The 128,354-nt window shown below is 48.4% G+C and overlaps 5 protein-coding genes, 1 non-coding gene and 1 pseudogene across 9 annotated transcripts; 3 read left to right on the top strand and 4 right to left on the bottom strand.

The window, feature by feature from the left end:
* Nucleotides 1–8,482: 8,482 nt before the first annotated feature.
* Nucleotides 8,483–36,135, bottom strand: Ggt5 (gamma-glutamyltransferase 5). Its single transcript, XM_036168092.1, has 13 exons — nucleotides 35,961–36,135; nucleotides 35,569–35,819; nucleotides 20,706–20,836; nucleotides 20,377–20,472; nucleotides 19,793–19,988; nucleotides 19,132–19,289; nucleotides 18,525–18,671; nucleotides 15,548–15,684; nucleotides 15,017–15,207; nucleotides 14,476–14,582; nucleotides 14,182–14,300; nucleotides 13,948–14,058; nucleotides 8,483–9,692 (listed from the first exon to the last, which is right to left on the bottom strand). Exons 2-13 carry the CDS (start codon nucleotides 35,739–35,741, stop codon nucleotides 9,546–9,548), a joined length of 1,713 nt encoding a protein of 570 aa, XP_036023985.1. The 5' UTR covers nucleotides 35,742–35,819; nucleotides 35,961–36,135; the 3' UTR covers nucleotides 8,483–9,545.
* On the top strand, nucleotides 10,516–10,621 carry LOC118570138. Its single transcript, XR_004943136.1, has one exon. It is a non-coding gene; the product is annotated as a U6 spliceosomal RNA (small nuclear RNA).
* Nucleotides 36,136–38,895: 2,760 nt separating the features above from the next.
* Nucleotides 38,896–70,801, bottom strand: Ggt1 (gamma-glutamyltransferase 1). Its single transcript, XM_036168187.1, has 14 exons — nucleotides 70,675–70,801; nucleotides 51,176–51,318; nucleotides 50,548–50,712; nucleotides 48,996–49,126; nucleotides 48,794–48,880; nucleotides 45,853–46,045; nucleotides 45,396–45,553; nucleotides 43,736–43,885; nucleotides 42,999–43,135; nucleotides 40,323–40,510; nucleotides 39,964–40,091; nucleotides 39,763–39,875; nucleotides 39,557–39,670; nucleotides 38,896–39,212 (listed from the first exon to the last, which is right to left on the bottom strand). The coding sequence occupies exons 3-14, from the start codon at nucleotides 50,706–50,708 to the stop codon at nucleotides 39,066–39,068; spliced, it is 1,707 nt and encodes a 568-aa protein (XP_036024080.1). The 5' UTR covers nucleotides 50,709–50,712; nucleotides 51,176–51,318; nucleotides 70,675–70,801; the 3' UTR covers nucleotides 38,896–39,065.
* On the top strand, nucleotides 65,960–75,491 carry Lrrc75b (leucine rich repeat containing 75B). The gene is made up of 4 exons (XM_036168188.1): nucleotides 65,960–66,234; nucleotides 69,499–69,627; nucleotides 71,005–71,105; nucleotides 72,741–75,491. Exons 1-4 carry the CDS (start codon nucleotides 66,058–66,060, stop codon nucleotides 73,258–73,260), a joined length of 927 nt encoding a protein of 308 aa, XP_036024081.1. The 5' UTR covers nucleotides 65,960–66,057; the 3' UTR covers nucleotides 73,261–75,491.
* A 12,552-nt stretch (nucleotides 75,492–88,043) lies between these two features.
* Nucleotides 88,044–88,492, bottom strand: LOC118570057 (annotated as a pseudogene).
* A 7,028-nt stretch (nucleotides 88,493–95,520) lies between these two features.
* Nucleotides 95,521–110,602, bottom strand: Snrpd3 (small nuclear ribonucleoprotein D3 polypeptide). Of its 2 annotated transcripts, none has more exons than XM_036167640.1 (4): nucleotides 110,229–110,602; nucleotides 108,740–108,886; nucleotides 98,137–98,329; nucleotides 95,521–95,735 (listed from the first exon to the last, which is right to left on the bottom strand). In XM_036167640.1, exons 2-4 carry the CDS (start codon nucleotides 108,863–108,865, stop codon nucleotides 95,674–95,676), a joined length of 381 nt encoding a protein of 126 aa, XP_036023533.1. In that variant the 5' UTR covers nucleotides 108,866–108,886; nucleotides 110,229–110,602; the 3' UTR covers nucleotides 95,521–95,673. The 2 variants fall into 2 exon arrangements, with proteins under 2 accessions (XP_036023533.1, XP_036023531.1); XM_036167638.1 differs by lacking the exon at nucleotides 110,229–110,602 and adding an exon at nucleotides 110,043–110,176.
* On the top strand, nucleotides 110,265–123,308 carry Gucd1 (guanylyl cyclase domain containing 1). 3 transcript variants are annotated; one of them, XM_036167637.1, is made up of 6 exons: nucleotides 110,265–110,463; nucleotides 117,987–118,071; nucleotides 118,794–118,959; nucleotides 120,049–120,140; nucleotides 120,351–120,592; nucleotides 121,183–123,308. In XM_036167637.1, exons 2-6 carry the CDS (start codon nucleotides 118,061–118,063, stop codon nucleotides 121,272–121,274), a joined length of 603 nt encoding a protein of 200 aa, XP_036023530.1. In that variant the 5' UTR covers nucleotides 110,265–110,463; nucleotides 117,987–118,060; the 3' UTR covers nucleotides 121,275–123,308. The 3 variants fall into 3 exon arrangements, with proteins under 3 accessions (XP_036023530.1, XP_036023528.1, XP_036023529.1); XM_036167635.1 differs by lacking the exon at nucleotides 110,265–110,463 and adding an exon at nucleotides 110,847–111,031; XM_036167636.1 differs by lacking the exons at nucleotides 110,265–110,463; nucleotides 121,183–123,308 and adding exons at nucleotides 110,847–111,031; nucleotides 121,022–121,106.
* Nucleotides 123,309–128,354: the final 5,046 nt, after the last annotated feature.

Raw genomic sequence — 128,354 nt, 5'->3', positions numbered from 1 at the left:
TAGTTTGATCCCAACATACTGAAATCTTTCATTAAATGTTCTCGTTGATTGCATACATGACTGGTGGTCTTTTATGGGACTTCTCGCAGACCCTAATATGGGCTTTGGTGATGCTGCTCTCTTCAGAATCCTTTCTGTTCCTGTCAGTAACCCCTCACCTCTATTCCTGTAAGTAAGCCCAATAAAACTCACTGGTTCACCAGGTTGGACTTTGGTGGTAGTATCTGTACTTTGGCCTGTCCTCAATTCCCTATCTAGGGTGAGTAGACATTCACTTCTCTCCAGGACTACTCCCTATGGCTCATTGGTGAGCCAGTGAGTTTATTGGGGTCACTTTCAAGTCCATCTATTCCACTCTGGTATTTATTCTGGGTTGCTCTTGGATTAGTAACACTCCAGTAAGCTCATCTGTGAAGCGGAGATCATTCTAATTCCTTTCATTAGAATTCTATGAATTGAGGCCAGGTATTGTGGGTAAACACCTTTTAATCTCTGCACTCAAGTGGCAGAAGCAAACAGATCTCTGTGAGTTCAAGACCAGCCTAGTCTACATATAGTCTCAGGCCAGTTGGGAGACACATAGTGAGACTCTGACTAAATAAAATAATAATAATAATAATAATAATAATAATAATAATAATAATAATAATTTTACAAATTAGGTAGGTAAAGAAATAGACCTCGCCCATGGTCAATGCCCAACAAAAATTGTTATTGTTGGGTTGGAGAGATGGCTCAGAGGTTAAGAGCACTGGCTGCTCTTCCAGAGGTCCTGAGTTCAATTCTGCAGCAACCATCTGTAGTGAGATCTGATGCCCTCTTCTGGCCTGCAGGCATACATGCAGGCAAAACATTGTATACATAATAAATAAATCTTTAGAGAGAGAGAGAGAGAGAGAGAGAGAGAGAGAGAGAGAGCACCTCCCTCCATTCCATGCCTCTTTTAATGTTTTTTTTTTTTTAAGATTTATTTATTTAGTATACAGAAGAGGGCACCAGATCTCATTACAGATGGTTGTGAGCCACCATGTGGTTGCTGGGAATTGAACTCAGGACCTCTGGAAGAACAGTCAGTGCTCTTAACCTCTCAGCCATCTCTCCAGCACATCTTTTAATGTTTTAAATCATTATTTTTGTTTTGAGACAAGATCACTCTCTCTAGCCAGGATGTCCTAGAATTTGCTGTGTAGCCCAGACTTGCTTTATACTCTCAATCATCCTGTCTCTGCCTCCCAAATGCACTACTGTGATACCACAGTAGTTTGGTTTTGTTTTTGTGGATGGATGGTGGGGGGTGGGGATGGAGAGATGGCTTAGTGTTTAAGAGCACTGGCAGAGGACTGGGATTGGATCCCAGAACACATATGACAGCTGACAACCGTCTGGAACTCCAGTCCCAGGGGCTCCAACGCCCTCTTCTGGTTTCCTCGGGCACTGCATGCACGTGGTGCATGGACATGTATGCAAAGCACCCATGCACACAAACTAAGAAAAGAAAGAATTGCTGTGGAGGTGCTGGAGAGATGTCTCAGTGGCTAAAAGTACTTACTGGTCTTGTAGGGGATGGGGGCTTGTTCCCAGCACTCACATGGCAGCTCACAACCGCCTATAACACTAGTTCCAGAAGATTCAAAACACCACCCACAATGGATTGGGCCCTCCCCACAAATCACGATTTAAGGAAATACCTTACAGCTGGATCTTATGGAGGCATTTTCTCAGTTGAGGCTCCCTCCTTTCAGATGACTCCAGCTTGTGTTGAGTTGACATAAAACTAGCCAGCACAATCGCCAATGTGTTTAGATCTTTGCCTTTAATGTCACGTTCATTAGTTACTCATATTTGACCTAGCAAATCAAAATATAAGATGCCAAATAAGCCTACATTTTAGATAAATGGTATTTAGTTTAAATATGTCCCAAATATTGAAACCTTATTTATATTGTCCTAGAAAGTATTTTTTGTCAAGTTTTTGCCTTTTTTTTTATAAGAATGGATAATATTATTTTAAGGTTTATTTATTTATTATGTATACAGTGTTCTGCCTGCAAGCCAGAAGAAGGCACCAGATCTGATTATGGATGGTTGTGAACCTTCATGTGGTTGCTGGAAATTGAACTCAGGACCTATGGAAGAACAGCAAGCGCTCTTAACCGCTGAGCCATCTCTCCAGCCCCAAGAATGAGTAATATTTTATAATATTTTAACATCTTCTATAGCTATATTTGTAGTTAGTTCTCCATTCTAATGTATTATTTTATGCATTTACACTTCCTTCAATTTTTTTCAGTAGCTAGTTTATCTATTACATATAAATAAATATTAGATTATATTCTATATTATGTATGTTCACCTTTTCCACAGCCCTAGGGGTTGATGTTTTTTATTATTATTTTTTATTTTGCTTTTGTGTATATATGCCACCTTGGTGGTGGCTGGTTTAGAGGTAGCAGGCCTAACGCTGTGGCTCAGGAGTCAGGGAGCTCTTGAGAAAACGATCTTGTTTACACATGCCACTTACTTAGAGCAGAGTCTACACCCCAAGCCACCCACCTACACCATTATAGATAGGCTACCTCATGCTGTCATTGGTAGTCCCAGCCAGTGGCTCCACCTCTTCCAAGGCATAATACACTGCTTAAAACTGCTGTTCTAAGGAGAAAGCCTAGGTTAGCTCTTTCAGAGCTAGGAACAAAAACCCAGAGCTGCCTTTTGTATTGGTTCTTACCGGAAAGCCCAGCTCATGCCTTTTGTCCTGCAACTGAAACGGGACTGTCTGAGATGGGCTGCTAAGTCTTGGCCATTGCAGAGGCTTGCAGTTGGAGGAGCCCAGGTGCATGCCACCCCCTTCCATTTCTAAGTGTTTGTTTGTTTAATGTAGTTCTAGGGAACTCAAGGCCTCAGACATGTCAGGAGAACACTCTACACTGAGCCACAGCCCCAAATCCTGTCCTCCCTTCCTGATGAGTGGACACAGTGGGCATAGGCATCAGGCTAGATGAAGAAGAAAAGCCACCAACTGTCCACGCATCCTGCAAAAGCCTGATCGCCCTTCCACATAGAGAAGATTCATGCTTTATCTCATAGCATGTCTGCGTTTGAACAGGTTTCACTGACTGGAATATACCTGGGGACTGGGTAGGCAGTACAGTGCTTTCCACCCATTCCTTGTGTAGATGCATGCAACCATCCTCTAGTGTCCTGTAAGAGAGGGCAACCTATACCAGCTGCCATGCTTTAGTGGATACAATGGAACCAAACACTATCAGCGAGGAATGTCTACTGGTTTTCTTCCCAAGTGAGGGTGAACTGGTCTTGTGGGTCCAGTTTCAAATGAATGCCCAACCAACATTAATATAGGACAGCACCTGTGGAGCTGAGTGGGCATGACACCTGCTCCCCACCCCCACTCCCAGAAGTAGGTACTTTTGGGCACCGTGCCACAGATAAGAAGCATCACTTTATTTGAGTCACTGTAACTTACGTTCATTTTCCAAGTTCTTCCATTTGACTTTTTCTTATTGATCAAACAGAGACACAGAAGTTTCCATGAGAGGTTGCAAAACCATGGCCTTTTTAAAATCCATTTCCTCCAACTCAGCATGCCCACCTGGCAGCTAAATCTGCCTGCTACTTATCACATGATACTCTTCCGTTGATATGCCTCTCTTGGGCCCAAGATGGACCAGTCCGCAAAAGGATGACTTCCCTGGGTCCGGCAGGCATTGCACAGATAAATGAACAGCTTAAGGGCCCGGTGAATGGCACTGATATTCACGTTATCAGCATCATTTCCCACCCCAGAAACGTCCCCTCCCTCTCTGCCCCATGGTCTACTTATCCAGGCAGTCTGATGCTCATAGGGAAGCAGTTTGAAGGTTTTTCCAAATTCAGTTCCACACCACTGTAGTCTTACACAGTTCCCTCTGTGCACCTGGGTGTCCTGTGTCTTTACTTTGCACCGTAATAAGCATGGAGGAAACAGGCAATGCTCACGGCAGGCGGCTCACCATCATCTTCTAGCACTCCAGTTTCAGGCTCCCTCCCACTCCCTCTGCCTATTCTGTACCACTCTGGTCATGAGCTTACAGCTCACACCTCATTCTTCCTGTCTCTATCCAGCGATAGAACGTGATAAGCTAAGGGTTTTAACTTAGCACCTCCATTTTCTACTTTCCAGCTCTAACTCTCCAGGCCACAGCCCAAGAAGAAAGAAGAGAGACAAGCTGAGTTCATCTACAGCCAGCTAGGCACTGATGGTCAGTTAAAGCATCTCCCACAACGCCACCTACTGGGAGGATTTATTGACAGAAGTGTGGTCTTGGGCAGCAGGAGAGCACAAAAATGACTCCATCCTGACTAGAACAGACTTGCTGTACCTCAAGAATATCAAAGAGTCAAATGCATCTCGGGAGCCAGGGTCCTGTCATAAAGCCCGAAATGTGGTTCTAATGTTTTTCATCTATTTGTGGTTTCCTGGGAAACTGTATGGAATTACGACACAGGCCAAGATGAACCCTACCCCCCTTATTAGGTGTTTGGTTAAGTAGATATGTGACTAATACAGAATATTAGAACCAGAAGCGAGGTCATGGCTGCGGCAAACATGACCATGTGTTTTTCTAGGTCTTTGGAAATGGTTTCCAGGAGGAAGGTGAAAGGGTTTGGAACTGTGGGCAAGAAAGAACCCTAGAATTCGGTAAGCAGAGCTTAATGGGCCATTCTGATGGGAGCTCTGCAGAACATGATGTCCACAGAAATGCGAGTTGTAAAGTTTGTGCTCATGAGGGTGGAGGAGAACCTAGACTCTGCGGAGCATCAGACTAAGTGGGCCTTCTACAGCCAAGACTCTGACCAATTTCTGCCTCTATCCTAAAAATCTGAGTAAGACGGAATTCGAAGTAGCAGAGCGTGGTGCAGGAAATTCCAAGACAAGGTAACATTGAGGCCGCCGTATAGTTGTTACTCACTGTTCTTAGCCATGACAAAGGGACAAAGATGTGACGAATGTGCCGCTATCGAGAAAGGGGCATGAACGATGTTGAGGTTGAAGACGAGGCAGCTGTATGTATCAAAGAGGAACTGAGAACCTTGCACTGGGACAAGGAAGGTGATTTGAGAGCAAAACCCCACCCATTGAGGGTTCCAGACTGTAAAAACGCAAACCTATTTGAAAAGAGAGAGCCTTAACGATGTCCCGCTTGAACGAGGCCATCTACAGAAGTGTTTGGCCAGGTTTAGTTAGGACGGCACTCCGAGGCCAGCACGATTTCAGTAACCAGGAGGCCACACTAAGTTTGGGGCTGGCGTCAGAACTTTGCAGTGGCACCCATGTGGTATGAATTTTTGCAAGGCAGGCAAAATGTGTTAGAGCATCGTTGTGTCTTTCACCACGGTTCCAGAAGGCCACGAACACAGGCAATGTGGGGTAGCATCGCATCCCCTGTGAAGAGACCCCGCAAAGCTTTTACACAAAGCTGTAGAAGTGAGGACTAAGATACAGTGGAGAGCCCCGAGATGTTGGAGATGGCGGGACTGTGGAAGCTGAAGGTATGAAGTGGGGGTAACATAAGAGGGAGCCGAGGTGTGTTGCAAATGAAGTGGTAAGGCTACCCAAGTCTGGTGGAGCTACGTGATGCCATTGTGGACCCTAGATGCTGGAAATGCCACTGCAGGGTCTGGTGTGCGCCCTGATGGGATATCCCCTGTCCTTTCTTTCCTATCTTCTCTTCTCCTTTTGGAATAGGAATTTGGTGGAAGGGCAGTGGCCTCTGCCATTTTATTATTTTTTCCTCATCTGTATGTGTGTGTGGTCTGCATGCATATATGTTTGTATGTGAGAGGCACACGTGTAGGTGTGCACGTACCTGTGTGCACATGCATGTCAAGAGTCTTGTCCAATTGCTCTGTTCATTTAAGGCAGAGTCTCTCAATTGAATGCAGAGCTTGCTGGTACTGGGTGCTCTGGCTAGCCAGCTTGCTCCAGGGATCCTTGTCTCTGCTGGGCCACCCCTCCAACTCAGCATAGGTTCTGGGGATGCAATCCCAGTCCTCAAACTTGTGTGACAGACGCTTTAACATCTCATCAGCCTGGGAATGTGTTGTTCGTGATAAAGAGGGGCGTGTGAGATGGCTCAGGAGTTACCGGTGCTTGCTGCCAAGCCTACCCAAGTTCAGTCCCTGGAGCCCACATGGTGAAAGGAGTGAATCCACTCCTGTAACTTGTTCTCTGTGTGGCATGCGTGCGCGCGCACACACACACAAATGAATGTAAATTTTTAAAAATAATATTCTTTTCAGATATATAGAAACTATAGAGACGCATTAAGACAGATTTCAAGTGAAGTGTCCTCCACTCCCCTGGGTAGACAGAGAGAGTGAGTCGGAGGAAAACTGATAGCTTATTAGCCATGTGCTTAATGAAGTGTCAGGTGTGGAAAGAGCTAAGCTGCAATCGCCCTGTCTGCCATGCCGACAGCCCATGAGGAGGCCCAAGGCCAGAATCTTTGTTCCTTTCAAAGTTTAGTCTACCTCTTTTTGTTCTATATTATTACCATATGACTCTTTGGGTATATTTCCTGTTGGATGGTTAAGACAATGTTGTAGTCACAAAGCGTCCACTTTCTGTCATTCAAGTCAGTCGAGGCCTTTTAGGGGTTACTCTTCGAGTCTTAGGAGGAGCCCACTGGTTTCTTCAGTCTTTCCTGTATGAATTGTGTCATCTACTGGGTTGAGTCAGGGCCTTGCTGACCACGTGGCTTCCCACAGAAGCTCTGCAGACATTTCCTTCTGTATCAACCCTCCTCTCGCCCAGCGGTCACTGGTTGACAGCCAATCTCTGTGTCTTCGTGGCCTCTATCTTCTGATCTGTAGTCAGACATGTTATACATTGCACCGCTGGGCTGCCAAGGCCTCTGTCATCAAGAGGGCAGGTGACTCACCGGAGCTGCAGAACATGTCCTGTCATGCCCCTGACCTTGGGGCAAGGGCCAAAATATTGGCTGTCCTCCTAGCCTCTACATATTTATTGGCATCGGTCTCCTCCATGTTTGGTTGTTGGACACCCAGACAGTAGGTTACACCAGTCTTGAAGGAAAGCTTGGATATAGAAACATCTCATTGCCTTTTGATTTAGTTGATATTAAAGGTTAGATTGCTTATCATTGGTTGTTTGTTCTCTTTAACATTTAATATAAGTTTCCTGGTGACATTGTGCATGGCCAAGTCAACCTCTTTCTTTCTAAAGCTGGGGGATTAAATTTATTCCACTATACATCAAGAGATGAATTATGAGTAGGAGCAAAGGTATGATTGCCTCTCTCAGACACGCCATCGATTTCTTTTCTATAAGGATCGAGGAGGAAACACAAATTGCCATTTTGTTTCTGGTCACAGTGTGTCAGAGGTACATGGTCATAGGGGAATCCCTAAGTTCCTCTTTAAACCCAATTCATATACTAGGTAAAATAATCTCTCAAGAACAGATCCCATCATGGAGGTCTGCTGTTACCTCTTTAGTCTGATATAGAAAATACACTGACATCACATGGCAACAGAGATACCAGAAAATATAGCCACCCCTCTTTGATCAATAGCACCTGAGTTAGGTTAGCAGAGATGGAGCAGGAGACAGACGTGCGTGTGGAGGAGCAAGATTAAGTAGCTTGAAGCACGCAGTCATAAAATTAGGAAGATCCTGTGGCCAGGCGCAGAAGTGCACACAGAGAGAAGCTGTGGTCAGAAGGGAGTAGAGAATGTTTATGGTCTTGACTCAAGGGAGGGAGTCCATACCTTACCACAGCGCCACAGGATGACGAAGATCTGACTATAATCAGGAACACCAAATGATATCACCGGACCTCACTTAACCTTCCATTAGCTCCCAGCTCTTGATTTTAGAAGCAGTTGATGCAAACACTACTCCATTTTATATAAAGGATCTGAGCATTCACAGACTTCTTGGTGGAGGCCCCGGAACCAATCTCTTTCAGAAAGTGAGGGGTGACTCTAACGTCTTTTAAGAAACCCTAGCAAGTTACCTAACTCCTTCTGCCATGTGACAGACTATCTGGGAGGAAATGACCCCTCACGGAACACCGAATCTGCTGGCACCCTTATCTCAGACTGCCTGGGTTTCAGAGCTATGAGTCATCCATTTCTTTTTTTTTTAATTATATTTATTCACTTTTTTTGTTGTTGTTGTTCATTTTTTGTTTTTCGAGACAGGATTTCTCTGTGTAGCTTTGGCGCCTGTCCTGGAATTCACTCTGTAGACCAGGCTGGCCTGGAACTCAGAGATCCACCTGCCTCTGCCTCTCAAGTGCTGGGATTAAAGGCATGCACCACCCACCACCTGCTTATTCACTTAATTTTATGTGTGAGTGTTTTGCCTGTATGTATCCTTGGTGCCTGTGGAGGTCAGAAACAGCCATCAGATCCCCTGGAACTGGAGTTATAGATGGTGATGAACCACCATGTGGGTGCTGGGAATCAAAACTAGGTCTTAGCAAAAAGAGCTCTTAAACTGTTGAACCAGAGCGATGAATTTCTTTAAGGTGCATAGGCAAGCAGGTTGTTGTCAAATTCTGTACTTACTAAGCAACTCTTGCTGACCCTTAGGGTGATACAGAAGTACCTGATGCTCCCAGGAGTCAGTGTGATGCAAGATGCTTAGGTCCCTCTAGGGAGACCTCTATGATGGGTACCATACTGGACAGCCTGCAAAGCCATCTCTAGCAGTTTCTTACCCATCCGGAGCAGGAGTTCTCAGCCAGGGATGCTGCAGCTGTGTCCAGAGACAGTTTGTTTTGTTGCATCTGGGGGGGATGCGAGGGGATGCTATTGTGTAAAAGGTGTGCAGCTCCACACAACAGAGGATTATTTCATCCTACATGTCAAGTACTACCAAGAATGAGCCCTAGTCTCAAGAACATGGGATGTTAAGACCAGAGCAAGGGCTCTCAAGTTTTGCTTCATCCAATCCTTTCATGGAGTAGAGAAGGGCCTCACAAGAGTTGAGGCCACACTCCTGCCTTCTCACTGGCAGGCAAGACGAGGGCCAGACACACTGCAAAGCCCCCAAACACACTGTCGCTTGAACAGAGTAGAGGTGAGTGGCCTCTGTTCACTGAGTCTTATAAAAACCTGGCCCATCTCTGAGCCTTGATGGTGAGTCATGAAGGGCCGTAGGAGTCTGAGGTGGACTGTATGTCACTGGGTGCTGAGTGTGCCTTTACCTGCTTAGAACCACTAAATCAGTCCATAGTGTGGCTCCTCTTTAATCCTGGACTGGTAGGTAGACCATTTAGAGGATGGGCATGAGGCTAGCAGAAACAGAGCAGGGCCGCAGGAGGTGTCGGGAAGGGACCACAAACAAGTCAATCCTTCCCTCTTCCATCATTCATCCGAGCTGGTCCCTGTTCTTTTCAGTCCCAGGTTGATCTCACGACAAAGGATCCAGGTCCTGGAGCACTTGGACCTCCAGCCTCCTCTGTCTGAGGCACAGAACTCATAGTGGGTCAGATCCTAGCTCAGACAAAGCTGTCTTAGTATCCCGAAGCCTTTCCAGCCTTCCTCAGGTCAGATGCCGCATAGATACAGGGCCCTTCCTGGGACACAGCCTGGACCACATTCAGGAAAAACAGCCGTGGGCTCTCGCTCTGGCCCCGGTCCTGCAGCCCCTTCTGCGTGTCCTGAAGAAGAGAGAAGGAACATTCATGGAGAGGGCAGCTCAAGTCCACAAGGGAGTGGCTGGACAAAAAAAATAGGAAAACAGACCTAAAGAGATGGGACTGGGGGACGGAGGACCCTAGCTAGAGAAAGACTGTCAGGAACTGGTTCTATAGCATGGAGTTCATGGCTTGCAAACATCAGAGGGATGTAAGAGAGTACAGGGATTATGCAAGGATGGTGCAACTCAGAGCAACAACCCCTCAAGAACCAAGATCAGCCCAACAGTGGTGGCGCACGCCTTTAATCCCAGCACTCAGGAGGCAGAGCCAAGTGGATCTCTGTGAGTTTGAGGCCAGCCTGGTCTACAGAGCGAGATCCAGGACAGGCACCAAAACTACACAGAAAAACCCTGTCTGGCTGGAAACCTCCACCCCCCAAAAGAGAATCAAGTTCATTCTGTTTATGAGTCCAGTTCACTATGGACCCAGAGGACAAATTTGAGGTGATCTAGGGGCTTCCATGGAGAAGGTAGTGTTAGAAGACTTGAGCTCAGGGGTCACGAGTTTGAATCTCTTCAAAGCAACACCTTTTGGAGTTCACAGATGCCCTGGAACATTGAGGAAGGCAAAGTACTGGATACTAGGTATGCAGGCCCACCAACTTGAGTACTGCCAAACCATATAGGACAACAGCAACACATATATAAGAACTCAAGTCCTAAGACATCCAGATATACAACAGTCAAACTCCTAGGGGGCCTATAACTTTAGGGTTTATAAGAGGGTGTCTAGAAGGCACCAAAGCTGCTGATCCCATTTGTCCAGAATATCCATGTGCTATCCTGTGCTCTCTTCAGCGGCACACACACTAAAATTGGAACAATACAGAAATATTAACATGGCCCTTGCTCAAGGATAATGTGTAAATTCATGAAGCATTCTGCGTGTGTGTGTGTGTGTGTGTGTGTGTGTGTGTGTGTAAGGGAATATTCATCTATCAAGGAGGGTATGATGGTACTTACCTACAATCCAGCACTTAAGGGGCAGGGACAGGGGGGTTGTAAATTTAAGATCAATCTAGGCTACTTGGCAAGTCTGAGGCTAGCCTGAGCCAAATTCTGTCTCAAAAACAAACAAACTTGTACATAACCAAGAAAACTAGAACCCTGAAGGAAGTGGTGGCCTAATTGCTCAGGTGTAAGATACTAAATCTGTGAACTTGGGGGTAGAAACTACAGTAGGCCCTAGCTCTGAAGTTCTGATTTCTAAGATGTTCAGAACTTTATGTCCTTGGGGTATGAATCATCCCACTACTGCTGTTTACCACGTTACAAGAGAGCAAAAATTGGGTTGGGGATTTAGCTCAGTGGTAGAGCACTTGCCTAGCAAGCGCAAGGCCCTGAGTTTGATCCTCAGTTAGAGAGAGAGAGAGAGAGAGAGAGAGAGAGAGAGAACAAAAATCCTAAGAACTGCATTTCTTCAGTTCCAACTTCCATATGCTATTTCAGATGGGCCAAGGATTTTGTCCACTACGACCGGGTATGGTGACTCTGCGATCCTTATAATCAGTTGTCTCCTTTCTGACTCCATCAGGTGACAGACATTATGTGGCCTGAGCCACTGGCAAGGTGAGATTTGGAACCACACCCTGAGGGCTAGGTTTTTCTGCATTTAGTCTACAAATTGCCCAATGGCCATGACATGAAAGGATCCCAGTACTGAAGCCAAAATTAGACTTTCAGTCCTCAGAGGCCTCCATCTCTCAGAATTTAGTGGCCAAACTCCAAGCCCTTCCTTGCCTTTGGTGGTGGCTTTTGCTTACGAGAGTCCTTAGAGACTTGAGATCTCTCAGCCAGGGTTTATGAGGTTCTCCACGGAAAGCCCTGGATCTGCAAAACTGACATTCTAACACCCCAAGGGAGCTGATAATCTTGGCTTGACAGGGTACTTGGTTCATTAATCTCAGTTCTCAGATCATGCATCATCTTCTGAATTCTCAGAGCCAAAGCGTCTCTGAGTGCCAAGTCTTGAGAACTGATATTCGCTGAGGACAGATCTGCAGTTAAGAGTCAAGGGCCAAAGCTTAAGGAGCAAGGGCTTAAAAGAACATGTTTTGGACCTTGCATCCTCTCGATATTAGTTCCTTGGACCTGGTGGTCTCTGAGAGAGCCTCTCGGGTCCCTGGAAGAACCCCACGCAGAGGCTAGAATGCCAAGAATCTGAGTCCCAGTGGCTAAGCCCTGAACCTCATGATCTGAACAAGTTCCCAATACTACAGATATTGTCCAACTTATGATGGGATGATGAGGGGCTGGAGAGATGGCTCAGTGGTCAAGAGCACTGACTGCTCTTCCAGAGGACCTGAGTTCAATTCCCAGCAGCCACATGGCAGCTCACAACTGTCTGTAACTCTAGTTCCAGGAGACCTGACACCCATGGCAAAACACCAATGCACATAAAATAAAAATAAATTAATTAAAGAAAAAAATGATAGGGTGATAATGCCCCAATAAATCCATCATAATCTGAAAATATTGTAAATTCAAAATGAATTCATATATTTAATATCTATTGAACCTGAAGAGATGGCTCAGCACTCGAGGCTTTTTCAGAGGACCCAGGTTCAGTTCTCAGCACCTGCTTGGTGGCTCATAACCATAATTCCATTTCCAAGGACTCCAGTGCTCTTCCAGACATCCATGAACACCAGTCATGGGCATGGTGCACATACAGACATACAGGCAAAACACTCACGCACACAAATTAAATCTTTTTTAAAAACTAAGTATGCCTAAACTATCAAACATCATAGCCTGCCTTAAATGTGCAGAACACTTATTTTAGCCTACAGTATCATCTAAGACAAAGATGATTTCATTGTAAAGTGTTGACCATCTCACATGTAATTTATTGAGTATTGTCCTGAAGTTATAACATAGAATGGTTATATGCGTAATCACCATTAATGTATAATGGACATCAAATGGTTTCCACTGAATGCATGTAACTTTTTTCTTTTGTCTTTTGTGGTGCTCGGAGCTTGTGCATACCTTATCACTGGGCTCCATTCCTAGCCCTGCATGTATGGCCTTTATACCATTAGAGAGTTGAAAATCCACAAGTCAAACTATTATGAGTCAAGGACCATCTATCTGTTAAGGCCCCTTTTTACTGAAGGCCTCTTAGTCTGAGGGTTTTTAGAATTCTAAGCGGCCCTGGAAGGTGGCCTTGGGAACCCAAACATAGAACTTTGAGAACCTTGAACCACAGGTAGTTGAAATGGTCCTGAACACAAAGCTTGTGGCCTCAAAAAGCTAATGGTCATTTAAAAGATTTATTTATTTATGTATAAAACATTAATCTACTCTGTGTGTGTGTGTGTGTGTGTGTGTGTGTGTGTGTGTGTGTACCACATACAAGAGCCTGTGGAGGTCAGAAGAGGATGTTGGACCTCTTACAGTGTTTACAGAGTGGTTGTGAGCTGCCATGTGGGTGTGAAGAACCACAGAGCCAGTGCTCTTAACCACTGAGCCATCTCTCCAGCCCCAAAGCTGCTGATCTTTACATGGGCTCTAGCACAGTGCATCCAATTAGCTTCAGAAAACTCCCAGAAAGCGAAGTTTCTGGGGAGGAAGGTGGTAGCCAGGAAAGAGACTTCAGCCCCTGGTCCTGCTCCCAGGCTTTAGTGGGAGACACATTTTTGGAAGCAACAACAGCATGACCTCTGATGCTCCAGAACAAAATCCCACAGGAAAAGCATGCACTTTCATGAACAAACTCTCAAATGTGAGTTTCAAACTATATGAGGGAACAAATTGCCAGGAAGGAGGGTCTAACTAGCCACAGCCGGGAAAGCTAGCTTCCTGGAAATGGTGTACACAGAACAATATTTTTCCCCCTTTGGTTTCTCAAGACAGGGTTTCACTGTATAGCTCTGGCTGTGCTGGAACTCACTCTGTAGACCAGGCTGGCCTCAAACTCACAGAGATCCACCTGCCTCTGCCTCCTAAGTGGTGGGATTAAAGGTGTGTGCCACCAGTGCCCGGCTGGGTAGAACAAGATTTTGAAGTCCTCAGCCCAGGAGAAGCCCAGGCAACAGCCTGCTCTCTGACCTGGATGCCATGGGACAAACCTATTGTCTTCCCCACTGAGCTTCTCAACTCCTCGTGGTCCCTGAAGGTGAAGCGTAGCTCCCTGGAACAGGAAGTTACTGAATTTTTTACAGGGGACATCAAGCAACATGGGCTTCAGGAAGCAGGTGGGACCTCAGCCTCACCTGGTTGAACTTGGGTTCATACTCCACGTGGCCCTGGCTATTGACATGTAGGATGGGGGCTGCAATGGCTTCTGTCAGGTCAAAGCCAAGCCACAGCTTATTCATGATGGTCTGGAAGAAAGAAAGGGATACAGGGAAGGAGGAGCCACTGGCCATCCCACCGCAACACTCCCATCCCCACCCCAGGGAGTTTGCCAGAGAGGAAACACTCTAGCCAGGAACCCTCAGACTCACCTGGACCACAGCAGAGATGATGAGTTCCCCGCCAGCCCCACCAATCACCAGCTTGGATCCCTGGGCCTTGTTGACCAGGATGGAGGGGACCATGCAAGATGGTGGGCGCTCACCTGGAACTGGACCAACACCATCACCCATACCCTCGAGGAGTACCACCCACCCCTCCCTCCTTCATGCCTTGCTAAGCAAGCAGTGCTCAGTGATGGGGGTGACTCACCCAGGGGTTAGCTGCCCACCCGCCCTCCTTTCTCTCTTCAAGGGGCGCTGGGCACAAGGAGGCCTTGCTCTCACCAGGTGGAGGAGTGACCGCGGAACCTTCTACATGCCTCCAGCACAAGTCCAGTAGCTCGTTGTTAAGGAGGATGCCTGTCCGAGGTGAGTACACCATCGCTCCAAAGCTGCAGATAGGTAAGGTGGAGTCTCAACTTGGGGCCTCGGCTCCCAACCCCCCAACCTCGGCTTGCAACCTCTCGGGATCCTTTTCTGTACTGCCTTCCAGCACACCAGAGCTCAGCACCTCCCATGGGCCCGAAAGATCCCCTTTGGCTCCGCATCAGGACCAAAGTAAAGCTCATCCCAGGCAGGACCTGGCGCAGGGCCACCTAGCAATAGCTTTTCTCGGCAAGGGATGTCCCTGGCGCCAGATCATCCTTTTTGACAGAGAGGAAAGCAAAAGCAAGATGCTGCCTGCTTAGGGACGAACAAGGGGAAGTCTTAGAGTGTAGAACCAAACTGGGGCAGAGGAGACTTTGGTGTCAGGAGCCAAGGGGAGGGGTCTACCCATCTGCCCCTGAGCCTTGTCTGCCCCCGCCCCTGCCCAGGTCCCACACACGGTGTGTTGATGGTGCTGGTAGCTGCCACAGCACTGCCGTCCTCTCCCAACACGGACACATGAGAGGTGCCCATCCTGTTGCCCCTGACCCCGGACAGGTTGTAGTGGGTGAGCTGGTGGTCGCCACGGCCATCGATCTGCTGGCGGATGTGCTGAGCTAGAGCCTCCCCCAGAAGGTCCTGGGAGGTGTTCTGGGGTGAGCAGTCAGATAGCAAGTTAGTGAGGAGTCAGGAAGTGGTGGGGTGGGGAAGTCCTCAGAGCAGCGTGTGGCATGAGCTCAATCCCCTCTGGGAGACTTTTTCTCCAGTCTGTTGGAGAAGGGCCTTCCTGGAGCCCATGCTAAGCCCAGATCCTACCCACTACAGCTACCACCCCAGAGTCTCTTCAGCCCTTGGGACCACTGCCAGGATATCCCTGCCTAGAAATACAAATAAATTCCTCCCCCTTCCCCATGCCAGACCTGACCCTCCTTCCATGCTGTATTGTAGGGAAGAGGTGGGAGAGGACATCATCGGTCCCAGGGAGCCTTACCTGTATCCCTGGATGACTGCGAGGGTCCCATAGCCGCCACCTCTGTCCTACTGCGAACTTGAGTGTCTCTACAAGGTGATGGTACATGTTCACTTTCCCTTCAGGCCGGGCCACCATCTCTGCAGAGAGGTTGAACCCTAGGGAGATAGTAGGGTCAGGGGTATTACTTTGTGTAGTGGAGTGAATGTTGTCCTCCCCCAAAAGATTTACTCATTTCTTTATCCCCATAATCCATGAATATTGATTTATATAGCACAACAATTAATATTACATTATATGGCAAAATATGTTAAGGATTTGAGAGAAGGAATTTACCCTGGATTGTGTAGATTATGTAGACTAGCCCTAATTGTGATGATCAAGTGTGTGTGTGTGTGTGTGTGTGTGTGTGTGTGTGTGTGTGTGTATGTGTGTATGTGTGTGTGTTCAAGACAGGGTTTCTCTGTGTAGCTCTGGGTGCCCTGACACTCTCTCTGTTGACCAGGCTAGCCTCAAATTCAGAGATCCAAATTCAGAGTTCTGACTACCTCTGCCTCCCGAGTACCTGGATTAAAGGCATGCACCATCACGATGGACCACATGCATCTTTATAAGTCAGACACACAGAGAAAAGATGTCTCCTCTTGTCTGTGGTCTGACTTTCTACAATTTCAGTTACCTGCTGTTAATCATAGTTTAAAAACATCAAATGGGAAGTTCCGGAATAAACAATTCATACATGTTAAGTGTTATTCTGAGTAGCATGATTAAATCTTGGTCCATCCTCTTGCTCCATCCATCATACCAAGGCTGTGAATCATCCCAATTGTCCAATGTATCCATACTGTAGATGCTGCCTGCTCCTTAGTCACTTTTAATCCCCGCCCCCAGCACTGAGACAGGTACCCCCCTTGCACGTGTTAGACATGAACTCTACCACTGAGCTCTCAAGCCTTATTAACTGTCTCTATGACCAACTGTCGCCATATTGAAGTCCTTGCATCAAGGTGACATGTAGGTTACTGAACAATGGCCCCAATGCACACTTGCAGACTTGGTTCTGAGCTTGACACTACTGGGAAATGGTGAAAACTTTAAAAGCTGGGGCCCAGGATGGGTAGGTAGGTCATGTGTTCAGATGTATCTTCCCTTTTCTTTCTTTCTTTTTCTTTCTTTCTTTCTTTCTTTCTTTCTTTCTTTCTTTCTTTCTTTCTTTTCTTTCTTTCTTTCTTTCTTTATTTATCTATTTATTTATTTATTTTCCCGGAGCTGAGGACCGAACCCAGGGCGCTGTGCTTGCTAGGCAAGTGCTCTACCACTGAGCTAAATCCCCAACCCCTCGCTTTCTTTATTTCTCAGCAGCCTTGAGATGAGGTTCTTGCTCTACCACACTTCCCGGCCATGATGTGCTGCCTCACCTCCACCCAAAGGCCAGCCAAGCACAGAGAGGAGTTACAAACCTGTGAGACAAAACTTCATAAGTGGGTTTTTAATCCCAGGTATCTGCTATAGTAACAGAAAGCTAACCAATGGTGGCGGTGCTGGCGATTTGCATATACTGAAGAGAAGCCACAGAGTGCTTCCTGTAGATGAAAAGGCTGTGTCCTACTGTCTCTAACTTATAATTAAACTTTGTCAGAAGTGTAGCCTTAGGGAAGCATGTAGTATGTGTAAGGCTTTGTACCGGCCTGAACTGATGGAGGCAGAGCCAAAGGCAAGGGAAGCCTGCAGATTCTCCCCAGGAGACTCCAGAGGGAACCGGCTCAGAGCACAAACCCGCTGTGACTTCTGGCTTCCTGAACTGTGAGGCCTCGGGCAGTCCCTACAGGCTATGATTCCCCGCGCTGTGTGTCAGCCTTGAGTGTACACACCTGACATGCAGCTTGATACCCACAGAGCCTTCTGCTCCTGTGCCCTGAGACCGGGTCATGCACTAAGAAAACGGAAGCATTTCCTTCAGCACAACATGAGCCAGTTCCTGAGACAGAGCTCAGCTCTAAAACATACCATCTTGACCACTGTCCACAGTCCTGGACAGTCTTGGATATCATGCATCTGTTAACCCAATTATGCCAAAAAAGACAATGGCCATCTGCTATGATGGGTCCCTGAGGGCCCACTGGGATTGGAGCTTTAATCCCCATAGTGTCCCCATTGGGAGGTGGCTGAACCTTTAAGAGGTAAGACCTAATAGGTCTTCAGGTCACAGGGAGTTTGCTGGTGGGAGGTGGTTCGCATGTGACTCTTTGGCAGTTCTTACAAGAGGGTTGATATGAAAGGAGCCACGCCTGGTAAGCACTCTACCATTGAGCTAAACTCCCAGCCCTAACCTTTTCTTGATGAGTAGCTGTGTCCACCATTTTGTTACAGTGATGTGGAGGCCCACAAAGGTTTCCTAGTGAGATTTGAGCTTGCTTTACCCAGCAGGGCTGCATTAGAGGATTGCTTGACCATGTGCATGGTTACCAGGTGATTGGAAGGGTCTTCACTTGGCTGTGCTAGAGGGGAGGTTTTTGCTCCACCCTTGACATGCCTATGAATAGTCCTTCAGAAGAGACAGAAGGGGCTGGTGGGTAAAGATCCAGGCCTGCCTGACAGTGGTGGCGCACGCCTTTAATCTCAGCACTTGGGAGGCAGAGCCAGGCGGATCTCTGTGAGTTCGAGGTCAGCCTGGTCTACAGAGTGAGTTCCAGGACAGGCTCCAAAGCTACAGAGGGAAACCCTGTCTTGAGAAAAAAGGAAAAAGAAAAAAAAAAAAAGATCCAGGACGGAGCTATCCTGTGTTTCTTCTATTTTTCTCCCCCTATGCTTCTATCTAAATATTTCTCACTTCTCCTTCCTCAAGAGTACCTTGGGGGTGGGGGGGTAAATGTGAGAGCTGGTCTCCCACCTAGTGACAGAAAGCTAATGTGTTCCCCCAAGTCAGGGATGGACAGGAAGTTCAGGCTCCCTGCAGGGCAGAGCTGGAGGGCAGAGCAGAGGCCTGAAAGGGTCTTACCTTTCAGCACGTTGAGAATGAAGCTAAGAATAGCACCCCCTGCAGGTGGTGGTGGTGAGTACAGGGTGTAGTTTCCTAGGGGCATCTCCAGCGGAGCCACCACTTCAGGCTGGAAGGCAGCCAAGTCCTGAACTGTCAGCTGGCTTCCTGGAGGGAGACCGTGAGAGCTCCAGGTGCAGATGGGCATTGCCAAAGAGCAAGAGAGAGTCGTTACTCATCTCGGGGCACATGCAAAGTCCCCCTTGCCTGCAAGTAGTCCCGAGGGGTGATGGCGAGTGCCTGGGCAGTGGTATAGGGTGGTCAGGTAGGGGGCAGAGGAAGGCAAGTGGGAAATAGGAAGAGAGAGGTGGCCAACTCAGCCATCCAGGCCTGTCATCGCCTCTTTACAGGCAGACTTGCAAAAGCTCTGCCACTCAAGGTCTCTGCCACAGAGACCCCCGAGGCCAGCAATGGCTAGGCTGGACGAGATGGGCACCTGGCCTCTCCCGAATCCCAGGAGCACCCAGTAGTTCTGGAGGGCCTGGGAAAGGTGTGACTTTAACCCCCAGTGCCCAGAACTCGGCTCTTTCTCTAGCTGGGCTGGGTGCTGGAGTGTCAGAAAGCTAACCTTCCTTGGCAATGTCCTCCACCAGCATGCGGCCCAGCCTCCCTGTGTATAAGGCCTCCGCACCCTCCGTGGCCACAGTCTCCAGGGTGTTGGCCAGTGCAGGCCACGGAAATGGGTCCTGAGATCTCAAGGTTTCTGTGCCATTGAAGAAGAGCTGTCTGGGGTGGGGGAGGAGGAGGCAACCTCAGATTGATGCCAGATCCCAGCGGACACTCTCATTCCTCTGGGCTCTAGAGAAATCTTCAGGATGCTTCTGGGGGAACGGCCATGGTCCAGCACTGAATGAAGCTCTAGGGAACTGGTTCTCTAGAAATAGGTGGGGCTGGTGCCTCCACCCTCACTCCTGGCTCTGGAACTTTTCTGATGTGTTTCCCAGGGTCACCTTGTCACCTACCTATCACTGAGCTAGCACAGCAAGCCAAAGGGGTTATCCAAAGACCGTCTGCCACTCCCAAAGAGAAGCTGGAGGAAGCCAGAGCTGAAGGGATATGGCGACCGTAGCCTAAGTTAGGGTCTGGTTAGAGAAAAGCGTTGACTACCCTGGCTATAGGGTCTTTGGCACCTTAGGGTCAACCCTCCAGCTGAGGAACGACTGAGGCACAGCTGGACAGTGGCTGAGCTAAGGTAGATGTGGATTTGAGGGCTGCCCTGTAGTGCTCACCTCAGGGTTGATGAATACAAGGAGGGCCGCAGGAAGCTGTTGTTGAGGAACTGGCTGAGGATCGAGGGCACCCGGAAACCCTCCCGAAGCAGAGTGATGGTGGGCTGGAAAAGTTGAGCCCAAGGCAGGCGGCCGTGTCGGCGGTGGGCCTCAGCATAGCCACGGAGCTCCCCAGGAACCCCAATCCACTGGGCCCCTGCATAATAGGCACCCGTCTTCAGCCCAGTGCAACCCTGGATCACTGGATCATTGCAATAGACAGAACCAGACCTAGGCTACACCCTGGAGCCTATTCTGCCCTCAATAAACTGGACCCAGGACCCCTGTCCCACCAACCCATATCCACTGAGTTCCCCAAGACTGCTCTTGGAACTCCCCCCCTCTCAGAATCTCGCCCCAAAAGAAGCCCTCTAACCCATCCCAGGAGGCCAGGGGGTCCAGTCTTGCCATGTTCAGAGGCCCAGTGTCAGAGTGTCACAGCCTGTTCATGAGTCATACTGACCCTTTTGGGGGGGTTGCTCTGGACAAGCCCATGCACAGTGGAGTGAGTTAGGTTGTCTAAAAAACTCTTCCAAAGGCCTTACCTGTGCCCAGTGGCTGGGCCTTTTTACACTGGTCTAGCAGTTCTTGGACATGGCTGGCTGGCACTGTCTCCCGAGCGTTGATAACTTCCACCTTCCCTGGAGTTGAGGCAGGGTGAGAGATGGCTCCAGCCTGTTCTAGGTCTTGGTTTCCATCTGTGTATTAACCCTTAAAACACTCTCTACCACCAGGACTTTCCACAATAGAGGCAAAGGCAAGGTAAAGAGTCCCAAGGGCACCGAGGAAGAAGCATGCAAGGCAGCCCCGGGGAATGAGTACCCATGACTGGAGACAAGTCTTTCCCCCCAGGGGGCGTCATACAAGGGCCCACCTGTTGTTGCATTGTAGATGGTGAAGATGACCCCTCCGCCCAGGCCCATGCTCTGTGGGTTAACGACACCGGTACAGATCAAGGCTGCGATGGCGGCATCCATAGGCGAGCCCTGCTGCTGGAGGATGGCCCTGGGGGACATGACACGGAATCAGTGATCTGGCTTCCCTACCCCAGCTCTTCCTGGGCTCATGTGACTGGGAAACAGTGACAGGTTGATAGTCTCTCTGCTGGCACCAAACCCCAAGTTAGGCGAGAAAATACACGGAACTGCCCCCCCCCCAATCTGGCTACTCATTGGCCCATCATCACACCCAATAGATTGCAAAGTATGATGGCATTTAGAATTCCCTGTACCATAGACAAGGTGGTTCTCAGTTTTCAAATGATTCTGCTGCCATCATCTCCTGGAGCTCCAGCAACACTGGCTCATTGTAACAGGCAGAACCTGGCCTAGGCCATGCCCCTGTAACCCACTCATTCTGAGACCCTGTTGTCTAACCTCACCTTCGGTGGGTGACCCCAGGATCCTGCCATTCGGGTCTAGTATTTGGACTGATGAGCCCTTCATCTTTTTCTTTGTCCCCAAGCCTATGACAATGCACTTCGGCTTCCTCATCTGTCCAAGGGGGAAGTCTTTCATCTCCAAAATGTTGGTAAGACTGGCCTATGTCACAGTGGCTACTGTGCCAGGAAGTACAGCCTACACAGCTCACCAAGGATCACCCCTCCCTTCACACCTAGAGACCCTCCCAGGAACCACTATGATAACTATTTATCCTGCAGGTACCACAAGGAACTTAAGGCCCACAAGAGTGCACCTTGGTCTCCTCCCATAACTCCATGGGAGCTCTGACCCCATTACCCTCCCTTGACTCACTTTACCTGTGACCCAACCAGTCCATCCTGGACTCTGCCTCACTGTGATCCCTTGAACTAAATGTTAGTATGCATGGGAACCCCATCATCACACATATAATCTTGGAATGGGAAGGAATCAGAAGCACGAACAAAACAAGACTGCCAGATTCAGATATAACACAACTTTTAAAAAGATTTGTTTCTCTCTATCTCTCTATTTAGTGTGTTGTGTGTGTGTGTTCTGTGTGGAGGCCAGAAGAGGGTGTTGGATCCCCTGAAGCTAGAATTACAGGTGGATGTGAGAACCCATCACGGGTGCTGGGAGCAGAATTTGAGGTCTCTGGGTTCTCCACAAGAGTATCAAGTGCTCTGGACCACTGACCCATCTCTCCAGCCCCATAAGCACAAGTGTTAACACTAACACACCATCAACAGAGTTGAAGGAAGGAAGGAATGGCATGCTCCCATCAGAGTCAAGGCCTCGGCCCTCGGCAGCAGCCAGTATGCTGCCTCCCACTGGAAGCCCTTTCTGCTGTGTTTTTATTTCCATCTTGGGGTTGCCTTTACCTTCCTGACCTCCTAATATGAGTCCTTGGTCCATGTTTGAGCTCATCCATGAAATGCAAACTATACCTATGACTTCTGAATTTAGTTTCTATACCAGTCCTTGTAACAGGCTTTCTTTTGGGCCACCAACCAGCTCCCAAATCGTGACATAGAGACCTATTATTAGTTTTGAATGCTCGGCCTCAGCTTAGCTCTTGTTGGAATCTGTTTCTCTTTATCGATGGTTGGCCTCGGGGCTTTTTTTTACCTTTCTCTCCTGCCATCTCTCACTTTCATTGCTTCTCATGTCTGGCTGGCAGCTCTGGCTTCTGGCGCCAGATGTGTCCCCCTCTTTCTCCATCTATCTCTTCACTCCTCTTTTTTTCGAGCCTAGATTTTACCTCCTACTTATTCTCTCTGCTTGCCAGCTCCGCCTATCCCTCTTCTGCCTAGCTATTGGCCGTTCAGCTTTTTGTTAGACCAATCAGGTGCCTTAGGCAGGCAAGGGGAACCAGATGCAACACATCTTTCCATAGTTAAACAAATGCAGCACAAACAAATGTAACACATCCTTACATCGTTAACAAAGGCAGCATAAACAAATGTAACACATCCTTACATCGTTAAGGAAGGCAGCATAAACAAATGTAACACATCTTTGCCTAGTTAAAATAATATTCTGAAACAAGTCCTCTTCCCTAAAGTCTAGTCTCTTCTGTGAAGCTATCTACAGATGCCTCCCTGGGGGCTGAGAAACACTGCATACTCATCATGAACTAAACTACACTGTTTACCCCCGCCCCCCAGGCTGCTGTTCTTGTCTTCCCGGGCTTAGAAAATGGCCTCACCATTTGCTGTTTCATTCTGTCCCTCACCCTGGAAGTTATCCTTTGTGACTAATCTCTCCCACCCCAGTTAACTGCATGAGAAGTACCCCACGTCCACCACCTTGATCCAGGCTGTCCATCACTCTTCATCTAGGGTGTCTGCAGCAGCCTGTTGGACCTGGCCTCCTGTGTCTGCCTGATTTCTGTACATTTCAATTAAATAATCTGGTCACTGGCCACCAGATATCCCAATAGTGGATGACTAGACACTTTAGACCAAACTTCTCACAGATAAGTAGGAAAGCCAGACAAACCGGAAATGTGGAGTGGGGAGGGGGGGTGTTTATCATGGCGAGGGAGGCGGGTCTGGCGTCTGCAGCTACTTCTCCCTGGAGAAGATGGCCAGTTTTGCACAGAGAGCTGAGACATGGAGCAGGGCTTTTGGCACCCTCTGATGGCTACGGGAAGGGATGATGCACAGGCCCGTACCCCAGGATGGGTCCTTTTTCTAGGTGTAACAGACAGAATTAGATGAGGCCTCTCTGCATAGGCGCCCAGCTGCAAACCATCTAGTAACCCAAGCTATGACAGAGATCCCAGAATTTTGGAATCCTAAGGCCTTAACAAACTTCAAAAATTGCTTTTACTCACTTATTATTTTGGACTTCACTGGCTTTCTTTTTTTCAGACGAGTCCTATACCAGGCTGGCTTCACACTTGTGATGATCCTCCTGCCTCATCTCCCCAATACTGGAATTACAGGAGGGAGGCACGATGTTCAGTGGAAACATTATTTTGAACAATTGTTATATGTGCTCTCCAGCAAGAGGTGGAAAGTGACCAAGACAGCAAAGGAACATAGCAGAAGGAACTCAGGATCGAGTACGGACAATCTTCTTAAAAGACCCACAGGACCCCGGTTATGAAGGCCACAACTTGTTTTTATTTTGTTCTCTCTCTCTCTCTGTCTCTGTCTCTCTGTCTGTCTCTGTCTGTCTGTCTCTCTCTCTCTCTCTCTCTCTCTGTGTGTGTGTGTGTGTGTGTGTGTGTGTGTGTGTGTGTGTCTTTCTTGGTCTCTCTCTCTCTGTCTTTATCTGTCTCTCTGTCCATCTCTGTCCATCTCTGTCTTTCTTTCTCTCTGTCTCTCTCTCTGTCTTTATCTGTCTCTGTCTTTATCTGTCTCTGTCTGTCTTTATCTGTCTTTGTCTTTATCTGTCTCTGTCTCTGTCTGTCTTTGTCTCTCTCTTTCAAGGGTCCTACCATGTAACCCAAACTGGCCTCACACTGTGATTCTTCTTCCTCAACCTCCCAAATGCCAAGACTTACAAACATAAACCACCATGCCAAACTGCAAACGTCCAAATGACTGTATTTCAAGATCTAAAAGACAAGATTAAAGTTTCAACTCTGCAGGATGGCTCAGTGGGTAAGAGCGCTTGCCATGAAAGCCGGATAACCTGAGTTTGGTCCTTGGAACTCGGGTAAAATGCCAGGTGTGGCGGCGTACATCTCCAATCCCAGCATCCCTATGTCCGGATAGAGGGCAGCTCCAGGCAGCTTACAAGCTGAGCTAGCCTGGAGTCTTCAGTGTGGCAGAAACAAAAGACCCTTCCTCAAAATCAAGATGGGAGGTGAGAATCAACTTGGGAAATTCTCCTCTGACCTCCACACGTTGCAGTGACCCACATGCATCCGCGCTCACACACAAAACAAATAAACTAATTGTGTGTGTTTTGTTTGAGATGGCATCTCATTATGTTGCTAACTTTGGCCAGCCTGAAATTTGCTATGTAGACCAGGCCGGCCTGAAATTCACAGAAATTCACCCATCTCTACTTCTCAAACACTGGAATTAAGGTGTGTACCTTCATGCCCAGCTTAACTAATTAAAAACAAAAAAGAAGTTCATCAGTGCTCTGGTAACTGGGAATGAGAAGCTGGAATTAGGAACTCAATGCTAATAGCGGGTTAGACACAAACATGAAGAAAAAACGAAACAGTGAACTGTAAATATCTAGAATGAAATGCAAGTCTACAGCTTTGGCTACTCAGGGGGCTGGGGCAGGAAGATCGCCATGGCCAGGAACTTGAGGCCAGCCCAACAACATAGTCAGACAGCCACCCAAAACAGAAGTAGAAAACAAGCCACGCAGTGGTGGTGCACACCTTTAATCCCAGCATGGGGAAGGGGGGTGGGGTGGGGGGAGCAGGGGGGGGGGGGGGGGGGGGACGACACAGAGACAGGTGGGTCTCTGTGAGTTTGAAGCCAGCCTGGTCTACAGAACGAGATCCAGGACAGCCAGGGTGACTCTTGCTGGAAAAAAAAAATTAGAAAACAAAAGAGACGTAACAATTTGAGCTGGGTCTCACAAGGAGTCAAGAGAGAACCAACTCCTAAGAACTTTTCTCTGATCTCCACAGGCTATGTAGTGGTCAAAAACCAAACAACCCACTAAACCCAGAAGCTGAGTGTAATAATATAGCCTGTGATCCAGCATCCAGTGGGCCTGGGCCACATAGCAAATTAAAGGATACATAGTAAGACCTCTGGTCAAAAACAAATAAGCAGGGCTGGAGAGATGGCTTAGAGGTTAAGAGCACTGACTGCTCTTCCAGAGGTCCTGAGTTCAATTCCCAGCAACCACATGGTGGTTCACAACCATCTGTAATGAGATCTGGTGCCCTCTTCTGGCATGCAGACATACATGTAGACAGAACACTGTATACATAATAAATAAATAAATCTTTAAAAGACAAATAAGAAAAACCCAAACACTAAAACACACACACACACACACACACTTAGAATCACAGAAATACTAGTATTTCATTATTTTCCAGGTCCCTTGGGAAAAGAACAGCAGTATTAACGAATGCTCAGCTTTGATCATGGTGCATATTTGTGATCTCTAAGAAGAGCTTTGATCATGGTGCATGTTTGTGATCTCTAAGAAGAAAAACCCTATTGTCCTAAGTGTCTGCAAAGGCCCGTCTATAAAAGGCCTAGTCCTCAAGGGTGGCACTACTGGGACGAAGTGGGAGCCTCAACAGGTAGGTTCTAGAGGGAAATTTTAGATGGAGTGAGAGGGCGCCCTCCAAGGAGACTGTGGGGCCTTTTCTCCTCTCTCCTCTCACTCGCTTTTCCCCTTCCTGGCCGTGAGGTGAGCAGCTATACTCTTTCCCACACTCAGCCATAATGTGTTGTTTTCTCACAGGTCAACCAGCCAACTAGTCACGGGCTGAAACTGTGAGCCAGAGCAAACCTGTTTTCTTCACAAGTTGGTTATCCCTGGTGATGGTTATAGTACTGGAAACCTGGCTGGCACGGTAATCTACTGGACCTGTGAAGGAAGGGGGCTCAGATAACTCAGGCGGGCCTCCCACTATTTTTATGAAGTGCTCACAGAATAAAAATTTTACAATGGGGGAGAGTCACAGACGCACTAATGGGGTTCCTCTAAAGCAGTGACTGAGGGCTGGAGGGACGGCTCAGTGAGGTAACGTGTTTGCCGGGCAAACGTCAGGACTGAGTTTGGATCACCAGCACACACGGTAAAAGGTGTAATCACAGTGCTGGAGAGACCCAGGCAGGTGGATGCATGATCTCTCTGGACAGCCAGCCTAGTTGAATTGGTGTGCTCCACGTCTGAGAGACTCTGTCTCAAAACGTAAGGTGGAGAAGGACTAAGGAAGGCAGTCCATGTCAGCCTCTGGCTTCCACATGCACGTGCATGCATGCACGGACAAATGCATGGACACATGCATATAGCATGTGCACACACACCACTGTAGTGACTTGGCACACAGGGTAAAGGTGGGACTGCGACTCTAGAGTGTACCTTTGAAGTGCCTTTGACTTCTTATTCCAAAATAAAGATGAAAAGGATGAAAGAAGTGAAACCCTAAAATCGAATGCCTGCCGGGAAAAATGATTCTACTAATATATTAAACTCATAACATAACCATATCGGGAAAAAATTGTACGTTTAAACTTTTTCTTTGCACATGATGCTCTGTTCCATAAGGACATTTTCATGTTTAGTTGTATGTAATTTGTGAGTCATGGACCAAAACAACAACAACAAACTCCCTCTACCTACTGTGGTAGGATTAGAATGGCCTCCATAGGTTCATATGTTTGGATACTTTGTCCCCAGATGGTGGAACTACTTAGGAAGGATTAGGAGGTGTGGCCTTGTTGCAGTGGGTATGTCACTGGGGGCCAGGCTCTGAAATTTCGAAAGCACCAATGTGTTTCCTGTTTGTGGATCAGGATGTGAGCTCTCAGCCACTGCTCCAGCACCATGTCTGCCTGCCTGCTGCCATGCTCTGCACCAGGATGGTCATGGACTCCCAAACATACCCTTCCTTCTATAAGTTGCCTTGGCCACAGTGTTTTATAACAGCAAAGAACAATAACTAATACATCTAGTATGCTTATTTAACATCATTTTTTCTTTCAGAGCTGAGGACCGAACCCAGGGCCTTGCACTTGCTAGGCAAGCCCTCTACCACTGAGCTAAATCCCCAACCCTGCTTATTTAACATCAATTATTAACATTCATATTGTTGTTGAAGCAATTCTGAAAATTAGGAAAGCAAATAATGAGATTGTTGTAGATTACTATCACCATGGCAGTGTGTGTGTGTGTGTGTGTGTGTCTGTGTGTGTGTGTGTCTGTGTCTGTGTCCGTGTGTCTGTGTGTGTGTGAAGACTAGGGAAGAACCCTCTTGTGGATTTGAACTGGCGTTACCAGGAAGAGCATGGTTCCCAGACAAGACTTTTTTAGTCTCTGAGTGGAAGAACCTGGCAAGTAGCAGCAACACAGCTTCCCGCTCTCACTTCCCCAAGCACCATCCTCAAGCCAGGCATGGTGATGCCTGTCTGCAATCCCAGCACTCAGGAGGCAGAGGCAAATTCAAACTGTCTGCTCTAGCTAGTGAATTCTAGGTCAACCAGGGATACAAAATAACTGAAAATACATATGCATAATACATACATGTATTCACGCATACCATCATTGGTTAGCTCTTGACTCCATGCCTGGCCAAAGGAATATGCAAATTGATCCAGAGAACATCCTAGGCTAGTAGATAAGAATGTTCTCCAAGGCTGATGAGTGTGGAGCAGGGGAGGTCCCCCATGTATGAAACACTTAGTTCCCAACTTGGCACTCTTGGGTGATGGTGAAATATTGACAATGTGTCTTAATTACCATTCTATTAATGTGAGGAGACACTATGACCAAGGCAACTCATTAAAATAAAAAAAAGCATGTAATTGGGGGCTTGCTTACAGTTTTAGAGGATTAGTCCATGTCATCAAGGCAGGAAGCAGATGGGCATAATACAAGAAAAGTAGCTGGGGGCTTTACATTGTGATGCACACACACACACACACACACACACACACACACAGAGAGAGAGAGAGAGAGAGAGAGACAGCGTGAGCAGGCCTGGCATGGGCTTTTGAAACCTCAAAGCCCTGCCCCTAGTAACACACCTCCTCCAACGAGGCCACACCCCTGATTCTTCCCAAACTGTTCCACAAACACATGAACCTATGGAGGCCATTCTCACTTAAACCACCACAAGATATGTAGCCTCATGGGAGATCTTCTAGGACCTGAAAACCTACCTTGATGCCCTTACCCCAGCTCTCCATTTTTTTGTCTCAGCTGTGAGCTTTACCATGGGCTGCTCCAAAGCAGTGGGAACAGCAGATAATGTGTAAAACCTCCCGACAGTGGGCCAAATACGCTATTGTTGTTGTTGTTTTTGTTTTGTTTTGTTTTGGTTTTGGTTTTTCAAGACAGGGTTTCTCTGTAGCTTTGGAGCCTGTCCTGGACTAGCTCTGTAGCCCAGGCTGGCCTTGAACTCACAGAGATCCACCTGTCTCTGCCTTTCAAGTGCTGGGATTACAGGCATGCGCCACCACCACCTGGCTACATTTCTTTTTATAAGTGATTATCTGAGATATTTGTTATGGAAATTATGGAAATCTGACTGACACAATGTGTAAAAGAACTTAGCTATTGAGGCTGGGGATTTAGCTCAGTGGTAGAGCACTTGCCTAGCAAGCACAAGGCCCTGGGGTCGGTCCTCAGCTCTGGGAAAAAAAAAAAAAGGACTTACCTATGGGCTACAGAGATGGCTCTGTGGTTAGGAGCACTAGCTGTTCATGCACTGGACCCTGGTTTGACTTTCAGGACCCATATGGTGGCTTGCAGCCACCTGTGGCTTTAGTTTCAGGGGATCCAGTGTCTCCATCCTCTGAAACGCACAGGCATGCATGTGGTACCCATACATACATGCAGCAAAATACTGAAACACATAAATCTAAGACGTAAAAAAATATGTAGTTTCAGACCTTAAGGGACTCTTACTGGTCATATTGCAGTAATCTGAGCACTGAAAAAAGAAAGAAGGGGCTGGAGAGATGGCTTAGCTGTTAAGAGCACTTGCTGCTCTTCCGGAGGTCCACAGTTCAGTTCCCAGCACCCACATGGCAGCTCACAAACATCTGTAACTCCAGTTCCAGGGGACCTGATGCCCTCTTCTGACCTCCTTGGGCACCAGGCATGCATGTGGAACACATACATACATGTCTGTTATCTTTTATACACATAGAATAGTTCTTTAAAAAAAAAAAAGGCAAAAAATGGGGATTATAGCATAATAAAAGAAAGCAATCATCTGGGAGTCAATAGTAACACTCAAGAGTGCTGGGGTCAGACAGAGGAGATTGTGTTTAGAGAGTATCATTAGTGAACAATGAAGAAATCATAAGTTTGGGAGTTCACTTTTGTTCTGTCCCTTTCTTTGGTCATGTGACACTTCTGAAGTCTGCCAACAAGAGACCATCATCAGAGGCCGCTGCTCAGTCCTGGGCCAGAGCCACAAATCAAGATGAGCCCCTTCTTTGTAACTTAGTCAGAAACAGATTGTGATTTGTCATCGTTTGTTCCTTCCTTCTTTCCTGTCTCTCTCTCTCTTTTTTCTTTGGAGACAGGGTTTTCCTGTGTAGTCAGGCTGTCTTGGAACTCAGAGATCCGCCTGCCTCTGTCTCCTGAGTGCTGGGATTAAAGGTGTGTGTCACCACCGCCTGGCTATAAGCTGTATCTCAACATAAATTCAATGTAAATACCTTTTTAAAAATCAGGGTTTTTTGTGTGTTTTGGGGTTTTTTTTTTGTTGTTTGTTTTTGTTTTTTGTTTTTTTGGGTTTTTTTTGTTTGTTTGTTTGTTTTTTTGATGCTGAGAACTGGCTTAGGGCCTTGTGCGTGCTAGGCAAGGACTTTGGCACTAAACCACATTTTCCTAGATGCAAAAAGCAGCTATAAGCCAAAGGAAATGGAAGAAAAGACTCAAGATAGAAGATAAAAGAGACCAAATGCACAGGAACTAATAAGAGGAGACCAAATGCACAGACAATAAAATCACCAGCTGAGGGTGTAGGTCAGAGATCCAGCATCTGCTCAGGGCCCTGGGCTTGGTAGCCAGCACCCAAAAAAAGAAGTCAACAAAGGCTAACGCTGGTTCTTCATAAGGCCACTGATTCAGCCCCGTCAAGGCAGATCAGGGACAAAGACTCATAAACGATTCCTATGAACATTCAAAAAATGCTAAGAGGATTTTTTTTTTTTTTTTTTTTTAGCACAGGGTCTTGCTGTGTAGACCAGGCTGAATTAAAACTCTCAGTCCCCTGCCTAATCCTCCCAAGTGCTGGGACTGTAGTTATGTGGCACCACACCTGGAAAGAAGGTTTTAGACTTTAAAAAGTATGTTAATAAATGTGACAGTGTGCATAAGCTGCACACAATCCTTGAAAAAGATTTACTAACTTTTTTTCGGGTAATTCATACAAAGAAATGGGCTGGTGAGATGCTTCAGTGGGTAAATGTGCTTGCTGCCAAGCCTGATGACTTAAACGCCATTTCCAGAATCCACATGATGGAAGGAGAAAACCAGCTTCCATAAGTTGTCCTCTGACCTACACAACACAACACAACACACACACACACACACACACACACACACACACACACACCCCTTCAATAAGTAAGTAAATAAATAAATGTAAAATATTTAAAACATAGAAACTGAACACCTATTAAAGAAGCAAAACCATGTCTTAAAGGTTTCACATGCACATACAAATAACTCAAGCACAGAGGGAATGTTAGCTTTCTATTTCTGTAGCAAATAGTGAAATAATCAACTTTCAGAAAGAAAAGGTTTATTTTGATTCATAGCCCAGAAGTTGTAGTCCCAGGCAGCCTGCTTCTGGGGCTCAGGGGCTGTGGGGACATGTTGTGGGGACACGCGGTAAGTGTTTGGCTACACAAAACCTCCTAGGAAGTGAAGAAGAGAAAATGGAGGAGAGAGGGGCCCCACAGTCCTCTTCCAGGGCATGCATGCCCCCCGCACTCACAAGGCCTCCCACTCTGCCCACCCCATAAGTTCCACCAACTTCCCAAATGCACGAGTGGAGAGCTCACCCTTAACACGACCTTGAGAAGACATGTAAGACCCAAACTCCTGCCGAAGGCTCAGCCGGTAAGTTCTTTTAAACAAATTGGGATGAAATCAGCCAATTTATAAACAACACAAAATAAGCCTTTTTCTTCCAGAGAGTAGAGAAAAAGAGTGCCAGGTGACGAGCTAGAATCACCCGGGACACTGGCCTCTGGGCATGTGCATAGGGACTATCTTGATTGAATTGAGGTGAGGAGATTCACCGGTTCCTGGGACCGGTACCCTGGACTGTGTGGGAAGGAAGAAAAAAACAGCACAGACACTCCTTGTTCTCTTGATTGTGGATGTGAAGCGCTCAGCTGCTCCAAGTTCCCTTTGCCTTGAACATCCCGCCATGATGAACTGTATCTTGAATTGTGAGTCAGAATAAACCCTCTGTCCTTTACATTGTCGTCACTGGGGTATTTTAACACAGCCACAGGGAAAGAAAACACAGCTTCCCAGTTCTTTATGAGGTCAGCATGAACCCCATACCAAATACAATAAAGTGTGGCTCAGCAGTGCAGCGTGTGCCTGGTGTGCAGGAGGCCCTCGATTGGACCCATGCACTGAAACAAAGCAAAACTGATGAGACAGTGGAAACAAGGGAAAATTACAGACCATCAGGACAAAAATGAGCAAATCCAATTCTTGTCGTCCATGATATGACAATTATACTGACTCACTACTAAGCAGAGTTTGAGCTAGGAATACAAAGGTGGCTTAATACTGCCTTTTTTTAAAAGATTTATTTATTATGTGTACAATGTTCTGCCTGCATGTATCCCTGCATGCCAGAAGAGGGTGCCAGATCTCATTACAGATGGTTGTGAGCCACCATGTGGGTGCTGGGAATTGAACTCAGGACCTATGGAAGAGCAGTCTGTACTCTTAACCTCTGAGCCATCTCTCCAGCTCCTCACTGCCTTTTAGAAGGAGAGAAATAACAAGATAGAAAACACATTTAATCTACAACCCAATTTTAAAAAACAGCAGAAAGAGAGTATTGGAAGCTCTCCATGATGCCAGGCACCAGGGCTCACAATTGTCATCCTGGAGCTGACTAAGCCAAGGGGATTGTCTTGATCAACACAGAAAGGTGTGTGTGCTGGGGGGCGGGGACAGAGACAGAGACAGAGACAGGGAGACAGAGATTTTTCACAAAGCAGAAACTTCCGATAAACAGTGATCACACCCAACCATCCGACATAGTTCTAGATCTGTTTGCACCTCCTTCCACAGAGGCGGACCTCTGTCCCTCTGGGCTACCATTGTGTCCCTAAGTCATGACAGATTAGAGATATTCCTCATGTATTATTTTACCGTTACAGAAATGGAACCCAGGACCTCATGCATGTTAGGTAAAGCTGTGCCCCCGAGCCATGTATCCACCCCTCCCGTAGTTGATACATGATAAACAAAAGTATTAGATGTTGCAGGTGAGAGGCAGACTCGTGACTTACCCACCTGGATCTCCAACCCCCAACCACAGCCAGGAGCCAGGAGCCCAGGGCCACAACAGTTCTACTAAAGTAGGACTATATTCCTACTAGCTAGCTGCAAGAGCCTAGGCCTACTGAGTTAGCCTAGGGTAACTCAGCGTCCAGAGTCTGGCTTTCCTCAGCTGAGAAATGTGATCAGTGTTGGTCAGCAGGATAATGATACATATTGAATGCACTTGTCCCCAAGGAACCAGCAGGCTGTTATCACCACTCCTTCCATGACGTGCTCATTCAGATGTGTGCGTGTGCTCACACAGGCACTTGCACACACGTGTACCATCCCCAGGTGCCAAGGGACTTTCATCATGAGCCCCAGAGGTCAGGGAAGGCCGTCACTTCCTGGTGAGGTGGCCAGGGATACAGAGAACATAAAGGTCATAGAACAAGTTTCAGGGCTGGAAGGAAGAGTACTAACTAAAGTCAAGGCCCTAGAAGGGCGGGACTAGGAGTCACAGACTAATCTCCCCTCAGGACCTGAGATGTTGGCTATGTCCAGATCAACCCAGACACGATGACACTATGCAGGCTACTGCAGGAGCAGGTCCAGTGTGTGGAGTGAACTCACCTGGGTGCTCACAGCCATCCCGTGAGGGAGGGGCCGGCCTAAACGCCACTTCCCAGAGGAGAAACCGAGGCTCACGTGATGCTGCTATAGCTTGGCCTGAGGCACCGCTCTCCTCTGAACCAAGGGTGCAACCCTCAGACACCAGGTGGGCATGAAACAACAGTTCACACTCAGTCCCTAGGGCTCAGCTGACGCCGCACTTGTGGCCCAGGGTCAGTCCAGATGGCAACCCTCCGGAAACTTGCTCCCCAGAACCCCAAGGGAGCCCTACCTTCTGCAGTTTTGGTAACTAAAACTATGGCCATTATGTGCCCAGGGCGGGGCAGATTGGGGTCGAAAGGGGAGGGGACTTTGGGAAGACTGTCCCTCCCACAGCCCTCCCACCCTGGCCAGAGCAGCAATAGTAAGGGGGAAACCCCAGACCACGTGAATGCCTGCTGTGATACTGGCCAGGTTCTTCCCCTGGACCAACGAATGTCCTAAGACAAAAGGAAAACTCTTGGCCAGGGGACACAGCATCTGGGGCACCTTCCTGAGGCCTAGCCTGGCTGTGGTCCCTGACCGAGTCTCCTTCACAGTAAATAGCTGGGGCCGGAGGCTCCTTCCCACTCCTGGTTTCTTAAAACAAGAACAGGAAGCCGGGAGAGTTGTTTGATCAAACGCTGGCGGGAAACCCACATCCGCTTTCCACCGGGGAGAGCGTGAGCGAGCGTTTAGAGTACAAGGGTGTAACACAGGCTTGTTACACCATCATGGACCAAACGCTGCTCAGAGACCTTCCTCAGAGATATGTAGAAGCACCCCGTTGTTCATGGGGGGGCTGCTCATCTGGCTGGTTATCTGTGGGGCCTGAGCGCGCGTGCACACATGAGCGGACACACCCCCCCCACCCCACCCCACCCCACACACACCCTAGCCTCATTTACAGCTTTGCATTCTGGGAGGATTAAGTAGACACCACATCTCACAGGAAAGAGCAACCATTGGTTAACTCTTGCTTCCCCTGGGAACACCACGTGGAGTAGAAAAGACGTCCTGTCCCGTCCCATACTGGTCCCCGAGCTGCCAAGTTAAATGGAGATGTGGAGGAGGAGACAGAAAGCCTGGGAACTCAGAGGACCAGGTCAGGAGGGGTGGGGGCTACTATGAGCATGGGAGGTGGGAAAGAATGGATAGACAGATGGATTAAGGAAGGAAGAAGGGAAGGGTGGGTGAATTCAAGAACAGCAAAAGAAAGCATGCCAGAGCGATCTTTTGGACTGAGACCACCATTCTCCCTGGCGCAGGACCCAGCCTTGGGTGTATAAAGCACTTAGACCCCCACAGTGGGCTGATATTCTGGGAAGGAGACCCAGATAACTGGAAGGAAGAGAAGGCTTGCTGGGTTTCTGGGGGTCCAGTGGGAGGCAGGGGATCAGGAGTGGCTGTGTCCAGGGGTTGGGTTTCCTGGACGATGGTCGGGAAACACCCACCGAGGCTCCTGCCACGCCCTCTTCCTCTTACCCTGCCAACCATCATCAGTCACTCTACTCACCAGGGCCAGAGCCTGCCATAGAGAGGGCGGTCCTGATCGATGTGGTACTGTGTGTGTGTGTGTGTGTGTGTGTGTGTGTGTGTGTTCTGAAAGTCTTGGAGAAGTAGCCTGGCCCTGGGGAAGCATTGTGTGCGGCAGGTAGGTAGGACCTGCATACGGAACCCCTGCAGCCTGTTACCCAGGCCCCTGAAAAAGTTCCAGCCTTGCTCAGGACAAGCAGGGACAAGGGAGCAGGCCTCCTTCGGTCTGCCTTTCCAAACAGCATTGTCCAGGTGGCCTTCTTGAACACAAGTCACCCTCTTGGCAACACTGTCCTGGGTCCCCATCTTCCCTACGGACACACCTACCGTGCAAGAGCCCTGGGGTTGATGTAGGAAGCTAAACACACACAGCCCTTACCTCACAGCCAGCGTGGTACTCACGTGTCCTCGTCACACCCTCCCACGGTCACACAGTCTCCAGAAGCAGCCAGCCGCCAAGGGCCACCAAGCTCACACCCACCTCTTACTCACCGTCCGATGTCTGAGCAGACCTTGGAGTCAGCAGCTACAGCAGCGTGTTCAAAGGCATCGGGGCCACAGGAGGCACGATGATGGGAAAGGGCCACAGCCACCACAATGAGACCCAGACCCAGACCCAGACCTAGCAGGACCAGGCAGACTGTGGCCCTGTGACTCCAGGCCATGGCTCAGGGGTCCAGGGAGAGAGAGGAGGCAGGTGGGCACACAGGGCAGTGGACAGACAGAGGAACAAACTGGCAGACCTAAGTGAAAAGGAAACTACAGGTAAACTCAGGCAATCGGATAGATGGAAAACAAAACAAAACGAAACAAAACAGTGGGTCCAGAGATAAGTTATCACGCAGGCCAGAGAACTGGGTAGAAAAGATAATAGATAGGCTTACAGATAGGTAGGTAAGCAGGTTTACGAAGGACCAACAGGAAGCCAGCCAGCCAGCCAGCCACATGGGTTTATGGAGAGACAGACAACAGACGGACAGACACAGGGGCCAGGCTGCCACCCTCCTCCGGCGCTTGCTGCAGAGGCAGATCTGGCCACAGGTCTGAACTTCCAGTTTTTAGCTCCTACAGCTTGGCCCTGGAGGCAGGCCAGGCATCTACAGGGAGTTTTTTCTTGCGGAGAAGGGCCAGCTGCTGCTGTTAACTCTTTCACTGCCAGTTGATCCCAGGGTCTTTCCTGGTGGCCCCACAGCACCCGGGGGCTCCTCATCCCGGTGCCATCCAGGAATGTGAGGCTTGCCGAACCCAGGAGAACTCATGGCACAGGGCTCACGGAGGCTCTCTTCGCCACTCCCCTGGCTCCCAACAGCTCAGGGTCAGGGTGTCTCCTGCAGGGTGGAGCTCCATCCCCTAGTCCCACACTCTCAGCTGGTTTCATCTAGGCAGCAGCTCAATCTACGCCCCACATGGTACAGGGAAGTGGAGCAAGGCAGCCACTCAGGACCATTTATCACAGCCTGGCACAGCCTCATCCGTACATGGGAAGGGGGTGAGCAGATGGGCCACACGTCTAATCCCTGGCACCCAGTGCTACTGGATCATCCACCCTGGGACATGGTGACCCAGAAACACAACCTTAGACCTTTAGAGGGTGAAGATGCCCTGTCTGGGTACCCTCACTTCTACAGGCTCAGAGCCACACTGGCTGCTAGCCTGCCTTCTTGGGTCCAGTGGTACTCAAGACAATGCTGGTGAACCTCCTCCTCTTGGGGGCCTGGCTCGGGTCCAGTCTTTCCCTGGCCTTAGGATGTTCAAATGGGAGGCAGCTGGAGCAGTGAGGCCCCCACTGAGGTGCTCTCTTGAGCAGACTTAACAGGCTTGCAGGGCAGAAGAGCCCTGGGCTGGACTTCCTCTCTGAGTCCTTCCCAGCATCCCTCACTCACTCTTTCCGCTGAGCATGGCCCTTTCTCATCTCCATACCCCTTGCTTGATATCAAAAAAAAAAAAAAAAAAAAAAAAAAAAAAAGGGCCACAGAGAGAATGTCTGCACTAGCCACTCAGCCTGTCAAGTGTCCCATCCAGAGGCTCTGCTCAGCTTGGGCGAGAGACACTGTTTCCTGTAAGTCTGTTCCCACATCTGCCTAGAGGGAGAGGGGAGCATCTGTGGGAATCTCCCCCATCCCAACTGTCCCCCACAGTGCTATGTCATTCATTGATCAACCAGGAGCCAGAGCACCCACTGGCCACAGCCCTCAAAGCCGTGGGGGTCGAGTAGGCATCGCCCGGAGTGGAGAGGCAACTCTGAGAATTCTCGAAGGACTGCAATCATGCTGGACTTGGTGGGAAGTCTGTTCTGGGCTCTGAAGCCCTTTACCCAGGAAGCGATGGGGAAAGACGACGGTATGGAAAGGCCACTCAGGTCCCCAAGTCCACAAAGAAGTTCTAGGCTAAACCCCATGGGTCTGGGAGAGCCAGGGACACCTTCAGCACCCTGGGTTCACGGAACTCTCTGGCCAGTCCCACACTGTGACACACCACACCTCAACACACTAACCTGCCTTCTCCTCTACACATATGGAGGAATGACCGCCACCCTCTTATGGCCCAGCTTCTGCCTTACCCAGGGAACCCCAGAGACACAGACCCTTCAGGCCCAGACATGGATCATACCAACAGGCATAAAATCCTGCTTTCCTGTGGGCAGGTTGGAAGCACCAGGATTTCTAGCCTCCTGGGTCCCTCCTCCAGCCACTGGGCTTCTTCCCTCAGAGCCCCCAACTTGTGCTCACTTCTAGGGGCAATATTTAGCTCTGAGGCTGGGAGTGCCCCAATGGTCCACTTCTATATCTACAGTGTCTTGCGACCTGTTCATAGCCGTGAGTCCTACAGACCTCGGCACGTTGGGAGGGCTGCCCTTTAGGAGTGTGCTGGCTGGTTTTATATCAACTTGACACAAGTTAGCGTCATTAGAGAGGGAGCCTCGGTTGAGAAAATGCCTCCATGAAATCAGGCTGGAGGCAAGCCTGTAGAGCATTTTCTTAATTAGTGATTGATGGAGGAGGGCCCAGCCCATTGTGGGTGGGAACATCCTGGTGCAGATGGTCCGGGGTTCTGTAAGAGAAAGCAAGCTGAGCAAGCCAGTCAGCAGCGCCCCTCCATGGTCTCTGCATCAGCTCCTGCCTCCAGGTTCCTGCCCTGTGTGAGTTCCTGCCCTGATTTCCTTTGGCGATGAACAGTGATGTGGAAGTGTAAGCCAAATAAACCTGTTCCTCCCCAAGTTTCTTTGGTCATGGTGTTTCATCCCAGCAATAATCCTGACTAGGACAAGGAGAGATGCTGTGCCTAACTGCTCTTCTGGACTCACTCACTTTGAGCTCTGTTCTCCTCGTGGATCTGTGTGGGTTTCCTGCAGCTTGCTGACCCGTGTTCTTTGAGAACTTGTAAGACAAGCTTGGATTTCACTCTGGGTCTGTGTTTGGAAATTGATCTCAAGTATGGCTCTGGCCAAGCTGCCATGTTTCTGCCTCTTGTCTAGTCTGCTTCCCTTCAGTTTTACCTCCGTAAATGCTGGGCAATGAAAGCCCACACCTACCCTGGACATGAAGCATTCCCAAGGTTTTCCCACAGCTAAGCGGTTGCTTTATCGCCCCTGTAAACAGCATGGTCGGGGCGCCCTCTAGTGGCTGATACTGGAAGTGTTACTGCCTAGGACAATTTAGGATGAGGACTCCCCCCTCCCCGACTCCGAGGCACACTGCCTCCCCCTGCCCCCCCACTGAAAGGTTGAGGTTAGCTCCATCCCTAACAGTAGTAAGTCTTGGGATCCTGTGTCACCATTCTCCCAGTCCAATGGCTCCATTTCATAACCAGACACTAAAATCCAAGATATGGGAAGTCCAACCAGCAAGACTTCCTGGAGCTCGGCAGTTGAGCCCATTTATTGTGCTTCCCTGTCCCATTCGGGAGCAGCATGTCCTCCAAAGTCCCACTCTTGTTCCTGGGCTGTATCTCGTCCTGGATTGCAGGTTGGTCTTGCCTTTTCTGAGCACTCAGTAGCCAGCTGGCTCCCCGCCTTTCCTGGAGTCTGAGGCAGCTGCCCAGCCACTGGATGTTCGAACAACGGCCTGAACCACGGCGATGAAGGTGTTGGTGACCTCTGTGTAATGGTTCCGAGTCTTCAGGCCTGCAGCCACCACCTGCGGGTGAGAGGGCCAAAGGAGTCTCAGCAAGGCCCCATCTGTGGCTGAAACCACCCCTGTATGGTCATGGGCCTCACAAACCCAGTTAGTGCTCCTTCTGGCCAGGTGACCAGCAGTAACTAGAGAGAGGCCGCTGGGTTTCTAAGGTCTCCTGGGAACAGGCCGTTTGGCTGTCACTGAGCAAGGGTGCAAGGTGACCCATGTTGAGGGCCTGGGGACCGTAGGCCTCGGACAGGGGATACTAGCCACTCTTTGCTCTGATGACTCGGAAGACGCCAGTCCCCAATCGAGGCTGTCCTCTCACCCACACCATCATTTTGCTCCCTCGGCTCTCGGCCTACCTCATCGATGTTTTTCTCTATTGTTGTGGTGTTGGGCAAAAGTTGGTTGTGTAGACGGGGCTCCTCCACCGCTCTCTTCACGTCGTAGCCAAACCACAGGTTGTTGATGATGGCCTGGAGGGGGAGGAGAGACGAGATGTCAGCAGAGTCCCGGAGCCAGGGCAGGGAGAGATCGGGGTAGGAAGGGTTAGGCCAAAGGCATGTACCAGTGCGGTGGATGTGGTGATCTGGGTGCCTCCTGATGCTCCCACTACCATCTGGACTTTGCCATCCTTATCCACAATGATTGTAGGACACATGGATGACAGTGGCTGCTTGCCTGCGGTCCATAGGAGGAGACAGAGAGGCTGGTTGGTCGCCTGTCAGGGTAGCAGCCCCCCCTCCCAACTCAAGATTCCCACCCTCACCTGGCTTGATGAAGTTGGCTGGTGAGGGCAATACCCCAAACTGGTTGATGAAGTTGGGTGAGCTGAAGTCATCCATCTCATCATTAAACAGGATACCACTGACCCGAGAAAGGACCTTGGAGCCAAAACTGAAGATAGGCCAGCTCAGATAACAATATACTGACAACCCAGCCATTTCCCACCTGGTACCCACCCATACCAGGCCCAAGAGTACCCCCTAGAAGGCCCACCCTAGGCATGCTACCAAGGTGGGGCCTCTGTTTCCCAACATGAAAGAGGGAGGCCCTCACAGGAAATGAAGATAGCTCCCAACCCACTACCCCTGTCCCCGCACTGCCCAGCAGCCGCACAGCCCCTACTAGAGGTTGATGGTGCTTGTGGCAGACACGGCACTGCCATCCTCCGCAACCACAGACAGGTGAGCAGTGCCCCCATCATCAGGGAGGTAGAACTCAGGCTCATAGTAGGAGGCCGGATGAGTGGTTCCATCAGAGATACGGGCTCGAAGCTGAGCGGCGAAGAACTCAGAGCTCATGTTGCGGATCACCTGCCGAGACCCCAGAGCTGGCCTGAGGAGGTTAGGAGGAAGCAGGGGGAAGGGAGACAACAGGGCTGGCTGTCCTAGCAAGTTTCAAGAGGCCCCAGCCGTGGATCTGACCACAACTTACCTCTATGCTAAACCAGGACTTCCCCAGGACCAAGGACAGCACCTCCTAAATCCTGTCTGCCACCCTCTGTCACCTCCAGCTGATGTGTCTGCCCATCCCCCAAGCCTCTAGACTCTTGCCATGATCTTCCATGATTTGTGAGATTATTTATGGAACGTGTGCCACATGCTCAGAGCTGAGGAACCAACAGGGAAGAGACCCACAGGTCCTGCCTCCCTAGCAGGCAGGAAGAATCCTAGAAATGAGGGGCCAGAAAACAGGGATGGAAAAGGGGAAAGCTGAAGGCATTTCAGTGGAGATGGTACCTAAAATGAGCCCAGATTGAAGCAAGTTAAAAGGTAAGTACAAAGGTCCTGGATAACAGAGAATGTATGGGATGAGGAGAGAGGGTGCTGGCTAGCACGCATCCATTCTGTAAGGTCTCATTGGTCTATAAAGAGCGGTTTGGCTTTTGCTATGAGCCACACACAAGCTTGGGGTAGAGGAGCAAGCAGATTGGGAAACATTTACATAGAGTCCCTCTGGGGGCCATGGAAGGGCTGTGGACAACCAGACTGAAGATGAAGATGTCACTGTGGGTGGGAGAAAAAGAATAAAGGATGTCCTTGAGGTTTTTGGCCTGGAGTTGCCATTAACTGGGAAAGCACATGCTAGAGGAGGTGCAGATGTAGGGTAGGGGGGGACCTGCGTGCTTTGGGACACACTCCCATGATACACTGAAGAACACGGCTTGCTTGGGAGGATGGGCCCATGTGCACAGGCTCATGTATGAAATTTACAGGCAAACAGAGATACAAACACAGCATGGGCACACGATGGCTGCTGAAGGCTAATGGCGAGAGATGGGGAGGAAGAGGAAATGAAGGGGCAGCCAGGAAGAAAGGGACCCTGGGACCTGTCAGGTTTAGGCTAAAGGCCAGCTAGGCCACTCCCCTGCAGCAGCCTTTCCCTGTCTTCCTAGGCCCGAAGCTACTGACAAATCCCCTATTAAGAGTCTGTCTGTACATCTGTGACAGGCTCCCCAGGTATCCCGACACCAGGAATGAGCTGCTAAATCCCAGACCACATTCAGTAAAGGCTGTCCTGAGGTTCTGCCTAGCTCCACCCACTAGCTGACTCTGGGATCCCTGTGGCTGCAGGGCAAGGCAGACACCCCACCTGCCTGTGAGTCTGGGACTCTGAGGTGTCCCCAGGTCCCCGAAGGGCAGGTGCCATTTCTCCTCTCCCAGTGACAATGTACAGACCCCAGGCTAACAGACTCTGGGACATCCTAGGGCTACTGGTAGAATGGGTTCATCTTCACTGCACCCCGTCCTCCACCATGATACATTAGCAAGATTCCTTCCTCCCTTCCTCACCATGCAAGATGCTCTGTCCCCTTCCCCCTATAGACCTAGAACATTCTTGGCCGAGCAGCCTCAAATCTCTTTTCTCTTCAGACCCCTCCACACTCTCACTGGCATCAGATAAATCTCTCAGGGCATGGTGGCACAGGCTTTGAATTCCAGCACTCAGAAGGCAGAGGCAGGTGGATCTCTGTGAATTCAGGTTTTTGTCGCAGTGACAAAATGGTCTACCACCAGAGGCACCATGGCAAAGCGTAAGTCGTGATTTGATGAACAGTGCACCTAGAAGACACTGAGACCCTGGGGTCGGGGTTCCACCACTGGCAGATAGTGAGTCATGTGATCTTAACGCTGGGCTTCTCACTCAATGGGTGAAGCCATTGCTCTTGGGAAACGCGTGGTAAAGAGGAAGGAAAGGCTTATAGCAAAATGCTCACAATCAAGTAGGGGCGCCAGGGACAGCGCACGGGTGCACACTGATGTTTTAGGTTGGTTTGCCTGTGGCTACAGTTTTTTGCAAAATGAAACGGGCTAGGCTTGGTGACTTGTGTCTGTCACCCCGGTACTAGGAGGCTGAGGTAACAGAGTTGCCTCGAACTTGAAGCCATTTTGAACTACAGAGTGAAGCTCTTTGCTCACCTAGTCTTACCCCTCCCACACCAGTGTCTCATCATTCCTGAGGGATGCAACCTCTCCATCCATTCCTCCCTTCTGCACTGAGCACTTGAGAATCTTCCAGGCCAAGAGCCCAATCATGGGTAAAGGATCCGAGACAGGATGCTGGATCCCGGGTGGAGGGCGTGGGGGGTGGGGAGGATAACAACACACCAATTATCCATTCTCAAGTCTGTTTTCCTCACACTATGAGCTCCACAAAATGGAGGTCAGGGCATAGAGTAACAAGCCTACCCTGAAACCAAACTTAGGTTCAGAAAGCATGCATAAGGCTGGGGGTGAGCTTTCAGAGCTCACCCAGCACCCCTTTGCCAGGTCTCTCACCCACTGTGGGATAGCCCCTTACCTGAGACACATCGACAAACTTTGGGTCACCAAGCATGGTCCTCTTGGCATAGGCAAACCGAAAGGCCTCCACAATTCGGTGATACGTCAGCGCCTTCTGCTCAGGGGTTGCCACACTCTTCGGAGAGAGGTCGTATCCTGAGTGGTAGCCAAGCACACATTGGCAGGCAATTAGGGCCTGGAGGGCTCAAGGGGTTAATAGCTCTCTGAGCCATGTTCCCCACAGTCTGCCTTAGGAAAAGAAATACATAATAACTAGGGCTGGGGACTTAGCTCAGTGGTAGAGCACTTGCCTAGCAAGCACAAGACCCCGGGTTCAGTCCTCAGCTCCAGGGAAAAAAACAACAACAAAAAACCAACAGCAGTGGCCATTTGAGAAAGATATGGTCAAGACAAGGGCACAGCAACATGGACATGACAGGTACAGTTTGAGGGACCCAAGGTCTATAGGTTTCTGGAAGACTACTTGGATGGCCAGAAATACACTCTGGGCAAGGCCTGCCTCACTCTTCTTCTTCCTGGACATTTTTCCTCTTCTAGCTACTGTTACCCCTCCCTCCTGCCATGGGGAGCCCTGGCACTCAACACTTCTCCAGGAGACCACAGCCATGAGGCAGGGCGGACACTATCAGTTCACTGATGGAAAGACAGAGGGCAAAGAGACCCAGTAAACATGGAGAACCAGGAAGGACACTCTATGTCCCGGCTCCTTAGCAGGGCTAGAGAGAGAGAACTCACCTTTGAGGATGTTCAAGATGAGAACCAGCACTGGCCCGCTGAGTGGGGCACTGGGCACATACAGTGTCGAGTCCCCAAGGCTGATGCTCATCGGGTGCTCAATCAGCTCTGCGCGGTAGTCATTCAGGTCCTGGACCGTAATAATGCCTCCTGCCGTGGGACAGCGGCTCAGTGGATGTGCGTTGGGATTGTACCATGGTTGGGGACAGGGTTGTATCATGTGGGACTCGGTTTACCACTGGACAGAGGATAGGATGAAACCAAGAAGTATGGCCAAGGGTGCAGTATGGGGCCAGGGCCGTTTACGAAGGAGGTTGGTCACCATTGAGTAAAAAGATAAGTGTGTACCACAGTGAGGAGACAGTCTATACCATCAGAAGGGACCACAGTGCCATCAGACTGGTAGCCCTGACCATCACCAGGAGCCCTAGGCACTAATGGTGCTTACTACCTATGCCAGACCCAAACAACAGCCTCCTAACCAACCTTCTTTCATCTCTGCAGCCAGAGGTTGTGGTGATAGTTTGTTTGTACTCTATTAAAACTTGCCTGAAGATCAGAGGATGGAGCCAGCCACAGAGTTAAACATAGAGGCCAGGCAGTGGTGGCACACACCTTTAATCCTAGCACTTGGTTTTTGTTTTGTTTTGTTTTTTCAAGACAGGGTTTCTCTGTGTAGCTTTGCACCTTTCTTGGGACTCACTTGGTAGACCAGGCTGGCCTCGAAATCACAGAGATCCGCCTGGCTCTGCCTCCCGAGTGCTGGGATTAAAGGTGTGAGCCACCACCACCCGGCTAATCCTAGCACTTGGGAGGCAGAGATCCGTCTGGGTCTCTGTGAGTTCAAGGCCACACTGGGCTACATGAGATTGATCTAGTCTCGGAGAGAAACAGAGCCAGGCAGTGGTGGCACACACCTTTAACCCCAGTATTTGGGAAGGACACATGCCATTAATCCCAGTACTAGGAAGGTTGAAATAGGAAGTGAAATGGCTGGGCGGAGAAAGGCATATGAGGTGTGGGGAGACAGGAACTCAAAGCCTTTTGGCCAAGGACTCAGAGACATTCAGTCAGGATTTGTGGAGTTGGCGAGGTGATAAGTGGCTGTTGCTTGTTCTTTTGCCTCTCTGATCTTTTAACATATCTGGCTCCGGGTTTTTATTATAAGACCATTTAGGATTCGTACAACAAGAGGTCTTCCCCAAGTGTAGACTACCCGCTTCTTCCATCCCACCCTTCCCAGGCCCCTCCCTCATACACAAACATGTAGATGGGAGAGGACTCCCGATTCCCTGAGGAACTGGTGCTAAGTAGGATTTACAGCCATAGATGTCAACATGCTAATTCCCCCACTTCATGAAACAGGACAGAAATAACAAGGTCACAGCCAAGCCCTCAGGCTGCCCCATCCAAAGCCCCCCTAAGAACCCTCTCAGAAATTCTTCCTCAGACCTTGTAACCCTCCCAGTGAGGGTTACCCCTACTCACGCTCTAGGGTGTTTCCTGTGCAGCTCAGCCTGCCTCTAGGGATGAGCCAGGAGCTATGGATCCCAGTGATCCACACTGACCCTCCCCTGCCAAGTGCTCCCTGAGGACCCAGATGCCAACCTAGGCAGGGAGCATCTCAGAGCCGGGGTCCCATTCACTTGAGCCCACTTACCAGCCTCCTGGATGTCCTTCACAATCTGGGCTGTGAGGCTCCCATTGTAGAAGGCCTGGGCACCTTCCTGGGCCAGTACCTGCAACGTATCGGCCAGCCTTGGCATAGTCACTGTCTCGCCTTCCCGAAGCACCTTCCCTTGACGGCAGAAGACCTCGCTGGGGCAGAGAAGACTCTCATGTAAGGCATCAGATGCGGAAAACTGGACCTGTCATACCTTACACCTACCCCTCACCCTTTGGTCCTCAGGATGTAGAGTACAGGTAGAGCCTGTCTGTGGGGAGGCTGTCATCTCACTTGGGGTTCCTAATGTCCCATCCTGCTCAGACCACAGTGTTCACTCTAAACCATGTTCTAAATGTGTCTACACACACACACACACACACACACACACACACACACACACACACACACCCCAGGCTGATTTACTTAGATACTTAGACATGAGGCTGCTCACCACAAGGCAGGTGTCTGTTCAATGATGTCCCGTTTTCTGTCCAGGGCCATTGCCAAGCCCTTGCCCACAGGGAAGCCATAGCGGGCCAGCTCAATGCTGGGCTGGAAGAGGCGAGCCCAGGGCAGTCGCCCGTGCCGTTGGTGTGCCAGCTGGTAGCCACTGATTTCACCAGGAACCGCCACTGAAAGGCCACCTAGGAATCAGGGATGAGGGGAAAAGAGTTTGAAAGAGAGAGAGAGAGAGAGAGAGAGAGAGAGAGAGAGAGAGAGAGAGACTGAGTGAGTCTGGTCACTGGGACCATAATCCCTGTTACTAGGAGGCTGAGGCAGGTGGATCTCTGTAAGTTCAAGGCCATCCTGGTCTACAGAGGACAGCCAGAGCTACATAGAGAAACCCTGTCTCAAGAAAACCAAATTTAAAAAAAAAAAAAAAGAAGTGAGCAAAGGGCCGGTGTGATTACTCTGTAGTAGAATGCCTATCTGGTTTGTTCCTAGAACCATATTAAAAAACTACCATCAGCCGGGTGGTGGTGGCGCATGCCTGTAATCCCAGCACTCGAGAGGCAGAGGCAGGTGGATCTCTGTGAGTTCGAGGCCAGCCTGGTCTACAGTACTAGTGCAGGACAGGCTCCAAAGCTACAGAGAAACCCTGTCTTGAACCCCCCCCCCCCAAAAAAAACCCAAAACTACCATCAGCAGCAGCAGTGTTCCAGGCACTTTCACTGGCCCATTTAATGCTGGGTCTAGAGCGGCTTGGAAGGAAAGGGATTTGTTGTTAGGGATCAAACCCAGGACCTCACTGAGCTACATCCCCATCCTAGGCAAAGAGAAATTTAAGATCACAGCTGAGCTCCACAGGCAAGAAGTGCTGGCCAAACACTTCTCAGAGGGTACAGAGCAGGGAGCAGGTGGCCGTGCACTAAGGTGTGCTGGCCCAGAGGAGTGGATGTGTCTTCCATGCTCGAGTTCCTGTATCAGGCCTATGGTTATACACAAGACTTGGGAAAAGCCAGACCCCTCCCAACTCTCAGTCTGCGTTACCCTCTGACATTCCTGTCCCAGACAAACCCTGGGCTGCTCTAGAACATAACAAAGTAAAATCATCAACGAGATGGACCAGCTTTGTGGCAAGAGCCAAGTCCTGGCTAGTTTTATGTCAACTTGAGAGTCATTGGAGAGGAGGGAGCCTCAATGGAGAAAAAGCCTTCCATAAGATGGGGGTGTAGGCAAGCCTGTAGAGCATTCTCTTAGTAACTGAGGTGGGAGGGCCCAGCCAATTGTTGGTGGTACCACCGCTGGGCTGGTGGTCCTGGGTTCTACAAGAAAGCAGGTTGAGCAAGCCACGGGGAACAAGCCAGTAAGCAGCACCCCTCCATGGCCTCTGCATCAGCTTCTGCCTCCAGGTTCCTGTCCTCACCGCTTTTGATAATGGACTGTTATCTGGAACTGTGAGTGAAATCCACCCTTCCCTCTCCAAGTTGCTCTTGGTAATGGTGTTCATCACAGCAATAATAACCCAAACCAAGACAGGCCCTTTCCTCCTTTCTACTACACAGCTCAGAAGACCTGACACCCGGCACACAATCCCAACTTAAAAGCAATCTTCATTGGGGGTTGGTGAAGCTGCTCCATGAGAGAACACTCGCTTAGCATGCATGAGGTACCAGGTTTGATTCCCAGTACCACAAACAAAACAAAGACAAAAACAACAAACACACAAGTCACCCCTCTTCTGAGCTCTCTGGTCTCACATAACCCTGCCTGGGAAGCTCCCAGGTGACCCCGGTGCTGTTGGACCCAGCATCCTGCTCAAGTCATACTGGGTTATGACTCTTCTCAGCCACCTACATCATGCCTGCCTGTCCTCCCTCTCCTCAACATCCACTTGGTCTCCTGAGACATTACCTCTTTCTTTTCTTTTTCTTCTTTTAAAAAAAAAATATTTATTTAGGGCTGGAGAGATGGCTCAGAGGTTAAGAGCACTGACTGCTCTTCCAAAGGTCCTGAGTTCAATTCCCAGCAACCACATGGTGGCTCACAACCATCTGTAATGAGATCTGGTGCCCTCTTCTGGTCATACATGCTGTATACATAATAAAGTAAATAAATAAATTTTAAAAGTATTTATTTATTTATTATGTATACAGTGTTCTGTCTGCACGTGTTCCTGCACACCAGAAGAGGACAGGAATAAACATGGTGTCTTCTTCCAGCCCCAGGGGTATAGGGAGGATACAAGAGCCTCATCAGCAAAAACCACTGGGCAAGGGGGCAGTCCCCATGACACCCCCCCCCGGGGGGGGAAGTATGAGCAATCCAGAAGCCCCCAAGGATACTAAACTGCACGGATGCCTGCATCCCTTAAATGAAGCATCCTCTTGTGTATTTAATTGTCTGGCTATTGCTCACAGTCATTATTGCCCTGCAAAGCCTATGTAACTAGCTGCCCACTTAACCACGTAGGGAGTGTTGATAAGGAATAAAGTCTACGTGTGTTCAATATAAAAGTAAATGAGCTGAGTTGGGGATTTAGCTCAGTGGTAGAGTGCTTGCCTAGCAAGTGCAAGGCCCTGGGTTCGATCCTCAGCTCCACAAAAAAAAAAAAAAAAAAAAAAAGAAAAGAAAAGAAAAAAAAGAAAAAGAAAAAAGGGCATCAGATCCCCCTGGACTGGAGTTCACAGGTGGTTGCAAGCCACCATGTGGGTGCTAGGAATCAAACCAGGTCCTCTGTGGACAGCAGGAGTCCGCTGTGATTATCCTCTCCATGTGCACACACAAGTGGCCCAGTGCAAGGCTGAGAAGAAATAAAAGAACCTACCCCTACCCTCACGATGGTGATGAACCACTCACTATAGGAGGGTGTCATGGGTACCCCAGGCCTCACACAGGTGCATGTGCCCTGTGAGCTCATATCCATACCTGTGGCTCATATGACAGCTTACCTTCTTCAGAGTCCTTCGAGTTGTTGAACATGCTGGCATTGGCCAGCCTGGGAGCCACCTCACGGGCATTGATAACCTCAGCTTTCCCTATAAAAAAAAAGAAATATGTTGGCATGCCGGGGTATCCCCAACCCCTCCTGCCAAGGGAGCCCAGTGGTTACCCAGCTACACTGCTCTAGTCCTCCTCACCCTGGGCACTCACGTGTCGTGCTGTTGTAGATGGTGAAGAACAGGCCGCCCCCGATGCCCATACTGTGGGCATTCATGAGCCCCATACACAGCAGGCTTGCGATGGCTGCATCCACCACGGAGCCACCCTCCTGTAGCATGTCCCTGTAGGCAGCACATTGGAAGATGAGAGGGGGGGGGGGGGGGGGGTGGAGGGTGGGCTTCCCAGTCTTTCAGGAGCGCCCTGCCACCCTCTCTGGTCACCCTGCCCAAAGGAAGACAGAAGAAGAGCAAGCCTACTCTAGATCTTTCCGGTTTGAGACAGAATCCTGCTGCATCCCACTCACTATGTAAGCCCAAGCTGCCCTCCAACCTCAGGCTCCTGAGAGCTGAGCTGAGCTGCTGCTGTGCTCTGCTGAGCCAGCTTTTCCATGTCTTTATTCACCTGTTTGAGTTTATGGGGCCAGGGTTTTATCCCAGGGGCTGAGAGATGACAGGTGGGATTTTTGGTTTGACTTTTTTTTTTTTTAAATTTGTTTTATCTTAGAGAGAGAGAGAGAGAGAGAGAGAGAGAGAGAGAGAGAGAGAAGTGCAGGTTCCTACAAAGGTCAGAGGAGGGCATCAGATCCCTTGGATTGAAGTTCCAGGCAGTTGGGAGCTGCCTGACATGGGGGAACTGGACTCGGGTTCTTTGAAAGAACAGCATGCACTCTGAATCATTGAACCATCTCTCTAGCCCCAAAGTTTTTGTTTTTTGTTACTTTTTTTTTTGGGGGGGGGGGGGGAGACAGGTTCTCACTATGTAGCTCTGGAACTCATTATGTAAACCAGGCTGGCCTCAAACTTGCAGAGATCCACCTGTCTCTGCCTGCCTCCCGAGTGCTGGGATTAAAGGCACGTGCCACCATGCCTAGCAAAGCTTTTGTTTTTTGAAGAGATATATATATATATATATATATATATATTTTTTTTTTCTTTTCCAAGCAAACAAATATACATGATTTAATTGTGAAAAGGGAGGCTTTTTTTATTTATAACTTTTTTTCCTGACTTTTACATATAACGAGATAAAAAATTTAAAATGGGTGGCGGCTAGCCAAAGAGATGGTTCAGTGGCTGCTCTTCCAGAGGACCTGTGTTCAATTCTCAACTCCCAGGCCCCACATCTCAGCTCACAATTGTCTGTAATCCCCAGTTCCAGGGTATCCAACGCCCTCTTCTGGCCTCTGAGGGCACCAGGCATACAGGTGGCACATAAACATACATTCAGGCAAAACACCCATACACATAAATTTTTTTAATTAAAAAGAAAAACCCACAACCTAAAACGGGAATGGAATTGTACCATTTTTCAGAGTCAATACTGAAAAAGGGGGCCCAAGTTGGCTGTGGGAAAATTAATACCCTGCTCTCAGAGTCTCTGTCCCTTCTGCCCTAGACAGCGGCTGCCAAGAGAGTCCAAGGAAAGGATGGGCAGCCGCTGGGCATCGGATACTCTGTCCAGTTTACAGATGGGGGAACCTGAGTCTTGCCCAACACATTGTCTTCCAGTGTGCCTTGCCCTAGAGCAGGCAGACCTTACTTACCGGCCAATCTCTGAGCAGCGCTTGGCATCCGTGGCCACAGCTGCCCTGGTGTACACATGGTCGGGCTTCCTAGAAGTGTAGGGCAGCCAGATGCAGAGGCCAATGATGACAAATACCAGAACCACAGCCACCAGGCCCAGCATCACAAACCGATTCTTCATGGTTCTGTTGTCCAGTGAGAAGGAGTAGGGTCAGGCCCAGCCTTGGGTACTCCCAGACCATCCCCCACAAGGCACAGTCTAAAGTCAAGCCTCAGGGACACAGCCCTGTGCCTCCTTTTAGCCTCCTGGAACATGTGTGGGCTGCCCACCCCCAGGTCATTCCATCTGCCGGAAGCTCTGGAGTCCACCTCTGCTACTGGAGAGCCTGTTTATCTTCAGGACTCATCCCTGTATGGACTTCATTCCCAGCCCAGACCCTCCAAGGAGACCTTTCAGACTCCATGTGCCCTGGGAACCTGCCTACTGAAGCCGAGATGCTACTGCCCTGAGATAAACTTCAGGAAGGAGAGGATTCATCATATCCCTTCTGTGTCCCTTACCCTGAGCCTGGCACTATCCATGGACCCCTACAGTGGCTTGGGGTTGGATATCTATCATGCCTCCCAAGGAGACCCAACAGACCTTACCGTCCAATAGGAGCTCTGCACCTTCCCTGGGGTGGTGGCTTCCGAAAAACAGCTGTATAGACAGGCAGGAGCTCCCCACACTCCACAGAAACCTACGGTCGGTCTTCCCTGAAACCCCCGGAGCAGGCCACCTCCTGGTACTCCTGAAAGTCCCAAAGTTATACCTGAAGTGGGCCCGGCACTTCCTGGAGTACCCAATGTGATGACCTCCCTCTGCCTCCCATTGAACTCTGGAGCCAAAGAGGCTGCCAGCGCTTGCCTGTATGCATGACTTCTCTCAATCACTGCCCAGGGAAGGGGTCACAGAACAGGGCAGGGAGGGGGCCGGGCATTCATGTGTAAACCCAGGATTTGGAAGTAAGAGCTGCATGTGAACAAAGGGACTCAAGGGTCCAGGCCCCTCCTGAGACCGGAGCTGGTATTCAACTGTTGTGGGACTCCTGTGTGCAGCAGGCCGTCACTTGCAGGGGTGTTTTGGCATGACTTGGAGGAGAAAGTGTAAAGTGCTAAACTGGCCTAGGTGGCTAACACCTGTAACATGCTAGCCCTCAGGTAGCTGAAGCGGAAGAATTGCCATGGATCTGAGCCCAGCATAGGCTACCTAGTTGAATTCTAGGCTGCCCTGTGCCACAGTATGAGATACTATCTCAAGGGGGGGGGGGGTTGTGGGAGGGGCTGGAGAGATGGCTCAGTGTTTAAGAGCACTCACTGGCTACTCTTCCAGAGAACCCGGGTTCGATTCCCAGCACCCACATGACAGCTCACAGATCTGATGCCCTCTTCTGGTCTCTGTGGGCACCAGACATGTGGACAGCACACAGACAAACATGCAAAGAAAACACTCATACACAGGAAATAAAGTAAATAAGTCTCAAAAGGAAGACAGGTATGCCTCCTAGCTGACTATTTCCCCTGAAGATTTCCTCCCAGACCACACAGGGAAGGAGACCCCCAGCCTTACTCTGAGGCTAGAAGGAAGGATGTAACCAAACAAGAGGGAGGAATGTGTTGACGAAAGTGTAGGACGCTCTCCTCTCAGACTCTATTCCCTCCAAAGGATGGCATCCACTGGCGAGCCTTTTCGTGAAGCCCTGGCTGTTCCCTGTTGCACGAATCCTAAATGGTCTTCTAAGAAAAACCCGGAGGCAGATATTGGGGTGAGTGCTGAAAGATCAGAGCCACAGCCACTCCTGTCTCCACGGAATCCTCAGCTGAATGCCTCTGAGTCCTCAGCCAAAAGGCTCTGAGCTCCCGTCTCCTCCTGCCTTATAGTCCTTTCTCCGCCCAGCCATTTCACTTCCTGTCTCAACCTCCCTAGTGCTGGGATTAAAGGTGTGAGCTACCACTGCCTGGCTCTGTTTTCTCTTATAGACTGGATTAATCTCGTGTAATCCAGGGTGGCTTTGAACTCATAGATCCATTAGTGTGGTGATATTTTGTGTGTACTCTTAACAAAAAAAGTTTGCCTGAAGGTAAGAGGACAAAGATAGCCACTAGATTAAACATAGAGGCCAGGCAGCAGTGGCACACTCACCTTTAATCCTAGCACTCGGGAGGCAGAGATCGATCTGGATCTCTGTGAGTTCAAAGCCACCCTAGACTACATGAGATTAATCCAGTCTTTAAGAGAAGCAGTAGCTTTCCTCTGATCTTTCAGCATTTACCCCAATATCTGTCTCTGGGTTTTTATTATAAGACCATTTAGAATTCCTGCAACAGCCTCCCACTCTGGTTCTCCCGGTCCTTGTTCAGAGCACCTGAGTTCAGGGGCAGACAGGGTATCCCATGGTCTAGGAATGGAGTTCTTGTCCCCTGCCCATACCTGAGGATAAAATAACTGACTCCGTAATGGAAAAGCTCCTCTGCCCTGGCTTGGAGGTTGGGTGGTGGGTGGTGTAACACGACCCGGTGCCTCATCTCATGTGGGAAAGTAGATTTGCAACTCTTGAGGCAGAGGGGGGAAACTGAGTCCCCAGAACAGAGGGGACACCAGCCTGTGTCCCCAGTAGTATCCCTAGTAGCTCTCCCTGCCCGAATCCAGGCACGGATCTGACCCGAAGTCAGTTTCATTTCTATAATCCGTCTGGCCAGCTTGGCCCTCCAGAAGGCAGCTGGAGAGTTCCTCCTACCCACCGTGGCAACCAGGCCCTATCCTTGTGGTCCAAGGCTCAGTCTATATCCTTTTCCAGACCTGATAGCCTTCTGAGCACATACCCTGGGCCCTGGGGTGAGCCTAGGTCAGGGGCTAGGATTTCTGGAGAGAAAGTCACATTGGGAGTCTCAAGGGGTCTTAGGAGCCAGGCCAGCAACATGTGGCATCATTCATTGCTGGGACAGAACATTCCCATCTATGCAGTTGGTTAGGGAACGGGCATGGCCACTCTGTGGCCTCAAGTAGCTCTGGTCCAATTGGGGGATCTTGGGATTCCTTCCTCCCAGGTTTGGGGCTGTAACCTAAAAGTAGTCTCAGGGCCCTGAGGTGAGCCGTCTGTGACTCCCACATGACATGTTTGACCCTTCCTTGTCAACCCAGGCATCCCTCTGTCCATCTAACAGCCCTGTAAAGACACCCATCAGGATTCCCTCTTCCAAAGAGGCTGGGGAAGGAAGTGGGCAGCCTTGACACCTGACCCCTGTCCCTTTCTCCTGGGACAGCCAGACAGGGAGGGCTGGGCCTGCCTCCTGTGAGCAGCTGTTCCAGTCCAAGCGGAAGAAGCCCTGCTGGAAGCCTGGGCTTCTATTTCCCACCCCTCCACCCCAAGCTCTCTCAAAGATTCACTACAAGAATGTGTAAGGCCAGAAGCCCTGGCTCCACCCACATTGTTGTGGGGAGGGAAACTGAGGCACTGCTCCTCAAACCCAGACCCTTCCCTCTCTGTAACTCCGGTGGGTTTCCCAGAGGCCCTAGAAGCAGTGGAGACCCAGGAGAGAGCCCCCTCTTTCTCAAGACAGTTCTGGGGTGGGGAGGAAGAGGTCAGTGGATCCACCTAGGAAGTCCTGGCCATGGAACTGATTGCCACCCCCGAGAAGCAGCCAGAGCCATCCTGTCACCCTTGCAGAATAAGTAGTTCAGTGCCCCCCACCCCTGACTTGGTATCAGGATCGGAGGTTGGGACGTCTCCCCAGGGCAGAGGTGGGAAAGGCTAGTAGTAGCAAAGGACCCATGTGCTTACCTAATCCCAGAGGGGCAAGAGGTCAGCTAAGGGGTGCCTAGATCCCCAGAAGGGCAGCTGGAGGCTTCTGAGTGGGGTGTGGAATAGGGAGTCCTCTGCAAGAGGTCCAGCCAGACTGGGAGGATGGTCAATATTGACGTCACAGCACAGCAGCAAGGAGGCGCAGCCACGAGGCTTGTCCCCAGGTGGCTAAAGTTCATACAGCCCCAGGAGGGCCCTAAGCAGGGAGGTGGGAGGTGCTAAGCGCCTGGGAAAGGGGCTCCCCTTTCTCAGATTCAGTTCCCTCCAGAGGGCAGAGGCCACCGGTGAGCCCTTCCAGAGAGCCCCTGCTAAGTCCCTCTATGACTTTAGAGACAGACACGATGTCCCTGAAATGTTCCTGAGGCAGTGAAGTAGGGGTGTCCCCTGGCACTAGACCACAGCCCAGATCTTAGAGGCCTTGTTGTGCCTTACCGGTCAGTGACAGGTGTATTTCTGGAACAGGGCCTAGGGCCGCAGTGTCCAGACCGGTTCAACCACCAATCAAGGAACATTAGCCCCACAGGCCCAATCAATGACAGGAACAGCCTAGAAAGGGCAAGGCCCAGAGGAGGCCAGACTTGTCCTAAAGTCACACAACCCATCAGGGCAATCCTGCCACCTGGTTCCTGCCCCAAATTACTGCATGTCCTGACTAGCTCACCAATGAAGTTCCAACAAGACACAGTTGTGGGTCTGCCTCAGAAGGCACCCTATTTCCTCCTGGTCCTCACTGGCCAAGAGGAGCAGTTCCCCGACTCCAGCACAAAGTGTGGTAGACTCCCTATATTCATCAGAGTACAAACCTCATATGCCTAGAGATGCTGGCTGCTGCCACACCCACACCCACACCACACACATGCATACTGTACACACACACATAGACCACATATACATATACACCACACATATGTACATACACACATACTGTACACATGCACATATAATGCATACACACATATACTGTACACATACACACATAAACCACATACCCATACTGCACACACTCACATAATACACACACATATACATCACACACAAGCACACTCACACATCACAAACACACACATCCGGAGCTGAATCTAGGCTGAGTAAAGCAGGTTCTCAAGATGCAGAGAGAAGTGGGTACAAGAAAGAGAGACCAACAGCCTGACCGAAATGTCTCTGCTAATCCTCCAGCAGATCCATTAGAGTCCGTGGGCTGTTATGAAGTCTCAGGGTCACAGGAGTCAAACTAGGCACAGTTTAAACATACCCACGAGCAAGAAATGAAGTTTAAGGCTAGGCATGTTGGCGCACACCTTTAACCTCATCACTGGGGGGCAGAGTCAGACTGATCTCTGTGAGTTCCAGGCCAGCCAGAGCTACAGAGTGAGGTGTCTCAAAAAGAAAGAAAGAAAACAAGAAACTGAAGTTCAGACAAAGATAATTTGCCCGGGATCAGCTGTCCCTGGGAGGTCTACAGATCACACACGGACCAGGACACCCCATCCCACCCCGAATGCTTGTAAGGACACCTGGGTACAAGAACACAGACCTCTTTGGCCTCCCAGTCCTGTCTGTAAGTAAGAAGGACACTTGCTTCTCCCAGACCTAAATTTGGAATCTGTCTCAAGTTTGCTGCCCAAACTGGTGTGGATGGCAGAGGATCAGAAAACACACCTATAATCCCCTTACACACAGCCATCTATACCCCTTTACACACACACACACACACACACACACACACACACACACACCTACACCCTTTACACACACCCCTATACCCCTTACACACACACACCCCTATACCCCTTACACACACCCCTATACCCCTTACGCACACACACCCCTATACCCCTTACACACACCCCTATACCCCTTACGCACACACACCCCTATACCCCTTACACACACCCCTATACCCCTTACGCACACACACCCCTATACCCCTTACACACACCCCTATACCCCTTACGCACACACCTCTATCTACCCTTTCCATGGAAAAGCACTGCTTGCTGGGAACCTAATGAAAGAGTTTAAAATGCCAAGGCACAGACCTAGAGGAGAGGGGACAGAGCCTCCTGGAGCTGAGTAAATGACACATTGCACAACGGCCCCTGCCCCACCCCCAGCCCGAGCCCAGAGAGGGACAGGCATGGCTGGAGGGCACAGCGTCTCCAGAACACTGACCATCACCCCTGCCAGGGGCTGTCAGATCTTCTGGGCTCTCAGCTGCTTTCACTCTTAATCCCAAATCCACTTCCAGGGTACCAGGACTCGACAGCTTCTTTGGAGACGTCCGTGACTCCACTCCAAACCCTTAACACCCACCCTACCCCTGCAGAAGAGGGAGAGAGGAAAGCCTGGGCAGGTCCCCTCATGCCCTGTTGTCAGATAAGAAACAAGGCTCTGCCTACCTGTGTGAACCCAAAGGGACCAGGGCACAGGAGCCTGCGCCGGCCTGCCCGTTATCCAGAAGTGTGTGGCACCCCTGCTGCGCAGGGGGGCGGCGGGAGACTCTGAGAGGAGACCCTAGAGTGGCATGGCAGAGCTGAAGGACAGAACCAGGTCTTCACACATTCTTGGGAAGGTCCCCAAGTCTCTTTTGCCCCACCTACGATGTCCAGCAACTCAGAGAGAGTGAGGAGGGCTCTGGGGTCACACAGCAGCTGGGGCACATCCAGACACGTGCCGCAGTCACTCCGGGTTCCACACCAGCGGAAGACTAGGTCCCCATCCCCAGCTGTGACCCAGCTCCACCCTTCCCTCCCCTAGCTGACCGGGGATGGGAGGAGGTTTTAAAGGTACAGGAACTACTCCAGGTAGAGAGAGGGTTGGCTCCAAATCCAACCCCCGGTGCCGTGTGACCTGGAACGGTAGGGGATAGCGCAGAGCCTGGGAGGTTCCCAATGAGAAACCTGAGTGCGGGGTTGGGGGTGGGGGTGGGGGTGGGAGGTGGGGGTGGGGCAGGTAGAACCTAAAGAAGCTTTAAAAAGAGGAGAGAGGACTGTGGCTCCTGTGTTCAAATGAGGGTCGGGTCGCATAGAGCTGAGGTGTGCCAGATGCCCTAACCCGGTAGAAGTTATGGTTGAAACCCTCTGAGCCTTACCAGATGAAGGCTGGCCCTCTGGACTGTCTGGGCCACAGAGTTGGGGAGGGCTACTACGCCAAGTATTTTGGTTAACTGGACTGAAGGAAGTTTCAGGACCCAAGAGTCTCTCCTAATCCCTCAACTTTCTAGATAAAGGCAATCTGGCGCCGGTTGAGGTAGGATTTGCTGAAGGAGGCGGAGGCAGGAGGAAAAAAAAAGGCAATCTGGCTGATGGAGAGGGGGTGCACTTGACTGGGGAAGTGGTGGACGATCTGTTTAAGGCCTCATAACCTCGCAGTGAATAAGTTTCCAACAGAGGGGAAAAAATCAGAAGCTTCTAGGCCCTGGGATCTCACAGTGTGTAGCCTGTCAGATTTTCTTCCACTATCATGGCCCTCAGTTTCCCCTCATTCCTTCAACAACACCCCCTCCCCACCCCTACCCCCACCCCTGCCATCTTCTCCTACTCCCTCTGAACTCTTCTCCTAAGAAGCCTCCAACCTGCTTGGAAATAACTCAGTGCTCCCTGGGCCTACACAAAGGCTCAGTAGGTAACGGTGCCACCTGCTGAGCCCGACTATGGGAGCTTCAGGAACCAAAGTCAAGTGGCCTAGGAGAGAATGGACTTCTGAAAGCTGTCCTCTGATCGCCACAGCACTCTGTAGCACATGTATGCACACACACACACACACACACACACACACACTAAATAAATAAACATTGGGGGCTGAAAAGACGGCTCAGTAGTTAAGAGTGCTGACTACCCTTTCTTCTGAGGGCCCAGGTTCAATTCCCAGCATCCACATGGTGGCTCACAGCCATCTCTAACTCCAGTTCCAGTGGTATCTGATGTCCTCTGTGACTTCCTTGGGCACTTGCACCACGTATGGGGTGCATAGACATACATATTGGCAAAATACACACACACAAAATGATAAAATAAAACTTAGAATACTCTAATTATTATTTATGTGTACATGTATATGTTTGTGTATGAGGTCAGAGGGATGTCAGGACCCCTGAAGCTGGGATTACTGGTAGTTGTGAGCTGCCTGATGTGGATGCTAGGAATTGAATTTGATTCCTCTGCAAGAACTGTATGTGCTTTTAAAAAAAATGTATATATATATATATATGTGTGTATATATACATATATATACATATGTGTATATATACATATATATGTGTGTATATATATGTGTGTGTATATATATATACATATATATGTGTGTATGTGTGTGTGTGTGTGTGTTGACCTACATGTCTTTGTGAGGGAGTCAGATCCACTGGAACTTGAGTTACAGACAGGTGTGAGCTGCCATGTGGGTGCTGGGAACTGAACCTGGGTCCTCTAGAAGAGCAACCAGTGCTCTTAACTGCTGAGTCATCTCTCCAGCCCCCAGTATGTGCTCTTAACCACTGAGATGTCTCTCCAGCTCCAAAGTCATAAAATAAAATAAATTTAAAAGAAAGGTTTAAAACAAACAAACAGAAAAACCCAGGGACTGGAGAGAGTTCCATGGTTAAGACACTGGATGCTCTTCCAGAGACCTAGGTTCGATTCCCATCACTTACATGGTGGCCCACAACTGTCTGTAACTCCAGTTGCAAGTGATCTGACTCTCTATTCTGGTCTCCAGGGTCACCAGGCACACAAATGGTCCACAGGCAAACAAAATAAAATTAAAAAAAAAAACAAAAAAAACAAAACAAACAAAAAAAAACAAAAAACATGCAAGCAAAATACCATACACAAAAAATAAAATTAAAAAAACAAAACAAACCGTGCTTTTAGCCCGGTAGGGAGGCCAGGGCCTAGGATGAAAGCCCCAGGGTTGAGGCTAAGCCGAAACCTGTGAGGAAACCTGTGAGTCTGGAGGCTGGCCCTTAGCGTCACAGAGGCAGCTATGGACAGTTCCATGGACGATGTGGAGGCCTCTTGACCTCCCTTACCCTCACTTCGAACTCTAAGGTGTCAAGGCTGGAAACAGGGGCAGCCAAGCCTGCAAGCCTAGACCTTGAAAGCCAGGCCAGTCTGGACTTTGAGAACTTTGGGAGGTTGGTGAATATATCACCATGCTGGGTAACCCATTAACCCTGGCTTGCTCATTAAGACCCTTGTGGGTGCCTCTTTTCTCCTTGGCTAATTCCGGGGAACTAGCTGGGCAGAGGGCAGTCGTGAAAAGGGAAAGTTGGTAACGGTGCTGCTGAGGGCTAGCTGACCTGGACTCTCGGTGTGCTTAACCCTGCAGGAGATTCTGCATGCCAGAGTGGCCTGAGGGTGCCACACCACTGTTCCAGCGCCTTTCATCTTAAATTCCTTCCTTCTGGGCTGGTACCATCTGTCCATGCCTCAGGGGCCTTGACCAGGCGGGAGACTTAGGAACAGACTTCACATCTAGGGGGGGAGGCTCAGGAATTCCTCCAGCTCACTTCCCCAAAGAACTTTCTAGAGAAACAGGTTCACAGTGGCCCCCAAGGTACTTCCTGTTTCAAAAGGGTTTTCTTCCCCACCCCATCTTAGAAAAACCAAACACCATTGAGCAAGACTTGCGTTTTCAGTACAGGAAACCAGTGCTGGGGTTCTGGGGTTCTGGTTCAGTGGGCTGAGGAGGGGTTCTGCCCCCCGGCCATTCAGTGGGACAGAAACCTATTAAGGAAAGGCTGTGCCAACCACTTCCTGAAACTGGCATCTCATTGCAGCCTCCAGCCACACCCCATGTCACTGTCAGGTCCAGAAGGCTGACCACACCTGAACATTAGGAAGCTCTGGGCAGCTCCTGAGTGGGTAAAGGTTACAGGCTGAGGTCAATAGTCTAAGCTGCACATTCAGTGTGAGTAAGCAAAATGGGTGGATCCAGATGTAAGCGGCACCTCCCCCCCACCCACACACACACTCTAGAACACCTGGGGCAGGCTCACCCTCCTTACCCTGGAAGCTAGGAACTCTGATACCATCCGGGACATTTTATGCCCCCTCTTAGTAAACTAGTGGCCTGAAACTGACTTCAGATCTCAAACATCATAACAACTTAATCAACTTTAGGATCACAGAATCTTAAAGTTTGTTCTGGTTTTCCAGCACCCTAGAAATGTCAGTTTACACATCTGCCCCATAGGGGAGCTCATCATCTCTAAAAGTGGTTGGCAAGTTCTCCCCAGTGTCAAGCCCCAGACTGTCTCTTGTGGTGCCTTCTACAAGCTACAAGAGTCAGCTCATTTTGGATGGGTCTGGTCTCAGACCCTTCTAATTATCTGAGGCCACAGATCAGAGAGACAGGGGACACCTATGCCCTATGGCTACCTGGCTATAACCTCTCAGAACCACACAGACCACACTGGCTGGATGCAACAGTCCTTAAATGGGCCAGTGTCATCCCATGGTAATGAGGAGACAAGCAAGCCCTGACTGACCACAGCAAGGACAGAGCTCCTGTGCTCCCTTCCCCTCCCCAGGCCTGGCTTTTTGGTACCATCCAGCACTCACCTTTGGTGTAAGTGAAACCTGAGTCAAGTGTGTGATTCTCCAGAATGTCAGCTTGTTAATGCCTGGGAGCATTCAGCAGCAGGGCTAGCCTGGCAACTGGTGGGTCAAGTCCAACTCCAAAATCCAAGGGTAGAATCACAGAGACATGGGCCCTGTAGTCCCCTGATTCAAACCTGACCTCACTAAGAACTGGTATGGGGACCTGGAAAGCCTTTCCCTTTTGGGCCCGAGTTTCCTCTCCGGAGAAGACAGGGAACTAGAGAGTCAATGAGACAGCCTTCAGGGGGTCCAGGAGCTCTTTAAAGCCTCAGTGTTGGCCTGGCTCTTAGATCAGAAGTCACCTCTGTCCTGCCTGATGAACAATTCAGACGCAAGGCACAAAGTGGCCCCCCTTTCTGGTTGTCCTGCCCTCCCTGCTCAGGTGGCATTTATTGTAATTCCCGGAAATTTTCTGTGCTGTCTGGAATCTCCAGAGAGTTGGGAGAAAAGCCCTGTCCTATCCATGTCCTGGTCTTCCCATCACACGCCATCGTCTACAGTCAAAGCCAACTTGATTCTGTCTCACCATCTCCGGGACCACAAGCCAAGCATTCCTGTTCACCCACAACTTCCCTGTGATGTTATTGGTACCCAAATTGCCCGGCACTCTCCACACACGCCATGCTCAGCTTACCCAGGCTCCCAAGAGCCTCTTCCTTCGTGGCAGCTCCTCTGCCTCTCTTACCTCTTGGATGCTGAACATTATTCATACAAAGCCCAAGTCTGAGGCACTGGCTGTGTCAGATGCCCGAGGTCAACATGCCCAAACCTGAGCAAGCAACTGCCCTCCTCAGACCTCTACCAGCCACAAAAGCCAGAGCCCAGCCCCTCACTGGTGCCTTCCAACCGGTGTTATCTGTGACTTCCTCTGAGCCACACCTAACACCCTCCCCCTACCAGCCCCTCTGGGCCACTCCTATCACCTGGTGACGCCCAGTCAGAGGTTGCAATGTGGCTGTTTCTCTAATGGAGCTCCAGTGTTGTTCAACGTGTAAACTGGAACACTTTCCTCTCCCACTGGGAAACCCTTCAAAGGCCTCCTTTGCCCTGCAGAGAAATTCTTGCCTTGCTGGTGCCTGCCTCTTTGCACTCAACGCTCCCGCCAGGACAATTTACGGGCTACTACCTTGGCCCATTCTTCATACCCCCTACCTCCACACCACCTTCCTTAACTGACTCTGTGGGCCAGCCGTCCCTCCTGCTGGTGCTGCCAGAGTCTGGGCAGCATTCACAGCACCCAGTGATGGTTCCCGAACGGATGGGTGCTAGCTGAGGGGGTAGATGGGTGGGCTCATTATAAAGCCATAAAGAGGGGCTAGGTGTGGCTCAAAGGTAGAATGATTGCCAAACATGCAAATGATGCTGGGTTCAACTATCAGTACCAAAAGAAGAAGATGCTACAGAAGATTGATTACTTAAATAAATAAATAAATAAATAAATAAATAAATAAATAAATAAATAAAGCTGGGTGGATGTGGCTGGCGCACGCCTTTAATCCCAGCACTCTGGAGGCAGAGGCAGGCGGATCTCTGTGAGTTTGAGGCCAACGTGGTCTACAGAGCGAGATCCAGGAAGGGTGCAAAGCTACACAGAGAAACCCTGTCTTGGAAAAAACAAACAAACAAACAACGTACAACAGCAATAATAATAAATAAAAGCACATTTATGCAGCGCTGTGCCGTGCTGGCTCCTTTACTCATGTCTCTTAGCCTAGAACGCCCTTGTCGTTTTTACAGACAAGGAAACTGAGGTTTCCAGAGGTTTCTGTGGTGTGTTGTTTTCCCATGCATACTAGGGAGCTCAGAGTGTGACCTTATTTAGAAATAGAGTCTTCACAAGATAATTGGCTGAGATGAGATCATACTGGATTAGGATAGGCCCTAAATGCAGTAATTAGTGGTCTCACAAGATGGCCATTTGAGCAGTCGTACAGGGGAGACAGGCCTGTGAAGATGGAAGCAGAGGTCGGAGGAACACAAGTAGGAGCCAAACAGCCCCAAGGATTGCCAGAAAGCTCAGAAGAAGAGGAGGGAAAAAAGAAGAAGAAGAAGAAGAAGAAGAAGAAGAAGAAGAAGAGGAGGAGGAGGAGGAGGAGGAGGAGGAGGAGGAGGAGGAGGAAGAAGAAGAAGAAGAAGAAGAAGAAGAAGAAGAAGAAGAAGAAGAAGAAGAAGAAGAAGAAGAAGGAGAAGAATCTGGCCTTATAGTCTTCAAGGGAGCATGGCTTTGCTAGAACTTGGCTCTTTGAAGCCTCTGAACTTGCTGCGATTGGTTGTAGCAACCACAGGAAAGTAAAGGTTCTTCCTCCTTTGCCTGTGGCTGCACATTCAGGAAAGAGCAAGCAGGGAATCTGAATCCGGTCTGTTGCCTCCTTTACCTCCGTGGCAATTCCTGCTGAAGGCAGAGAACCCACTCCTGACAGAGTGAGATCAGGGAAAGTGTCTCTGTCGAGGACCTAGCTGCCTCCTTCCTCCCAGGGAAGGTTTCAAGACCATTCTGTGGCTGGACATGGTGGCTCAAATCTGTAATCCCAAAGCTTCGGAGGTGGGCAGGGAAAGATCAGGAGTTCAAATCCATCCTCAGCTGACTTAACTAAGACTAGCCTAGGTTAAGTGAGACTCTATCTCAACAAACAAACAAACAAACATCAAAGATTATGTCCTTTGTCCTGGCTACTGGGAAGCTCAGCTTGGTATCACATGGTTTCTTGCTGAGATAACAGCCTTGAGTGGACTGTGTGTGTGTGTGTGTGTGTGTGTGTGTGTGTGTGTGTGTTTGGGTTTTCTCATTGTGTAGATGGAAAAAGAGCCCAAAGGTGGGGCTGGTTCAGGTCCATACCCTTGTGTAGCCCTCCACTCTCCTTGCTGGTTCACCCAGACCTTGGACTCCTGTCCACTCCCAGTGGGTTACCCAAGATGTAACTGCTCCCAATACTTATATATATTCCAATTCCCACTGGCAATTCCCACTGGAGCCTCATATGTCCCATCAAGGCCTGGAGTCTGACGGTGTCCTCTCTTTCATACTCACTGCCTCACATTTTTTATATCTCCGTGGGCTTTGTCAGGGTGGCAAACCTGCCCTGAAGGACCCAGGTCAAACCTCTATGGCCTACATCATTCCTAGAGATTGAGACGGCAGCAGTAGTCTGCCTCACCAAGAGCTTGCCACACGCCCTGCTGCCCAGGACAACTCCAGGGAGTAGGGCCAGCAGCCTTTAGTTCAGTATACATGGAGACTGGTGAGGTGGAATGATGTGCCCACTGCCGAGGGGACAGCTCTGTCTACAGGAATTCTTGTCTAAGTTAGGTTAAGCCAGAAACAGTGCCCAAGGGCCAACTCACCTAGGCACCCAGACAGCAGGCTAAGGAAAGCTCACCCCAGGATCTGGGGCCAGATACCAAACTTCCTCTTTTCCTGGAAAAAGTCCTTTAGGAATCCCTCAGCTAGGGAGGGTCATAGAGAAGGGGCTGGGAGCAGCTCTCTACCTGCCACAGGACTAAGGCATTGCCTAGCTTGTTCCTTTCCAGCGTGGTGCTCAGCCCACCCTCCTCTCTCCTCCCCCTTGGCTCCCACCTTCATCTTCTCATACTCCAAGGCATGACACTTAGCCTGGCTTAGCCTCCGGAAACAACATGGTCAGGATCTGGGAGGCATCCAGGTCTGTCTCCAGCCCAAAGGGTGCAGGGAGGAAGAGAGGGGATGAACGCTTACCTGGTTTCCAGCTCTGGGCAAGGGGTCTGAGCAGTCCCTGGGACACTTGGACTACTGCTCAAAGCTCTGGCTTGCACACACTGTCAATTCAGCAACAGCCTTGGCCCTAGGGAAGGGCAGGCTGGGTAGTCATGCAGGTTTGCCAGGGAGGAAACCTGTCGTGCCAAGGTGGCCCTAGGACAATACTGCTGCCGAGGAGGGGGTGGGAGGCTGCTGGGGAAAAGGAAGCCTAGGAATCAGCCTAAAACTCGTTAGGGGGTATCAGTGAGTGGTCAAGGAACTGCCCACTCTGCTGACTTCTGGCTAGTCTTTAGGGTCTCAGCCCCAGGGGACCACAAAGCCTGGCATCCAGTCCCCCACTGCCAACTCCAGTTTCTGGTCAAGCAATGCTTGACCCAAACGAAGGATCCTGGCAGACATCCCTCACTAAATGCCCTGGAATAGGTCTTCCCCCACAGGTTTCAACTAGGCTTGCACACTTGCCCAGCCAGGCATCCCACCAGACTCAGGCTGGACACGTTCCTTAACTAAAGGTGGAGGTGGGAGGCTAGAGTTGCAGAGCCATAAATGCCCCCTCCTACGTATTGTGAGAAGCTTGTAACTGCGACCAGGTAGGGCTGCAACAGGCTTCCGATAGAATCTGCTGAGGAAACCCGTCTAGAGCTAGATGGTCCTGAGCTCAAATGTGGTCTTCAGAGGAGCCAGGGAACGCCCCCCCCCCCCCCCACCCCCCGCACGCACTACCATCATCCCCTTTTGTTAGGCAGGAAAAGTAGGACCAGGAACATATGCAGGACCTGGTGCCAGGCTGCCCAGAGGTGGGCTTAGTCTATTCATCTCTCAGACATGGGGGTCAGAGGAGGCCGTCTATGCTCAACCTGTCCAGGCCTGTCGGTCCCCCTCAAAGCAGGAAGTGTCATTCGTGATTGGCCAAGGCTAGTAACATCCACAGAGTGGACAAGTCAGACACACTGGCTCGCAGGGGCGATTTCTGAAAGCGGGTGCTGTCACTGCCTAAAGCACCCTCACCCGCCTGAACCACTTTTTTTGTACTGTCGGACGACTATTCCCCCCAAAGACAGTCAGCGCTGGGGCCACATGATGGAGAGGTGCCAAATGCCACCCTGCCCTCAGCATCTCCCCTGGCCGCCTGGGGGGGGGGGGAAGAGCTCGAACGCCAGGTCCTTCGCGGGCGGGGCCCTCGACAGGGAAACCTCTGCCAAAGAGGAGTGATCCCGGGCTCCACGCTGGCGGCCAGTGCCTGGGCGCGCAGCCGTAGACCCGGCGCTGCCCACCCCGCGCATCCCGGGCGGGGCGCGGGCCGCAGATAGCCCGCCTCCCTTCCACCCTGTCGCCGCCCGCCCGCCCGCGGCGGCCATGGGGGCGCGGCTGGGGCGGCGGGCAAGGGCAGCGGGCGGCTCAGATGCCCCTGCGGCGACAGGGGCCGGGCCCGCGCCCTACGAGCGCCGGGTGCGCTGGCTGCGAGAGATCCAGTCCACTCTCCGCGAGCGGCGGCCGGAGCGCGCCCGGCAGCTGCTGCGCCTCCTGCGCCAGGCGAGAGAAGGAGCCGGGCGGCCCGGGATTGGGGGGGGTGGGGGGTCAGGGAGGAGCCGGGGCTGCGGGCTTCTGGGCGGGTGGGTTCCTAGCGCGCACGGCGGCGGGTTTTGCAGACGTTGAGGTTCTTGCGTGGAGGGAGGGCGCGGATTAAAGGGAGGGCCAGGTGGGGCTGGGGGGATTGCTTGCCAAAGATGGGGCTGGCATGTTGGGGCGCTGGGATTTGAAGTCTGGTGTGCTGTGTGTGTTGAGGGACCGCCAGTCAGGAGCTAAGAGCCCGCATTTGGACCTTCTCAGGAGTTGGAGTGGGTGAGGGTATGGGGCATCTCATGCTGAAGGACAACGGGAAAAGCACAGCTACCCATCCTGCAGGAAGAAAGGAAGCACCAGATCCGGGAGAAAGGGGTCCTGGGAGACACAACCCAGATGGTCGGCGGCGGGTGCGCCAGGAGACAGACATCATGACAGGACAGACAAAGCCCTAGCGCGGGCACCACCCATTCTAACAGGCAGCTTGAACCCACTGAGAATACACAACCACATTTGTACACGACAGTGCCCCATCTGGCCCTTGGGAGACACATTTGGTACCCTAGCCGGAGACCCTGAGCCCTGAGCTGCCCTAGGAGACAGGGATGCCTGTCCCAGCACTATCCCGGGGGAAATCACTCCCCATTCAGCCTCCTCACGCCCTGCAGTAGCTCTTGGCCCCGCCATGAAGGTAGATAGTGCTTAGAGATAGAGAAACTGAGAGAAGTGATGAGCCAGGGACACGGACAAACACTGAGAGAAGGGGTCTAGGGGTGTAGCTCAGGGTTAGAGCATTTAGGAGGCCTGAGCTCTAGCTATCCTAGCCCTATTTAAGAGAGAGAGAGAGAGAGAGAGAGAGAGAGAGAGAGAGAGAGAGAGAGAGAATGAATGAACGAGAACAGGATAAACCGGGCATGGTGGTCCACATCTATATCCCCAGCCCCTGGGAGATGGAGGCAGGAGATCAGGGGTCCAAGGTCATCCTCAGCTACATAGCAAGCTCAGGACCAACTTATAATGGGGGGGGCAGAGAGAGAAAGAGAGAGAGAGGAGGGTGGGAGAGGGATGGAGGGAGGGAGAGGGAGGAAGGAAGAGAGACAGCGTCTCAGAGAGGTGGTGATCCAGGGCTGGATACTTCCAGTCCTGTTCGGCCTCCACCACTGCCCTCTCTGTAGACTCGGCAGTCTGGAAAAGTGGAGCTGTCTCTTTAAGAGGCACTGACCAGGCCAGGGGAAGGTAGGCTGCTGTCTGGGGCTCTGTCTGGATCTGCCCAGACTCACCAGCCTGCTTCCTCCCAGATCCTCCCCCCTGAGCTGGCTTCTGTAGCTTGAACCGCACTGAAAATACAAACAAACAGGAGAGCAACTGGCAGGCAGCACCCAGCCAGGCATATTGCCTAGAAGTACAGATCACTATCTGTGTGAGCCCAAGGCATTGACTTTAATTTTTCCTGGAAGCATCTGGGAGGGGATCAACCTCAGAGAGCAGCTAAGTCCCCTCCTTGTCTCCCTAGAAGTTGAGATTCGAGGCATATCCAGGCCCCCATCCTGCCCCATACCCTGCAGGCACTCTGTCACCACAGCCCATTGCCTTCCTGCTGCCTGGCCTGACTTCCCGCGCACTCAGGACAGCACAGGGCATATCTTCTGGCGGAGGGGTGAGAGGATGGCGCATGGAGGCTGCCTGCATATCCTCTAAAACACCCTTTGTGCGCACGCCTTTAATCTTAGTATACAGGAGGCTGAGGCAGGTAGAGCTCTGAGTTCCAAGTCAGCCTAGTGTATAAAGCGAGTTCCAGGCCACTCAGGGCTATACATTGAAGCCCTACCTTTTATTTACTTATTTACTTACTTACTTACTTACTTACTTACTTATTTATTTATTCATTCATTCATTCATTCATTCATTCATTCAGTTATTCATTCATTCATTCATTTATCTATATTTTATTCATTCATTCATTCATTCATTCATTCAGTTATTCATTCATTCATTCATTTATCTATATTTTATTTATTCATTCATTTATTCATTTATCTATATTTTGTTTGTTTATTTATTTGTTTGTTTGTTTGTTTATTTTTGTTTTTTTTTTTGAGACAGGGTTTCTCCGTGTAGTTTTGGTGCCTGTCCTGGAACTCGCTCTGTAAACCAGGCTGGCCTCAAATTCACAGAGATTCAGCTGGCTCTGCCTCCCGAGTGCTGGGATTAAAGGTGTGTATCACCGCCGCCTGGCCGAGGCCCTATCTTGAAAAATAAAAACAAATCAAGATGCTCAGCCTTGCATCAGGTCTATAGGTGTAGACTGGAGAAGGCCAAGGGGTGAAGGATCAGGGCACTGACCCCAAGGTCTGGTTGAAGAGAAGAAGGCTGATAGGCTGGGAAGGCTGTGATGGTTAAGTCCAGAGAATCATGGCTATGCACATTCTGTGAGTCTCTGATGGCACAGCTTCTAGGTGTTTAGTCTCCACCAGTAGAACGAAGGGTAAAGGTCATGTGTGTTTCATAGAGTGGCCCTGGGAACCCAGAGAAGAACGCAGAAGGCTTGGAGCCCTGAGCAAAGGTGACTAGGTCTGAGGTCTGAACCTTGGCAGCAGCAGTGGGATCAGGGAGACCCTCTTGGTGAGCTGAGGACAGAGGGAAAGGATGCTAGGTGATCCCTACAGAGGTGGACAGGGTGGGGTCCCCTACTGCACTCTGGAAAGGGACAAATGAGCAGGCTGAGTTTAGTTGAGCTGCTTTCGGGAACATGATCTGGGGAAGAGGCTCACTCCCAGAGGAGAGAAGAGAGTGGCCCAATTCAAGAGACCTCAGAGATGGGGGTGGTGTAGGGGTGGGGTAGGGGTAGGGAAAAAGGACCCAAAGGGGGTGCTAGTGACATTAGCATTCAGGGTTATTAGAGCATCACAGCAAGACATTACACAGCCAACAACTAGTGTGAGTAACCTGATATTCTCTCTCTCTCTCTCTCTCTCTCTCTCTCTCTCTCTCTCTCACACACACACACACACACACACACACACACACACACACACACACACACACGCATGGGCCTTACTATGCCCTCTCTCTCTAGACACATGGCTGCCACCATATGTTGAGTGATCCCAGCAAGCCAGGAGTGGGGGGGATCATTAGAAATATGTGAACCAGCAGGGGGTGTATCTTCTGTCTGGCTGGGAGAAGGAGAGCCCTGACCTCTGCCTTACTCAACTATCATTTCATCAACCATAGGACCTGGGCCTTGAAGGGAACCTCCTCACTGACATCCTCTACAGGAATGTGGCTTTGCTTAACCTGGTGGACCCCATCTCCCATGACTTGCTGGTGAACCTGGCCCGGGACCTGCAGTGCCCCAAGAAGGTAAGGTCAGAGGGCATAGGCCCCGGGAACTTGGGTTCTCATGCTCACTGAGGCCTTAGGCTAGAGCTTCAGGAGCAGGTGTAAACTGTTTTGCTGAGCTCTAAAACCATGCTCTTAGGTAGACCTGTTTCCCCACTGGCAGTGGTGTGCACCCCACCTGAGCAGAAGACCTATAGAGGCCGGGTGGTGGTGGCACACACCTTTAATCCTAGCACTCAGGAGGCAGAGGCAGGTGGATCTCTGTGAGTTTGAGGCCAGCCTGGTCTATAGAGCGAGTTCCAGGACAGGCTCCAAAAGCTGCATAGAGAAACCCTGTCTCGAAAAACCTAAAAAAAAAAAAAACCCCAACAAACCCTATAGGGACACAGAACATGTCCACTGTTAGAACCACGTGTTCTTGCACCTGGGTCAGAAGAGAGATGCCCTAGGCTGAGACCCCTGGTCTCTATCCTACCTGGACACCTTTGGGGAAGGGGTTTCACAGTCCCGTCCACTGCTGCTTGGGTCACAAACAAGTCCTATGTCATGCTAACTTGGAACCTGCTACCTGTAGCTTCTACCTCCTTGGACCCTGTTCTGACAACACCTGCAGATGTCCCATTGTGAACATGGACACAGCACTGGCCTGTAGGTCAGTGGTCAGCCATGAGTCCCCAAGAATCTTGGACACAATGAACACACACATGACATAAGGGGGTCCACTGTAGGCTCTGTCAGCTCTGAATCGCACATCAGTACTCAGCTGGCTAGTCCACAGCCATCCTAATCAACTGTCATTGTGTGTGTGTGTGTGTGTGTGTGTGTGTGTGTAGCTCTGGGGGCTGCTTATGGTATAAAAGAAGGTTCTGGGTAATGGGGCCTGCTCAGTGCCAGCTGTGTGGAAAGCATACCTTGTGTGCCCCAAGCTGGACCTCTTTGGGGGATACAATTAGGACCAATAGAAAACTGTGTGGTGTGGTAAAACATCAATCCCCAGCCCTGTCAGCCCAGACCCAGGCCCCACGGGCGCAGCGTAGCTTGGAGAATTGAGAGGAAGAACATGCTGACCTGGCTCGTTCCTATTCTCTGGGACTGGCGTCTCTGGAATAGGGCTCCCTCAAGGGGCCTGGTCTGGCCTCCTCCTTGTGGCAAGTCCCCTGGGGGTGTTGAGGGTGGCAAGCTGCCGGCTGATAGCTTGAGCTACTGGCCTTAGGCCTGAGGACAGAGAACAAGGGCTCATTGTCCGGGCTTCCTCCCACCGGGCACTGCGGGCCTCAGACTAGCCTGTCCAGCTCCCAGAGGCAGCCTCTCCTGGCTGTGTGCCAGGATACAGCCAGGGCAGGATGGAAGAGGCTCAGGCTCATCCTCACCATAACGTTCCCCTCCCCTCCCCTGCAGGACCACGAGCCCTGGAAGTCGTCTGATAAGATCTGCCGGCAGCTCATCTACCACCTCACCCCTCACTCCAAGCGGAAGCTCCACAGGAAAACCCAGAACAGGTAAGGAGAGCCCAGCCACACAGCCCTTGCACACTCTTTCAGGGTCCCTTCTCTGAGAGCTGAGTGTGCAAAAATCTCACTCTGTTGCTCCCTTGCCTACATGAAGGCTCCAGTCGTGGCAACTACCCTGGTCCACAGCAACAGATGCCCCTAAGCCAAGCTGCATGCTCCATATGAGTTGCTTCCCGTTTCTTCCAGGACAGTGACACCGCCTGCCATTCCCTGGTCCCTCCATCCCTGTCCCTTCCCAGGACATGTGCCTCCTTGGGGCCCAGGAACATCAGGTGGAATCTTCATCAGGACAGAGTCTATAAGCCTCCCATTTCACAGGGAGGAACACTGAGTTAGGGGAGGAAAAGTAGTTTGCCTAAGGCCATTCCCTCCCTGATTACCCTGCAGCCCTTTGGGAACTAACTCATCAGCTCCAGGCTTCCTGATGCAGAGACGTCCATGGCCTCTCGACAGCTTGCTCTGTGTGTGGTCTCCTGTTTGGGGGACCTCGTGACACAGTCTCAGTCTGGAACCAAAGGCCTAGTACCACAGCTGGGAGTTGACTTGAGCTCTGTGTATCCCCCGCCTTGTTTTATTCTTACACCTTGTGGCCCAAGGCAAACTCAGAACCCACGAGATTGCTTCTTGCCTCCATAGATGGGGTCCTGGCTCCCAGTGACCCACCACCCAAAGCAGTCCTATCTTCCCAGCGGGCTGTGGATAAAGAACAGGAGAGAGAGAGTGCCGAGGGCCCTGGAGGACCGACCCTCCTCCCTCAGTCTCCAAGTGTCTCTTTCCGCTAACACAGGGAGGCCTCCCCTAGCAAGCTCTGAGCCCACACTGTTCACTTCCTTCCCCTTCACTATCCTGGGCCTGTCCCGTCTCTAGGCCCCAAAAGCTGAGAGGACCAGAATGATCCCACAGCCGCTCATGGCAAAGGTTTTCATTATCTTAAAGGATGCTGCTTCTGGAGGGCCACAGGGGTCAGAGCGTTGGGATTTAGAGCCCTGGTCCCCACTTAGTGATGGACAGCCAAGGGACCTCTGTCACTTCTCTTAGTTCCTTTGTAGAATGGGCCATCACCTACACACCCTTGGGCTGTCGTGAAAATAAACAACATTAACAGATGCAAGAAGCACAATAATAATAGTCCGCACATAGAGCCTTAATGCATGCATGTAGTCCTCACCACAACCCTTGTTCCCATTTCACCAGAGGGGAAACTGAGCTCAGAGAGTTTCCTAGCATTGCCTCTGGCCATCAACTTTTTTTTTTTTTAATGTCTTTGAAATGGTTTACTTACATTTATTTTTTAAGTGTATGAGTGTTTTCCCTGCATGCATGTAAGTGCACTGTGCCTGTACTTGGTGCCTGAAAAGGCAAGACGGTGCTGGAACCGCAGTCACAGACAGTTGTTAGTCATTATGTGGGTGCTAAGGACTGAACTTGGGTCCTCAGAAAGAGCAGCAAGTACTCTTGACTGCTGAGCCATCTCTTCATCCAGACCAAGAAGCGGCATTTTAAACCAGGCTTTGCCAGGCCAGAGGACCTAGGTTGCCGTTGGTGGGTAATTGTCTGTGGTGGGTGGGGTCCTGCCTGGGCCTTGGGCTCTGGTTCAGTGCACCCGTCCGCATGCTCCCATAGCCTCAAGAGCAGCCTCCAGAAGACCCTGCTGGTGGGGGAGACGGTGGACCTTTCCGGCATCCCGCTATCCGCCCGAGACGTGCAGCACATAACACGCTACCTGGGCAGCCATGGTGTGGAGCTGGTGATTTTGGATCTGAGCTTCACCGAGCTGAGTGATGAGCTGCTGCACCGCTTGCTGCCCAGCCTTTGGGCTCTGCCCCGCCTCACCCAACTGCTGCTCAATGGCAATCGGCTGACCCGAGCTGCTGCCCGTGAACTCACTGAGGCTATCAAGGACACCACCAAATTCCCCGTGTTGGCCTGGATAGATCTGGGAAACAACGTGGACGTGTCCTCACTTCCCCAGCCACTGCTGGTCGGGCTACGACGTCGACTGAGTCAGCACACCTCGCTCCCTACCATCTATGAGGGTCTGGACCTTGAGCCTGGGGGAGGCATGGCTGAGACCGCAGTCTCCACCTGGGGCTCTGCAGCCCCTGAGCCAGGACCAGAGCCTCAGGGTTGCTGTGCTAGGTGACTAACTGCTGGTCTGGTTGACTAACTGAGGTCTTTTAAGAACGAGGTTTGGGGGCCCTCGATGTCCCACAGAGAGACAGTGAAAATGCTCAGCTTGGGGTGAAGGGATGGTACCCCTCACCTCAGGCTTTATATACCACAGACTTCAGGCTTGCTGAGCTCCAGGCTTGCTGCAGAGGTAGGAAAACCCCACCTGCCCAGAGTGGGTGGACCACAGCCATGCTGGTGTCCCCTTAGCGCTCACTGGCAGGACTCCATGGAAACCAAGGTGCAAGGGTCATGGGTTCAGTGGTGTGGGCTCAGGAGTCAGAGGAGACATGACGTCTGGGCAGCATTTGAGTTCTATCTATTTGGGGGCTTCAGGGGAGCAGGTTGGGAGTTACAGACAGGCAGAGGTCTGCATGGAGCCCCACAGCAAGTGCAGTCAGTGCCCTTCAGTGTACATTGGGCTGGGGACAAGGCTTCACACACCAAAGGCAGGGAAGGCCACAGTGGTTCTGAGGGGGTTGACACTGTGTTGGTCTTCCACAGGGCACAGCACTGCTCCCTCTCCCCAGCTGCAGTCCCTAGACGTCCTGGACAGGATGAGGAGATCTGGCTGGCTAGAGATGAAGAGCTATAGTGTTTTCTCTAGGTCTGGGGTCACATACGGCATGCAAGGGGTGAAGGCGGACCTAGCGAGCATCCAGAGTTACTGACTTAAGGGTGTCTCTATAGGGAGTTACTGTCTTCCTATCCCAAATCCCTCAAGGTGGATTCCCAACTAGAAGCCTAATGTCTGGTCACCCTCACTGCCCCATTTAGGAGACTAGAGTTTTTAGTTCAACCAGGAGATAGGCAGAGCATGTGGAGAAGGGACTCAGAGAAGTCCAGGGTGGGGAAGCCAGTGGCCTGAGGCCTCTGTGTAGAGTCAAGACTTTAGGCCTGGTGGCAGTAGAGAGACCCAGTAACAGAGGACAGCCTCAGGGACAAGGTAAAGGCTGGGGTTGGGGGGCTTGCCCTGGACCCGTGTGCCCAGAGCCCACCAGTTCTGCCCCCGGCCCCCACCTCCCTGTCTGTCTCCAAGTGGACTATGTATGGACAGTACATTTAGCATCCCACCAAAAAAACATCAGTTCCAGCACATCCCCAGACCAGTGGCCAAGAAGGGAGAGGGCTGGATTACATCAGCTCCCAGGCCTGGGAGAGAGGTCAGGTGAGGAAAAGGATTTCACCTCATGCCCCACTGCTTCAGACAGCTGCTTCTCAGGGGCCAGTGAGAAGCCAGCAGGGCCTCAGGCTCTGCTCTGCCCTTGCCCGGGGACCTGGCCAGGTCCTCTTCTTCTTTGGGCCTGGGACCCAACTTCCCCCTCTCTGTTAAACAGAACTTGCTATCCTGGATTCTGGCGCTCAGTGCTTCATCTGGAGGTACTAACCACCCCGCCTCCCCACCCCACCGCCCTCCTCCTGCCCCCGCTTGTTTTAAAGACATGGCTTGGAGTTATAGAACTTCCACTGTGCCTTACCCACTCAGGACAAGGATTTGGGCTTTCTGGAGTGGAGTATGGGCCAGCAGAGGAGGGAGGGCGGGCCAGCTTTGGGCCCAGCAGACTGATAACCCCATCACATGCTCAGGCGGCCGAGCTCTCCCTGTAACTTTTTGCTGTAGGCTCCTCTGCCCTTCTTACTCTCTGCCCACAGCCGGCCTGAAGCCAGCCCACCTACCGTTAGATATGCCCATGCAGCGACATTCCTCCTAGGATGATGTGTGAGGACTGGAGCCAGGTGTCCCAGGCAGCTTCCAGGCAAATCCAGGTGGCAGCAGCTGGTCTCAATTTCTCCACCTTTTGCAGGCATGTGATGCAATAGCCGAGCCAGCTTCTGCAACGGCGGCGTAGGGGATGGGGGCAAAGTTGATCTTGCTGCTACGCAAGTGGTCCCCACCCTTCACAGAACTCTCCTGACTACCAGCAGGGAGATTCCGTGGGCAGGGAGGAGATTTCCAGAAGGCAGGGCTGGGTCTCTGCGCTACTGTAACAGAATACCACATCCTGGTAATTTATAAACAACAGAAGTTTACTCAGCTCGTGGTTCTGGAGGCTGGGAAGTCCGTGAGAGCTTTCTTGCTCTGTCACACTCCTAGAGAGCACCAGAATGGCTCCACTGTGGCAGTCTGGACTTTCATCATGAGGGCAGAGTCCTGCTGACCTGATCCCTCTTTAAAAAAAAAAAAAAAAAGATTTATTTATTATGTATACAGTATTCTGCCTGCATGTGTCCCTGCCAACCAGAAGAGAGCACCAGATCAGGTAATGATGCAGGTGGTTGTGAGCCACCATATGGTTGCTGGGAATTGAACTCAGGACCTTTGGAAGAGCAGATGGTGCTCTTAACCGCTGAGCCATCTCTTCAGCCCTCTTTAAATCATCTCTCTTACCTGTTGGGTTTTCAGTGCATGCGTTCTGAGGGAGGCATTCAAGCCTGTAGTATGCTTCACTCAGCTTGGTGGTGAAGAGAGCATCGACCAGGAGAGAAGGAAGCATGTGGGGCCTTGCTCCGGTGCTAACTTGGAGACCTACAAACCCATCCATCCATGGTGCAGACCCATCACTTCCTGTCAGTGTGGTCCATTTGGGAACTAAATACAAAAATCCTCCTTGTCCTGCTGAGGTGAGGAGGGAATGAGGTTTGGAAAGAGCCTGCCTCGTACTACGCAGCAGTAGTGTTAGTGAGTGCATCCAGGCTCTCTGTATGGTGAGGTTTGGCAAGAGCTGGGCTGCAAACACATCTGTCTGTCTGTCTGTCTATCATCTATCTGTCTTTCTGTATCTATCTAATTTATCTATCATCTATCTATCTATCTATCTATCTGTCTATCTACTATCATCTATGTATGTATGTATGTATGTATCTGTCTACTATATCTGTGTTATGTATGTATGTATGTATGTATGTATGTAGTATGTATGTGTGTGTCTGTCTGCCTATCTATCTATCATCTATCTATTTACCTATCTATCTACTATCATCTATGTATGTATGTATCTGTCTACTATATCTATGTTATGTATGTATGTATCTGTATGTCTGTCTGTCTATCTATCTATCTATCTACCTCCCTACCATCTCAGCACTGGGAATTGGACTCTGGCCCTGAAGCACACTAGGCAAGTGCTTTTTCACTGCACTCTACCCCAGCTCTCCATTGATTCACTTCTCAATTAGCCAGTCTTGGGGTGCAGCCTACCCTGGGCTTGACCTTTGAATCATCCTGCTTCCACCTTCTGAGTGCTGGAGTGACAAGCCCATGCCACCGTGTCTAGCACAGCCTTTCTGAGAATCCAGAATCCCAGGCAACTGGTCCCTGCCGCACCGAGGTTTTCTCTGGGTGGCGAGGGAAAGCACACTTGTCCTGGGAGACCGTTGCCGATTGCCACCACTGCGACTGTCCTCTCCAATAGAAACCTCCAGTATTTTCTTCCCAACTGCAGATTTCTTGTTGTTGTTTGGAAACAGTCATTTATTTAAAAAGCAAGCTGTTATGAGCTGGGTGTGGTGACACATGCCTGCAGGCCAGCCTTGGCTATGTAATAAGCATCTGTAAAATTGCAACATAATAAAGCAAACACACTGTGACAAGTTTAAAGTGTGCGGCATAGTTTTGTCACATTTACACGGGCACGCAAACCATGGCGGTAAATGTGTCTGTCACCCCCAAGCTTGCGGTGTTCTCTACTGACTCCCTTCTTTCCACCCTGACCTCTCAGAAACTATTGGTCTGTGTCATGCCCCACAAATTAGTTTCCGTTTTCTAGATTTTAGACCGGCTTACGGGATCACACAAATATACTCTCTCTCTCTCTATATATATATATAATAGTATTTCGTGGGTGTACCAGAGTTTATCCATGAGCCTGTTGATGGATATTTGGTTGTTTCTAAGTTCTGGCTATGACAGATACGGCTGCTATGAAAATTCATGTACTAGCTATGGTATGAGCAATTCTTTTCTCTAGTAAGCACCTAGGAATGTGTATTAATTAGTCTTCCATTGCTATGAGAAAATACCTAAGAAAAACAACTTAGGAGAGGAAGAATTTGTTTGTTATTTCAAGGGTGTCTGACCATGTTTACTTGGTCTCTTGGGCCTGAGCAAAGGCTGAACATGTTCAAGCAAAGCCACTCACTCACCTTGCAGCTGCTAGAAAAGAGGGAAAAGGCTGGAGGAGAAAAAGATCGACTCTGGGTGAGCTTCTTCCTCCAATAACCCATCCGATTGTAAGCCCATTGGTGAATTAGCCCACTGATAATCCAGTCACTTCTGTGGAGCAACAGCAGCTGTGAATCAAGGGGCTACAATTCATATCCTAACCATTTAGAGTAGAATGGCTAGGCCACGTGGCAGGTGTCTCTAACCCTTTAAGGAAGTGTCGCACTGATTTGCAAGGTCTTCATATAATTTCACAGGAGTTCAGGTCCTCTCCTTTATAGCGTCTAACTGAAAACATTGATAATTATTAGTGTGGTATGTAGGGGTGGGTGGGTACATGTTCCATGGTGCACATGTGGGGGTCAGAAGACAACTATATGGACTTAGTTTTTTCCTTCAATACCTACGTGGGCTGCAGGAATTAAACTCATTACCAGGCTTGCACAGCAAGGGCCTTTACCCATTGAGCCAACTCGCTGGACCTATGGTTTTTAATTTCGCTTTTGTCTGAGAATGCAGTGTGGCTCTGTACTGTTGGAATTTTTTTTTATTAATTTCACAGCTCACCATATGGCCAGTATTGGTAAATGTGTGTGCTTGTAAAGAATGTATATTCCGTTGCTGCTGGGTAAAAGTGTTAATCAAAGTGGTGGTTGATGGTATTGTTTAAGTCTAGGCTATGCTTGCTGATTTTCTTCCTGTTTATTTCATCTGTTGAGAGGGAACACTGAAGTCTCTGACTACAGTTGTGGATTTGTCTATTTCTTACTGATGTTCTACCACTTTTTTTTCTTTGTATGTTCTGAAGATTAATTATTGGGAGCATACATATCTAAGTCTGCCATGGACCCTTGATTAACTGCCCTGCTATTATCATGAAAAGATCCTTATCATAGCCTGGTGGTATTTCTTCTTCTGAAATGTGCCTAACTGATATTAATTAGTCACATCAATATTAACAATCAAAGCTAGGCTGTTATTAATGTTATTATGTCAACTCGATACAAGCTAGAGTCATTTTGGAAGAGGGAATTGGTTGAGAAGATGTGTCCACCAGATTGGCCAATACACAAGACTGCGATACATTTTGTTAATTCGTGACTGATGGGAGAGAGGCCAGGCCATTGTGGGTGGGGCCATCCCAGGGCTGGTGGTCCTGGGTTCTATAAGAAAGCAGGCTGAGCAAGCCACCAAGAGGAAGCCAGTAAGCAGCATTCCTCCATAGCTACTGCTTCAGTTCCTGCCTCCGGATTCCTGCCCTAATTGCGTTCTTGCCCTGGCTTTCCTCAGTGATGGACTGTGATGTGGAAGTGTAAGCTGAAATAAACCCTTTGTTTCCAAGTTGCTTTTGGTTTTGGTGTTTTATTACAGTAAGAGAAAACCTAAGACAGTAAATATGCTTTTTCACCTTTTTATTTTCATATTTATTTTTATTACTTTTGTTTGTTTGTTTGTTTTGGTTTTTTGTTTTTCGAGGCAGTGTTTCTCTGTGTAGCTTTGGTGCCTGTCCTGAATCTCCCTCTGTAGACCAGGCTGGCTTTGAACTCAGAGATTTGCCTGGCTCTGCCTCCCGAGTGCTACCACTGCCCAGTTATTTTTATTACTTTTAAGTGTGTGTGTGTGTGTGTGTGTGTGTGTGTGTGAGTGTTACTGGATCCCCTTGGAGATCTAGTTACAGATGCCTGTAACCCACGGAATGCAGGTGCTAGGAACTGAACTCAGATCCTTTGCAAGAGTGCTCTTAAACACTGAGGCTTCTCCAGCCTCCCCGAGCCCCTTTTTTCATCCTTCCCCCCTCTTTGATATTTATTTTGTTTTTTCTTACAATATATTTTGATCATATCCTTCCCCTCCTCAACTCCTCCCAATTACTCTCTGCCTCCTTACATACTTAACCTGGTGTGTTTTCTTTCTGTCTTTATAAAAGCAAAAACAAAAATAAAAAATTGAAACAAAAAACCAGTAAGATAAAAAAAATACCAAAATGGAACAAAAAGCAACCCCAAAACGCACACAAAATGGACTCCATTTTGGGTTGGTCAACTGCTCCTGAGCATGCAGCCTGTCCTGGGGTGTGCCTTATAGACTCAGTGATACTCCACTGGAGAAATCTGATTTTCCCTTTCCCAGAAGGCATCAGCTGCAGATAACTTCCTGGTGAGGGGTGGGACTATTTATCTACCTCCTTTCTCAGTGCTGAGCTTGCACAGGTCCTATGTATGCTGTCACAGTCTCTGTGAGTGAATGTATGTATCAATCCCCTTGTATTGGGAAGACACTCTTTCCTTAGGGTCATCCACCACTTCTGGCACCTACAGTCTCCCACTTCTTCTGTATAGGTCCCTGAGCTTTGAGAGGAGGTGTTCAGCAAAGACATCCCACTTAGGACTGAGTGCTCCAAAGTCTCTCAATGTCTGCACATTGCCCAGTGGTGGGTCTCTGTGTTAATCACCACCCACTGAAAAAAGGAAGTTCTCGGATGAGGGCTGAGCAATGTACTGATCTATGGGCATAATAACATGTCATTAGAAGTCATTTTATTGCTATGTTCCTTTAGCAGAATAACAGTAGTAGCTTTTCTCCTGGAGCTCATGGCCTGTCTAGAACAGCATGTCATTAGAAGTCACTTTATTTCTATGTTCCTTTAGCAGAAAAACAGTAGTAGATTTTCTCCTGGAGCTTCTTGGCTACTTCATCAGTGTCAGGTATGGATTCCACTGAGTGGAGTGGGCCAATCAAAAAGTGGTTGGTTACTCCTATAGCATTTATCCACTAATGCACCAGTAGAAGGGGGTTTGTAGTTGGGTGGGTTTTTTTTGTTTTGTTTTGTTTGTTTGTTTGTTTAATTTTATTTTTTGAGACAGGTTTCTCTGTCTAGCCTTGGCCATTTTGGAACTTTCTCTGTAGACCAGGCTGGCCTCGAACTCACTGAGATCCAACTGCCTCTGCCTCCCCAGTGCTGGGATTAAAGGTGTGCGCCACCACCCCCTGGTTATGTAGCTGGGTGATATGGATGATTACTTTTCTTCTTTGGTAGCATGTAGAGTACCTTCCAGTAACATCGAGGCTAATCTGTAGGGTTGAAGCTTCTATTTAGGCATCATCTTGATTTTACCATGTTTGATGACATAGTAAGTGCCATCTTCAAGCCTTACTGTCAGGTTGTGGAGAGTAACCAACAGCTGTGGCAATATCCTGTAATGTCTGGGCAAGGGGTGGGAGGGTGTCCATGGGACCCCTTTGGCCAGGGGCTCAACACGATGTAACCCATTCCTTCCACTGGAAGTTTTATTTGGTGGCATAAGATGTCTAGTTGGGGCATTCTCTCCCTGTTATATAGTGACTTCATTTAAATACTTTTCATAGATGTATATATATTTAGAAAGCTTCTGCAATAATAGGTTTCTGTATACATTTTCAAAAGACCTTTCATGTTAGCTCGCCCTCCCCACATTCCCTCTTTCACCCTGCCCACTCATTCCCCCCGCCATTTAATTCTCCTATTCTAGTTTTCTCTTCACTTCTTTATAACGCTGTACTCTGCTTCCCCTTCCTTGGGAGAAGCCCCTCCCCCAAGTCCATTACTAGATACATCCTTCGTTATTCAGAGTGAAGCACACATATTGAAAACTTAAAAGTCAACATCCAAAGTGAAGAGAAAACATGTGCTGTGGATATCACTCTGTATAAATAAAATGTTGATTGGCCAGTAGCCAGGCAGGAAGTATAGGCAGGACAAGCAGAGAAGAGAATTCTGGGAAGTAGAAGGCTGGGGCAGAGAGACACGGCCAGCTGCCGCCATGACAAGAAAGATGTAAGGTACTGGTAAACTACGAGCCATATGGCAACTTATAGATTAATAGAAATGGGTTAATTTAAGATAGAAGAAACAGATAACAAGAAGCCTGCCACAGCCATACAGTTTGTAAACAATGTAAGTTTCTGTGTGCTTTCTTGGTTGGGTCTGAGTGACTGTGGGACTAGCAGGTAAGGGAGATTTGTCCTGACTGTGGGCCAGGCAGGAAAACTCTAACTACAAATGGCACCCAACGTGTTGGCAAGAGTTTCCACCTAAAACCTGAGAAAAAAGATTCTAAAACGGAGCTAAAAACAGCTTCCTAGTTGTCTCTCTCAAGTTAGCGGCAACCTGCCAGTTTGAGCTACTATGGCGGGTTCCTGGCGTGTATGTCTGACCTGTAGTGCGGTGGGAATGAGGAGTCTACAAGTGGCACTTTACTCTGCTGCGTGTTAGATTTAGCCTTTGCTAGTTAAAAAAAAAAAAAAAAAAAAAAAAAAAGGGTTTCTGGGCTATGCACTTCTTTGATAGAACTGCTTCTGATAGTTGATGGTACACATGGCTCCAGACCCAGAGCTGGCAGTAAACTGTACCATCGCCATGTTGGGAAGCTGAGGTGGGCGGAGTCAGCAGCCACAGCGGTGTTTCAGTCTTACAAAGATGGATATTACACAGAGAATCTGGTTTGTCTTGTCTTTGGGATTTTTAACTGCAGAAAAAGATTTGATCGTAAAAGCTGTTGAGTTAAACAAATATGTAAATTTTAAAGGTACCTTGACTTCAAAATTTGGATATAAGGATATGTTGCTTTGGAAAAGAGTCTCTGCTTTTCTTTCCACAGAAAGCCAGAGGCTATGGATTTGTTCCAGATTAAGATACATCAGGTTTGATCAGCCAAGACCACCTGAAAGGTCTCCGATGACACAATGGCCCAGGTGATCCAACATCCAGAATGGTTTTAAGGCAACTGGCTCAGAGGTTTACCCTCACAGACTACTCCATAATCCTAAAATTTTCTTTGTGTCACCATAAGATACAGCGCCCCCCTCCAGCAGGAAATAGTAAGAAAAACTACGCCCAATTTCCCAAAATTACCAAGCTGGCTTTGAAGATGGAATTGGCTCACTCCTTCTCTAAACCCAGACATATTGACAAAAAAAAAAAAAAAAGGTTAAGAGATTCGAGATTCTTATGTCCCAAATCAGAAAAGCCCTCTGATGTGGGACAGAGAAAAACCAATATTTTTATTTAAATCAGGTTGATTATAAATGTGATCTCTCTCTAAAGAAAAAAAAAGGGGGGATATGATATAGATATAATAGGATAAAAGGGGAGATTAATGAACTTACTTTTAAAGAGCAACAATTTGTTTAAAATGTTTTACATTGGTATAGATTTTAGTCTATTGATACAAACTTAAAGTTAATTTTGTTATACTGTGTGTATATTTCTACTCTTGTTCAAGGTATTATGTTTATATAGCTCATTTTAAATTGTAATGAATAAGTAAAAATAGATTAATAATTAGTCATCTATGATAATCATACTCATAGTCATGTTAGTTAAGTCTTCTAGATATACATAGAGATATTTCAGATAGATAAGTAATCTTCAAATACTTCAAAGACCTACAGAATATGGCATTTAAAATATTTTTTAAATTCAAACTTTCTGGACAATGAGACATGTCTGCTCCTGGCAACACCGATTTACTTCAGAGAGGAGGATGGACATTGGAGACACTTCATATGAAATTTATCTTCACCTTGGCAAAAACAGCCATTTGGGCAAGAAACTGTTCTTGCCTGGACTGCTTGATCAACTGGACATGCAGGACCCATAGAAAGGTGACCACTGAACTTTGCTTAACAAAATGGTCCTTCAGCTTCTTGCTTCGCAGAGGAAACTGCCAGACATTCTACAGGACACTGAAAAAAGTGACCAAGAGACTCTAGCCTTGTGGGCTGAAGACAAATGCCCCAACTTTACAAAGGAACATTAGATGACTGTCCAGGCTGCCAGCTGTCTCTGTCTACTCTGACAAGACTCCCGAAAGTTGCTTGCATCTTTCTCCCGGTTCTCAGGTAATAATATAACCTTCTGGGGTCTTTGATGTGGTTGAAGACTAGATAGTTATAATTTCCTCAGTTATGATAAAAGGTAAGTTAGATATAAAACCTTAAACTCACAAATGTAAGATAGATAGGATATATTCTTAAATATTGTAACTATAATTCTTGCTTGATAATTGTTTTGTTATCTGTAATTGTACTATGTTAAAGTTAATCTTCCTTTTTTAACAAAAAAGAAAAGGGGAAGTGCTGTGGATATCACTCTGTATAAATAAAATGTTGATTGGCCAGTAGCCAGGCAGGAAGTATAGGCAGGACAAGCAAAGAAGAGAATTCTGGGAAGTGGAAGGCTGGGGCAGAGAGACATGGCCAGCTGCTGCCATGACAAGAAAGATGTAAGGTACTGGTAAACTACGAGCCATGTGGCAACTTATAGATTAATAGAAATGGGTTAATTTAAGATAGAAGAAACAGATAACAAGAAGCCTGCCACGGCCATACAGTTTGTAAACAATATAAGTCTCTGTGTGCTTACTTGGTTGGGTCTGAGCAACTGTGGGACTGGCGGGTAAGGGAGATTTGTCCTGACTGTGGGCCAACTACAAGCATGCACTATTTGCTTTTTAGGTATGGGTTACCTCACTTAGGAGGATTTATTTTCTAGCTCCATCCATTTACCTGCAAATTTCATTTTTCTTAGCAGCTGAATAATATTACATAGTGTAAATGTACCAAATTTTCACTATTCATTCATCAATTAATGGTCATGTAGGCTGTTTCCAATTTCTGGCATTTTTATATTTTTGGTTGTGAGCCTAGCCTTTAACGTCTGAGCCATCTCTCCAGCCCTCTGGCAACTATGAGAAAAAATGAACATGGATGGGCAAGCAACTCTGTAGAAAGACATAGGGTTCTCTGGATATATGCCCAAGAGTGGTATAGCTGGGTCATACAGTAGATTAATGCCCAGCTTCCTGAGAAACCATCATACCGATTTCCATAGTGGCTGTACAAGTTTGCAGTCCCATCAATGAGTAAGTGTTCTTTTTTCTCAAAATCCTTGCCAGCATGTACTATCTTTTTTTTTTTTTTTAAACTGATCTTGGCCATTCTGACCAGCCAAGATGAACTCTCAAAGAGGATCTAATTTGCATTTCCCTGAAAGCTAAAGATGTTGAACATTTAAAAAAAAATGTTTCTTACTGGGCAGTTGTGCATGCCTTTAATCCCAGCACTTAAGAGGCAGAGGCAGGTGAATCTCTAAATTTGAGGCCATCCTGGTCTACAGAGAGAGTTCCAGAACAGCCAGGGCTACACAGATAAACCCTGTCTTGAAAAACAAAACAAACAATAACAAAAATGTTTCTCAGTCATTTGTATTTCATCTTTTGAGAACTTTCTGCTTAGTTGTACATATCATTTTTAAATTGGGTTGTTATCTTGATGTTTATTTTTTTTAGTTTTTTATATATTGTCAATATTAACCCTCTATCAGATGTATAGTTGGTAAATACTTTCTCTCTCATTCTGCAGGCTGACACTTTGCTTGAATGATGGCATTTTTTGTTATACAGAAGCTTTTCAGCGTCATGAGGCCCCATTTATTAATTGTTGGTCTTAATGTCTATGCTATCAGTGTCCTTTTCAGAAAGTCCTGTCCTATGCCCATGAGTTCAAGACCATTCTCTACTTTTTCTCTATCAGATTCAGAGTATCTATCTGGTCTGATGTTGAGGTCCTAGAATAATTTGTAGTTGAGTTATGGGCAGGATGATAGATATGGATCTATTTTCATTCTTGTACATGCAGCTACACAGCTTGGCCAGCACCATTTGTTGAAGATGCTGTCTTTTCTCCAGTGCATATTTTTTGCTTCTTTGTCAAAAATTATGTCTGTAGGTGTGTGGAACTGTGTCTAAATTTTCAATTCTATTCCATTGATCAACATGTCTGGGTTTTTTTAATTATTTTTTATTTTTATTTTATGAGCATTCATGTTTTGCCTGTATGTATCTCTGTGTGAGGGTGTCAGATCTTGTATTTACAGACAGCTGACATGTGGGTGCTGGGAATTGAACCTGGGTTCTCTGGAAGAGCAGTCAGTGCTCTTAATCCCTGAGCCATCACTCCAGCCCCCACATGTCTGTTTTTATGCTAATACCATGTTGTTTTTAGCACTATAATTCTGTAGTACAACTTGAAACCTGGGATGGTGATACCTCAGCAGTTCCTTTTTTATTCATGTTTTTGTTAGCTTGTTTTTGCTATCCTTGGTTATTTTTATGTGTGTGTGTTCCATATGAAGCTGAAGATTGTTTTATAATTTCTGTGAAGAGCTGTGTTGGAATTTTGATGAGGACTACATTGAATCTATAGGTGCTTTTGGTAGAATGATCATTTTCACAGTATTATTCCTACAAGTTGATGAGCAGGGGTGGTCTTTCTATCTTCTGAGGTCTTCTTCAATTTCTTTCTTCAGTGTCTTAAAGTTTTATTATACAAGTCTTTCACTTGGTTAGAGTTATTTCAAGGTAGTTTTTCTTCCTTCCTTCCTTCCTTCCTTCCTTCCTTCCTTCCTTCCTTCCTTCCTTCCTTCCTTCCTTTCCTTCCTTCCTGTTTGCCATTTGTATATGGGAAGGCTACTGATTTTTGTGTTAATTTTGAATTCTGCTACCTAGCTAAAGTGTTTAGAACTCTAGAAGATTCCTGGTTATTTTTAGGGTCTTCTATACATAAAATAAAATCACACCTTCTGCAAATAAAGATACGTTGACTTCTTCCTTCCCTATTTGTATTCCCTTGATCTCCTTCAGTTGTCCTATTGCTCTAGCTAAGACTTCAACTACTGTATTGAGTAGGTATGGAGAGAGGGAACAGTTTTGTTCCTGATTTTACTGGCTATACTTTGAGTTTCTCTCCATTTAGAATGATGTTGGCTGTGGGCATGCTGTAGACTGCTTTTATTATGTTGAGGTATTTGTCTTGTAATTTCTAGTCTCTCCAGGGACTTTTATCATGAAGGGGTGTTGGATTTTGTCAAAGGCCTTTTCTCCATTTCATCCGATGATCATGCGTTTTTTTTGATTTTTTTTTTTTTGTCTTTGAATCCTTTTATGTGGTGAATTATGTTTATTGATTTATGTATGTTGAACCATTCCTGCATCTCTGAGATAAAACCAATTTTACCATGGTGGATGTTTTTAATGTGTTCTTGAACCCTGTTTCCAAAGTATCTTATTCAGAGTTTTTGCATGTATATTCATAAAGGATATTGGTATACAATTTTCTTTTTTTGTTGGGTCTTGGTGAAATTTTGATATCAGGGTAATAGAACCTTATAAAAAGAATTAGGAAATGTTCCTTCAGCTTCTATTGTATAGAATCCACACTCAGCTCTTACTTCTACTATTTATATTTTTACACAAAGTTTATTTCTGAGCTGGGCATGGTGGTGTGCCTACAATCCTAGCACTTGGGAGGCTAAGGAAGGAAGACTGAAACATTGAGGCCAGCCTAAGCTTCACCACAAATTCCAGGCCAACCTTGGATACAGAATGAGATCCTGTCAAAAACAAATGATACACTTACAAAAAAAAAAAAAAAAAAAAAAAAAAAAGATGGCCAGATGGTGGTGGTGGTATACACCTTTAATCCCAGCACTCGGAAGGTGGGGTTTGTGAGTTTGAGGTCAGCCTAGTCTACAAAGTGATTTCCAGGACAGCCAGGGGTGTTACAGAGATACCGTCTCAAAACAAACAAAAAACAAAAAACAAAAAAAGGAAAAGAAAAACACAGAAAAAAAAAACGATGATGATAATGTATGGTGTGTGTATGTATGTGGGTGGGAGTGTTAGCATGCATGCCATGGGTTTCCAGGGATCAAATTGAGGCTTCAGGTTTGCATGGCAAACTCTTTAACCCATTTTTCTTGAGACAGTCTCTTGTGTAGTCCAGGCTGGGTACGGAACTCAAAGTTGCAATCTTCCTGCTTCAGCCTTCCTAGTGAGTGTAAGTGCCCCAGTGCTTATGTGGAGATCAGAGGACATCACTAGAGTTGATTCTCTCCTTCCACCACGTGGGTGGGTACCGGGGGATTGAACTTAGGTCGTTAGGCTTGGTGGAAATCATCTTTACATGAGCCTTCTTGCTGGCCCTACCTTTCTAATTACTAAGAATACTCCATTACCTTCTTGCTTATGTTTCAAATGAGAAAGCTGCCATCCTTTTCTTTGGTCCTTGGATCTCAGCTTTTATTTCCAGGCTACTTTTAAAGATTTTTTTCTACTTACCACTTGTTGAGTTTTGGTGTCTTCTCCTCATGTTTTGTCTCCTTGGAGTTCATTAAACTTGCTGGATCTATGGGTTTGTTTCGTTTTCATCAAGTTTGGAAAAATTCTGGCCATTACTTTTTCAAATAATTCTTCTGTTCTTCCTTGGGGTATTCCAGTTACTCCTTTGTCACCTGAAGTACCCATAGTTCACTCTTTTCCCAGCTTTTCTCTATGTTGAATTGTTGCACAGTTTCTTTTAGTTGTGTCTTTTGTTACTTTGACTTTGCTGTGATAAAACACCATGTCCAAGGCAACTTATAAAAGAAAGCCTTTAATTTGGCTTACAGTTTCAGAGGTTTAAGAGTCCATGATAGGAAGCAAAGGGAAAACTGAGAGCTCATATCTTTTTTTTTTTTTTAATTCAAAGTGATTTTATTGCTGTGTACACGAGAGAATTTATGCCACAAGAGCAGAGGCTGTGGATGACTCATATTTCCAATTGGGTGGGAGAACTCGCTTAGTCTTATAGTAACAAGCCAGCCGGTGAATTCTGCTATTAGAATCAGGTGGAGTTTAGCATCCTTATCCTTTCTGTTCTGTTCAAGATGCTTTCGGACAGCCTCCGCTTTCTTTATCAAATGGTACAGATCCTCAGGGAGGTCAAGGGCAAGGCCTTTCGACTTAAGGATTCTCAGGATTTTGTTACCAGTCACAAAATGGACCTGCGCCACACCATGCGAGTCCCTCAGGATCACACCTATTTGGGAGGGAATCAGGTCTTTCTTGGCCAGTTTGTAAATTTGTTCCTTCACGTCGTCAGACATCAGCTTCAGCCACGTGGGGACACTACGGTGGGGCAGCACCGACTGGGACAGGCCCTTCCCTGGAGCGTGCATGTGACCCATGATGGCGGAGGTCTGGCAGCAAAGAGCGAGAGCTCACATCCTGATCCACAACCGTGAAGCAGGGTGAGAACACTGGGAATGAGTCTTTTCCTCTCCACACAAGTTCCACCAGCTGTGGACCAAGTGTAGAAATATATGGGCCTGTGGGACCCTTTTCATTCAAACCGCCTCATGCCTCAATCTCATAATCTTTCTTTACCTGTGCTGGGGATTGAACCTGGGGCATGCTAGGCAAGCCTCTACCACTGAGCTATATCCCCAGACCTTTGTTTCTCTTCATTTTTGAGATGTGGGTCTTATGTAACCTAGGCTGGTCTTGAACTCACTGTATACTGGAGGATGACCTTTAACTCCTGCTCCTTCTGCCTCTCTCTTCCAAGGTCTGGGATTACAGGCATGAAGCACCACACCACACGTGCTTCTGACTTTTTGGAGACAGGATGCTATTAAATTACTCCATCTGAGAACTTTTGACCTTCCTGCTTCAGTTTCCCGGGTAAATGGAATTACAGGTCTGAGCTGCCAGGTTCAGCTCTTATTTATTGTGAAATGAGTAATCTGCTGTTAATCACATCCAGAAATTCAATTTGGGTTTTTCTTCCTCTTCCTCCTTTCTTTAACCACATTCCTTTCAAAACTTCCCACCTTAATATTTAGTTTATGTGTATGAATGTTGTGCACCATGTGCATAGTGTCTCTGGAGACCAGAAGGTGTGGATTCCCTGGAACTGGAGTTACAAATGGTTATGCACCACCATGTCCTGGGAACTGAGCCTGGGTCCTATCAAGTGCTGAGCCATCTCTCCAACTCCTCTGTTTAACTATTTGAATCTATGGAATGCAGGTGTAACAATTCTATTAATGTCACTCTCTGCTAATGGACCCTCCGTATCCGTTGGGACTTCTTTTGGTTACTCTTATTATTGTGCTTTCCTGTCTCCTGCAGGCCTACCAGTTTTTGAGTGGATGCCAGATATTTTACCAAGATGCTGGATATTTTTATATTCTTACAGTATCTTTTTAGTCTTATTCTGCTATATCCATTTTAAAACTGCTTTGCTTTGAGCCAGAGTCTCATTCTAGGCCAAGCAGACCTGGCAATTACTCTGTAACCCAGTCTGGCCTAGAGCTCATCTTGATGCTACAGGCGTGAATCACCACACCCAGCCTAATCTAGGAAATACTTAATGGGCTTGGAAAAACAGTTTGATTTTTTCAAGTCTTGTTTTTATGACTTGTTAGGCAGGTCCATCACAGTGCTTGTCCAAGTTAATTGTTCCTCACTTATGAGACAAGACCTTCATGGGTACTGATAATTAGTCTGTTTTTGTTTTTCAAATGCAACACCCTCTTTATTTTCCAATTACTGAAATCAGTCAAATATTAAATAATTTAATTTCAAAGTGTTACTTATACATAAAAACTACATGTAATAGTAACCTTTTACTTGAAAAGTAAAAGATGAAATATTACATTCACTTCCTTGCATACTGTCCATAACGCTGACAGGCTTTGTATATGGAGGTAGTATGTACACGTGTGGAGGTGTACTCTGTTTATGGCTCTCTGCCATATTTCCTTGACACAAGGTCTCTCACTGAGCCTGGTGCTAGGCTGGTGCCGGCAAATCACTGTCTACTCCCTATAATATGCTGTTAGTTACATCGTACTGGGTATCTGAATTCAGGTCTTCATTTGTGTGAAGCATTTTTATTCATAAAGTCATCTTCCCAACTCTGCAAAGCTTTCTAAATACTTGTTGTTTTTTAGGAAAGCACATTTGGAAAGACAACCACACTAGTGCCACTAAAAGTCACACCACATTACCAGATTATTGTCCTTGCAATTCAACTCAAACTTAAGTCTCAACTTTATCCCAAAGCATAAAGGCATTAAACCCCAAATTTGAGGCTGGAGAGATGGCTCAGCAGTTTTTAGCACTTGTTGCTCTTGTACAGGACATAGGTTTGCTTCCCAAAATCCACATGGTGATTCACAGCCATCCCTAGCTCCAGTTCTAGATCAGATGCCCTTGTTTGACCTCCATGGGCACTGAGCATGCACACAATGCACCTACATACATTGAAGAAAAACACTCATATACATAAAACAAAATATATAAATCTAAAAGGAAATCTGAGCAAATAAACTTTCTCATATTGAACAACCTCCCCCCAATTTAGCTAATTAAATATAGTAAATTGAGATTTCATAAAAGTACCTTTTAAGCTGGGCGGTGATGGCGCACGCCTTTAATCCCAGCACTCGGGAGGCAGAGGCAGGCGGATCTCTGTGTGTTCGAGGCCAGCCTGGTCTACAGAGCGAGATCCAGGACAGGCACCAAAAACTATACAGAGAAACCCTGTCTTGAAAGAGAGAGAGAGAAAGAGAGAGAGAGAGAGAGAGAGAGAGAGAGACTCTTAAAAAACTTTTCCTGACAATACTGAATGTTAACTGTCAGTTTCGATGGTTTGAAAGATAGCTCAATGGGTAAAAGGACCTTAGTTTGATCCCTGGATCCCATCCATGGTGGAAGGTGAGAAGCAACTCCTGAAAGCTGTCCTCCGACTGTCATATGTACCTCTATGGCACCCACACCTCCACATTCAATACTAAAAAATTAAAATTAATAAGACTGGATTAAAAAAACATTTCTTTGCTTATAGACATGTTTTCCTCCTAAATAACACAAAGAGCCTTGTGTTTTAGCGTTCTCTGTGACTAATCATTTTTTTTTAACTTTATGAATGTGTGCTTTGATATTTTGGGTTCTTGCTAATCCCAGAGTGCTGCTCTCAGGATCAGCTACTTCCTAATGATTGTAAATACTGTGCCTGCCAGTGTGGTTCTCATATACAGACCAGTCAGTCCTGGACCCCTGTCCCCTCCTTTATCTGACGTGTACACAAAGCCCAGGGTTAATAACTTGAGAGCTGAAGAGCACTCCTGTTACCCAGAGCCCACTGAAATTAAACTTGTCTCACATAGAAATCAAGTCCCTGAGCCATATTCTCCCCTTGTTCCCTCTGCTTCCTAACTCGACCTTAGTGCGTCTCCAGGCAAACTGACTTTTCCAGAAAAATGCCATGCCTGTTAAAGATTCAAGACTGATTGGCTGTGGAGATGTTATTTGTGAGATCCGAGCCATTTTATCTCCATTTATCTTTGGTCCACTTAGTAGCCACCTCTGTGTCTGGCCTAATATCCTGTGAGTAAACCTTGTGGGATGTATTGCTAGACCACCAGCCTTCAACAACTCAGAGCTAACAGTGTCAAACAGCACTGGAGATCTACAGTAAGAGAATTTCCTGCTTACTGTGGCCTTCTCAGATCCATGTTCTATGGACTACTCAAGACTGACCTGCACACATCCTGAGTTCTTCAGGCTTCAGTAAGGTTCAGTCCCTGCCTTCTGGTCTACACGGTGGAATAATGTCCTTGTAAAGTATAAGCCGGACAATGGGTAACTCCCCTATTTATTAGGAATCAGTTTTCTTCAGTATCTGAGGCCTGCGATTTTAAAAACTAATTTCATGTATTTTGTCCGCTTTCTTTTTTCAGGGACAATTGTAAATCTAATTACCTTTTGCTTTTGCCAATAGCAGAAAACAAAACAAAACAAAACCCACCTATACACTTAATATAGAATGTCAGCAAGAAACTTGGTGGGACAGTTGGTACCACAGATTCGTGAGGACTCTAAACTTTCCTGTATATAGGAAGATAATAGCTGTGGTAGTCAGAACTAATGTTACATGTTGGCCTTTTGGGGAGATGAGTTACTGTTTTATGGTATCACATTTTATTCTTTTTAAAAAAACTAATTTTTTTTTTTTTTTTTTTTTTTTGAGACAGGATCTCACTATCTCCGGCTGGCCTGGAACTCCATACAAAGACCAGGCTGACCTCAAGCTCATAGATCTGCCTGCCTCTGACTCTCAAGTGTGATTAAAGGCATGCACCACCACATCTGATCTAAACCTGGCCATGTTCCCCAAAGAATGTCTAACTCAAGAAAGCCTTAAGACAATGGGCTGAGCACTAGCTCAATGGCAGAGTTCTTCCTTAGCACATGTAAGGCTCTGTATTCAATTCTAGCACTCAACCAGACCATCCTACAGATATTCCTTTTACTACTACTACACACACGTGTGTGTATGTTATATGTAATATATTTTAGTACTATATACACACATTAGTAATCATTAGTAATGATTACTAATGATTGTCAGGCAAGCTAAAATCTTTAACAAGGAATCCCCAAAACCAAAAAGGTAGAAAAACTTATGTAAGGAGACAAAAATGTCGGACACGTTAATGTTTCCAGAGAGAAGACACTATCATCAAGGAATAGGGAACCATTACCCTCAAAACAACACTTCAGGATGTTCGGAAAACCAACTCGGGGTTATCATCATTCTTAAAGGCTGGCTAGATGATTCAGTGGGTAAAAGTGTTTGCTGCCAAACCTGATGACGTGAGTCTCTCCCTCCCCCCCAGAATCCAAAAGTTGCCCGTAGACTGTCACAGGCATACCACGGAAGGAAATTATTAACAAATAAGACAAGAAAGGTTTCCCAGGAGAGGGCAGGATCCATTCTGAGTTCATCATGGCTTGCACAACACATGCACATCTGTCTCAAGGTATGGACACAGTGACATTTCATAACACCTGCCTTCAAAATTCTGAAGTGTTGTATAGTGATGTCCTGGAGATAAAACATCCTGTTGATGGAAACTCATGGGATATTTGAAGGGGACATTGAACCTCCACCCTGCGGGAAGCTCCTTAAACTCAGGAACTGAGCAACTCAAAAGGATTCAGGGTGTCCCTGAAACTGATTCACCATGCTCCTACCTTCCTAAGCACATGCAAGCAGTAAGGACCGCTGCCACACTTAGACAAGCTGAGTTGCCTAGAAGAGGCTCAGACCAGCCCAGGTGAGCTGCCTGTGGGCCATGCAGTGCACTCTGGGTTTCATAAGCTGTCACCCATGCTGGGGTGAGTCTTGGTGGTGCATCTGTGATTTTCTGCTCCCTTCATCCATACTCCTATGAACAGCCCTAATAAAATCCACTAGCTCACCAAGTTGGACTCTAATATCTGTACTTTGGTCTGTTGTTGGCTCCCTATTTGGGATGAGTAGATGCTTGCTCATGTATCCCCAGGAATAGTCATTCAATATGATAGAAAATGGGTTCCATCTTTGAATATCTTCAGATAGGTAGTTTAAAATATAAAACAATAAACCAAGAGGAAGAGCCTACACAGAATACAGGAGCTAAGCTGAGGAAGGGCATGGCAGGAACTTCAGATGACACCAATGAGGCAGACCAGCTCAGACTGGACAGATATAGGAAAACTGATACAGATAATGACTCAAGGCCTTTATTTGAGTTAGGAATACACAGAAACTAAAGCTGAGAAGTATTGGCAAGGATATTATCACTCCTTAGGAAAGTTCTTCAGCAATCTACTTCGTGGCTCACCAGTAAGACTTTAACCAGTCACAATCTACCAACCAGTATAGCAGTAGCAGAATTACAATCAGGAAGACAGGTAATAAGGAATACAAATACACACAATAACCAGGAGAAGGAATCCAAGATAATGTAGAAAAATGGGACAGCAGGAGTAAGCACATGGACACATTTGAATGCAACCAGTTGTGAGTAGAAAGCAGGAAGAAAAAAATGAGGGAGATGGGCAGAATTGCTTGCTGTTTGCAAGGTGAACCTTGATAACCTAAGTTTGATTCCCAAGAGGGTAGAAGAACCAACTCCCAAAAGTTGTCCTCTGACTTCCACATGTGTGCTGGCATGCACCCTCAACAAAAAACCAAAACCCAAAACTCACAGTATCTGTAACTGGAGTTCTACTGAGGCAAAGGCTAAGGTGAAATCAAGGTTTTGCTTTTAGCTGGGCATAGTGGCACACACCTTTACTCACAGCACTGGGGAAGCAGATTCAAGTGCATCTCTGAATCTGAGGCCACCTGGTGTACAGAGTAAGTAGGACTACTTAACCAGGAAGGACTAGAGAGAACCCGTTTGAACTGCCCTCTCCACCTTACCCCCACTTTTTGCAACCCACAGTCATGGCTGAGGGTAGAAGGTATTGCTGCTGGTGTGGATAAGGATGCTAACATTTCACCACATAAGCAGCTAGTGACTACGCTCATCCATGATGGCTTACTGGGTAGAGTTTGCCTACTAAGGTCGCAAGCTCATGCTTGATTCCAATCCCGAGGAGAGAGCCAATGCATGTCAAGTTGGTGGAGGTAACAATTAATTATTAAAGCTGACATGAAACTACTGAAAAGGAAACCTGTAAGATGATCAGTTGCAGCTGTGTGGCAAAGGAATATGGCCAAATAGATAAACAAACAAACAAACTTAGGCTGAGGATCTCAAGAGTACTACAAATGTAAGAAGTGACCAAATAAAGAGTGACTGACCCCTTTCCTCTTGAGCTCATGCCAGAATGAACCTTGGTAACACTTTCTTTCCAACAGCTGAATGATTCAGGCTGTTTTCCCATCTGTGTTTATGTCCAATACGCACTCTGCACACTTCATCCTCCCTTGCCATCTTCCTCAAGTTAATAATTAATGCGCTGTGGAGCCAGCAGAGGAGCCACAGATGGGGTCCTCCAGGAGCCTCTGGATTACTTTTTAGTATCAGAAGCCTGTCCTTCAATGCTGAGGGGCTCTAACTAGAGTACCGATCAGAGTCTGGGACATCTTCCCAGGTCAGGCTGACGGTGTTCCACAAAGGTTAACTGAGCAAAGTGCCACACTGAGTGCACGTGTCAAAGATAACACAGTTCCTGGAGCCTCTCCTAGTTAGCCTTCTCTGAGGCTGTCACTTGCCCCAATAGTACCTAAACACTTATCAATAACTGCTATTTGAAAAGTACTGGCATTCTCCCAGTACAAGGGAGAATTCAGATTTTAACCTGCTGCCAGAGCAAACTACAGAATGAACACACAGTTCTTATTTCCTTAAAAACAAAACAAACCCTCACATAAACAAACCACAAAACAACCAGTTTTATTAAACTTAATAGTTTCTGATACAAAGAGAAATACCAAAAGAAAACCTATGACATATGCACATGTAGCCCCCCACCCCCCAAATCTCTAATAACCTAAGGGACAAAATTCTCGTCACAGAGAAAGTTATCTTCGCTTTTGGAAGATGTTTCCACGCCCCATGCCACGTCCTCTTCCTCTTGCAGCCACTGAAAGGAAGAAGAGAGGTCAGTGAAGGGGGGAAAGGAGTGGAGTTGGCCCTGGTACCTGGTATCAGGTGGCAGGGGTGCTGATAGTAGTCTGAGCACAACAGAAAAGACAAACACTCAGGCTGGTGCACGGCACTCTAAGGCCATTGCAGATGCATCCAATTCACTTTGTATGCATGCAATTCCCTTCTGAAAGCCTCAAACACATACACTAAATGCTAGCTAGCATCTGTTAATTCTGGGTAAGGGGCTTGATTATTCTCTTGAGTCTTTCTGCAGGAAAGAAATGCTTAATAACAAAAACAAAATAACACTACCCATAAAAAGGCAAAGACTACCACTCTGTGACCCAATGTGCCTAGGAACCTGGAGCAGTCCCGAGGGAGGTGTTTGATGGGAACCTGTGCACCTGCTGATAGGAACCTGAGCCAGGGGTGGGAAAGGCCCAGGTGGCCCAGGCAGCAGTCGGTGGGGCCGGAAGAGTCAATGTCTGAGGTGCACAACAATCTGACTGGCCAATACGGGACAGCTAGTGTCACTATGGCAGCAAGAGCAGCCCTCCTGGAGGCAAAGGGAAAACTTCTCTCTCAGACTCTTGGGTATTTATTTATTCATCTGTGTGTATTGTGTGCATGTAGAGGTCAGAGGACAACTTCTATCAGTCTTATGAGACAACCACCCTTACCACCAAGCCATCACTGGTCCCAAGATTTTCTTGACAGCTTTTTTTTTGTTTGTTTGTTTTTTGGTTTTTCGAGACAGGGTTTCTCTGTAGCTTTGGAGCCTGTCCTGGACTAGCTCTGTAGACCAGGCTGGCCTCGAACTCACAGAGATCCACCTGCCTCTGCCTCCTGAGTGTGGGGATTACAGGTGTGCACCACCACCACCCGGCCTGACAGCTTTTTTTTTATAGAGGTCTTAAAACAAAACCAAAAAAGAAAGAAAGAAAGAAAGAAGGAAGGAAGGAAGGAAGGAAGGAAGGAAGGAAGGAAAAAACAAAAACAAAACAAAACAAAACAAAACAAAAACAAAAACCCAAACCATTCTATCTTTAAACACCGAAGATACCTCACATATAAAACACATGAAATATGCTGCTAAAGATACTGATGGAGGACCCACGGCCTTTCATGCCATCAAATCTTTTTCCAAACACCACTGTATTTTCTTAGGACTATGCTTCTGCACCTAACACTGCGGCAGAACTTCTCGGGGACCTAAACATAAACTGTCATTGGACTGGACCCCAGGAGCAGCTGAGCAGTCACTGGGGACAGCATGGTTACACTCTGGTATAAGTCACAGGAGGGTTTAATGTCAAGTTTAAGAAAATTTGAAACAAGGAATGGCAAGATGCTTCAGCAAGTAAAAGTACTTGCTGCCAGCCCTGCTGACCTAAGTTCAGTTCCCAGAAACCCCATGGTGGTGGGAGAACTGACTGACAAGTTGTCCTCTCTTCTCCATGTGTCCCCTACCCCACAAATGAGCTAATTCACCCAATTTTAAAAATGAACAAAGAAGAGCCAGATGGTGGTGGAACACACCTTTAGTCCCAGCACTCGGGAGGCAGAGGCAGGTAGGTGGGCCTCTGAATTTGAGGCCAGCCTGGTCTACAGACAGCCAAGGCTACATAGGGAAACCCTGTCTTAGAAAGGCAAACAGGAGAACATCTTGAGGGATCCTGCCCCAGCTGCACACTGTCTTGGGAGGTGAGAAATATAGACAGTGGACGGTGGACTGAAGGGAACCCCAGAGAAGCAGCTTTCATCAACTGTCCCCCATGTTGAGTTGGTTCTCAGCGAAGCGGCAAGAGCCAGCCATGCTCCCGAGTAACCCTTGTAAGCTCACTGGTCCATAAGACACACTTGAGTGGAGCTCTTTCTTTGGTTTGTTAGTTCCCTTTCTAGCTTGGGTGAAGGGGGCGGGGAGAAATTGCACACAGTTCTAGGAAGGCTACGGTACTGTTCCAGGTATCAACCCACATCCTCACTAGACCAGAGCAAGCTGCCTAGCTCTCTTGGATAAAATTTTTGAAAAGAAAGGAGAGTATTTCACTTAAGACAGGGTTCTCTCTGCCTGTCTCTCCAGGGTCTTGCCTCTGGAGTAGTGGGATTATAAGCGTGAGCCACCATCCTTGCTTAAGGAATCTGCATTTTTCCCCCTAAGGAGAGATTTGGGAATTTACTAAACTCTGTGATAGTTTCAAGTAAGGCAAGAAAGATAACGGAAAGGCCCCCATTACCAAGGATTTCTCAAGCCTGGGGGTAGGTCAGGACAGGGTACAGCAGCATGTGTGGAGAGCAGTGTGGTCAGATTCACTCCTGTCCCCATACAACAGTAGGGCTTTTCCCTACAAGAAAGAGGGTAAGAAGGATTCTGAAGCCAGCCCAGAAGCACCTACCTTGGGCCTTCAGGATAGCAGCTTTCCCTCGGCCAGCCCCCGAGCCTTGGTTCTTGTTTTTCATGCTCTTTAACATGGGTGCATTTTTCAGCATGTCAGGCAATATCAGAAATCGGATCTTGCTGCCACGTATGTATACCTGTTCCAGCTGCGCCACTCGGCCATCTCTGTAGGTGACTGTGATGTTGGACATCTGGAAAGGAATCACCGCTTATTTGTAAGGGTCCTATCACTGAAGCACACAAAGCCAGGGAGCCTTTCATCAGAGTGAGTTTAGAAATACAAAAGCCTGACACCAGCATAAAAAAGCCAGACACGGGCTGGAGAAATGGCTCAGCAGTTAAGAGCACTGGGTGCTCCTCTAGAGGACCTGGGCTCAATTCCCAGCAGCATCCACATGGCAGTTCACAACTGTCTGTTATTCCACTTGCAGGGAACCCATGGCACCAGGCGGGCGTGTGTGCGCATGCACACACCCACCCACCCACCCACATGCAAAATACACATACACATAAATAGAATAAATAAACCTAAAAAAAAAAAAAAGCCAGCCAAAGCTGGGAGAATACCACAGCAATGGTCGGCACTTCCAGGGTGCGTCAGGGACTGTGCACTTCACAGAAGTGTCAGAGGTAAGTGTGAGCTCTCCCACTTTTACAGATCACAATCCAACAAACACCAGTCAAACAGCTGACATGCAGAGATGGCAGGCTGGAATCACTGAGCTCAGATGCAGAGCCCAGTTTGCACTGCCTCCTGGGCAGCCTTCATGTCCAAACTGCAGCCTCTCGTGGACCTGCTGGCACCCAGGCTAAGTATGCACTAGATACAGTTCTCTTAGTATTAGGGAGGCAGATGACTAGGGACTGAGAAGGGACTGTGGCAGCGCCCACACAAGGAGAGGAAAACTTGAGCACTCAAGGACCAAAGCAGCACATCTCCACAGTACTGAGGACACATCAGAGACTGGGGAGATCTCTCAAGTTTGTGGATGGAGAAACGGCTAACAGGACCAAGGCAGTTCTTTGGGAGGACCAATGAGTCAACATGAGAAGTGTAGGATGAAGGGAAGGAGGAGTCTCTATGAACCCAGTCAGGGCACCCATGGGGTGGTGGGGGACAGGAAAGTGACACAAACCTGCCAACACCAACTTCAACAGGTGCCACTTTTACTACAATTGCTTAACTGCTGTCCTCTGGGCAGAGGAGGACTACACTCTATCTAGAACGGGTGAGGCCTACATTGCAAAGCTTTAAAAGTTTCTGTGTGTACACTAGACACTGAACATATCTCCCGCCTGTGTCCCCTCCCCTTTCTCCTCTCGTCTCTTCTCTCCGCTGTTAGTCCCTCACTCCCCAAACAACTCCACTTCCACTTTCATTTTACACACACACACACACACACACACACACACACACACACACACCCCTTCATGTGACTACAAAATTTAGGAGCCGCAAATGAGAGAAAACCTGTCTTTCCAGGACTGAGTTAATTGCTCAGTGACCACCTCCCAGGACTCTGTCTTCCATAGATGTTGCTGTCTTACACTCCCTGGCTCCTTTTAAATGGCCAGGTGGTCGGTTCCTACTTGAACACTAACAATGAAAAGCACATCAATGCTCTGAGGCTGTCCCTGCTTGATCGGAGCAACAGGAATGGCTTCTAGGATTTCAAACCACTGTGCTTGTTCTGCGTTCAAGGGCAAGAGGGCCCCAGTTTCCCACCAACAGGTGCAGGCTTCCTGTTCTCTATCACCATTTCCTCAAAAATCTCACAGTTCCTAAGTCCTTGCCACAGTTCCCTGGACAAGTACCAGAATAAGTCATTATGATTAGCTTACCCAACTGAAGAACCCGTATTCCACACTACCCCCCCCAATCCCAGACATACTTGTGACTCTGCAGAAGACACCAAAGTGGCCTGAGACCTCCAGTGAGACCTAGCTTTGCCATCTTGCAGAGGCGTAACCCTGAGCACATCTTCAGAATTTCCTGAGCCCCAGTTCCCTCCCTCCCTCCCCTACTCGAGGAAATAATACAACAAAAGCCAACAAGCATTTCCTGAGCATGAATATAGACAGCAAGCGGATGACAATGACCCTGATGACTGATTTTGTACCATGACAGCCCATGAGAGACAACACAACCTCTCAGAAGCAGATCTGTCCCTGAAGGTCTATACCTTTACTCATCACACTGCCTCATGTGTCACCCCCACCTCAAAGTGTAACAGACTACCTTCCTGAAACTGTTCAAAACCAAATTCAGTAAGGCAAAGTATGTCTAAATGTTGTCTCAATTACCTAGGACATAAAGCCTATCTAATCTGAGTTATGATGTCTATTTTGGGGATGTATGATTGCTGAGCTTAATCTCCTTCCCTACTCAGCATCTCCTCACTGTGCCTTGAGAATTTCCGTGAGGCTGTCACACAGATCCAACAAGACTTAGCTAGGTGCTTCTACTAATGTCCTAGGATGGGTTCTCCGTGTCACCCGACAAATATCCCCCCAGTTACTGCTCTAATGCAGTCCTGTCCTGCTACTAAACAAATGGTAGCACCCTCTCAAGGAGGGCCCTGCGTTTGCATCATAAAGCTAAAGGCATCATCTTTTTAGCAATAGGTTTATCTTAACTACATTTAGAAATACTTAAAGGTTTATTTTATTCAAGTGTATAGCCAGGGGCAGTGGGGTTAAGCTGAGTGCTAGGAACCCAACACTGGTCCTCTTAACTGCTGAGCCATTTCTTCAGGCACAGCACTTAGGTTTTACTGAAAGTCAGGCAGGAACATATGAGTTTATGGTCTTCTGACCTCATTAATCCTTTTTTAAGACAGTCCACAAAAGCTATAATTTCTCTTCCCTTTGGTTGGTAGAGAAACTCTAATTCTGAGCTGGCCTTCATTTTAGAAAGAGACTGCCTGGGCTGGAGTTCAGTGGTAGATAACTTGCCAGGTTCCATCCTTAGCACTAGGGAAGCAGAGGTCCTGCCTACCGACTTCGCCTGTTAACATGTGTTCACTCTCTTGATGCCATCGTCCAGATCACTTTTACACGGGCATCCGTACTTCAGTCCTGCCCATTCAACTGAGTTTCCACAAAACCCGAAGGGCCATGCTTCAGAGAACAAGTGAGAGTTCCTGGAGGGTGGTGCATAACGAAGAAGCATGGAGTCTCTGCCCCCAGGCCATGCTTGACACATCCGCACCCTTTGTCTTACGCTCTAGAGTAAATGCACTTCCCTGGAGTTGGTGAGCTGCTTAAACAAAGGGTGGTCCAACCTAAGGCAGGCGGGACGGACTGTAGAACCAGTTGGTCAGACGCACAGTTTAACACTGGGGCTTTCTCAGGTGTCTAAAGAGAGGCCGGTGTTGAGGACTGAAAGCTCGCTCAGTGAGATGAAAGCCAGTGCTTTCTCCCTGTAGCCTCAGAAGCGAGCTAAACGATGGAATACCCCACTGGTCAATGCTGCACACTGACTTCTTTCTTAGCGTGTGGGGACTCTCCCATCCAGTGTCAGAAGTGATCCCTGTAGTGAGAGCACAGGGACACCGAGTCTCAGAGGCGGGTCTTCCTTTTCTCTATGACCTTGACTGCCAACATGCTAAAAGTACACACACACTTGAGGATACTTTTACACACGCATGCTGGATATTCATTCAACTGCCTCCCATGTTGCTGCACTATCAAATGACTGCTCTATCTTTATTCTTAGGAAACACACACAAATGTTACAGGGCATAAGAGTACAAAGAACACAACTCACTTGAAAGTAAGTTCACATATGTAGCCTAAACACTGTTTTGGTTTTTTTCTTCCTCAAGCTAAAGAGCTTACGTAATCTCTAGAACTTTAATCACACAGCCAGGTATGGTGCCTTTGTCTGTGATCCCAGTGACTGGGAAGCTGAGGCAAATTGATTCCAAGCCACTAATGCCATTAATCCCAGCACTCAGACAGGTGGATCTCTGTGAGTTCGAGGCCAGCCTGGTCTACAGCGTGATTTCCAGGACAGCCAGAAACCGTTTCAAAAAAAAACCAAAGACGAGGACAACATCAACAAACCCACGCCTCGTTGAGAAATCTCACTTTCCTGGTGTTAGTTACACGCAGTGTTTGCTTTTTCAAGATGACCCAATTCTATTCAGTCTCGTGTAGGCTATAATTTTTGTAAGATAACAACTCCATACAGATCATTTGTCTACTGAGGGTTGTCACAGCAAGTAGACAGATCAAACGGTGCCCTCCCTCACAGTCCCCAAGCACCATTTGAGCTTCTGAAAAACCCACTTACTCTACTGCTTTCTCCCACTTAATTTCTAAGAATTTTTTCTCTTGGTGTATGATGAAATAGATTTGAATATTATTTGCTTCTTAAATTATATTTACTGGCATTATGATAATAACCAGAACATATACTCATCATTTTCTTTTTTAAAAGTTACTGTTTTTTAAAACTAGAGTCATCACGATGCCTAGGGTAGCCTCAAACTGTCTTCCTGCCTCAGCTTCTGAGAAAAATAATATTAAAAAAATTAACTACATAAGCTGGTGGAGAACTTGCCTAACATGAGTGAAACCCTAGGTGTGAGCCCTAGCATCACATAAAGCCAGCCACAATGAATGTCTCCATAATTTGTTCAGATAACTACAGGTCCCAGAAAAGCTATTGCTCCATAACATACTGATTTTTTTAAATAAATATAAACAAAATTTGATTTTTAGAAACTTTAGCTGCTCTGTCAACTTTGGAAAAATATCCCAATTTAATGTGTTAACAGCCACATGGGTCTAGAAATGTTAAATGTTATTTTTCTCCATTTGTATAATAGTAACACACTGTATTAACTATGTAAGGTCTTATCTATATAGCTCTACTAACAGAAACACTGGTTTTCGGTTGTCTCTGTTAAACCAACACTGAAAGGGACACGTGACAACATAACTTTGTCTATCATTCTGAACTCGCCAACCCAGCTTGAAAATATCTTTAAAAACTGTGTGTGGGCCGGGCAGTGGTGGCGCACGCCTTTAATCCCAGCACTCGGGAGGCAGAGGCAGGCAGATCTCTGTGAGTTAGAGGTCAGCCTGGGCTACCAAGTGAGTTCCAGGAAAGGCGCAAAGCTACACAGGAAAACCCTGTCTCGGAAAACAAAACAACAACAACAACAAAAAAAACCAACCAAACAAACAAACAAAAAACTGTGTGTGTGTCTATGTGTCTGTGTGTGTAAGGTGCTAAGAACTGAATCCAGGGCCTTTGGTATGCTTATCAAGCAGTATCATTAAGCTATATTTCCAGCTCATTGTAGCTTTAAATATTTATTAAATACCTGATTACAAGCATTTTTATGAAGAAACCTTTTCTTCTGATTGTGAAGAAAACCTTAGTTTTCCTCTTGGCATCTACTAAGACAGACGCTTCAGGCCATGATTAATTACCACACAGCCAAAATCTGAAGACGTCTCCATTTGAGAGCCTTTAGTTCTAAGTCATCTATTCCCAAGATGGGAAAGGGACTGGGGCACTCCACCTCCGCTACAAAATTAGCTTGAGTAAGGAAACCACAGGAACTTTTGACCACTTCCATCTACGCGACACCATCACCCAGCTAACACCATTGCCTGTAGCTCTGGCCAGTACACTCACCTTGAGGTGGTAGGGTATAAGCAATAGGAGATCAAAGATCTCTATCTTCCGTGCAAATGTCCAAACCTAAGATGCCCAAATGTGTGTCTGACCCACTAAGTTCCATTTCCAGGAACTTACCACAGATTTCATGTATATACTGTAAGAGTTTTGTCTTTAATTACGTCATCATCCCGGGATGTGGGGCAGCCTAAAAAGCAGGTGGACCCTCTGTGTCCCCCCTTCCCCCTTCTCTCTTCCTTCTGTGCGGTCGGTCAGTGTCTGTCTGTCTCTGTCTCTCTCTCTGTCTCTGTCTCTCCCAATAAAGCTCTAGAAAGGTAACCATGGCTCATGATTCTTCCACCAGAACACTCCTCTGGCTGGCCACTGCGGGCAGTGGCCAGCCACCAGTAGCGCCGCTTTAACCAACATATACACACTATGCTTTTAAATGACTCACAGTACGATAAACTATGTTAAAACAATCAAGTTCTGGGTAGGTGGCTCAGTGGTGTAGTGCTTCACCAACAAGTGCTAAGCCTCTCAAGATCCTAAGAGGCAGATTTTTACATAGTGATGCTGGTAAGATCATTAAAAAAAAAAAAGGATTTATTTATTCATGTATTTAATGTGTATGTATGCATATGCAACACAAGTGTGCAGGTGCCTTCAGAAGAGGATATCAGATCTCCTGGAACTGGAGTTACAGATGGTTCTTGCTGCCATGTGGGTCCTGAGAATTGAAGCCAGGTCTTCTTTAAGAGCAACCAATGCTCCCAACCTCTGATCCATCTCTCCAGCACCTAAGAACATTATTTAATAGGACCTCCTATATCTGAATGCCAGAGAAATCTTTATCTCATTGTATCTCAAAATGATTTCCTTCTGCCTGGCCTCACACCCAAATGTGCCTTTATTAAAAGCACAGGAATTCAGGTTTACAGTCTAGATACTAGTTGTCTGGCTTTCTAATCAAGGTCAGCTGCACCATGGCCCACTCACTACCTTACTTTGAAGCTACCATATAAAGGGATAGAGACATAGTTGAGAAGTGAGAACACTTGGGGGATTCTATCACTAGCACTGCAAGAAGAATATCCTACTACATAATTTTTATAAGCTGTATCTATTTAAATACACACAGATTAAAGAAGTCTATCTATGTCAATACACACAGGGAAAGAAGAGGTTCTGATGAAATCCTCTCAGGTTCCCAAATCTGTCAGGTTTGTTGTTTTTTTGAGACACGGTGTCACAAAATCCAGGCTTGCCTTGAGTTTATGGTGATTCCTCTTCCTCATTTTCCTGCGTGCTGAAATTATAGGTGTGTACTACCCTGCCTGTCTCTGTCCTAAGCTTATAAACAGAAATATTATGCAGAAGGTATTTGGAGGATGCCCTCATTTTTAAAGGACTGGGGACCAGGAAGGAGACAGTAGGGGAACCTGCAGGAGCCATCACAATCCCAGACGATACATAAGTGAAGTGTTCAGTGCTCACCTGCTGCTGGGGTTTGCTCTACACAGCCTATTGATCTTTATGCAATGTGCTTAGGCTCTGGTCAACCTAATGAACACTCATCATCTTGGGCAGTATTATGGGATAAATTGTGTCCCTGCAAAATTAGGACATGATGAAGACCCAATTCCCTGTACCTCAGAGTTGGCCATGTTTATAGACTCTACGAGTAAATCAAAATGAGCATTCACCTGTTATCACTGGTTTTGGAGAGAACAGAGGGCAAGGAAGGCACAAACTCACACGAGACACACTACTTTCCAAGTTGCAACCTGAGAATACAAGATCTGTGCACTTTGCATCATGTGGGCCGCACTTCTGAGAATACCATAATCATCTAGTCAGACAACTGCATATTACAGTTGGGCTGAGGCCCTTAAGCCTCAGTAAGTTGTTTAAGTAAAGCAGCACAATAAATACATTAATAGTCACTATCCACAATCTTTCATTCTACTCACAAAGCTAAACACCTGAAAACAAAGATATCTCAATTGACAGGAGTGGACCCATGAAAGTGGCACTTCCTGACCTGTAGGCAGACTACTACACGTCAGATCTTGACAGCACTAAGCAGGTGCTTCCTGTGGAAGGAAACCAAGAAGTACAGGACTTTGGAGAGCCTTGACAGCTGAGTGGGGTAGCACCTGCCTGTAATTACAGAACTGATGATAAGGCAGGAGGATCAAGTGTTTAAGGCCAACTTGGGATCTACAGAGGGAGATCTTGTCTCAAAAGCATCCCCAAACTGGCAAAGGCGTTTAGCAGGAGTGTACGTAACCTCAGGCCGCAGGCACTGGGTTCCATCCCAGCAGAGGGGAAAGAGGGCAGCACACAACACACCATCCAACTCGAAACGAAATCTTGCTTGTTTGCTTCTATTGCTGGACTAAACACCCCAGCCAAAAGCAACATGGGGAGGAAAGAGTTTGGCATACACATCCCGATCACAGTCCATCACTGAAAAGGCCAAGGAAGGGACTTGAGTTGGCAGGAACTGAAGCAGAGACCACGGAGGAATGCTGATTACTGACTTGCCCTCCAGGTTCTTGCTCAGCAAGCTACCTTTCTCTCTCTCCACACACACACTTTTTGTTGTTATTATTTTGAGGCAGTCTTTCTATGTAGCTCTGGCTGTCCTCCTGCCTCTGCCTACCAAGTGCTGGGATTAAAGGCATGCACCACCATGCTCAGCCTTCAGCTACCTTTCTTATACCTCCCAGAAACAAATGCCTACGAGTGGCATAGCCCGTAATAGACAGGGCCCTTTCACATCAATCACTAATCAAGAAAATGCCCACAGACCTGCCTACAGGATAATCTGATTGAGGCATTTTCACAGCTCAGGTTCCCTTTTCCAAGACGACTCTAGCTTGCGTCAAATTGACAAAAAACTAACCAGCACAATTACAATAGTTTCAATGAAAAGTATCCTCCATAGTTGTAGGCGTTTGCACATTTGGCCACCAGTTGATGGTGGGTTTTTTTTTTGGGGGGGGGGGTGTTTGGATGCAGCCTTGCTGAAGGAAGAGTGTCATGTCACTGGGGGCAGGCTTTGAGATTAGTACTCTCCAACACTTCCAGGCTGCTCACTGCTTCCAGCTTTCTACTGAAAATGTAACACTTAGCTTCCTGCTGTCACCATTTGTCCTACCATGATGGACTCTCCCTCTGGAACTGTGAGCCAAACCAAACTCCTTCTGATGGTGTGTTATCACAGCCACAGAAAGTAACTAACTCACACACCCTAAAGGCAATAGTCTGGCCCACAGGTGGAACCCTACACAAGGCACTTTACCTCTACAAGCTTTAGCTTTCTCACGTGGAATGCAGTAACAGGCACCGTATAGTCTAGCAGTTCTAACATGCAAAGCACTGACCCAGCTCCTGCAAACACACAAGCCATCTGACCTCTGTACGACTCCAAGGTATGGATCACCTGGAGCAGTCAGGGATCTCACCTTTCACCCACTTCAGAAGACAGCAGGCTGAGGAGTGTGTGGAGCGACAGCCTCCAGCTGCCACTCTGCAGATCCACCGTGGTGCTCACTCTGAGGTAGCCCTCCCACAGGCTGCCAGTGACAGCAACAGCAGAGCCAACCCACTTCTGCCTCCTGCTACTCTTACTTTGGGGTAACTTCCTCAGCATTAAGCTGAAGTCCGAGGCTCTTTTTGCTCCCTGAGATTTAAAATTCCCCTGCTATGACGGTTAGTACCATCAACTTGATGGATGCAGAATTACCGAAGGACAAGCATGCCAGTGAGGGATTATCTAGATCAGGTTGAGGTGAGGAGACCCAACTTCAAGTGAATAAGAAGTAGAGCCTGGGCTAAGAAGGGCACTCGTCTGCTTCCTCACTGCAGACTCAATGTGACCAGCTTCTCAAATTCCACCACCACGACTTCCTCAGCGATAGACTGTATCCTCAAACTGTGAGTCAAGACACACTCCTCCTGCTAGAAGCTGCCTTTGCCAGGTAGAGAAACTTTGACAGAGAGAAACCCTGTCTCACATACTCCCGCTCTCTCACTGTTACCCTGCACTACCACTTCCCCAATCAATCTCTTTGTGCATTTCACTGTCTTGGCATTTATAGCACAGAGGATCCAAAATAATTCCACCTTCACTTTACAGAGGAGAGAACAAGTGATTAAGATACCTAAGGCCATTAATTATGACCTGATTCAAATTTCTAATTTCAAAGCTCAAGTTCTTAACTAATGGGTGTGTGTGTGTGTGTGTGTGTGTGTGTGTGTGTGTGTGTGTCGACGATGACAAGACCACATGTCAAAATTTGGTGGTCATAGCAGATGAAACTTTCTACAAGAAAAAAAGCACATATAATAATATATGAGCTTGAGATCCACAATTATAAATTGTGATGGAAAAGGGACACTGGCTCTTGACCCTGACTCTTCTGAAAGACTCTCTACTTCTTCCAAATGGAAGAAAAAAAAGTCAAAGACAACTTGCAGGGCCTTGAATTCTCCATCATCTACCTCAGCCTCCCAAGTGCTGGAACATACCTGATAATATGGTCATCAGGCCGTCAAATGACTTTTCTGCCTCAAGACTAGGTCTACACAGACATACAAACAACCTCAGAGTCTGTAAGAGTGTCTGGCACATATTAAGCATCCAGTAAACTGTTGGATGGGAATAACTCCATCAAGACTTCCAAGTAAGCTGGGCGGTGGTGGCGCACGCCTTTAATCCCAGCACTCGGGAGGCAGAACCAGGCGGATCTCTGTGAGTTGGAGGCCAGCCTGGTCTCCAAAGCGAGTTCCAGGAAAGGCGCAAAGCTACACAGAGAAACCCTGTCTCGAAAAACAAACAAACAAAAACAAAAAAACAAAAATCAAAAAAAAAAAAAAAAAGACTTCCAAGTTATCTTTTTATCCCCCAGGATAGAAGCCACAGTTCCTTTACAGCCCCAGGGGCAAAGCGAGATACCTGACAGTTCATGTTGTCCTCTGCTTCAATGAGCTTCCCTCGATACACCTCACCAGTGTTGGTCTCACATGTTACGATGTGGCCCTCAGCCTCGTGCAAGACTTTAATTGGCACACCGATAGACATCTTGGCAGGGCTCTCCTTGTGCTGTAGTGAAAGGGAGAGACAAGTTATCTTTCAGAGCTTAAGAAGGACTGGCATTCCACAAGCTTTGCAAATATGTCAGAGCTGCTTTTTCTGTGGAAGAAGTCTGACTCTTGGTTTCAAGGAACCACCATGGCAAGTACACACAACATGTGAGGTGGGGAAGGATGGTAAGCTGGACAGAGAAAGCTAGTGGGAAACAAGAGTGCCTCCTTTCTATTCCCAAACACGTGTCCCTTTATATTCACCGAAACAACTCTGATATGGACCTGATGTGTAAAGTAACCACTGCTTACATGTAGTTATTCAAACAAAACTTACATTAAAAAAAAAAAATTCCCCTAGTCACACTAGTAATATTCCAAGTGCTCAGCAACCACATTTGGTTAAAGGCCACAGTTCCTTACAGTACATATAGACCCAAACCCAGAGAAATCTAGGAGAGGAGGTTTCAATTCAGCTTTGACTCTTCACTAAAGATGGGGATAAAGTATCAAGGCGCTCACAAAGTGCTACATGCTACAAACAGGAAATGCTCATCATGAGAACAATCAGGGTAAACGCTCGACTTATTCTCAGTAAAAGACAGAGACTATGCACAGGGCTTTTATAATCCTGATAAGCACATAACCTATGTTCATGAGAAAACTATAAGGATGTTAAACGCCGTCTCTCTTGATGAGGAACCACCTCTTTCAACTTTAGGAGTGTGGCTTTTATGCCGAAAACGGTGGAGAAACACAGCAGGATTATAGAAGAAAAAAAGAATAAGAAAAAAAAAATAGCAGCATCTACACAGTGGGTCGAACATGGAGCTTCTGCAGCAGGGCAACTGGTTAAAACGTCTGCAGCAGCGTGGGAAGCATGAGAGGACCAGTGCCGGAATCAAGAGTGGAGGCAGGGATGCAAAAGACGGTGAAAATGATGATCCAGAGGGAAAGGTGGTAATTCGTAAGTAATGAGTGCTTGCAAGCTTCGAAAACCGGTGACCCGGAAAGGCACAGAACATGCAGACCAGGCGTAAATAACTGTTTCAAGCGCTAGTGAAACGGTGTTTGCAGCGGCCCGGGCTTCGAGCCCTCCGCTATGCCCCTCTGAGCTCCTCGGCAGACTCCCTTCCTGCCCCTAACCCTCTAGGGGACCCTCGGCCTCCTCTTACCGGCTCGCCGCCTCCTCACCAAGTGACTGCAGGCCCCTTTTCGGTTCTGGCACAAACGTTAGAAGGCGAAGGCGTGAAGCGAGGGAATGGCGGGCCCCGGGTACCCAGAATACCACGCGCTCCCAGAATGCCGTGCGCAGGGCCCCTCCCCTTCCTTTCCCCAGCGGTGAGAGTACGCTTACTTACGCTTTCTCCTTACTCCGCCGGCTGGGAAACGAGAGCTCCAGCACTATTGTTCCGGCACTGGAGAGGATCCGGGGATCGCCGGAAACATCAATCCTAAAAAGGAACATGGGGACCCACACTTACGAAGTACTCCAGGGACGGATTGGGCGGGATCTGGGCTGGAGACCAACGCTCTGGAGCGACCGGAAGTGAGGCTCGGACTAGGAATTTAAGTTTTGGATCTGGTCGCCAGCAGGTAAGGGGCGCACTGAGCGTGGGCAACTATCCCTATTCATTGTGTAGTTGGGACCTATAGGGAGTCAGAAAAGGATCCCCTGGCGTTTCGATGGGGCATTGCGAGGGGGCCAGAGCTAACACCTGAGGCTGCAAAGGAGCAAGCCAAGCGGAGGGAGTTTGTGAGGCTCCAACGTGACTGTGGAAGGGCCTTGGGGGCGGGGCTCGCGAGGGGGCGGGGCTTCCGGAGAAGGGCAGGACCTGCGGGGAGCTCTTTATGGGAGACAAGTGGGCGGCAGGGAAGAGGCGTGGCCTAAGGGAAAGGGCGGGTTTCCAGGTCCCAGACCTGGAAGGGAGGAGGCGTGGCTTGAGGTGGCCTAGTCCCCGCCTACCGGTCTCTGAACCGCGGAGGCGGCGGCGGCGGCGGCGGCGGCGGAGGAGGAGGAGGAGGAACGCTACCCACACTGGCCGCGCTCGCTGCCCAGCAGAAGTCGCAGCTGCAATCAGCTCCAGGCCGGGGCCATGGGCGCCCTGCGCCACCCGGGTCATGAGGACGGAGGCAGAGGCCACGGGGCAGCCGCTGGAGCCCGGTCAGTGCCTCTCCAAAGGGCCTTGCCCTCACCCGGGAAACCGAGGGGGACTCCGCCCTAGAGCTGGGCAGGGTCTGGCCGCGCGACCTTGGGCCGTCTGCGGCCCCCCCCCCCCCCCAGACTGGAGCTTCTTCTAGTGGACCTTAGCTAGGTGGATATTCCTCCTCATCTCCGGCCCTCCACTTCTGTTGTTTGTTACCGAGTCTCCCGGGGCTGGGAGCTCGGGGAGTTCTGAGAGCAGCCAAGTGGAAAAGTCCAAGGGGGCAAAGGCACTACCTTCCCCAGAAACCACGTTGCGGGATCCTGTTCCCAGGGGCAACTGTGGAAAGCCTGGGGCTGTGAATGGGGAAAGAACGGGAGGGACTTTTTCTCTGGCTTCCCAAACGCAGCGCCGAGCCCCTTTGCTTGCTCAAGAAGTGGGGAAAGCTGGACGTCATGGTGGAGCTCTGCTTAAGGCCCGAGAGTTGGCACTAATAAACTGTTATGGCGAGGTGCCGTCCCATGGGGGGGGGGGGGATCAAAGAGTTTGGTACCCAAACCCTTTAGTGTCAGTTGGAGGGTAACATCACGTGCAGAGGAGTGGTTCCTTCTGGTGGTAGCCTGGAGCAGGGCTCGGACCTCTACTGGGATTTACATTTTTACTGCTCCAATTATCTTACTCTGTGAACTTTGACTAGATCATTGCCCTTTCTTAGCGTCAGCAGATAATGGCTCACTTGTGTAGGGCACTAAGATGTTGATACAGTGGTAAAGTGTTTATAGACGGTGTAGAATTAATTTTCATAAATCCCAGTGAAGTAGGCTACTGCTGCTATTTGTACTTTTTGAGGTGAGCAGACTGAGGCTGTGGGGGAGAAAGTGTCCAGGGGGAGTTGACTGCCTTCCTTCTCTAGTGTCGACCAGACAACTGAGGCCAGGCCACAACCAAAGCAGACCCTAGCTCTCAGGTAGGGTCTTGTCTCGGCTTCAGGCATCAATATCAACAGCAGTTTTGGGCTCTGAATGCTAATGCTGTTATCTGGAGAAATACCAAGGCCTCTCCTACACTTATCACCTACTCCCAGCAAACATCTTGTTTGTGCCAAGATCAGGATAGCCAAGCAGGGATGTTTGTTTGCCCTGCGAGGCCTTCTGTTCTAGGGGTTCTAAGGCTGAGTGAAAGAGGACAGACAACTGAGTCTCTTAGGACTCTGAAAAGCAACTGTCCTACCCCGCATTTTATAACAGTATAAGAAAAGGCATGGCCCAACTAATTAGAACCAGAGCGCAGGCCACACACTAAGGAAGAAGTCTCCAACAGAGTTGTGATCAGGGCATTGTAGTGACAAGTAAGCATTCCAAGGGGTAGAGCTTTAAAAAAAAAAAAAAAAAAACAAAACAAAACAACTATTCAACAGCATATATGAGTGTCAGCTGTGGGTGAGGCTAGGTAGAGGCAAATGCAACCTTGGCCCTACCTGCGTATTACAGAATTCTCAGGCTGGCCAGGGAGAAAGCAGGTGCCCTCTCTATGAGCACGTTGTGGGGGAGGAGAGAGAGAAGAGTGGGGAGCAGAGCATTTAGATGTCAGAGATGAGAAAGCAACATTCCAGATCAATGACTAGGTAAAAACAAAACCTGGGTAGTTATCAGCCTGAGTAGATCAGAGCAAAAAGGCCATTTACAACCTCAATGAAGGTCCTGGAAAGGGAAGACACCCATCTTGATAGCGCCACAGCCTGCAGAGAGTTTTCCACTATCATACTGTGGGAGAACTGTTTTAGAGTATAAGTCTCTGGAGAGTGAGGTTTACGTCACCTTGGTTTGCCCAGAGCCTGTTCCACAGCTCATCATTTCTTCAGTAAGTCTGACTTTTTTCCATCTTTTTTTTTTTTTTGATTTGTAGCACTGGGGATTGAACCTCGGTCCTTGACAATGCTCCACCACCAGCCTCAAGTATAACAATGGGTTACTTACTAAACATCAGGTACTAGGCAAGGAAACAGCAAACAAGACCAGCAAGTTCCCTGGTGTCTTAGTCCATGTGCACACCTGAAAGACTTATCAACAATAGGAATTTATTTTCCCATAGTTCTGGAGGCTGAGAATTCTAAGATCAGGGTGCTGGTAAGTTCAGTACAAGATCCATCTGTTCCTTATAGGCAACTCTGTCTAGACATGTCCACATGACGGGAAGAGAGGAAGGGGAAGAAGTACTGTGTCCTTGCACAGCAGAAGGGTAAAAAGAAAAAGGCCTGTGGCTATTAGGTTGCTTTCTCTTCTCTCTCTCTCTCTCTCTCTCTCTCTCTCTCTCTCTCTCTCTCTCTCCCTCCCTCTCTCCCTCTCTCCCTCTCTCCCCCTCCCCTTTCTAAGATTTCCTTTATACAATTTTATGTGTCTTGAGTGTTCTGTCTGCATGTATGTCCATGCAGGTGCCCTCAGAGGCTAGAAGAGGGTGTCAGAGCGCCTTGAACAAGAGTTACAAACAGCTGTAAGCCGCTGTCTATGTGTCTGGAACTGAACTGTGCCTGGCTCCTTTGCAAAAGCATCAAGTCCTTTTTAACTGCTCAGCTATCTCCAGCTTTTTAGTTTAAATGGTCAACCTCATATAATCTGTAATCGTGTGGGAACGGCGTCTTAATGAGGAATTGTCTAGGTCAGATTGGCCTGTTAGTCTGCTTGTGAGAGATTTTCTTAATGGGTTCATTGAACTGGGGAGACTCACCCTAAATGTGGGCAGCTCTGTTTCCTGGGCTGGGCCCCAGACTGTTAAAAAGGGGGGAGGGGGCCATGTATTCTTGCCACCTGTCCCTGATTGGCTATGGTATGTATGACTGGCTGTCCCTATTTCTGTGACTTTCCAGAAATGGTGACGTGACCTGGAGTTGTGAGCTAGAATAAACCCCTTTCCCCATAAGTTACTTCTGCCAGGGTGTTCCATCACGGCAGCTGGGAAGGAAGCGAAGACATGGCCTGAGTTCTTTTTCCTGACCCTTTCTAAGGCATAAATTCAGAGACTGCATGACTGAGTTACTTCCCTAAAGACCCACCTTCTTATTTAAAGAGTTATTTATTTTTGTTTTGTGTGTATGAGTGGTTTGCTTGTGGGTTTGTCTGTGTACTGTGTGTGTGTGTGTGTGTGTGTGTGTGTGTGTGTGTGTGCGTGTGTGTGTAAGAGGATGTTGGAGACCCGCTGGGACTGGAGTTATATCTGGTTGTGAGCCAACGTGTAGGTGCTAGGGACTGAACCTGGGTCCTCTGGAAGAGAACTGCTAAACCATCTCTCCAGCCCCTCGAGACCCAGCAACTTCTTACCACCACACTGTGGGGTTTGTCTCGACGTGAGCTTCGGTTGTGAGGGATGCAGGCTCAAGCCGTCACTGTCCTTCAGGAAGCTCAGGACCCCGTGAGGTGGCAGCAGCTTTGTGTGTCACTTTTGCTAAGCACGGAATGAAACAAACAGGATGTCGGAAAGGAACGCCCTTCTCACCCATCAAATGCACAGTCAGGCTGGAGAGGTGGCTCAGAGGTTAAGAGCACCGGCTCCTCTTCCAGAGGTCCTGAGTTCAATTCCCAGCAACCACATGGTGGCTCACAACCATCTGTAAGGAGATCTGTAACCCTCTTCTGTATACATAATAAATAAATAAATCCTTTAAAAAAAAAAAAAAAGGAGAAAACCCTCAAGAGATTTTGAACTGAGGCCGAAATGCTAAGAACAGTAGAGAGAAAAGAGTTCCAGACTGAGGGTGTCATGTGTGCAGAGATGGCTCCAGCAGAGTTAAGACTTGTGGGTTCACAGGGCAGCTGGAACAGGTGAGGTTGAAGTGAGTCTGGGGGACCTACATCGAGCTGGGACCTGTAGGCTATTGTAGAAGGCTGGGGATGAGATGTGGCTCCACTGGTGTAGTGATTACCCAGAGGAAGCCCTGGGTTCCATCCCCACCACCACATAAAACTAGGCATGCTGGCACGTGCCTGTAATCCCTTAGGAGGTGGAGATAGAAGGATCAGAAGTTCAATGTCACCTTTGGCTACCTATCAAGTTCGAGGACATCCTGTGCCTCCTAAGACCCTGTTACAAAAACAAACAAACAACAACAAATATATATATATATATATATATATATATATATATATATATATATATGTAGTAGGTGCAGTGAGAGCTTCATTTATTATCTCCTTTTTATGTATTTTTGTGCGTGTGCATTGTACATATATGTACGTGGGTGTGCAAGGCCAAGGTGTCTTCTTGACCATCTCTGCCTTATATGTTGAGGTAGGATCTTTTCCTCAGCCTTGAATTTGCCATTTCTGCTAGTCTGATTAGCCAGCTTGCTCTGGAGATTTCCTGTCTGTCTGCTTGTTGGGATTGCAGGTGGGGGTGAGTTCTGGGGATCTGAGCTCGGTCCTCACGGTTGAGCTCTTTATCCACTAAGCCATCTGCCCATCCCAAGGACTTTTGTTTGTTTTGGTTTTTGTTTGTTGAAACAGGATTCTTCTGTGTAGCCCTGGCAGTCCTGGAACTTGCTCTGTAGACCAGGCTGGCCTTGAACCAGAGAGATCTGCTTGCCTCTGCCAAGTGCTAGGATTAAAGGTGTGTGCCTAACCCTAACCCCAGCTCCATCTCAAGGACTTTAAAGATAGAAACTAGCCAGGCAGTGGTGGCGCACGTCTTCAATCCCAGAACTCAGGAAGCAGAGACAGGTGGATCTTTGTGAGTTCAAGGCCAGCCTGGTCTACAGAGCAAGATCCAGGAAAGGTGCAAAGCTACACAGAGAAACCCTGTCCTGAAAAACCAAAACAAAAAACAAAGAAAAATTAGAAACTGTAGATGAACTGCCTCTGGCTGTTGTGTGAGGGGCAGGTGATGGAATAGGATTTGGGAAGGGGACAGGCAAGACTGAATTTACAAAATGACAAAAGGCTAAGGGCCTTGGAAAGACTTAGAGGTGCCTGGGGTATAGGGAATGAAGGGCATGAGGCCTCAGCTTTGCCTAGGCCCAGCTAACTGGTAGTTCACATCATTTCCTACAGAAAGCATTATGCATTTTGTTGCTCCATTTACTCACTGCATTCTGTGAGCTGTGCTCCATTTCCCAAAGGTGGAAGCAGACACAGAAATGTCAGGTGGCCTGTTTGCCATTACAGCCCCGCCTCCTCCCACAGGCACCCCTGCAGGTGAATGGCTAGGAACCATCGTGAGTCCCTGTCCAGCAGGCTACAGATAAGAGCTGCTGAAGGGCTGCATTCTGTGTCCTTAAGTGTGAACTCAGGCTTAAAGGATTACACACAAGAGATGGGGGCTGGCCTGCCTGGGGTTAGGGAAAGCCCTAGAAATAGTGGCCGTTCATCCAGTCCCTGAAGACCCGGGAGAGCAGGAGGTTAAACTCAGACATCATGTCAGAAGAGCCAGGACAAAGCCGGGCGGGTGGCGGCACACGCCTTTAATCCCAGCACTCGGGAGGCAGAGGCAGGCGGATCTCTGTGAGTTCGAGGCCAGCCTGGTCTCCAAAGTGAGTTCCAGGAAAGGCACAGAACTACACAGAGAAACCCTGCCGGGGGTGGGGGGTTGAAAAAGAAGAGGAGCCAGGACAAACTCTGGCTAGTGCATGGCCCTCACACACGCAGAGGGAGTGATGGCTTGGAAGGTGGGCCCCTGGGGCGACTTTGCACAGAGCTAGTCAGTCATCTGGCCCAGGGGAGATGCCAGAGATCCTCAAAGGGGAATTTGAGTAGACTGGATTCTCATGTGTCACATAAGTGAAGCGGTGGCCAGTATAGAGAAGTCCCTCCTGGTTCTTTAAACTCTAGATTGCCCTCCCTTCCTCCCTCCTCTGGGGTGTGTGTGTGTGTGTGTGTGTGTGTACACACATGTAGGTCTCATTCTATAGCCCAGACTGGCCTTACGCCTCTCCTGTTAGAAGCTTGTGCCTGCATATCCAGTTAGACTGAACTTTGCACATACTCACGGGCTGAGCTGCTCCCAGCCACATGCCAACTTGTCCTGCCCTTAGGGCCTCAGCGCGTACTGTTCTTCATCCGTGTTGTGCTCTCTGAGGCACACCCATTGTTTTCCTAACCTAAGCTGTTGTTTATCTGTTACATCTGTGTGTTCTTGCTGCTCACTAGGACACGACCTTGCTATGCCTCTTGTCACCACTATGCTGCAGTCCATGTGCCAGGTTCTTGGAAAATATTTTTTCATCTGCTGACCAAATCAGACTGAAGTCCCCCACTTTAGGAATAGCAAAACTCAATCCGGTGAGACGGGGTAGAGAGTTCCTCCACTCAGCCAGTGGTGCCAGAATTCCTAAGGTGTAGCGGGTATTGGTTCCACCTATGACCTTGGGGTGTGGCCCTTTCTGTTCCACTTCACAGCCTGGAACAGACAGGCTGAGAGATTTGACCGGAGACAGCACTAGCTAGAGTTTGGAGGAGTATTCTATTTATCTAGCTTCTGTGATATTTCCCTTTCCTAGCCGTGGTCTTCCCATGTTGCTCGTCCTGGAAACTTTAGAGCCAGGCAGACCCCTGGGACACTGCTGAAGGGGGGGCGGCACTTTAGAAGAATTGAGGTCCAAGGGTGGGTGTTAGCTCATGGGAAGCCGAAAGCATCTAGGAAATTGTGTGCAAAGACCCTCTCCCCGGCCGTGTAAGGGGTCATGGCAGATAGGGATGCTGTCTAGAGTGGGCCCTGGTGATGTGCAAGAAACTGAACACGCCGAGGCAGCAGCTAACACTGTTCGTCTTAAAGTGAGATGGAGACCAACACACTGGAGGGTTTAGAGTGGGACTGACTGGCTGTGGCTGATGTCTAGGGGAGAGTACTGGTGGTCTGAGAATAACAGACTGTGAGAAGGCCCTGAGATCCTGTAGAGTTTCAGCAGATGCTATAATGGTGTTTCCAGTGCGGGTGGCATTGGTGGGCACTGTGCAGAGAGTATGAGACCTCCCTCTTGTTTCTTTGCAGGGGACTTTGTGCAGCTGCCTGTGCCCATCATCCAGCAGCTATACCATTGGGACTGTGGCCTGGCCTGCTCCAGGATGGTGCTTCGGTGAGTGTCCACACCTGCTGTGGCTCAGGGATGAAACAGGAAGTAACCTGGATGGGATCTAGTGTCTATATGGGTTGGCTTTGTTTGAAACTTAAGAGACCTGGTTTCCATTTAGGCCCTGTCATAGTTTAAACATGAACAGAAGGTGGATCAGGCTGTTCACTCAGATAATGCCTGGGAGCTTGGGAAGGTGAAGGAATTCACAGATGTTCAGGTTGGGTGCCTGCTGCATCGTCTACCTTTCTGATAACAGGCTACCAGGATGCTACATAAATATAAGAACCTGGACAGTGTGAGCCAGAAAGGACCATTACCGTCACCTCGGACAAGAGTTTTTAATTGGTTGTCTGGAGACCCAGATCAGGTCTCCTTTATCTATCTTACATACTAGAATTCTGGAAAAGATAGAGCTTAATAAAATGTTTAGTGCCTGAAGTTTTGAAAACCACTTCTGTGACCCAAGGATCTCATCTTAGATAATGCAGTCATGAAGCCAAAGAGAGCAGCAACTTCTTCAAGTTCACATAGTCCCTAAGAGATGCAAGAATCCAAACCCAGACCCTTCACTCTGGGGCCAGCCGGTGTCCCAGGTGCTTTCAGGATAAAGGACAGAGACTTCTGAGGGTCAGAAGTGTCAGCAGCGGCTGTGACACTCACCTTGGAGGGTGACTTGATCTAGCTCTGCCTCAAGAACAAGCTGATCTCTGCCCTCTTGCCCTCAGGTACCTGGGCCAGCTAGACGATGGGGAATTTGAAAATGCCCTCCAGGAGCTGCAGCTGACCAGGAGCATCTGGACCATTGACCTGGCCTACCTGATGCGCCACTTTGGTGTGAGACACCGCTTCTGTACCCAGACTCTGGGTGTTGACAAGGGTTACAAGAACCAGGTGAGCAGCTACCTACTGGGCCTTCTGCACATGGAAAACCAGAGGTGTAGGCCACCCAGTTATCACTGAAGAGAGGAGGGTCACCGCCCAGACTCTCGAGTAAATGCACAGGTGTACAGGGACCAGTGGCAGTGGAGAGAGACTACACAGGTGACCTTGAGGTCTGGGCTGTTAGAACATCTGCACATTGAGTTCTGGACTTTTGCATCTTTCTCCACTGTGGCACAGGACAGGTCGAAGGCTGTGGAGTCATACCCTGATCTTACACGACTATCATTGACTTGTTTTCTTTATTCTCACCAGGGTAATTGGTATTCAGGGAAAAAAAAAAAAACAAAAAACCATGTATTGTCTGTCTGTTCTCTTTTTTTTCTTTCTTGAAAAATAATGCCATCATAAACAGCTACACCAGCACACCAGTGTATTCTGTCCCCTTACAAAGCTAGACCCAGTCTTACCTGCCCTTGAGGCGATCTTGGCCCAGGCACCAAGGCTTGGCAGGGTAGTCTCTTCTGGCCTCGTTGGCAAAGGGACTGTCACATGGTGCCAGTGGCAGTCAGCCTAATTCTTTGAACCTCCCATGCCAGGTAGAGAAGGCTACTAAATCTTAAGTCAGAAAACGAGGGCCTAAGAACAGAATGTCTTTGGCCTGCCTCCTGGGGCTCTGGTCACGTGAGGTCCCAGCTCCAAGCAGAGTATGTTCCGTAGTCACACTTGGCTACACTGGGCTGTGACTGAGCCATCCTGGCGGGGTCAGAAAGGTGGCCTGGCCTTCCTTGCTCCTTTGCTTTAGGCTGCTGCTCACCCGTCTACCAGAGAATGGCATGACCAGTCCTCCTCAGGGAGCTAGTCCAAACCTTCTGCTTTCTCAACTCTTGAGCCTCCTTTTCATCCTCTGCCTGGCCCTGTCCACTCTCCTGCCAGGGGCAGACACAGCCTTCTTCCTGGGCATGCTGGGTAGAGGCGCCTGCCTGTCAGTAGGGCTCCCGTACCCCGCTGCTACTGCTTCGCTAACGCGCTCTTTGCTTCATCTAACGGAGTGTGTGCACCCGGGATGGGGACTACTCCAGCCTGCCCTTCTCGCTCCAGTCCTTCTATAGGAAGCACTTCGACACAGAGGAGACCCGGGTGAACCAGCTGTTTGCACAAGCCAAGGCCTGCAAAGTACGGGTGGAGAGATGGTAAGCCGCCTCGTCCACCCAGCTTTCCCAGGGCCCAGCGGCCGGCCGGCCGGGACATTGCCACTTGCAGGGGGCTTAGGGCAGAGGGCAGACAAGCCAAGTCCTTAAGGATCAGAACACTGGGGATGCGTACAGACTGGGGGACATCAGTTTGGAAGCTGGGGACAGCGGCCCCCTGGCCCTGGCTGACCCCCCTCTCCTGGCCCCCAGCACAGTGAGTGTGCAGGACATCCAGGCACACCTGGCGCAGGGCCACGTGGCCATCGTGTTGGTGAACTCCGGGGTGCTGCGCTGTGACCTGTGTTCCAGCCCCGTCAAGCACTGCTGCTTCGCCCCCAGTGGCCACCGCTGCTTCTGCCGGACCCCCGACTACCAGGGCCACTTCATCGTCCTGCGCGGCTACAGCAGGGCCGCTGGTTGCATCTTCTATAACAACCCAGCCTATGCTGACCGTGAGTGCTGGGGGTGGGTGGGCCAGGGTGGCTCGTGTTTCCACAACTTTCTCCCTTTCACACCGGGGCGGCCCACATCTCTCTGTCCAAAGCCTGTGCCTCTCCTGGGATTTTGTCATCAGGGCTGGCCCTTCTGGTCAGACAGGCAAACCTGCTACTGTCCTGGCTTCCAGCTACCTCTCTTCACACACTCCCAGCTCCACTCGACTGCTCGGGTCCCCACCATGATAACTTAGGTTCCACAGCCCCTGCTCCTAGGCTTTCTAGGACAGCCAGCACACAAGCTAGAAAGTCTGGCCAGACCTCACCCTTGTGGACTGCCCACTGTCCTCAGGCCATGGTGTGGAGAAGGACCGTCAGTGTGTCTTAAGACGTAGTTAACATACTTTGTCTTCTCTGTGGGTGTCACTCTCTCTGCTAAACTGGAAGGTGTCAGAAGAAAGAGCTGTCTCAGGAAGGACTGAATAAGCAAAGTTCTCCTGGGGATGGAAGGCTTGAGCCGAGAGCTGGAGAGGCAGGTAGAACACAGACCCCATCTAGTCCCCCTGGGTACCAGCACCCACTGACCCTATCTTTCTCACACCTGGCAGGAATGTGCAGCACCAGCATCAGTAACTTCGAGGAGGCCAGAACCAGCTATGGCACCGACGAGGACATCCTCTTTGTCTACCTGGACAGCTGACAGCAGGAGCCTGGCACGTTAGGTCCTCAGACCCTCCCTGTGTCCTACCCGAGCCAGACCCACTCAGGATGCCCCCACCCAGGGCTGCTGGGGCTGAGGTTCAGAATTGTAGTCTCAGCCTGTTTGACAAAGCCCTTGGGAACTCTGTGACTGCTCTGTCCACCAGTGTCATCCTGCCACTTAGCCCAGACACCTTCTCGTTGCTGGAGACAACCCAAGAGCATCTAAGGAGATCTCTCAAGAGCCTAAGTCTCACTCCAGCTGTGCCCAGAGGAAGCCCTCAAGTCTGACTATACCGAGGCTAGGGGACGGGCAGGAAACCTGAGAGAGCAGCATGTTTGGGGAGAGCACATCCAGATGCAGGCCTTTGGCTCCAAGCCCCATGGTGGATGGTGTCACTGCTCTCTCCTGCCTCCAAGGGACTCAGGTCTTTGGGACTGATTACGAGGCTTTGTTACCGTGTAGCATAAGCATACCTCATGGCCACTCTGAGGCTTTCTGATCCCTGCTGACACCTTCTTAGCTTCTAGGTACCCTCCTGTAGAATGGAAAGCCTTTAGGAGTGGGCAGGGCCAAATGGATGACAGAATGTTCCAGGAAGAGGGAGCTGACAAGAGACTCCCCAGAGAGCCCCTACATCCATGAGGCCTCCTGACACCAGGTTGACTTCCCACAGCAGTATCTGCCCTCTAAGTCTGGGAGCCTTTGAGGATGGGCACTAGAGGGTCTGTGCACCTAAAACAGCAGGCTGCCTCCCCTCCACCCTGGTGTTCACACCAGGAGCACTGGAACAGAATCCTGGGTCTCTTCAGTCTTGAAGAAGGCAATGCCAGTGTCAGGTCCTATCAACTAGCGCTGATTTCTTTGACCTTATTTTTTTTTTTTTTTTTTTTCTCTTGGTAGCAAGAGTGCTGTTTCTTTGAGACTTGGGTTTCCACTGTGTGGGGAGTAAGACAATAATAGACACAGGTACTTTGAAACCACTAACTTCTTTACCTAGGGCAGATAGGCCAGTCCAAGTTCTTAATAAGATGACTGGCGTGGCCTGGCCAGCAGTCTGAGTCGTGAATCTGCACCAAAGACACGAGTGAATGGGTCATTCCTAAGGAGACTAGGGAACCCACTCCTCATGATACCCCAGCAGCCTTTCACCATCCCTGTGCTCCAGGGGTCTGCAGTGCTCAAGGCAGGACGGGGCGGTAGCTGCTTCCCCCACCACTTGCTGGCCCCTGTTTGAGGGACAGAGGTGGTCTGTGTTTACAAGGGCAGTCAGACCAGTCACCCATATAATTCCTCAATATGAGACAAAGCCTTGGGCTGAAGGGAGGTGCTGTTGGCTAGGCAACCACTCTGGTCTGCTGTCCGTCTGGTCTCATTTCCATTGCCTTAATGCTGGGTAGCCCAAGGCCCCAAGGAACTCTAGCTCCAAGCTCAGGAGTACCACACAGCAGCTGTGGGTATGGGTGTCCTCAAAAGAGGTTCAGGTATAATTGTTGAGACTGGCTGATAGGACGGGCTGATAGGTAAAGCCTTCTCAACAGCTGGATGGGATGAGGCGTGGCACACAGGCACATGGGTGCTCATGGGAGGTGGCTTCCATAAAAGGTGGTCATCTTAACCATCTAGGACATTTAAAAATACTCAGGCCCTGGACCCAGATAATGGCTTCTCAGGGCAAGTCACGTGTTAGACTCTGCCTGTCTGTAAGATTAACAAGAAAGCTGCTGTCTTTGAGGACAGTCTGAGGACAGTCACATTAGGAAGTGCCCCAAGGCATTCTGTTATATTGCACTAGTCATGAAAATGGGCTGGAGAAAGCCTTGGCATTAGAGACTTGCCCACAGCATGTGACACCCACAGCGTCTCAGCTTCTCATGCAGCCCAGTGTAGGCTCTGAGGCCACATGGGGACAGTAGACTGTCTTGTTCACTCTAGCCACAGGAGGATGAAAGGGATCTTTTGCATAGCAGAGGATTTTATACATAAATATATTTTGTTTGTAATGAGCCATTCTCAATAAATATTCTCACTGTATGGTGGTAACTCCTTTTGTCCAGCATTGTGAAGCCGTGTTAACCTGCAGAGTTCCTGCCTCCCCACATCGTTGGTGTGGCTGGCTGCTTGGAACTGGGTCCTTGGAAATGCTATCTCTGGTCTTGGTTGGCACTGGAATTTCCTTTTCTGCCTTGGTGCTGGACAAGTATAGACCTCTGACAAAATTCACTTTCTTCAGGCTTAGAGAGTCACCGCTCCAGTTCCTCAGAGCAGTCAAGGAGAAGCTGCTGTCTCCTCTTATCTTCTCACTTTCCCTGCCAGCAGCAAAAAAAAAAAAAAAAAAAAAAAATGTAGGCCCAGTACCTTCCTGAACTCGGTGCCTTACTGCCTGCTCTATTGGGTCCTTCTCATGGGATTCTCTACAGATCATCTCCCTTTGATCAACGTTCAGACCAAGAGCTGTCGAACAAGCTGTAGGTCACTACCTGAGGGTCCAACAACCCTAACACTCCCTTTAAAATGCTTTAAGTGTCTATAGTTGATAGTTTTGCTGATTGGAGCTTCCAATCAGCAAAGGTGGAAGCTAGAGGTGCCTCTGAGCAGTTGGGGCTTACTGTGTCCCTGACACAGAAATCAGCTGTTCCCCCAAAGCTGATTAACAAGATTTATTGCTGGGTAGTAGTAGTGCTCGCCTTTAATCCCAGCACTTGAGAGGCAATGGCAGGTGGAACTGTGAGTTTGATCAAGGCCAGCCTGGTCCTACAGAGCAACTTCCACGACCGCCACGGCTACACAGAGAAATCCTGTCTCAAAAAAATATTTATTTTTGTTATGTATACGAGGATTCTGCCAGCATATCTGTCTGTACACCATGTGTGTGCTATGTCCAAAGAGGCCAGAAGGGGACACTGGACCCTCTGGAACTGGAGTTACAGATGACTGTAAGCCGCCACATGCAGGTGCTGGGAGTTGAACCTGGGTTCTCTGGAAGAGTGACTCATGCCTTTAAAAATTCAGCTGGATATGGTGGCGCATGCCAGTAACCTCAGCACTGAGGTTGAGGCAAGAGGACTGTGAGGTCAAAGGCCAGCCTGAAGATGATTCTTGAAAGCCATGTTAGTAAAATGGAAGTGCTCTATTCAGGAGTCTAGCTACCTGGGGCCAGGTGGTATCTCGACTTCACGTGGAGAAAATTGGCAGCTAGCCTTTTAAGGGAGAACACGGCCGCCCCGCCCTACTCAAAGCCACAGGCTCCATGGGGGACCTTAACACAGTTTCTGCTGATTTACTGATCCCTCAATTGAGCTGAAACATGCTGGTGTCCGCCAGCTGTCGTTTATTCAGAAGCAGCCACACCAAACAAAAAGTGGATTAGTCACTGCCCTGTAGGCAGAAGCTGTTGAGTAGCCCTGGCCATAGTGTTCCACTTGATTGACCTTGGTGTCTCCTAAATCTTGGGCTGTTGCCAAATGCCTGCTTTAGCTTGCCACTGCAAAAACCTCAACTGGTATTTATTTTTATTTTATATTTAAAAATTTTTGTGTTTTTTTTTTTTTGTTTTGTTTTGTTTTGTTTTGTTTTGAGACAGGGTTTCTGTGTGTAACTTGGCTGTCCTGGAACTTGCTTTATAGACCAGGCTGGCCTCAAACTCACAGGCTGCCTCTACCTCCCTAGTGCTGGGATTAAAAGCGTGCACCGCCACGGCCTGGCTTATTCTTTTTTCTTTCTAATTGTATATGTATGGATGTTTTGCCTGCATGTATGTCTGTGCACCACCTGTGTGCTTGCTGACTGGAGGCCAGAAAGGTGGGTCGAGTTTTCTAGAATTGGAGTTAGAGACAGATGTGAGCTGCCACGTGGGTGCTGGGAATCAAACTTGGGTCCTCTGGAAGAGCAGCCAGGACTCTTAACCACTGAGCCGTCTCTCCAGCCCCTCAAATGGTAAAGACTCCTCTGTTTGGGTGTGTGAATTGGGTAAAATGTGGCTGTGATCCGCTTGTCTGAGACACATAAATACGTAGATGCCCATCCTAAGAACATGTTTTCTTTGAACCAGCTGGAGTAAGACTGTTGACGTAGTCTGCATGACCTGGATTCTATCCATCATTCTGTTGGGCATGATAACACATCCACGGTTGTGAGCTGGAAAGATTGCTACCAATGCAGAGTCTACCATAGCAGGCCAGGCTTGCATCTGGCCAATCCTCTTGCAAGGAAAGAGTTCCCCTTGCACAGGACATGGCCCTAAACTGCTCCAACACAAGTCAGTGATTCTTGGCTCCCACTCAAAGGGTGCCGTTTTTGTGGAACAGAGGGTAGAAAGCACCAAGTAGACTGTCCACCTGAGGCATGTGATATCTCCAATAGGCAGAGTCCATGAAAGGACTGGCCTTCCTTTTTTGGTGATGGTGGAAGATTAAAAAGCAAACAGTCTAGGGTATAGTTACAGCCCTGAGTGTGACTGGGGTTGCCAATCACTGGTGGCACTTTTCCATTTTATTGCACTCCAATTTGATCAGCCAACTCTGAGGTACAAATGAGGGCAACTGAATGGATTCCAAGCCATGTGTAGTCTGCCGGTGGTACACTTCTATCACAAAAGTCACTCCACAGTGGCTGACAGTCAAGGTAGCCACACTTCCTGCCATCTGTAGGCATCTGGCACTGTTGAGTACTAGAATGACTTCCTCAGAAATCAACTCCAAAATATGTTCGACTTTCTCAACCAAGAATGATTTAGTAGACTCGGGGGACCTTATGATGTCGCGAGTCTCGTCGGGGAGAGAGACATCAGCCCTGGTCTTGCATCCATGCTTCGGGATCCTGGCTTCACGGACACGCACTTGGCCATTCACCCAGAACTTAACCTTGTGTTCGCACATACTAACTTACAAGACAAAGCCAACTAGCTCTTCAGGGTTCCTGAACGTTTGCACTCTTTAATATAGTGCAATCCATTTCCTGGAATCTATCCTGAAGATAGACTCTGAAGGAAAGATCAGAAACAGGACCCGGTTTAGCCTTTGATGTGTTCATACCTGCTTCTTTGGTCTTAGCAATACAGAAGAGTGGATGAATGGATGGATAGCTGAATTCTGATATAGGAGAAGGGTTAAATAAGGGACAATTCACATGTAAAGTATGCAGATTGTAGAAATAGTTTTGAAACCAACTTTTTTTGTTTTTTTTTGGTTTTTCGAGACAGGGTTTCTCTGTGTAGCTTTGGGCCTTTCCTGGAACTCACTCTGTAGACCAGGCTGGCCTCCAACTCACAGAGATCTTCCTGGCTCTGCCTCCCAAGTACTAGGATTAAAAGGCGAGCACCACCACCACTGCCTGGCCCAACTTTTTATTATGTAGGGAAATACATTATACTGTGAAACAATGGAATAGCAACATTACAGACATGGGTCAATTACATTAAAACAGGTATTAAAGAGACTTATGCCAAAATGTTAGTTATGAGTTATCTCCAAGGGAGTAGAGATGAATTTTTTCTTCTCATTTTTTCCCTCACTTTCCAAATCCTCTATTAAGTGCTTACTTCTGACAAGAGAGGCTGATTTCTCTTGGACTGCCACAGTCCCCAGCACTCTCTCACCCAGGGGCCCAGCACTCTCTCACCCAGGGGCCCCAGCTGTGACTCCATTTGTTCACTGGATGTTTCCTGGGGCTGACTGTGCACCAGGCACTAGAAGAGGAAGAATCCGGGGGTCAGAGCAGAGAGGCCCAGCTCTCAGCTTACAGACACCCTTAGCTCACCAGTGGCTGACCAGGAAGGCCTTCCTCAGCAGGTAACTGTCCCCATGGGCAGGTGCTAGCACTTGGCTGGAGAGAGAGCAACTTGACCATGGATGCTCTGTGGGATGAGCATGTGTATGAAGTGGGGATGACAGGCCTGGACCAGCTTCCCTCCACATTGAGTATAAGGCTGCAGCCCTGGCTCCAGTCTGGAGGGAAGAAGAAAAGAAAATACCTTATGTTTCCCTCTTTATGTGGGGAAGAAGAATTAGTCCTTCCTTCAAAAACCTGTTTCCTCTGTCTCAGGGGACTTCAGGACTGGGGGTCCCTCTGCAATGAGAAAAGAACTATAAAGTGGCTTTGGCAACTCCCTCCTCAAAAGAGTATGGTGGCCTTTGAGCCCAGCTGCTATGTGGTGGTATTGTGTTCCCCAAAATATTGTGTGTTTCCCAAAATAAACTTATCTGGGGTCAGAGAACAAGATGGCCACAATATTAAACATGAAGATAGGCAGTGGTAGCATACGCCTTTAATCCCAGCACTCAGGGAGGCCTAGCCAGGCGGATCTCTGTGAGTTCAAGGCCACATTGGAAACAGCCAGGAATGGTGACTCAAACCTTTAATCCCAGAAAGACAGCCTTTAATTCCAGGGAGTGATGGCAGAGAACAGAAAGACATATAAGGCTTGAAAACCAGGCATCAGAGCTAGTTAAGCATTTGGCTGGTTAAGCATTCAGGCTTTGGAGCAGCACAGTTCAGCTGAGAGCCATTGGGATGAGGACACAGAAGCTTGCAGTCTGAGGAAACAAGACCAGCTAAGGAACTGGTGAGGTGAGGAAACTGTGGCTTGTTCTGCTTCTCTGATCTTCCAGCATTCACCCCAATAACTGGCCTCAGGTTTGATTTCATTAATAAGACATTTTAAAATTCATTCTACACTGCTAGGAGGCAGAGTCAGGTGAATCTGTGAGTTTGAGGCCAGCCTGGTCTATATAGCAAATTCCAAACCCACCAGGGCTACATACTGAGACTGTCTTTAAATTAAAAAGATGAAAAAAGCTTTGGTAAAATATTGTCAAACTCAGATAAATTTGGCCTGATTCTGTCTACAAAATTGATCAAGTTTGGCCCAAAGCAGGCTCCAGTCATAGTGAACTGTACCCTAGCTCGATGTTTAAACAAATTGTAATCTAAGAGTAAATAACCCTGGTAAACAAGCAACTATTGATCAACTGCAGTAGTCAAGCTTCAGCCAATCACGAGTTGACAAATAATCAGACCATGCCCATAAAAGGCAAATTCCGAATCATACTTTGTCCATATATGACAAACGCTGGCTGCAGC

The sequence above is a fragment of the Onychomys torridus genome, chromosome 18 (genome assembly GCF_903995425.1).
Source record: "Onychomys torridus chromosome 18, mOncTor1.1, whole genome shotgun sequence".
Taxonomy (NCBI): Eukaryota; Metazoa; Chordata; class Mammalia; order Rodentia; family Cricetidae; genus Onychomys; species Onychomys torridus.
Note: the sequence above shows the minus strand (reverse complement) of the source record. Positions and strands in the feature narration are given on the sequence as shown.

Bases quoted from the DNA above. Each gene is read 5' to 3' on its own strand.
- Gucd1 (XM_036167635.1), top strand. From the start codon at position 110,989: ATGAGGACGGAGGCAGAGGCCACGGGGCAGCCGCTGGAGCCCG. The intron at 111,032-117,986 runs GTCAGTGCCTCT...GTTTCTTTGCAG, and splicing joins GGGGCAGCCGCTGGAGCCCG to GGGACTTTGTGCAGCTGCCT. The intron at 120,593-121,182 runs GTGAGTGCTGGG...CACACCTGGCAG, and splicing joins CAACCCAGCCTATGCTGACC to GAATGTGCAGCACCAGCATC.
- Ggt5 (XM_036168092.1), bottom strand. From the start codon at position 35,741: ATGGCCTGGAGTCACAGGGCCACAGTCTGCCTGGTCCTGCTAGGTCTG. The intron at 19,989-20,376 runs GTAAGGCCTTTG...CCTATTATGCAG, and splicing joins GGCCCAGCCACTGGGCACAG to GGGCCCAGTGGATTGGGGTT. The intron at 15,208-15,547 runs GTAAGGCTCCCT...TGCTCACCCCAG, and splicing joins GCAGTCATCCAGGGATACAG to AACACCTCCCAGGACCTTCT.
- Ggt1 (XM_036168187.1), bottom strand. From the start codon at position 50,708: ATGAAGAATCGGTTTGTGATGCTGGGCCTGGTGGCTGTGGTTCTGGTA. The intron at 46,046-48,793 runs GTAAGCTGTCAT...CCTGATTCCTAG, and splicing joins CTCGAAGGACTCTGAAGAAG to GTGGCCTTTCAGTGGCGGTT. The intron at 40,092-40,322 runs GTAGGGGCTGTG...GCCTATCTTCAG, and splicing joins ACAAGCACCATCAACCTCTA to TTTTGGCTCCAAGGTCCTTT.
- Lrrc75b (XM_036168188.1), top strand. From the start codon at position 66,058: ATGGGGGCGCGGCTGGGGCGGCGGGCAAGGGCAGCGGGCGGCTCAGAT. The intron at 66,235-69,498 runs GCGAGAGAAGGA...CATCAACCATAG, and splicing joins TGCTGCGCCTCCTGCGCCAG to GACCTGGGCCTTGAAGGGAA. The intron at 71,106-72,740 runs GTAAGGAGAGCC...ATGCTCCCATAG, and splicing joins CACAGGAAAACCCAGAACAG to CCTCAAGAGCAGCCTCCAGA.
- Snrpd3 (XM_036167640.1), bottom strand. From the start codon at position 108,865: ATGTCTATCGGTGTGCCAATTAAAGTCTTGCACGAGGCTGAGGGCCAC. The intron at 98,330-108,739 runs GTATCTCGCTTT...ATTCCTTTCCAG, and splicing joins AGGACAACATGAACTGTCAG to ATGTCCAACATCACAGTCAC. The intron at 95,736-98,136 runs GTAGGTGCTTCT...TCTTCCTTTCAG, and splicing joins TGCTATCCTGAAGGCCCAAG to TGGCTGCAAGAGGAAGAGGA.